This window comes from Manis javanica, chromosome 8 (genome assembly GCF_040802235.1).
Source record: "Manis javanica isolate MJ-LG chromosome 8, MJ_LKY, whole genome shotgun sequence".
In the NCBI taxonomy this organism is placed as follows: domain Eukaryota; kingdom Metazoa; phylum Chordata; class Mammalia; order Pholidota; family Manidae; genus Manis; species Manis javanica.
This window is the reverse complement of record NC_133163.1, coordinates 1,571,062-1,712,290: the sequence shown is the minus strand read 5'-3', so window position 1 is coordinate 1,712,290 and position 141,229 is coordinate 1,571,062. Positions and strand designations below refer to the sequence as shown.

The 141,229-nt window shown below is 56.0% G+C and overlaps 2 protein-coding genes and 1 long non-coding RNA gene across 9 annotated transcripts; 1 reads left to right on the top strand and 2 right to left on the bottom strand.

Annotated features, from left to right (window-relative positions):
• Positions 1-74,697: 74,697 nt before the first annotated feature.
• C8H14orf180 (chromosome 8 C14orf180 homolog) lies at positions 74,698-84,498 on the top strand. Of its 5 annotated transcripts, XM_073241763.1 has the most exons (6): positions 74,710-75,230; positions 75,740-75,810; positions 80,317-80,440; positions 81,315-81,444; positions 82,903-82,938; positions 83,370-84,498. In XM_073241763.1, the coding sequence occupies exons 3-6, from the start codon at positions 80,333-80,335 to the stop codon at positions 83,570-83,572; spliced, it is 477 nt and encodes a 158-aa protein (XP_073097864.1). In that variant the 5' UTR covers positions 74,710-75,230; positions 75,740-75,810; positions 80,317-80,332; the 3' UTR covers positions 83,573-84,498. The 5 variants fall into 5 exon arrangements, with proteins under 5 accessions (XP_017516353.2, XP_073097864.1, XP_036847627.2 ...); XM_036991732.2 differs by lacking the exon at positions 75,740-75,810 and having other exon boundaries at positions 74,713-75,230; positions 83,370-84,493; XM_073241762.1 differs by lacking the exons at positions 74,710-75,230; positions 75,740-75,810 and adding an exon at positions 75,852-76,809 and having other exon boundaries at positions 83,370-84,497.
• A 2,749-nt stretch (positions 84,499-87,247) lies between these two features.
• On the bottom strand, positions 87,248-97,677 carry TMEM179 (transmembrane protein 179). 2 transcript variants are annotated; one of them, XM_017660863.3, is made up of 4 exons: positions 97,269-97,677; positions 90,094-90,231; positions 88,549-88,627; positions 87,248-87,427 (listed from the first exon to the last, which is right to left on the bottom strand). In XM_017660863.3, the coding sequence occupies exons 1-4, from the start codon at positions 97,571-97,573 to the stop codon at positions 87,248-87,250; spliced, it is 702 nt and encodes a 233-aa protein (XP_017516352.3). In that variant the 5' UTR covers positions 97,574-97,677. The 2 variants fall into 2 exon arrangements, with proteins under 2 accessions (XP_017516352.3, XP_073097861.1); XM_073241760.1 differs by lacking the exon at positions 97,269-97,677 and having other exon boundaries at positions 90,094-90,594.
• A 28,624-nt stretch (positions 97,678-126,301) lies between these two features.
• LOC108397432 (uncharacterized) lies at positions 126,302-138,884 on the bottom strand. Of its 2 annotated transcripts, none has more exons than XR_012133615.1 (4): positions 132,975-138,884; positions 132,785-132,867; positions 131,803-131,942; positions 126,302-128,281 (listed from the first exon to the last, which is right to left on the bottom strand). It is a non-coding gene; the product is annotated as an uncharacterized lncRNA (long non-coding RNA). The 2 variants fall into 2 exon arrangements; XR_005053932.2 differs by lacking the exon at positions 126,302-128,281 and adding an exon at positions 129,270-129,398.
• Positions 138,885-141,229: the final 2,345 nt, after the last annotated feature.

Genomic DNA, 141,229 nt, shown 5'->3' with positions numbered 1-141,229 from the left:
AATTGAAAGGTGAGACAGACAATTCAACAGTAATTGCTGGAGACTTCAATACCCCACTTTCAATAATGGATAGAACAACTGGGAAGAAAATCGATAAGGACATTTAGGAGGCTTGAACAGCACTATAAACTATCAGACATACGTAGAATAGCCGCCCAATAATGGTAGAATACATATTTTTACCAAGTACATATGAAATATTCTTCACGATAGACCATATATCAGACTATAAAACAAACCTAAATACATTTGAAAATATTTAAATGATACAAAATATTTCCGGCAACCAACCACAATGAAATTAAATCAAAATCAATAATAAAAGGAAAATTGGAAATTCACACATATGTGGAAAGTAAACAATATGCTCTTAACAAATGACTCACAGAATAAATCTCAAGGAAAATTAGAAAATACATTTAGATAAATAAAAATGAAAACATAATATACCAGCATGTATGAGATACAACTAAAATAAGTAAATAAGTAAAGAAAAGTCCATATCCAGTAAGTTCACTGATGAATTCTACCAGATGTTCAAAAGGAATGTGATTCCTTCACAAACTGTTCCAAAAATTAGAAGAGGAAAGAACACTTCCCAACTCATTCTATGAGGCCAGTATTAACCTGATACAAAAACCCAGCAAAGATACAAGAAAACAACAGACCAGTATATTTGATGAATGTTCATATGAATATACATGAGAAAATTCTCAACAAAATAATAGAAACTGAATCAAGCAACATATAAAAAGGATTATACACCATGAGCAAGTGGGATTTGTTCCAGAAATGCAAGGTTGACTTATCATACAAAAACCAATTAATGTAATATACCATATTAATAGAAAAAATGGCAAACCTCCCATAGATACAGGAAAATATATATACAACAAAATCCAATACTCTTTTGCAATAAAAAAAAATTCAACAGACTGGGAATAAAAGAGAATTCCCTCAACCTGATAAAAAGCATCTATGAAAAAAAATCATAGCTAACTTCATACTTAATGGTGAAGGACTGAAAGCCTTTCTCCCTAGGATTAGAAATAAGATAAGACCACCTGCTCTCGCCATTTCTATTCAACATCATATCAGAGTTTTTAACCAGGGCAATTAGGCAAGAAAGTGAAATGGAAAATCCCAAGGAACCCACAAAAAACTACTACAGCTAGTAAATGAGCTCAGCAAGATACAAGATCAATACACAAAAATCAATTGCATAACCCAAAAATAAGGATAACAATTCCATTTACAATAGCATCAAATGAGAAAATATTTAGATATAACTTAACAAAAGTTGTGTAAGACTTGCACACTGAAAACTACACTGTTGAAAAAATTGAAGACAAAATAAGTGAAAATATATCCCATGTTCATGAATCAGAGAACTTGATATTAAGATGGTCATACTTCCCAAACTGATCCACAGATTTAACACAATTCATATCAGAATTCCTTCTGTCTTTTTTATAGAAATTGACAGAATCGAAATCCAAAAGTTCATGTGGAAATGCAAGAGACCCAGAGTATCAGGGTAAAAAAGTTTTAAAGAAAAAGTTGGACAACTCACACTTGATGATTTCAAAACTTACTATAAAGCTACCGGAATCAAGACAGTGCGGTACTGGCACGAGAATAGATACACAGATCAATGGGATAGAACTGAAAGTCCAGAAATTAGTCTTTATGGTTATAGTCAACAAATTTCCAACTAATTTCAATCAAAAAAATGTATTTCCAGGACAAATAACTAGAGGAAAGAATAATCTTCTCAACGGTGTGGTCACAGCCGTACGTCCACTCGCAAAGGGAGTTGGACCCCAACTCATTCTGTGCGTCAAAATTAAAACTCAAAATGGGTCATAGACCAAAACGGAAGAGGTAAAACTTTAAAAATATTGGATGAAAACATGAGCCAATCTTCATGACCTTGAGTTAGGCAATGGTTTCTCAGATATGATGCCAAAGCACAAGTGAAAAGGAAAATAGATAAACTGGATTACACCAAAATTTTAAACCTAGTGGAGAAAATGCTTTCAAACCGTACGTCTGATAGGACACTTGTATCCATAATACACAAAAAAATTCTTACAACTCAATAATAAAATGATAAATAGCCAGATTTAAAAATGGGCAAAGTACCTGAATAGACATTTCTCCAAAAAAGACATACGAATGTCCAATAAGCACATGAAAAGATCATTAGTCTTCAGTCTAATGCACAGACACCATTAGTCATTAGTCAAAACCACAATGTGATTCCACTTCACACTCACGAGATGGCCAAGAATCAAAAAGACAGATAATAACCAGTATAATATTGTATAATCAACTTTATTCCAATAAAAAATGGAATAAAGTTCCATTTTGGGTGATGTAGGTGATGATGTAGAGAGACTGGAATGCGCACAATTTGCTGGTGGGAATGTAAAATGATGCAGCTGCTTTGCGACACAGTTTGCAAGTTTCTTAAAATGTTAACCATAGACTTGCGCGATCCAGCAATTCTACTGTACATACCTAAGAGAAATGAACACACGTCCACAGTCTACATGCAAATGTCCACATCAGCGTCCCTCACGATGGCCAAAAAAACGGCAACAGCACAAGTGTGTACCAAGGGATGAATAGACAGAAATGTGTTACACCTGCACCACGGAATATTATTTGGCAATAAAAAAAAGGAGTGAGGTGCTGATACAGGCTACCAGGATGTTTACGAGGATGAATCTTGAAAACACTATTCTAAGTGAAAGAAGCCAGTAAAAAGGATCCTGCTGTTGCTGTCCGTGTAAGGAACTGTCTGAATCCGCCCGGGCACACCGTCTCCCTACCAGTGGACCTGCGGGAGTGGGGCCAGCTGACCTCGCCGCTGCCCCCAGGCTGCTCCACACGGATCCAAAGCGTGAGACGGCAACTACCTCAATGAAATCGGCACTCGCCCCAGAGGCCCGCTGTTGCTATTAGATAGTGAATTGGAGGTTCCGTGTATGCAGAGAGACCAGAACATGAAACACATAGTATAAATGCTGGAAGAGATATAAAAAAAACTATGGATTTTTACAACCTCAGACATTGTATTTAAAAATGAGAATTAACAGGAAAATGTGATGGAGTGAGAGGATGCCATGCAATTATATGAGATCAATACATCATCTCTTTGCAAATAATAAGCATCTAGAAATGGGAAGAAGGGAGCCTGTCCACACCAGGGACAAGACCATGAGCTCTTCAGGGATAAACGGAAAGAGGAAGACACAGGCTGTGTGAGCAGCACCTGCCTCTTTGTGCCCAGACGCCCTGGCGCCTCTCCTGCCCCACCCAGTGTTCCCCGCCCCTCACCGTCTGGCTTCTGGGTGGGTTTGGCCAATGGCAGGTGCTGACCTAAGACTGAAGGGTGGGGAAGGAAAAGCAAGGGGACTCCTCTCCCTCCGTCTGATTCCAGAGGTGACTCCCGCCTGAGAGCCCCTCTCTGTGGCCCTAGATCCCCAGGAGCACCGGAGAGAGAGCACCTGCAGCGGCTGCCCGCACCCCACGTGGCCCCCCCACTCGCCCCGCCCGCAGAACCAGCTCTCGTCGTCAGACACTGAGCCGTGTGCTCACAGGGCCGCCCCTCTGCAAGTGCCTGTGTCCTGACCTCCTCCTGTGGGGGTGATTGGAGTAGGCGCCCTGTAATGTCCGTATTTTAACTTTATCACCTCTGAGCTGTGCTGGGGTTCAGGGCTTCAACATGTACATTTGGAGGGGACACAATTCAGCCCCAAAGCCAGTTCTGGGCTCTCTTCCCCTGAAAACACCGGTCTGTTAAGGTGGAGGAAGGATGCTTCTGCTCGTGGCATAGTTTGCCGAGGCAGGAGGAAGACCCCCACACTGAAAGCGGGGGGCCCACAGAGACACAGTCACGAAGGGGGCGCGCAGCGAGTCACACGGGCTTCCCCTCAGAATCCGCCTGGCGCCGGGGGCCTGGCCTCCCCTTTCTTTTCTTTCTCTTTTTCCCAGCTTTACGAAGACAGATATGAACACACAATGTTGTGTAAGTTAATGCCTATAGTGTGATGATTCGATCCACATACAGCGAAATCCTTACCACAGTAAGATCGGTTGACATGCTTCACCTCCTATGGTTGCCATTCTGTGGGGGCTGCTATGGAGAGGACATATAAGCCCTACTCGCAGGGCATCTTCCAGGTGCACGATACCGTGCTGGGCGCCGTAACCACCAGGCTGTTCATAGATCCCCGGAACTCACCCATCTACTAACCGGAGGTTTGTACTCTCTGACCAGCATCCCCCAACCCCTGGCAACCACCGTCTACTGTTTGCGTCTATGAGTCTGGTTTTTTAAGATTCCACATATAAATGATATCATACAGCACTTGTCTATCTCCATCTAACTTATGTAACTCAGCATAACATCCTCAAGGTCCATCCATGTCACAAATTGCAGGATTTCCTTCTCTTTACGGCTGAATAATCCTCTGTGTGTACATACACCTTTATCTGTTCATTGGTCAGTGGACACTTGGGGTGCTTGCCTGTCATTACTATTGTGAAGGTGTTGCAGTGAGTGTGGGGTGCAGAGACGTCCTCAAGACAGTGATTTCAGCTCCTCTGGATAAGTTCCTAGAAGTGGGAATGCTGGGTCTGTGGTGGTTCTATTTGTGATCTTTTGAAGACCCTCCTCACCACTTTCCACGGCGGCTGCACCAGTTTACATTCCCACCAGCGGTGCAGGATGTCCCCTTTCCTCATCTTCACCAGCATTTCTTCTCTCTTGGGTTTTGATACCAGCCGTCCTGACAGCTGTGAGGTGGTGTCTCATGGTTTAGAGTTGCATTTCCCTGATTATTAGTGATGTGGAGCCTTTTTTGTGTGTCTTGGGGTATTAGCCCCTTCATCAGATAGATGTCTGCAGTCTCTCCCCTCCGGCAGGCTGCCTTTTCCTTGTGTGGATGGTGTCCCTCGTGCACAGAAGATGTTCGGTCGGAGGGGGTCCTGCCTGTTGATGTCTGCTTTTGTTGCTGTGATTCTAGTGTCATATCCAGAGAACGCCAAGGAGGCCATACAGGAGGTCTGGGTGGTGCCCGTACTAGGGCGTGTTGGGCATCGGGGTCACCTGGGGCCTGTGTGGGCCCACCTGGTAAGGTGCATGCACCCCTGGTGGAGGGGCTGGTTCTGCTCCCAGCCCTTCCTGGGCTGGAGCTGGCAAACGTGCCAGACAGCAGATCCTGGCACCCCGCACCTGCTGGGCTTGGGCAGCAAGGAGGAATGGGGGCAGCCAGTCAGGGCCCTGGGCCCGACCCTCCCGGGCTTCTCCCAGCCAGGCTCCCTGTCCAGCCCGAGGAGGGCCTGGCTCCAGATCAGGCTCAGCCCTCTGCTCTCCCTGGCCAAGACGGGCGGCTCCATCCATCGAGGTTTTCCTGCCCTAGTGAAGAAGGTTTATTGGTTATCCGCGCTGTGCAACGAATCACCCCGAGCCAGGCGGCCTCAACAGCACAAATGTACCATCTCAGGTTCTGTGTCAGGACCCGGGTGGGGGCAGGGACATTCCTAGAGGGAGGCCTCCAGCACTGACCCCAGCCCAGGATGGCCATCCTCCTGCTGGCAGGACCACTGACCAGCGACCCATTCCCTGCTCGTGTTCCCTGCACGCCCCTGCCCACACTGTGTCCTGAATCCCGCCCCTTCCCGCAGCCCTATTTTCTGGGAATGTCCATGGCTCAGGCACATTCTTGCAGCCAAGAGCCAGAATGATTCTAAGCCAGTAGAATATGAATTCCTCAGGATGGGTGGTGTGACCGTGGCCACACTTGGGCCTGGTGCAACTGAACAAGGCCTCTTGCAGGGAGCAGGCGGTGGCCACCCTGCCCTCAGGCCCTCCTCCCATCCTTGTCCCCCACACCGTGCTGCCCTGGGCCCCTGGGTGCTTGTCCTGCTGGCTCTCGGGGGCTCTCCCCCCTCCCACGAGAGCACGAGCCCCCACTGGCAGGGACGTCTGCCGTCTTCTCCGCCCCAGGGCCAGCACAGGGCCCATCCTGATGGGATACGGGAACAGGGCTAGGTCATCCACGGAAGGGTGGCGAGTAGTGGAGATATGTCCCCCCCCAGGCTGTGGGTCTTCTCTGTGTTACAGGGCTCCCATGTCACAGAGGCAACACCCCATCCAGGCACTGCAGTACCCAGAAGGAAAGAAAACCCCAAATGTGAGCCAGAATCACTGCAGGCATTTTCTGCCAGGGGCCATGCTTTTTCCAATTTTATATTCACTTGCTTTCCGGCAAGGGGAAAGGGTTCTGCAGCAGTCCCACACTCATCACCAGGATGCCCAGGGGTCCCTCGGAACTGGGGTCTCACCTCACCTTGTCAGAAACACAAGCCCAGCAGGGATCCGGCCTCACTGAGGCCGACAGAGTGAGACGCTGACTGCTCCCAAGGCTAGTAATTGAGTTTCCTCCGAGTGGGACGAGAGAGCCATATAATTTCTAGGATGATCAAATCCTGTCAGGGCCGGAACAAGGCACTGAATCATGGAATTAGAAGGACTGGGCCCTGCACGGTGAGAAGATTGCCCCCCGCACAGCCCCGCACGGCCATCTGCTTGGGACGACAGCCGCATCTCTGCGCCTCTGAAGACAGACACGGAACGAGGCATTTCCTGTGGTCGCCCTGACGTGGTCTTGTGTGTCCCCCTCTCAGAGCCACGCCTGCAGGTGCAACAGGCCCAGAGTGATGCCTGTGGGCTGCCACCCTGTCCACCCAGGCTGTGGGCTCAGCGCATCCCTGCCTGGACCCTGGTCAGCCACAGGGAGGCAGCAGCACCAGGGCCCCGAACTCCACCTCCACCTCCCAGGCAGTGGGGGTCCCGGCTCGACACAGGTGTCCAGGGGGAGCTGCAGCCTGCAGGAGCAGGGCACACGCAGGATGGTGGGTACCTTGGGCAGGCCCCAGGCCCAGCAGGGAATCAGAAAACTGAGGCACGGGCAGAAGGGCCGGGGAAGCGGGGGAGGGCGGGGACCCGGTGGTGAGGACCACCTGCCTGCCCCCCCTTCTGTCCCCAGCCCCGCACCACCCCACACCTCCCCAGGAGTCCTGAGGCTGCTCTGTCACCTTCTGGGGCTGCCGCTGAGTTTCAGGGTGATCCCTCCCCAGTCTGAGGTTTGGCTTCTGTAAAGGGAGGCAGGTGACCCAGATGTCCTACAGGTGCCCACCGAGCCCGTGAGCGGAGACCCTCCCTGACGGCTGACCTAGGATGTCCCAAGTACAGACCACAGGCCAGGGAAGCCCCCTGCAGCTTGGAGGCCCCTCTCTGGAGGAGGACAGGAGGCCAGTCCATGCTGCGTGAGCGGAGTGGGGGCTGCTCAGGGCCAGCGGCCGGGGCCCTGGGCCACCGCGGCACTACCACTGGGGAGCTCACGATAGGGACCCATCCTGCTGGCCGCGACCTCCAGACGCCATCAGTCTAGCCGAGTAATGACACCACCCCGCCACGCTGGGGCTCCCTGATGGCCGCACGGCAGAGACCCCGGCTGGCCACCGGAGCCTGGCACAGCCCACCAAGGAGCAGCCTCCCGCTGTTGGTGTGGCCCTGCCGGGGACCCGGGTCCCAGCACACTTGTGGGTTAGATGTGTTTAATGATCGCCCGGTACCGTAATTAGATATTAAAAATCTCACTGTGCCATCATAAAATAACGAATCACAGTTATTGGAACGAATAATAAAGAATCACAGTTATAAAGTCATCAAAATGTAATAAAATGGTATTATTATAAAGGCTTAAAATTTAACGATGGTGTTTTAGTATGCCACTTATTATATAATTAAAGTTACAAAATAAGACAAAGTAATTAAAATAGAGACTTGAGGCTTTGTGGGGGGTCCCGACTCTGCCCTGAGTGGGAGGGGGGGCGGCAGTCCGGCCCCCTGGGTCTGGGCGGAGCTCCCGTTGTTCTAGGGGTGAGGCGCTCTGGAGGCCAAGGGTTCAGGGCATGTCCCTCTGTGCACACTTGGACTGCTGACCACGAGCATCCACATTTCTTTGCCAAATGCCCTGGGACTGCCTGCTGTCCCCGCCATGGGCCAGAAGTGCCTGGAAGTTACCCCCAGGAGTCAGCCTTAACCAGGGACTCCTAAGATTTAGCAGGTGAACGTCTGGTTCCCAGATCCCTTGCGTGGTAACTATAAGGCTCCTGGATGACACGGGGGCTGGTGGTTCCCTCCTGCAGGCTTGCTGAGAACCCTTTATTGGTCCCCTGCCTTCATCTTACTTCCTGCTACCCCAAGTAAACCCCTCAACTGACCCAAGGTCCCTAAGCCCAGACCCACGGAACTGGTATCCTCAAGTCTGCTGTGTGCCAGGCAGTGCCGGGTGCGGGGCCCACAGGTGTCGGCTCTGGTGTGCGGTGCTGGCAGAGCACAGGCAGGTGTGCTGTGTCAAGGCTTGGGCAACCAACCCATGTGGGGCCTGCCCAGGCCAACTGTGTGGGGAGTGGAGGAGGCTGACCCCACAGAGTGGGGACACGCACAAGGCAAGTTCAAGGAGCCTCGTGTCACCCCAGGAGGGCAGGAGCTTTCACAGAGACCCTGGGCACAGACTGACACTGACCTGCCCAAAAAACTGAGCCCAAAGCCTATTCCCACAAATTTCTCTACTTATCATAAAACTCTTTCACACAGGAAGCCCTGCCTGCCGCTGGGCCGCCTCCGGGCTTGGCCTCCAGGCCTGCCTGGGGCTGTGTGTCCCTGCTCAGGACAGCCAGGCGGGCTTAGAGGCCGAGGCTGGGAGGCCTCAGTCTCCCTGAGACCAGACGGGGCAGCCCTGGACCCACGGCAGCTCCTGCGTCCAGGATGCCAGGCTCCTCATACAACTGTGGTCCGCGCCCCTCTAGAGGCGGGAGCCTCAGTCCAGGACAGGAGCTGGGGGCGGCCAGCCTGGCAGACAGGGGCCCCGGGGCCAGGGAAGGTGCCCCTCCGGGGGCCGAGAGCCCGCTCAGGCACCCACCCGCTCTCCAGGAGGAAGGCTCTGCTGCTTCGCCATACATCACCCTAAAAAAGAAACCAGAGACACCCCAGTGCCTCTCTGCGGCCCCATAAATCTGGAGAGGAGGGAGCTGTGCTCAGGGAACGCGGGCTTTTGAATTTTAAATGGCCAATTTGGTCAATGAATCAATTTCACTGGGCTGAGGCCAGCGCGTAGATGAAAGCAGTTTTAAGACCTATTTAAGGCGGTGAGGGCCTCTTTGTTCATGCTTTTTTTTATACTGCCGCCCTCTAATATTTCATCTATATTCATTTTTACAGCTTTCCAAATTATAGATGTCAGCTAAAAACTGAAAAAGAGTTGAGAGAACAGGAGTAAGCCTGGGGTTCCTGAGAAGATAGGCTGCTTCCCTCCCACAGCCTGGGGGGGGACGTGTCTCCACTACTCACCGCCCATCTGTGGATGACCCAGCCCTGTTCCCGTATCCCATCAGGATGGGCCCTGTGCTGGCCCTGGGGTGGAGAAGGCGGCAGACGTCCCTGCCAGTGGGGGCTCGTGCTCTCGTGGGAGGGGGGGAGAGCCCCCAAGAGCCAGCAGGACAAGCACCCAGGGGCCCAGGGCAGCACGGTGTGGGGGACAAGGGTGGGAGGAGGGCCTGAGGGCAGGGTGGCCACCGCCTGCTCCCTGCAAGCAGCCTTGTCCATTTGCACCAGGCCCAAGTGTGGCCACGGTCACACCACCCATCCTGAGGAATTCATATTCTGCTGGCTTAGAATCATTCTGATGTGAATCAACTGGCTTAAAGTTAGTATGTTTGTGGTCTTCGTCAGACAGAGGGTCTGCTCTACAATTTATACTATAAAGAGACTGTAAGATATACTTTAAACCAGGGGTCTGCAGACTGTTTCTGTAAAGGGCGAGGTTGTAAATATCAGCCTATGCAGGCCGCTCAATCTGTTGCAACTACTTAGCCCTGATGTTGCAGTGTGAAAGCAGCAATGAATGCATGAATGGTTAGTGTGTTTGCACGCTGATCGTACTTCATTCACAAAGGCAGGCCAATGGGCCAGGTTTGGCCAGGAGGCCCTGGTTCACCAGCTCCTGCTTTAAATATTAAGGTGAAACCAGTAGTTCTCATGGAGCATCCAATCCCATGCAGTAAAATGTTCACTCCGGATCAGGTATGTTCCATCTCTGTTTTAATTCCCATTTGGAATTTGGTGTCTGTTTCCTCACTCTGTTCATGTTTTCCTTTAAATTCTTGCAAGCACATTTATAACTGGTGTTCTAACATGTTTGTCTGCCATGGCCATCATCTCGGTCACTTCTGGGTCTGTCTCTATGAACTGATTTTTCTCCTGATTATGGGTCCCATCTTCCTAAGTCTTTGTTTGTCCAACGATTTCTGACTGAATAGTGGTCATTGCCCTGGATACTGACCTTGATGCTGGTTCTTCTACCTTCCTTTAGAGAAGTACCCTTGATCCCAGTGGGCAGTGAAGTCACCTTAGATAAGTTTAGTTCTTTGGAGGCTGGTTTTGATGCTTTGGGGACTGGTCTTGGGTAGCCCTGGGAGGGTGACCAGCCATCCCACTTGCCTGGCATTGAGGGATTGCCAGGAACATGACACTTTGAGTGCCAAAACCAGGGAAGTCAGGGACACATTGGCCCCCTGCCCCCACAGCACATTCAGCCGAGTTAGGGTCCATGACCCCTCACTCCGTGGGTACGGGACCATCATGGCAGGAGGGACCTTCCTTGCAGGTGGGATGACGTTAGGGGTCTTGGGAAGGCAGATGGTCCCGCAGTATTGGGGTGGCCCTAACTGCCATCACACATGTCCCTATGAGACAGAGGCGGAGGGAGATTTAACCCCCTGAGGAGGCCACGTGAGCCTGAGGTGGAGATTCGGGTGATGTGGCCACGAGTCCAGGAACACATGGGCCACAGGAGCGGGAGGAGGCAGGAAGGGGCAGCCCCGGGGCCTCCTGAAAGAAGCAGCCTACAGACATCTTGACTCATTTTGAACTTCAGCTTCTGGAACTGTGAGAGAATAATGAACTAATATTGTGTGAAACCACCGGGCTCACAGTGACCTGTGACAAGAGCCATGGGGGACCCAGACGCCCACCGACAAGCATACTCAGCCCGACTGCTCAGAGCCTCAGCTTCCTGCCCTAGAAAACGGGACTCAGAGCGATAGTAGTGCCAGAGCAGGGCTGCGGCGGGAACCCTGTGACCACAGGCAAGACAGTGCCCCGGGGACCTGGCGAGGCCCGGGGGCACAGGCGGCACCCTGCTGGCAGAGGCACCGTGAGAGTGACCGGCAGGCCCCGCCCCCTGACCCCCGGCCCGTCTGGTGTTTCCCTTCTCGTGATCTGCCCTGGAGGGCGGTCGGTGGGCAGCTGCCCATCTACTGTCCCTGGGCCATGTTCTACCCACCCCCAAAACAGCAGAGCCACCGCAGATCCCCAAAAGCCAGGCTGCAGAGGCCCAGGCAGCATTAACTATGTACCAACTAATAAAAAAAGAGGGAGAAAAGCAAGCCTTTCTGCAGCACAGTAAATGGGCTGCGGTTGCTGTGATTTCTCCAGGCAATTTCGTTATGAAAATGCAGTGACGGGTCCAGGCACGCAGGCCCTCCTCGGCGGCCGGCAGCGGCAAGCGGGCTTGCTGCAGGGGCACGGGGGCCCCCACCCCGCCCAGCGCTGGTGGCCGACGGAGGGGGCCCTGGGCGCTGAGGCCAGGCCTCGGGCCGCTCTCGGACAAAGCTCCGGGGTCCGGCCAGAGATGACGCCCGCCTAACACGGGAAGGAGATTCCTGCGGGGCAAGGGGCTTGCCCCCGACCTCGAGTCCAGGGGCAGCCCAGCAGCCCCACCATGGGCTCTCGCCTGCTGGGTCAGGTCTCTGCGGGGGGCAGTCTAAACCCCAGGACACAGGAACGGAAGGAGATGAGTTTCCGAACAGAAACCCGCGGGGCTGGCTGCCCCCAGATCCTCCGCCCCGCAGCTCAGGCCCGCGCCCTCTTCTTCCCCTCCCCCAACAGTGGCTCCTGGAAGAGGCTCTTGGCCTGTGGTCATTCTCCAGCCGCACCCCACGGCCCGCAAGTAGAGTTTGGTGGGCCAAGGCCCCCTCTGTACCCCTCCCTGGTACCCTGGTCTCAGCCTGCTTTCTGTGCAGCCCCAGGTGTGGTCCTCGGCTCCATGCTCCTGCCCACACCCCACCCAGCTGCCCTAGACCAGCACCCTGGTGTTGGGCGCCGCCCGACACTGATGCTGCCCGGCGCCTGTCTCAGCCCAGACCCTGCGGTTATTATCATCTTGGCGGTGTTAGGTCACTGTCACCAGCAGGACCCAGAAGTTTTGTCCAAAAGCAAAAGGAGGGACCCTGCTGCCTGTTCAGCACCTCCCCCCATGACAGAGAGCCCCTCAAAGCCACACACTGAAGCAGACGCCGAACTACCCCTCTCGGGAGGGCGCTGGTCCCTCCAGCACTCAGACCCCGAGCCTCAGAGGTGCCCTGGGCTCCTCGGCCTCTCGTGCCCACTGGAAGGAGAAAGGAGGCCTTCCTGTGCTGGTAGAATGTGGGCACAGCATGGCCCCAAGTCCTGCTGGGTCCTGGGGTGAAGAAGAGAAGGGTGCTGCAGCCTGCCGCCTGGCGGAGAGTGGCTCCTGCAGTGGCCTCTGCCCCGTGGCACCGCCCACTAACAAAGCAGAAGGTTCTTCTCTCCAGAGCGCAGGCAGCCTTAAGGGCCGAGATCCAATGACTCTGTGACCAGAGCACCCCCCGCAGCCGTGGAAACACCCCACCCACTGCTGCCCTGGGTCAGAGGCCCCACGGCCCCAGCTCCCATACTGGAAGCGCCGGCCTCATCTCTGCCCCCTCCCCGGGCCCTTCGGGCTGGTCAGTGGGAGGTGGGAGTTGCCCTGGAGAGCACGTCCCTGGTGGGGTGGGCTCTGGGCGGTGACTGGGCTGGCTTCCCGCAGGAAGCAGACCGCCGCCACCCTCCCGGCTTTGGGGACGGCCCCCTGCCTGTGTCACTCGGCCCCCAGGCTTCCCTGATCACTTGTGATGTCGTAATTGATGTCGTAATGTGCATTTTGGAGAGAATAAGGTAAAGGCAATTTTACAGGGGCAATAAAAGCAAAGTGACCCTCTGATGTCTGATGATGACCCCCCATTACGGCAGACTGTAACCCGTGCACGAGGTCAAATGAAGGTCACACGGTCCCCAGCTACAGAAGGAGCATCGCTATCGTCTCCTGATCTGCTGCACAGCTGACAGGAGAGATGAGAAGATACCTCACCGGAAATTACCTTCCCCTCCCGTAACCATAACAACAGGCAGCACGGCATCTCACTCAACTTCCCGAGTGAGTGTCTGTCAACACATGACCTACCCTGAGAGCGAAAGCAGAGCGGTGGGGTGGGGGGTGCGGGGTGCTGGGCCTCCCAGGGGTGCCTGGGGCTGGGGCCCTGTGAGGCCCCTCTCCGGCCCCAACAGAGGGAGCCTTGGAACATTCCAGAGGGTGGGCTGCGCCTGGGCGGGAGGAGGGCGGCCCCTCTGGAAATCACCTGCCAGGACATCGCTGAGCATGGTGGTAGCTGCCTGGGTGGAGGCAGGACTCCACTGCCCGGAGCCTCCCCGGTGCCCCGCCAGCCAGATCACAGCCCAGCGCTCCGCTTGCATGGCACCCTGACCAATGGACCTGAGGCCGACATCCCGGAAAAGCTGCTGAGAGAAGCAGAAGTCACATGCATGGGTGGGCAGGGGGTGGGGTGGGGGCACTACGGGCCAGACCCTCAGTCGCCTCCCACAAGTCCCTAGGCTCACCGTGATCTTCACCGGAATCCCAGAAGGCATTTTGTAGGAACATAAAGGTCGATTTTAAAACTTACCTGTGTGGAAAAGGAAAAGCCATCTTGGAAGGACAGGAAAAGTTGGACTTGTGTTCTGATGCCAAGATGCCCTGCCCAGCCCCAGGAGCCCAGGCACTGGGAGGGGCTGGACGTGGAGAACGGACTGGGGCAGGCTCAGGACCAGACTCGCAAATGTGCAGCCTGCTGGCTTTTGCTCCAAGGCAGTTCAACAGAGGACAGTCTTGTCGACAATCAATGTCAGAACAACCGGATGAATGGATGGGAAACCAGACCCTGGCCCCTTCCTCACACCACACACAGAAACGGACTCAAGGTGGAACATAGATCTAAATACAGAAGACAGACTAGGAACATCGAAGGACCTTTGGGAGAAAAAAACCTGTTGTCTCAGGTTAGGCAAGTTTTCCTTGAAGCAAAAGGCGCTGGCCCAGAAGAAAGGACAGATGAAGTTTCATCAGAATTTAAAACTCCAGGTCTTCAAGACATCATTAAGAAAACAAAAGGGGCAATCCACGGACTGGGTGGGGAAAAAATATGTATATATACATAAACACACACATACATCTTATATCCAGAATATATAAAGAATTCTTACAAAGCAAAAATAAAAAGACAAATAACCCAATTGAAGCTGCAAAAGGCATGAACAGATGCTTCACAAAAGACAAATGGTCAGGAAGCATGCCAGAAGGTGCTCCACATCACTAGTCCACAGGGAAATTCAAGTCAAGCCACGATGAGATAGCACTGCTGCCTGCCAGATTGATAATGCCAATGCCCACATGAATGGGGGGAGCTGAAGCCCCACACTGCAGGTACGGATGCAGGGGGGCCCAGCCTCATGGAAAACCACCTGGCAATTTCGTACAGAGTTAAACGTATACCTCCTCTATGACCCAACCATCCCATTCCTGTGTGTTTGCCTGAGACAGGAAAACACAAGTCCCCAGAATGCTTGCACAAGAATGTTTATAGCAGCTCTTAACAGTCAAGAAGTGGAAACTACCCATAAGTGCATCAATAGGAAAAGACATGAATCTGGTCTGGTATATCCATAAAATGGAATATTACACAGTAGTAAAAAAGGATAAACAATGTGAGTAAATCTCAAAACATTACGTGGAATGAGATAGACCAGAAACAGGATGCCTGTGTGATTCCATTTATTCGACGTTCTAGAACAAAGAAAAACCAAATTAAAGAAATCAAAGCAGTGGGTACCTGCAGGTGGGGCAGGCAGCTCCTCCTGGGATTGGAGGGGCCCTGGAGCCTGACGGAGCTGCTAGTCGCATGCGTGTATGTGTTTGTCAGATTGTACCTGAAGATCTGTGCTTTGAACTTTATGCAAACTTTTTCATAAAAAACAAAGCCACCCCCAAAAAAGGATATGACTATGGGGTAGAAGAGCTGCTGCTCCCCCAGACAGGGACAGGCACAGGTGTTGTGCCCTGACCCCACCCGAGCATTCTGCCTGAGTCTCTCCCCAGATGCCCAGCAGTGTCCCTGGCAGCCCAGATGGACCTCAGTGCCTTGGCTCAGAGGGTCTGCGTGGTGGGCTGGGGGGTCGGCCATTCCTCAGTGTGACTCTAGCACTCACTCAGAGCCCCTCAGCCTTATCCCGGCCCCCTCAGAACCTGGGTTCCCTTCTGTAACCAGGGCTTTTGTCGCACGTCCCCAGAGCTGGTGCTGGGAGCCCAGGGCAGTACACAGAGCACACAGCCCAGTGTCTGGCCTGGGGATGGGCAGATGCTGCACAAACCACGCCTCGCCCATCTCCCCGAGATGCCTGTGTGCCTTGCAGCAGAGACAGGCTGGCCAGGCTCCGGGATCCGCAGCTGTGACCCTGGGGTGTATGAAACTCCGCCGTGGGCGCTGCGGGGGGAAGTGGGCTCCACTCCCAGGTCTGGCCCGACTTCTGGCCTTGTCCAAACTCATAGCCTCTGGGTGCCGGGGGCCGGGCCCCGCTCCTGCTGTTCCCACCCCTCTAGCACCACCTTCAGGGCTCCTGCCCCACCAAGGCTGGCACACAGCGCCTCACGCCTCCAGCCGTCCACCTGTCTGAGACCCTGCACAGGGGGCTTTGGCAGGGCTTCCCTGCCAGGAACCTGACTCCTGCCATTGCGATGCATCTCCACAGGCAGAGGGGCCGGGCAGCCAGCCGGGCCTGTCCCTTCTGCCTGCCGGGCATTTCCGGCAGCGGGCAGCTCTGAGAAGCCCCTCATCTCCCATCAGCGCTGCGAGAGGGCCGTGGTCCCCAGGGCTGCTGCAGGCTTCCAGCCCCGCCCCGCCTCCCCCAGACTGGTGGGCAAGATGAGGACTCACAGGCAATTTTCTCCTGAAACAAATGCAGAGAAATTGCTCTAACAGGCGAGCAGCCTCTGTTTCAAGCTAATTTCCACATAATAGAATCAAATGACTTCCCCTTCCTTTCTGCCGGCTCCTCTGCATAATTTGACAAATTGCAAAAGCGATTTGATTCAGGGGCTTAAACACAGCAGCCGATTCTTTCCAATAGTTGTGGACAAATGGTGGAGGGTTGGAGAGAAGCTAGAGGGTCCCTACAAAGTGCCAGCTGCCTCTGCCCTCTAAAGAAGACATCTCAGGGGTCCTCAAGGCTGCTCCAGAGTCACCCCCTGGAGGCAGGGGACCCTTAGAGTGGGGCAGCCCTTGTGCTGGGCTCCTTGCGTTCCTGCACTGCCCCCACCCCCACCCTGGGAGCAGAGGCCCATCTGGACAGGCTGCTGTCCCATGTTTGGTGCATAGTATGTCCCATGGGGCTTGCCAGGGCCTCCTGGCTCTGAGCTGGTGCCTGGCACCTCCAGCACCAAGCCCAGCCAAGACTTCAGCTGTGCCTGGGCTGCTGATTGTGCTGCTGGTGAGAAGAAGCCAACCCAGCCAGCAGAGGCAGCTGGTGCTCCCGTCCCCACCCAGTGAGGCCGCCAGACCCCACCCGTCTCCCAGTCCTGCACTCACGGTCCCATCCCTCCACTCCAAGGCGCTGTGCCCAGCATGTGTCATCGCATGGCACTTGGAACGCCCCCTACGCCATCCCTAATGTGCAGCCCTGGCCTGGCACACAGTAGGCTTGCATGCTACCTGCAGTGGGCAGATGAGTGAATGTGTAGGGCAGCTGGCAGGGTGGGGGGTGCTCAGAAACCACAGCCTGTGAGGCCAGTGTCATCCTCGGTCCAGATCCCACGCCAGGCATGCTAGTCTGGGCAAAGGGCAACTGCAATGTAGACAAAAGGGACTTCATATTATTTATTTTAAGGTGGTGTTTTTAAATTGAGGTAATTTGTTTTTAAAATATTTTTAAATTATACTAATACCACATTAAACAGCCTCAATATTTAGACATGAGGGTCTGCCAGCCATGTGCTCTTCCCCAGAGCCATTCTTGCTTTGGGTTCGGTGAACATCTTCCAGATCTTTCCAGGCATCTTTATGCAAACATGAGTGTAAATCGGACGTATCCATTACGGCGATTACAGCCTCCCCCGACCTGTTCATCCCATGTTCCTGCATTGGCATCTTCACTTAGCATGTACTCCTGCTTAAATGAGCAAGTCCCTTCTAACTCAGGAAACCTCGTATTTCTTAACATCCCATTGGGTGGAGAGTCTGCTTTCTTGGTGCAGGCGCCCAGGCTGGGGCAGGTCCTGCTCACTGGACATACGTCAGTCATCCTCGCCCGCAGCGTGGGACAGTGCACATGCCCAGGACAGCTCAACACAGCGGCCTCCCCGGTGGGCTGTCAAGGTCAGGACCAATCGCTGGCTGCAGGAGAGACCCAAGAGCTGGAGGCCTGCAGCCAGAGCCACCCAGGGGATGGGGTGGGGGGTGTCAGCTCCAGCCACAGGGGGCTTTCAGGGGTTCTCAGCCATGGTGACGATGCTAAGGGAGATGGACAGTCAAGGCGCAGGGGCTGGAGAGGCCGGGGCCTTGGGCGCCTGCAGAGCAGCTTAATGGTGGGGAAGGTGGCATGTGGGTCGGGAGGCGGGCTGAGCCAGACCTCGGGGCCTTAGACTCCGGGCCAAGAGCTCTGTGCAGAGCGAGGCAGCCACCGGGGTGGGGCACGGGGACAGGACGCCCCACTGGAGTCGCTGTGGCCTGCTCCAGACCCTTGGTGGCAAGGCTGAATCACAGGAGCGGGCAGTCTGCCGGCCTGCTCTGGAGGAGACACTCCGGAGGCCGGCATATGCTTGGAGAATGCACACTGACTGAACTGTCAGCCCCAGAGAGGGAGAATTAAGAAGGTGGCTCTGTTCCCAAAACATCAACCATGCTTCAAAGCCAAAAATGTGTGGTTGGGGGACAGTCTGATTCTGTGATAACTGCCTCCAGGGCGGCTAATTGGAAGTAGGCATGGTGGGCACGCATCCAGTCTGTCCGCCAGCCCTTAGTCGGCATGGGTGTGCCTTGACACCCCGCCAGGCTCTGGGGTGTGGGGGCAGCCAGGAGAGTCTTCCAAATCCTGGCTGCCTCTGGGCACATGGGAGCAAGCATCCTGCACAGCAGCCCCATGCCAGAGCAGAAGGGCACTCATGCCAGGGGAGAGCCAGAGGGCTGGAATGCTCTGGAAGGCCTCTGACGGGGAGGAGGGGCTCACGGAGTCTTGCAGGATGGAGGGCAGGGTGCTCCACAGGAGCTAGGAAGCGGCATGTCTTGGAGCAGGTGGGGACAGTGTGGAGCCCAGCTGACCAAGGCAAGCTACCCCCTCGGCAGACCACCAGAAACCCGCTGGACACAGAAGACCCCCTGGGCTCTGGCTGAGCAAGATCTCCTCACTGAGGACTTCAGATTTGTCCTGGGACCACCCAGCCTCTGGTGGCCCCCAGCGTGGACTCTGCTCACACCAAGCACTTGAAGGTGGAAGCTGGTGGGCAGCTTGTGGGGAAGGCCACCCAGAAACCCAGTAAATCAGCCCCTGCTCAAAGGGGCTACCTGACGGCATGCTCTGGGGACCCTGAGTCAGACTTAAGATTAAGTGATGAAAATATCGCCCTCTCGGCAGACGACGGGTTAACTTAGCCATGTAATTGCTGGTGACAGCCCTGCAAATGATTTATTGATTTTTTAAAAAATAAAACTATGACAGTGTTCCCTGGTGTGAGCACAGACCAAGTACGTGCATGGGCCACCTGGATGAAATCGAGGAGTTTATACCAGATGCCGGCTCGGGTCCAAAGCCGAGCAGGAACACGCTCCCACCCTAAAGCACCGTTACCTGATGTCTCCAGAGCTCAGGCACACTTCCAGGAATCTGTTCAGACTCTGGTGAGCGCTGCCCTGCGCCAGGCGCCCCAGCAGGGTGTGCTGGCAGTGCCAAGGCCGATCAGACACGTTGCTGCCCTTAATGAGCTCGAGGCTGTGGCGACAGGAGAGGGGGCGATCGGCCACGTGGCTGAGCTGTGATGGGGTCCACTGCTGGCACGTGCAGCATGGCTTAGGATGGGGAGGGAGTCCCCTGAATGAGACATTCAGACAGGGACTCAGGGGGCAGGGCTGGCCAAGCCGGGGGAAAGGGCAGAGCATGCCTGGGAGGTGAGGGCGAGGGGTAAGCTGAGGCGCTGCAGAGCAACGGCATGCAGCCCACCTTCCCATCACCAGAACCCAGCCTCGCCCTCCTGCCAGGCAGGGCTGGCAGCCCTCCTCCACGCCTCCCACCCAGCTCGGCCTGCCAGCCGGTCCACTCGGCCTCCCACCCTGCCCTGCTCTCCTTCAGGGCCTCCAGGCTCTCAGCCGCCTCCCTGTGGGGGGACCGCAGCCAGCGGTGTCCTCCCACCCTCGGGACACTCCGCCTTCCCTGGGATGGGGTCTCACCGCCTAGCAGGACAGCCCTTCTCCGAGAGGCAGGCCAGCTCCTCCGTCCTCGTCCCCAGCAGAAGTCGGTCCTGGAACCCAGCCTCCCAAGCCCAGGGGCCCAGCTCGAGCCTAGGCGAGCGTGCTGGGGCCCCTCCATACCCAGGGTGGCAGGGCAAGACCCCGCACCCCTCTCTCAAGGAGCACAGGGCTGGGAACCCCATCGCACTCTGCCCCAGACACCCTCCAGGCACGTCCTTGTGGCGAGCGCATCTTTAGAGCCAGAGAGCCAGCTTGCAGCTGCTTCCTTTGAAAACTCACCTGCGCCGCCTCAGCCACTCGGTGCCTGGTGTCGCTGAACCAGCGCTGCAGTTGGCACCTTCAGAGCAACAGCACCGTGTTCTACACACACAGTCTTCGCTTAGCCCTGGGCGCCCCCAAAGTGTCAGGTGGGAGTCTCGCAGAGGAAGCAAGGCTCCTGGGCATCCCGGGTGCCCGTCCTTGCGGGAGGCCCACCAGAAGACAGAAACAAGCTGAGTCCCTCGGTGCCCGACAGCCCTTAGATGCGCTTTTTGGATGGATTGCTTAACTTTGCCGATGCTTTCTCCTCTCTGCACCCCCTCAGCTGGTCCCCTTGGATGAGAACTAGGTCTGCGTGGGGTCTGGGGAGAGCGTCAGGTTCGTGGGCTCTGTGGCAGTGGATCACATGCCTGGTCAGTTCACCAGCAAAGAGAACAACAGTTCACCACTTTGGGGAGCATAGACCCAAGGCGCAGAGAGGTCACAGTGCTTGGAAAGGCTCACACGGCACAGTTGGGCTGTGACCCGGTCCCAAGGGCTCTCACCTGGCCTCCCAGCTGAGCTGGCCTCTCCTTTCTGTCCCTTCCTGGCCATATCTCCTGCTTGCCCATGTCTGCTCATCCATGATGGCCTGGGCCCACTCTGAGGCCCGTGGAAACCTCCGGCCGCTGCACGCATCCCTAGGGAATGGAGAGCAGGAGAGGCGCTGACCCTCGCACAGTCCGGGCCCTGAGGCCCTGAGACCCTGAGGAGGAGCTGAGGACAGGAGGGGCCCCCAGCCCGGTGATGCTCAGGCATGGTGCTGCGACAAGCAGTGAGCAGTGGTGATACACTGCAGTCAGGACGTGATGGCAGGGGCAGGGGGCAGAGGGTTCTGGGGGCACCAAGGCGGCTTCTGACTCAGGTGGGCAACCAGGAAGCCTTCCTGGAGGAAACACCGTACGGGCACAGAGCTGGGCTCAGGGAACAGTCTTCTTCACGAGCTGCGTGGCGAGGGCCTGGGGGCCTTCCTGGCTGCAGCCATCTGTATCCACTTGATGCTCACTCAGCAGGCCACACTGAGCGCCTGCTGCATGCCAGCACCCTAGGCACCGCGGGCAGGGCAGTTTTGCAAAATGCTGGCCAACGTTTGATGCAAGCTGGAAACCATCAGCTACCCAGACAACCCCAAATAGTAGCTCATTTCAGGATTTGGTATCCAGGAAACCAAGCTCTAAGGGAGTCCCTATTGTTTATTGTTATTATTATTAGCATTTGAGTAGCACACACTGTGCGCCAGCCACTGTTCTGAGGCTCCGGCATAAATACGCTCATTGGCGCTTTGCTCTGTCCCAGATGATTGGCTCCACGGACACAAGGAGCTGGAGTCTCAGGCCTCAGGGCCTTTCCCACAGGCGGCCTCAGGTTCCCCTCCTGCGCGACAAGGAGGACAGGGTTCCGCTCTCCCCGACCCGCCGGCGGTCAGCCTTCCTCCGGGAAGAGCAGTCCCACCACACACAAGAGAACATCAGACAAGTGCCACCTGAAGAACATCCCACAAAAGGCAAAACTGTCAAGGTTGTCTAAAATGAGGACAAATCTAAGGAATTGTCACAGCCCAGAGAAGCCTAAGGAGACACCATTAAATGTGGCGTGGTGTCCCGGGTGGGACTGTGGGACCAAAAACAGGCATGAGAAAACCCAGGAATGGGGATGAAATGCGGGCTTCCTCCAGCGACAATGTATCATGCGGCTCAGTCACATAAGGAAGGGACCCCTCCTGTGAGATGTGCCCGGAGCGGAAGGCGAGTGTGGGGCATGTGGGAGCTCTGGCACTGTCTTCATGGTGTTTCTATAAATCTAGACTTTTTCAAAAATGGAAAGTTTATCTGAAAAATCAAATCAAAAATTTACTTTTGCACGTTACTGAATTACAATGTCAGGTGAATCCACAGTCTTGCCAAGTTTATTGTTGAATGTTCGGCACTGATTAGCAAAGACTGGGGTCCTGCAGCCCATCAGGAGGACGTTAGACCCAGGCGGGGTGAGGCTCCCGACGCTCGGAGAGCACTGGACACTGAAGCAACTCATGGTCCAGCACCAGAGCTGCCTGTCCTCACTGGGCTTGAAACCCATTTCCACACCCAGTCGGCCCCAGTCCCCAGCCCCCAGCCCCCGGGCCTCAGGAGCACTTCCTGCAGGACCTCACTGGACCTGCTCCCCAGGCCTTTGCCAAGGGCCACTCAACTGCAGGACAGAAATACTTGGCCCTTGAGGGATACTGAGCACTGGCTCTGTGTTGATGGAAGTTCCGAGAACCCACAACATGACCAGGACCCCGGCCGACGCGGGGCCCACGGCGGTGAGTTATGTGCAGACCCACTTTGTGGTCATTCCCCAGTTCCAGATCGAATTACTGGAGTGGGCATCTTGCCCACAGGCAGAACCCCCATGGTGTTCTGACCCACGGGGCCATTATAACAATCCCAGTTTTCCTTTTCAATGTTCTGGGAAGGTTTCAGCAGAGACCCTGGAAGTTCCTCTTCTGTCAAGATAGGAAGGCGAAGGCAAGGCCTCTGTCCTGCAGGGCCAGCAGAAAGCCACGCCACCGTCAGGGGCTGGAGAGCAGCCGCGAGGACCCGGCATGTGCCCCTGGCTCACCGTCACTCCCTGAGCAGAAACTGGGCAAACCTGGAGAACACTACCGGAAACGAATCCAGCCACACCTGCACACTGAGCACATCATCTCTACCTGTGTCTGCCATCACCTGTCCCTATTCATTTGACCTGGGGTCCTCCTGTTCCCCACACGCACTGTCCTGACCACAGTGGCCCTGTGCTTCCCATGCAGCTGCTGGCCTGGCTAATGTCTTTTCTTCACAGCAATTCGCGAGGGTGGCCAGGGCAGGGCCAGCAGTGCACATTCACAGCCTTGCCTCAGAATTGCCTCCGCTCTCCTGCTGTCTGCCCTGAAGGGGCCCAGAATCTTCCCCTTGCAAAAGCATCATGCTGGTTCGCTACACCGATGGCACTGTGCTGACCGCATACCAGGAGCAGGGAGTGGACGGAACTGCACGTGCCTTCGTGAGACACACCAGCTAGAAGATGGGGAGGAAGCCCACAAAACTTCAGGGTCTGCGTGTCACCCAAGTGTCTGGGGCTCCATGGCCTGGAAGTCCCCGTCTACCTGGGTGTGTGCTCACCTACCCACAGAGTCCCCTGCAAGGCTGCCGGTTTCAGTGGGAGCAAGATGAAGATACACAGCGGTTCAGGCGCGGGACAAGCTGCTCTATCTCACGGTTCTTGGGGTGCAGATAGTTCAACGACCCCTGAAGTTTTGTGGTAAATGGGGGTGCCGTATGGAACCCCTGGTAAGCACCAATAGGAGAATCACAGCACAGCCCTCAGATTTTGGAGCACAGCTCTCCCCTCTTCTGCAGATAACTGTTGTTTGAAGACGTGGCTTGTGGTATGCTGCCAGGGTGCAGACACCTTACCATGAGGCATGGCATTGTTTGGCCTACCTGGCCAGAGCTGGAGCACCATCGGCAATCTAGCCCCACATAGAAACAGAGTGGTGGAGGCCACGCTCTGGCTGCCCTGGAATTTGTGAGCTAGCGGCTCAGACTCCTTCGCACAAGCTCCGTCTGCATGCTTCGCCGCCCACGCCCAGAGCACGCAGGGTGCTCCCTGCAGCCCGTCAAGGGAGGAAGGAAAATGGAGCCCAGCTCACAGAAGGGTCTGCACGGATTCTAGTACCACCCCAGGAGCAGAGTGCTGGTGCCGCAGAGGGATGGCTCTGGAGCTCTGGCGCAGCCCCGCGGGGGCCAGAGCTGCAGCCGGGTGCCACATGTGGCTGTGCGCTCCGCCTGCCATGACTGCAGTTCAGAGGTAAGGTCCTGCTGAGACCTGGTTTTCAAGTACAGCCTTGGTGGGCCAGGGCTCCCCAAGGGGTGGGGGTGCCCTGAGCCAATAATTGGGAGCAGCGATGCTCAAATGGCAGAACAGACTCCGCAGGCCGGCCACCGGGTGGGGACGCCAGGAGCAGCGTGGCCCCCCACCCGCTGCCCTGCTTGTGGTGTCACACAGCAGCCCAGACTGGGCCTCTGCATGGGCAGGGGGACATGACCCACTGGCTGGGCCGTGCAGATGCCTGCCGCCTGCTGCCATGTGCTGGTGTCCCCTCTGAGCTGCGGCAGGTCAGACGGAACGTCCTGCCGTCATGCATTGAAGTCAGAGCAGGAGCAGATCAGAGCCGCCTGATGTCCCAGGGATAGACAGCCAGGTCCACCCAGCTCCCAGAACCCTCAGAGCCAGGAGAGGCACTCTCACCCCTGCTCGCAGGCCTTGTGTGACTCTGGGCCCTGTGCCAGGGCCCTCACCCAGCTGCTGCCACAGGACACTTGACTGCATGCTCGCTGACCCAGCTGTGCCCTCAGGAGCAATGCGGCCCCCCCATGCCCAGCACAGGTGGCTGCTGTGTGTGGAACGGATGAATCTGCCCTCCGGGTGAGGTTCCACCTACCCTAGCCCTTTCACTGAAGCCCTAGCCCCCACCAGCCCCCTCCAGCCTCCACCCTTCCTCCCCACCAGCCCCGGCCCCTGAGGACCCCATTTTCCCAGGTGCTCTCCCAAGGGGGAAACAGGGCGGGGCTTTAACCATTGAAACACAGAAATCCTACCATTCCCTCTCCTGGACTTGTCCAGGGCCCTCGGTCCCTGCACTTGGTGTCTTCAAAGGGGACTGAGGGGTTGGGAGGAGATGCCAGTCGGCCAGCAGGGTGCCTGCTCCAGTGACACCCCCCAACTGCTCCTCACCCCGTGGCTCCCCAGCATCCCCAGGAGCCCCGGTGTGCAGGAAGCCCCTGAGGGGTGGGAAGGAACAGGCCAGGGGACGGTGAAGGACAGCCTCATCCTCAGCCTCGCCCCCACTCTGCCACCCTTCAGGGCGCAGACAAGCCCGTGCGGGGGTCCCGGACACTGGCTGGAAGGAGACCCAACCTGGCCACCTGTGTGTTCCCAGGTTCTGCTGGTCTCTGTCCCCACCGCTGAAGGACCTGATTGGCTGGAGCTAAGGGAGGCCCACCCTTGTGGTCCCAGCATCCACAGGTGCACCAGCTCCCCCGGGGTCTGCAGGGCAGCTGGCCACCTCCCCGGGTGACAGCCAGCACCCAGGTGGGGACTCCATGTGAGCCCAGAGGCCCCACGCTGCAGGCCAGCCAGGGCTGCTTGCTCGCCACCTGGAAGGGTCTGCTCGCCGACTCCACCCTGCCCCAGGCCAGAGAGCTGAACGACACTGGCCTCGGCGGCCCCCTGGGGCTGCTGTGGACAGAGCTCGCAGGCCAGCCCTGGTTTCTCCGCTAGTTCAGGGACAATGGGTAAGTCACAGGCTGGCTCTGAGCCTCAGTTACTCATCTCCCAGCTGCTCAGGGTGGGCACGGAAGGTGCTTCAAAACAACGTGGTTGCACCCTTAGGGGCTACTGTCACCTGTGAGGAGGGCCTACCGCACCTGTCCTGGGGGCCCAGGACGGTCAGACACGCCTCATGGACAACTTTTCGGGCCCTTGATGCAGCCACTGGGCTCGGCACTGTGATCAGCCCCTCCTGCCCCTGCTCTTCTGGGAGGAGGGGCCCAAGTGAGGCGTGGGGACCCCATTTCTAAATGAGGCTTTGGGGATTCAGAGACCTGGGACTTGCTCAAGTCCAGGCCAGAGGGCAGGGATCAGGATCCCTCTCATCTGCACAGCCCTCGGGGCGGCCTGAGGACCCCCCACACACACAGCCCTCGGGGTGGGCGGCCTGAGGACCCCCCCCACACACAGCCCTCAGGGCGGCCTGAGGACCCCACACACACACAGCCCTCAGGGCGGGCGGCCTGAGGACCCCCCACACACACAGCCCTCAGGGCGGCCTGAGGACCCCCCACACACACAGCCCTCAGGGCGGGCGGCCTGAGGACCCCCCACACACACCGCCCTCAGGGCGGCCTGAGGGCCCCCCACACACACAGCCCTCAGGGGGGGCGGCCTGAGGACCCCACACACCCACAGCCCTCAGGGCGGCCTGAGGACCCCCCCCACACACAGCCCTCGGGGTGGCCTGAGGACCCCCCCACACACACAGCCCTCGGGGCGGCCTGAGGACCCCCCCACACACACAGCCCTCGGGGCGGGCGGCCTGAGGACCCCCCACACACACAGCCCTCGGGGCGGGCGGCCTGAGGACCCCCCACACACACAGCCCTCGGGGCGGGCGGCCTGAGGACCCCCCACACACACAGCCCTCGGGGCGGCCTGAGGACCCCCCCACACACACAGCCCTCGGGGCGGGCGGCCTGAGGACCCCCCACACACACAGCCCTCGGGGCGGCCTGAGGACCCCCACACACACACAGCCCTCGGGGCGGGCAGCCTGAGGACCCCCCCACACACACAGCCCTCGGGGAGGGCGGCCTGAGGACCCCACACACACACAGCCCTCAGGGCGGCCTGAGGACCCCCCCACACACAGCCCTCGGGGCGGCCTGAGGACCCCACACACACACAGCCCTCGGGGCAGCCTGAGGACCCCCCCACACACACAGCCCTCAGGGCGGCCTGAGGACCCCCCCACACACACAGCCCTCGGGGCGGGCGGCCTGAGGACCCCCCCCACACACAGCCCTCGGGGCGGGCGGCCTGAGGACCCCCCACACACACAGCCCTCGGGGCGGCCTGAGGACCCCCACACACACACAGCCCTCGGGGCGGCCTGAGGACCCCCCCACACACACAGCCCTCGGGGCGGGCGGCCTGAGGACCCCCCCCACACACAGCCCTCGGGGCGGGCGGCCTGAGGACCCCCCCACACCCCCAGCCCTCGGGGCGGGCGGCCTGAGGCCCCCACACACACACAGCCCTCGGGGCGGCCTGAGGACCCCCACACACACACAGCCCTCGGGGCGGGCAGCCTGAGGACCCCCCCACACACACAGCCCTCGGGGCGGGCGGCCTGAGGACCCCCCACACACACAGCCCTCAGGGCGGCCTGAGGACCCCCCCACACACAGCCCTCGGGGCGGCCTGAGGACCCCACACACACACAGCCCTCGGGGCGGCCTGAGGACCCCCCCACACACACAGCCCTCAGGGCGGCCTGAGGACCCCCCCCACACACAGCCCTCAGGGCGGCCTGAGGACCCCCCCACACACACAGCCCTCGGGGCGGGCGGCCTGAGGACCCCCCACACACACAGCCCTCAGGGCGGCCTGAGGACCCCCCACACACACAGCCCTCGGGGCGGGCGGCCTGAGGACCCCCCACACACACAGCCCTCCTCACGGCCACACTATGCCGTGCGCTTCCCCACGCCAGCCAGGCGAGCGCTGGAATGAAGGCTGAGCACCAGCACCGACAACAGAACACAAACAGCTTCAAGCTGTTGGTTCGGAGCGGCTGAGCCCGGGAAAGCCACCACACAGGCATGAGGGCGGCTCAGCGCCACATGGCAACTGGAGCGGCGAGGCCTCCCGGGCGCTGCATGCTCGGCGGTGCTCGGGGCCGGGGCCCACCTTGTCTGAGATGGGGGCCCCCTGGACTCCCTCACTGTGACCTGGAGGACCCACCAAGGACCTGCAGGCCGGGGCCCAGTGCTGCCTGTGGCCACTGCGACAGTGACCACAGCACGTGGTTCAAGCACACACACTTACCTCCCAGGTCTGGAGGCCAGAAGCCCAAATTCAAGGCGTCTGCAAGGCCCGGCTCCCCCTCCAAGGAGGCTTCTGGAGCTCCAGGCTACCTGCTTGGCTTCAGTATGACTGTTCCTTGTCCTAAATTCTGTAAAAACATTGTTTTTTTACAACTCGTACATGATTTTGAATTCATTTCCAAATACAAAGTCTAAAAAGCAGACAGAAGTCATGTGGTCGGTGGCGCATGGCCTGTCTTCAGTGACCACAGGTGACAAAACCCAGGCTGAGGGTGGAAGGTGACAAGCCAGGACAGAGGCTGTGACAGGCTGGGATGAGCTTCGAAATGGTTTGATATTGAGCAGAGAAGTTAAAAGCTATGGACTTTCCTTCTTTTTTTCTTTTGGTATCTTTAATCTACAATTAGATGAGCACCACTGTGGTTACTAGATTCCCCCCATCATCCAGCACCCCTACATATCCCATTACAGTCACTGTCCATCAGCGTAGTAAGATTCTGTAGAGTCACTACTTGTCTTCTCTGTGTTGTACAGCCCTCCCTGTGCCCCCACCACACATTATGTCTGCTAATAGTAATGCCTCTTTTTCCCCCTTCTCCCTCCCTTCCCACCCCTGCTGCCCAGTCCCTTTCCCTTTGGTAACTGTTAGTCCATTCTTGGGTTCTGTGATTCTGCTGCTGTTTTGTTCCTTCAGTTTTTTCTTTGTTCTTATATTCCACAGATGAGTGAAATCATTTGATACTTGTCTTTCTCCACCTGGCTTAATTCACTGAGCATAATACCCTCCAGCTCCATCCATGTTGTTGCAAATGGCAGGATTTGTTTTCTTCTTATGCCTGAATAATATTCCATTGTGTATATGTACCACATCTTCTTTATCCATTCATCTACTGATGGACACTTAGGTTGCTTCCATTTCTTGGCTATTGTAAATAGTGCTGCGATAAACATAGGGGTGCATCTGTCTTTTTGAATCTGGGATCTTGTTTTCTTTGGGTAAATTCCTAGGAGTGGAATTCCTGGGTCAAATGGTATTTCTATTTTGAGTTTTTTGAGAGCTATGGACTTTCATAATGTAAAAACAATAAGTTAATAAACTTAAGGAAGATGGAGGGGTTCAAAAAACAGCATCCAAACTTGAGAGACTTTGGCTAGGAAAGTATGGTGTCTCCTCTGACAGCTTTGCCCAGTCGTCCTCAGCAGCATCCTCTGAGCACCACCGCCCCACATGGCGATGAAACCTGGAGGTTAGGCTTCCTGCTATCTCACTTGTGTTTATTTTCATTAAACTCAGCCTGTGACAGGTGATGCTTTTTCCCGTAAACCACGATGCCATGACTCTAAAACCACTTCTATACACAGGTCCATCTGCCCACCTTATTGTGCCACAGGGAGAGCTCTCTTTCACGACACGGAGCAAACGCTGAGTAGTTGATTATCTGGAAAAGGAGCTTGGAGCATCTTTTTAGCTTCCTCTAAAGTTCCTAGATGGCTCAATTTTTTCACCTATCTTACCAAAACAAAGCCATTATTCTGATTTTCAAAGGGGAGACGTCTAGCTCCCCCTCCTGTCTGAGGTCTGGAGGCTGGGCACGCTGAGCTTTCTGTAACTCCAGGACTTGGTTGCACAGTTTGGTGGAGGGACCTCTGCCACATGGCCACTGGGACTCCTCCTAAGGTGTGGACCTTCATGACACCAGCCACACCAGACTTACCCACACTTACACATGTGGTTTCTCAGCCAGAGGGTAGGTGTGGTCTTTTGCATCCTGGAATTAATGCTTGTGGACAATGGAACTGGCAACATCTTGACTGCATGGAAATCAGATGTCTGGAATTCTAGACACAGCCCTTCAAGTGGCTTTCACTGCCATAGTCTTTGTATTTCACACAAAATGCCCTCATGGGGGTTGCCCTGACTCTTTAGAGCATTCTCCTACATGTTTTTTATACTTTTAAAAGTAGACCAGTGTTCAGAGCAGTGACAGGAAAATCGAGAAGATCGTGGAGTCCCCACATAACCCAGACAGTCTCCCTATTATTAAGACCTCACATTAGTGTTCTTTGGCCACAATTAAAGAACGCTAGTGATAAATCAGCATTAACTGAAGCTTATGTTTTATTTGGATTCCTTTAGGTTCCCCTGATGTCCTTTCCTGCCCCAGGATCACGTCCATGTCTAGTCATCATGTCTCCTTAGGATTCTTGGCTGTGACAGTGTGACACCGCGATGTAAGAAATGAATTTTAAGTCTTTGTCTATTCCTGGCACAGAGCCCCTAAAACCCTCATCATCTCCTGAGTGGTGGGGGATGGACCATCTTCTGTTGTTCATACCAAACCCCTTTCAGCCACACCTGAGTCTGTGCTGACGAGGCACCTCTTGCTGAGCCACTGGACACTTCAGGATGAGGGCAGGTGGCCTCAGGAATCTAGGCCCTGCCCCTCCACCTCTGGGAGGGGCCAGGAGTGGGAACTGACTCAATCAGCAGTTGCCGATGATGTGATCGGTCATACCTGCATAAAGGAACCTTCACAGGAACCCTAAACGGTGGGGCTCCGGGCTTCCTGGGTGGTGAACACATCCATCGCTGAGAGGATGGTGCACCCCAAGCCCCTGGGGACAAAGGCTCCTGCACTTGGGACACTTCCGGATCTCTCCTTGTGCACCCCTTCCTCTGGCTGCTCCCTTGTATCCTCTGTAATAAGCCAGTAAATGTAAGTAAAGTGTTTCTGAATCCTGTGAGCCATTCTTGTAAATCATCAAACCCAAGGAGGGAGTCATGGGAACCTTTGAATCACAGCAGGCTGGTCAGAAGTACAGAAGGCCCGGACCTGTGACTGCATCTGAGACGAGAGCGGTCCTGTAGGACTTGGTCCTCAACCTTTGGGGTCTGCAGAGAACTGTGCACCGCTTGGCGTGGGGAGCCCCACATGCGTGGTGTCAGGGGTGTTCTGCGCAGGCAAAAAGAAAACATCTCAGTGGTAGGAGACAGTCGATCTCAGACTTTCCTCAGTTTCGATGACCTTGACATTCTTGAGGAATACTGGCCAGGTATTCTGCCAGATATTTCCAATTCTACTGAGATGTGCCTGACGTTTTTCTCATGGTCCCAGGGAGCTATCGCAGAGATGGGGTACCAGTCTCATAACAGCACATCAAGGGCACGCGCTCAATATGACACATTGCTGCGAGGATAGCCGGCCGCCCGCCCGAGGGGCGCTGTCAGGCTTTTCCCCTGGAAAGGGACTTTTCCCCCCTCCTGTCCTCTGAAATGAGGCCACTGTGCAGCCCAACCTGGAGAGTCGGGGGGTTATGCCCCAACCCCCAGAGGGGGGAACATCTACTTAAATTATTTGTAATTCTTCTGCATGGGAAGTGTACCTTTTCTCCCCCGTTCACTTATTCGGTCATTTAAATCAGTTTAGACCTATTTTATTTTATTTATGGGCCTTCTATTTTATTATTTGGGTTATAACACTATTTTGCTGCTCAAATTGTTCCAGCTCTGGCCATGGAGAGCTCTTTCAGTTGGCCCCTGTGCCCCTAGTACAGCATGCCAGATTCAGTGTGGAGTTTGTTCTTCTAGGCCCTCCCTTACTATGGGTTCGCCCTGTGCAGTTCTTCCCCAGTCCTAGAATCAGCTGTTTCTCAAAGGAGCCCTGGCTCTTTTTGTTGGAGACGAGTGTTAGAGGCCAAGGTCTAGGCACCAGGTGTGCTCACTGCTACTGGGATGTCATCACTTCCAGGTCCTGTCAGCCAACAGCAAAGCTGTGTGCATGTGCACTAATCCATGTATATACACACCTCAATCAATGATTCTATATGTGATCATCTGTATTTACATTGGACATGAGTTGATGCTGATGTCCCTACTTCAAATCCACCACCATATGGATCATTCTAACCTGCTACCCTGGTCAGTTCCAACTCCAGCAGTGAGAAGCTTGACTCCTGTTACTTGTCTCCCATTTACTTAATTGTTCAGTTCCAGTGTACACACACAGTGTGGCATCAGATTGTGAAGCCACGCTTCCATGGAAGCGACTTTATCAACCAGAATACCCAGCCGTTAGCCTACCAGGCTCCACTCACTTCCCAGCTTTCCTGCCACACTCCTTCACCAAGGCCACTTCACACATTTGCATTACTCAGGTTCTCCAGTCACAGTGCATATCTCTTCCTGGGAATCCCTGACAAACTAAATAAATGGTTTTTGTTTTGCATTCATTAAGGGTCATTCTGGGCTGCGGAGTTCATTGGGTTCTGGCAAACACATAATGTCACATGCCCATCGTTACAGGTCATACAGAATGGTCTTACTGCCTGTGCCCCATCTACTCACCCCTCCCTCCCCCAACACTGGACAACCACTGACTTTACAGTGCCTCTATGGTTTTGTCTTTTCCCAAATGTCATATCATTGGAATCATACAATGTGTAGCCTATTCAACCCAGCTTCTCCCACTTAGCAGTGCGCACCTAGGTTCTCTTCATGTCTTCATGGCCTTAGAGTTCATTTCTTGTCATTGCTGAAGAATATTCCAGTGTACAGATGAACCACAGTTTATTCACCTATTGAAGAACACCGTGGTTGCTTCCAGTTTTGGGTGATTATGATGAAAACTGCCATCAACATTCAGGCACAGATTTGTGTGGCCATAAGTTTTCAAGTCAGCTGGTTAAATACCAAGGAGCACAATTGTTGGGTTATGTTTAGCTTGTATGAAAATGCCAGGCCGTCTTCCAAAGTAGCCATGCTATTCTGCATCCCTGCCAGCAATGTGAGGCTTCCCATTGCTCCACATCCTCAACAGCACTCGGTGTTGTCAATTTCCTTTTCCGTTTTAGTCATTCTAATTGGTGTGTAGTGTATCTCATTGTTGTTTTAATTTGCAATCCCATAAGAAGAGCTGGATATGCTTTTTGCACCTGTATATATCTTCTTCGGTCTGTTTAGACCTGTATTTTTCATAGACTGAATATACAAATAGACCATATAAAAACTTAGAACTCTGACCCACAACCTGCAACAATCAGCCCAGAAAACCCTTGCATTACCTGAATAACAAGCCCCAGAAGCCAGCCTGCTGTAAGTCAGACATGTAAGAAGTTAGACTGTTGTCTCCAGCAACAATACAGGAAGCCAAACAACAACCCCTCTAACAATCATCCCCAAATTGCCAGGACTTTATAATGGATGCTTCCCTAATTTTTGCCCCTGCTTCCAGTGCAGGACCAACCAGAGGAAGCCAAATGCCCTCCTCAAGCAGTCACAAAGGACATCCCACTTCTAGTTAGCCACCCGACTACCCCAGAACCACAGTCCCTCAGGGCATACCTGAGCTGGCCCTTTTCTACAGCAAGCTTTTCCCATCCTCTGCCTGCCTTTGAGTCTCTATCAAACACAAGTGATGGTAGCTGACTCCCTTGCTACAGAAAACTCTGAATTATATAGACTTTCTCTTCTAATGTAATTGGTCTTCATTTATTTCCACCAAGTCCTCTATCACATAATGTGTTTTGTGAAGATTTTTTCTCAGTCTGTGGCTCACCTGTTCATTCTTTTAGCAGTGGGTTTCACAGACTGAATTTTAGTGAAGTCCAACTTAAAAATATTTTCTTTCAAGGATCATTCCGTGGGTGTTTTATCTACCAAATGGGCCACCTTGATCACTTGGGTCACTCACTGCCAAACCCAAGATCACTTAGATTCCCTATGTTATCTTCTAGGAATTTTTAGGTTTTGCATTTTACGCTCATGCCTGTGGACGTCTGGCCGTGGCGGCACCGTCCGTTGACAGGACTGCCTTTTCTCCATGGCGCTATTTTTGTCCCCCTGTGAAAGACCAATTGGCTATATTTGTGTGAATCAACTTCTGAGATCTCTATTCTGCTATATTTATACATCATTGGATTTCATTAGCTAATATTTTGTGGAGGATTTTTGCATCTATGTTTATGAGAGTTATTAGTCTGCAGTTTTCCTTTCTTGTGATGTTTTTATCTGGTGCTGGTATTAGGGCAATGCCAACCTCATAGAATGAATTAAGAAGTGCTCCCTCTGCTGGAAGAGATTGTAGAAAATTGGTACCATTTCTTCCTTAATGTTTGATGAGGCCATGTGAGCCCGGTGCTTTTTTTAGGTTATTAACTATGGATTCTGTTTCTTTAATAGACATGGACCTATTCAGATTACCTTTGTCTCCTTGTGCGAGTTTGGGTAGATTGTGTCCTTCAAGGAATTGGTCTATTTCATCTAAGTCATTAAATTTATGGACATAGAGTGATTTATAGTATTCTTTTATCATCCTTTTAATCTCTGTGGGATCAGTTGTGAGGTCAGTCTGGCTTGACAGTCCAGATGCCCCTCCTGGGCCTGGGTCCAGGTCTTGGGCATCAGTCTCAGGAGATTCAAGGCCACCTTTCCGAAGTCCGGCTCCGGTCACTGGGACGGGCGCTGCCCTTGCCTGGCTCTTGGGTTCATTTCTGCCTGTTGTCTCCCCATGCTGATTTAGCTTCTGGTAGAAGATTGGATAACAATCTTCTTTCCAGTTTCATCCAGATCAAGGTGGCCCATTGGATCCCCAGAGGTTCTATTGTGAAGCAGAACCGTCCTCAGGACTGGGGGACCACAGCCAGGAGCACGGACCTCCGGGCCAAAGAGATGGCAAGGCTCGTCTGTGCCCAGCTATACTCGCAGGAGCTCAGAAGAGACAGCTGCTCTCTACCAGGGTCACCGGTTGACGGTCTGCATGCATCAGGCTGGGAGACAAAGCACCTCTCCTGATGGGGAGGGGCTGGAGCTTGGGGCAGTGGTTCTCAAGCTTGTCTGCACATTGGGGCTTAAGAAAAATACTGATGTCTGACTCCGTGCCAAGGACACCCACTTAATTGTTTTGGGGTGTGGCCTATGTTCAGCTACCTTGGATAAAGGCCCAAGATATGCAACGTCTACATCTTGGAGCACTTCACTCATGTATGTCCCCAAACAATGGAAGGGATGCATGTGCGGGGGGCCTCCGGGCAATCTCACCCTGTGAGCCAAGGCTCTATTCACCATGTAACAATGCTGCCTTCTTCACCTGTGGAGTCATAAACTGCCACCAAAGAGCCTGGCAGGGCGTGGTGTAGACCATTCCATCCCTGTGAGGTCACTGGCATAAGTAATAACAAGCTAAAGAGAACAAAACACGCCTGATGGTTCCCACTCAGCCTTAGGAACATTTACACCTGAATTCTCTCTGGAATTAAAGGAAGCCTCTGCCTGAGGGCCCCAGATGAGAAAGGAGCCTTTGGGCGTCATAGCTGCCAATCCCCTGGGGCATGCAAGGTGCATCACCTGCAGGAAGTGAAGCAATGGCTGGGTTGTCTGCAAGGAGCTCACTGAGGGGGCACCTGCTCTTGCCTTTTCCTGCCTGGAGTCTCTGGTCTGGCTTCAGTCCCGGATAAATGTCAGAAGGAACCCAGAACAAGCTCCAGAATGCCTAAGTGCAGCCAGGTAAACAGAAGCACTCCTACGGGATCAAGAAAAATGAATGGAATGTGTGGGCTTATCCAGCTGAAAAGTCTGGCAGTAGAGTGACTTCAGGCACAGCTGAATCAAGGTGCTGCGTGATCCGCCATCGGTGTGTCTCCACCTCTGCGTTCTCGTCCCCCTCACAAGAAGCTGGCGAGGAGCTGTGGCCCTGTCGCTCCATCCTTCAGCTCCACCTCAGCGATGCCGCAAGCTGACTGTGTCCCTTCTCCGGGGTCTGCACTTCCCCCCCTGCCCGACTTCCTCCTCCCCAGGTCTGCTTCCTCCCCTCGCCCTCTGCTGAGGGCCGGTGACAGTCCCCAGCTGCCACTGCTCCTGGGCACAGTGCCATCCCTTGAGGTCTCCTACATGCGCCCACAGTGCAAAGCGTTCTCCAGTTCTCCCCTCCACACTGACAGACGCACTGGATTTGGGTATGGGGCAAGGCCCTGGCCAATGGGATGAGCAGAAATGATGGGGGCGCCTCCCGGACACACCCTTTAAGGAAGAGATGTGCCTCTTGCCACCGGACTTTCACTTTCATCTGGAAAGCAAATGAGGTGAAAAGCCATCTTGGACACAGGGACCAAAGCGACATCCTAGGGGCAGTGGAGCAGGAAGACAGCGAGAGCCAGGGCTCCCGGAGCCACGGCAGCCCACCCCCGCTGTGCGCTTTAGCCGTGGGGATTTAGGACCCCCGTCCCTGCAGCTGGACCCATATTCCAACCAGAGGGAGACTATCTGTTTCTCAGTAGTTCCCGTCCAAGGTCCAGAATTGTCTCCCCGGCCTTCAGCAATGTTTCCAACCACAAACAACCAGCTTCTTGTGTGTGTGGGTGGGGGGGGTGGCTGGTGTAGAGGAAACGAGAAAGCAGAGGTGGAGACACACTGACGGCGAATCGCGCAGCACCTTGATTCAGCTGTGCCTGAAGTCACTCTACTGCCAGACTTTTCAGCTGGACAAGCCCACACATTCCATTCATTTTTCTTGATCCCGTAGGAGTGCTTCTGTTTACCTGGCTGCACTTAGGCATTCTGGAGCTTGTTCTGGGTTCCTTCTGACATTTATCTGTGTTGGACACCCAATTTGGTATCATAATCCAACCCCTGTTGCCAGGAAGATGGAATAACCTTACTGGCCAGGCCTGGGTCCCTCCCAGGAGCTGGAGCTCTGCCCCCAGAGAGGGGCTTTGAGCTGCTAAGCAAAAGGAAGTGCCCCTCACAGTCATACCCACAGCTGCTCTGGCCATCCATGCATGGAGCACCTCATGTCCATCACTCACGCTGCGGCACTTTATACTTAGCTCTTGCTGTTCCATGGGGTTTTTTAAAATTATTTGATGGGGGCCAGGGGTTAATATTTTTAATTTTTTCATTGCTAGTATACAGAAATAAATTTCACTTTTGTATATTTATCCTAGATGGGACACTTTATGAAACTTTTATTATTACTATTAATATATCTGTAGAGCCTTTCGAATTTTTTCTACGCGGACATCATGACAATGGTGTGGATCCATGTGGATCTGCTTCTCGCCTCACCTCCCAGGCTCCTGGGCACAGTGCCATCCCTTGGGGCATGTGTGGGCCTCCTGCACCAGGCCGATAGAAGGAGTGATAATAAGTGCATTTTCTTGTTCGTGATTTTAAAGGGAATGCTTCTAATGTTTCACAATGAAGAATTACATTTGCTGTAAGTGTTTGAATAATGCTCCCTTCTGCTCCTGGTTTGCTGAGAGTTTATTCTTCCCCATGAATAATGGTAAAAGTTTATCACTTTATTTTCTATGTCTACTGAAATGATCATATCTACTTTCCCCTTTACTTAGTGTGAGAGAATTAAATTTATAAATATTCTAATGCCAAACCATCCTATATTCTTGGGATAAAGCCCTCTTGGTTACAATGCGGTTGTTTAGGAATTTTTGTCTTTGTTCTTGAGTAAGACTAACCTGAAATTTTTCTTTCTTCTTATACCCTTGTTTGCTTATGATACCAAAGTTATAATAGCCTAATAGTGTAATTTTTTGGGTAGTCTCCAACTTTCTATTCTCTGAAAGAGTTTATAAAAGAGCAGAATAATCTGTTCTTTTGCAGTTTAGTAGAACTTGCCTGGAAAACCAGTAGACGCCAGTGTTTTCTTTATAGGACAAGTTTTTGCCCCTGATTCAAATTTTGGAATTGTTATCAAATTGTTCATATTTCCTCTTTCTTCCTGAGTCATTTGTGGTAACTTATGTTTTTCTATAAATTCAGCCAGTTCATCTAAGTTTTCAAATATATTGGCAAAAGCAATATTTATTAAGTATTCTAGCACCATGTCTTCTACATCTGTTTTCAGGGTTCTCTTTTTATTCTTAAAATCTTTTCATTTTATCTCTTTTTGCTTGGTGAACCTGGCCAGAGGTTTGTCTATTTGATTTATATTTTACGGAACATTTGACTTATTGGAAACTTTCCATTGTTTCTTTGTGTTCTAGTTCATTTATTCTTAGTCATATCTTTATTTTTATTTCCTTTCATCTTTCTTTTTTTTCCTTCTATTTTTTATGTTATTTTATTCTTTGGCTTATATACCAAGTTGAAAATGCTTAATTCATTTCTTTTCAGCTTTTATGTTTTTCTAATAGAAGCATGTAAGGCTATCAATTTCCTTCAAAGTACTCTTTTTATTGCTTCTCACAAGTTTTTATAGAACATTTTCATTGTTGTTCAAATCGAAGGAATTTCAAATAAATTCCAGTTGTAATATTTTGGTTCATGATTTATGAATGTGGTTTTCTAGCTTCCTAATAAAGAATATTAAGCTTTTTTGTTGTTGTTGTTACTTTATGGTGACAGAAAGTTATCTTCATAATATCAGTTCTTTGAAATTTGTCTCAATTAGCATCATGGCCTAAATGATCAGCAATTTAATCTGTTGTGTTGATTTTTTTTCTACCATTCTATGTGTGCTACAGAGAAATATGCATTCTCTAACCGATGGGCGCACTGTCCATCTCATGCTGGTTATTTTCTGTTGTATACATGATATTTATTTTATCCATTAAATCAAGCTTGTAAAAATACACTGGTAAGATCCTACACACACACATTTATTTTTGGTTGATTGCATATCCATAACTGAAAGAGCTGTGTTAACATCTTCCATTACAACAGCAAGTTTGTCTTTTTCCACCTGCATTTTGCTTTATATATTTTTAAATTGTGTTATTAGGCGCATACATGTTCAAAATTGTTTTATCTTCCTGGTGGGCTGAGACATTTTTCACCACACCAATGATCATTTCTACCCTTAATAATGCTTGTGTATCAAGTCTGTTTTGTTTGCTATATACACAGGTCTTCCTGATATCTTTGGGCTAATATTCCCTAAGACTATTTTATGTTTTTTACTTTCAGTTTTACATGTTCATAGTTTTAGATATATCTCTTATAAAAAGCATATAGCAGGATTTAGTTATTTAAGTACAATCTGTCTCTTAACTGACATCAGTTCATTCAATTATTTGCACAGCTTTATGAGGTATAATTGACATGTGGCAAACAACACATATTTAAAGTGTACAATTTAGTAAGTGTGGCTGTATGTATAAACCCGCAAAACCTTCATCCCAGTCAAGCTAATGAAAAAATCCATCATAGCCCAAATTTCCTCATGCCTCTTTGAAATAACTCTCTCTCACCCCTCGCTGCCCCACCACCACACAACAACCAATCTTTCTGTCAGTATATTTGCATTTCTTCTTAGAATTTCATATAAATGGAATCATATCATGGACTTTTTTTGTCTGGCTTCTTTCATTCAGCACAAATCATACTGAATTCCCATTCATACTGTTTCATGTATTGAAATTTCATCCCCTCTTATTCTTGAGTTGTGTTCTATTATATAGATGAAGCAGCAATCTGTTTATCCATTTACCTGTCAATGAACATTTTAGTCACTTCCAGGTTTTTTCTATTGAAAATAAAGCTAATGTGAACATAAATGTACACGTATTTACATGGATATATACTTTCTTTTCTTTGGGATAAATTCCTAGGAATGGAATGACTAGATTATATAGTAGGTGTCTAACTTTTTAAAAAACTGCCAAACTTTTCCAAAATAGTTCAACTATTATACATTTCCACCAACAATATGAGGGTCCTAATTCCTCCGAGGTCCTCACCAGCAAAAAAGGCATGTTTGATTTTGCCATGATTTTCCTGCATCTACTGAATTTGCCTTTTTTTTTTTTGGTTTATTAATATGATAGATTACACTGATTGCTTTTCTGACGTTTAGCCATCTCTGCATTGACTTAAATCCCATTAAGCCATGTTGTACTGTCTTTTTAAAATATTGTTTGATTCACTTTTTGTTAAAGTTTGTTTAGAATATTTGCACCTATGTTAATGAGCGATATTTGCCTGTAATTTTCTTCTTTTATTGTTTTGGTTTGGGTATCATAGTATTGCTGGCCACATAGGAGGAGTTAGGAAGTATTCCCTCCTTTTCTGTTTTCTGAAAATGTTTGTGTAGAATTGAATTCCTTCCTTAAATGTTTGGTAGAATCCACTACTGAAAAAAATCTAGGTCTGAGGTTTTCTTTGTGGGAGGATTTTTAACTATAAATTCAATTTCTTTACTAGGTAAAGGACCATCCTGGTCATCTGTTTCTTAAGTCAACTGTGATAGTTTGTGTCTTTCAAGGGATTTGTTCATTTTATCTATGATGTCAAATATATTGGGAAAAACTTGTTTTTACTATGTCATTATTATCCTTTTAACATTTGTAAAAACTTTAGTGATGTAAGAACTTTCTCATTCTTAATATTTGGTGCTATAACTTCCCCTCTACTTACTACTTTAGTGGCAGGCCACCAATTCTGATATGTTGTGTTTTCACTTTGATTACACCTAAAATGTTTTATAATTTCTACTTTAATTTCTTCTTTGACACATGAGTTATTTATAAGTGTGTCATTTAGTGAAATAACTGGGGTTTTTCCAGATATCCTTTTGTTATTGATTTCTAATTTAAATCCACTGTAGTCAGAGAAAACACTATAATTTGAATTCTTTTAAACTTATGGAGACTTGAATTATGGCCTAGAACATGGTCTGTCTCAGTATATGTTCTGTGTGCACTTGAGAAAAATATGCATTCTACTCATATTGTGTGGAGTGCCCTATAAATGTCAATCAGCTGAAGTTGGTTGACAGTGTACTAGTCTGTCTTTGATGATTTCTTTTCTATTTGTTGTACCAGTTGTTAAGAGAGAGGTATAATTATGGATTTATCTAGTTCCCCTTTCAGCTCTATCAGTATTTGTTATATGTATTTTTAAGCTTTACTATTAGATTCATAAACATTTAAGATGGTCATATCGTCCTGATTAATTTACACCTTTGTCATTATGCAATGGCCTTCTTTACGCCTGCAATCATCTTTGTTCAGAAATCTGCTCTGACATTAATTTAGACAGTTTTCTGTTAGCATCATTTTCCCATCTCTTTACTTTAAACCTATATATGTCTTTATATTTAGGGTTTGTTTCTTGTAGGCAGCTTATACTTGGTTCTCACTTTTTTATCCAGTCTAAAAAGCTTCTAATTTGAATGTACGGACCATTTTCATTTAATGTGAATGTTGATATGATAAGGTTTTAGCCTATCATCTTGTTATCTGTTTTCATTTGTCTTAATCCAATTTTTAAAATAGGAGAAGGACAAGAAATTTGAACAGACACTTAACCAGAGTTGATATTCAGGTGGCAAATAAGCACATGAAAAGATTCTCAACATTATTTGTCATTATTAAAATGAAAATTAAAACTGCAATGAGATGCCACTGCAGACCTATAGCATGGCTGACACAGCTGCCCTTAGCCAGTGTTGGCAGAGACGTGGAGGGGCTGGAACTCACACACTGTTGGTGAGAATGTGAAATAGTACATGCATTTTGGAAAACAGTTTGGCAGCTTTTAAATAGCTGAACATACCATAATCGAACCTACCATATGAGCCAGCCATCCTGCGCCTAAGTGTTTACACAAGAGAAAAGAAGCCTTGTGCCCATGCAAGTACTTCTACATCTATTTCACATCATTTTACCTGGAAACAACTAAAACATCCACCAACAGGGGAAGAGATCAACTGTTCCTTTGTCCATATAATGGAAGGCTGCACAGAAACAGATAGGAAGGAGCTATGGGCAGACACTACAGCAGGGGGATCGCAGGGGGATGGCTGAGTCAAAGAAGCCAGACAACAAGAGCACACATTCATGATTCCATTTGTATGACATTCTGAACATGCTAACTAATGTGTAGTGACAGAAAGCATATCGGTGAGGGGGGCTGGGGAGACCAGGAAGGAGGAAGGGTTACAAAAGGACACAGAGATGCTTTTGTGATGCATCTGCTCATTTCCTTCACTGTTTTCACAAATGTATATATATATATATATATATGTCAAAACTTATCAAGCTGTGCACTTTCAATGCATTCCATTTGTTGTATGTCAATTATATCTCAATAAAGCTGCTTTTTAAAGTACATTTTAAATTTAGAATCTACCACCAAAAGAATACAAATAAAAAGTAGGCTCCAAAACACTAGAGAAAAATAAAACAGTAAACAGCTCACAAAGCCAAAGACAGGGAAAGAACAGGGAAAACAGAGCATAAATAACAGATGTATCAACAAACAAGTCTGTTCTGACAATACTCTGTTTAAAGAAAACAACCCAAATATGCACTCTTTAGGCAAGGCACACCTAAAATAAAATACCTGAATGTTAAAAAGGAAAGGAAAGCAAAGATACATTGGGCCAACAAACAGTAAGAACAAGGTTGATAAAATTAATATCAGATAAAGTTAAAAAGCTCTAAAACACATAAAAACCCCAAAGAATCCACTCCAAAACTACTATATCTAATATCTGAATCCAGCAAAGTTGCAGGATACAAAATTAATACACAGAAATCTGTTGCATTCCTATGCACTAACGATGAACTAGCCAAGAGAAAAATCAGGAAAACAATTCCATTCACAATTGCATCAAAAAGAATAAAATACCTAGGAATAAACCTAACCAAGGATGTGAAAGACCTGAAAACTGTAAGACATTAACGAGAGAAATTAAAGAAGATATCAATAAATGGAAACACATCCTGTGCTTGTGGATAGGAAGAATTAATATTGTCAAAATGGCCATCCTGCCTAAAGCAATCTACAGATTCAATGCAACCCCTATCAAAATACCAACAGCATTCTTCAATGAACTAGAGAAAATAGTTCTAAAATTCATATGGAACTGCAAAAGACCCCGAATAGCCAAAGCAATTCTGAGAAGGAAGAACAAAACTGGGGGGATTATGCTCCCCAACTTCAAGCTCTACTACAAAGCCATGGTAATCAAGCTAGTTTGGTACTGGCACAAGAACAGACTCATAGACCAATGGAATAGACTAGAGAGCCCAGATATAAACCCAAGCATATATGGTCAATTAACATATGATAAAGGAGCCATGGATATACAATGGGGAAATGACAGCCTCTTCAACAGCTGGTGTTGGCAAAACTGGACAGCTACATGTAAGAGAATGAAACTGGATCACTGTCTAACTCCATACACAAGAGTAAACTCGAAATGGATCAAAGACATGAATGTAAGTCATGAAACCGTAAAACTCTTAGAACAAAACATAGGCAAAAGTCTTTTGAATATAAACAAGAGCAACTTTTTCTTGAACCCATCTCCTCAAGCAAGAGAAACAAAATAAAAAATGAACAAATGACACTACATCAAACTAAAAATCTCTGTACAGCAAAGGACACCATCAGCAGAACAAAAAGGCATCCTACAGTATGGGAGAATATATTTGTAAATGACATATCCAACAAGGGGTTAACATCCAATATAAATAAAGAACTCAAATGCCTCAACACCCAAAAAGCAAATAACCTGATTAAAAAATGAGTGGAGGATATGAACAGACACTTCTCCAAAGAAGAAATTCAGATGGCCAACAGGCACATGAAAAGATGTTCCACATCACTAATTATCAGGGAAATGCAAATTAAAACCACAATGAGATATCACCTCATACCAGTTAGAGTGGCCAACAGAAAAGACAAGGAACAATAAATGCTGGCAAAGATGCAGAGAAAGGGGAACCTTCCTACACTGCTGGGGGGAATGTAAACTAGTTTAACCATTGTGGAAAGCAGTATGGAGGTTCCTCAAAAACTAAAAATAGAAATACCATTTGACCCAGGAATTTCACTCCTAGGAATTTACCCAAAGAAAACAAGATCCCAGATTCAAAAAGACATATGCACCCCTATGCCTATCACAGCACTATTTACAATAGCCAAGATATGGAAGCAACCTGAGTGTCCATCAGCAGATGAATGGATAAAGAAGAGGTGGTACATATACACAATGGAATATTATTCAGCCATAAGAAATAAACAAATCGTACCATTTGCAACAACATGGATGGAGCTAGAGGGTGTTATGCTCAGTGAAATAAGCCAGGCGGAGAAAGACAAGTACCAAATGATTTCCCTCATTTGTGGAGTATAACAACGAAGCAAAACTGAAGGAACAAAATAGCAGCAGAATCACAGACTTCACGAAGGGACTAGTGGTTACCAAAGGGGAGGGGCTGGGAAGGGCAAGTGGGGAGGAAGGGAGAAGGAGATTGTGGGGTATCATGATTGGTGCACATGGTGTATGTGGAGTCACGGGGTAGACAGTGTAGCTCAGAGAAGACAAATAGGGACGCTGAGGCATCTTACTACACTGATGGACAGTGACTGCAATGGAGTGTGTGGGGGGGGACTTGATAATAAGGGTGAATGTAATAATCACATTGTTTTTCTTGTGAAACCTTCATAAGAGTGCAAATCAATGATACCTTAATAAAAAAGAAAAAGAAAAAGAAAAAAAAAGCTCTAAAAGAGATGAAGACAAATTTGGTCTGAGGAACCATTCAAGACACAACGAAGGCATAACAATGATCAAACTTTAAGCAGCAAATAACTTAACATCAAAATCTATAAAGGAAAAACCTAAGAAATACCACAGTAAATGAACAGCAGAGATGTAAATGCAAAGTCTTGAAAACGTTAACCCCAAAGGCCCAAGTTTTATGATTTACGTTTTGCTTAGTCCTGTCAGGGGCTGGGCGCTACAGCCTGCAGCACCTTGACCCAAACTGCCAGGCCTACCACATATTTGCCTGTTCTGCCACTCGAATATTTTGCACCAAAATAAAAAAAAAATGCCCGTGTTAAAGCCCCCAGAATAAATATCCACTGCAGCTGCAGTGCCGTGGGAACGCCAGAACTCTGATGAGAAGGAACCCAGACACGAGCCAAGCCCACGTGCTGAGCCCAGCCCCGCCCCTGAGAAGTCAGAGGCGCCTCTCTCAGTCTGCGCATGCGCGGGAGTGACACCCTCGCGCTCCCTCGGGCATCGGCCCGTTAACCCCGAGGAGCTCGCCTCACCCCACCAAGCCCCCCAGCCTGCTCTCCCCAAGTCCGCACAAACCAGATGCAGAACTGGGACCCTCCTCCTTACTGTTCCAGGCCCTCCTCCCCGGGGAGGATTGGTCAGCAGACCCCACGGTGGTCCGGGAGGAGGGCAGCCGGGAGGAGGGCCGCCGGCAGCGCAGGGAGGCCCGCACGTAGCCCGGGGCACCGAGTCCCCAGCGCCAAGCCCCTCCCGCCCGGGCACAGCCCCTGCTTCCCTCCCTGCAGGCTCATCTGCTCAGCGTGCACGCCCCTGGCACCAGCCGCTGCCCACAAGGAGGAAGTAGCGTAGCGACCTCCGTGCCCACTTCCTAAAGAAGCCTACGAGTCAACCCCTGACCTCCCCGAGGGCCTGGCCACCATGAGCTTTCCCACAGCGGGGCACGGAGCCCAGCCACAGCTCACGGAAGGCTCCCACTCGCTGCCATCCTCCCTGGTCAGACGGGGACACTGAGGCTAGGAGAGGCTGGCAGACAGCCGAGATCGCGAAGGGAGCGTGGAGCCAGGATCCAAAGTGGGTCCCTTTTCACTCTGACACCAGCTGAGGGCTGGGCATTTAAAAATGCAGATTCCCGGGTGTTGTGCAGCGTTCCAAGCACGGCAGCAGCTTTTCCAACGTGCCTGGCTCAGATCCGAGGGGTCTGTGCATGTGTGCGAGGCACAGGGGGGGTGTCTGTCTGTCTGTCTCTGAGCACCCGCGTCTGGGGCCTGAGGTCCCTGCTGTCCCCCACAGGTGGCCACCACCCTCCCTTCAAGCCAGCCCAAGGGAGGGGTGGGTCCCGCACGCTGTCACCCTCAGGCCCCTCTCCTGCTGAGCGAGCCACCCACGACAGGAGACCGTGTCACCTCACCGCGGTCTCTGTGTCTGTGCTCTTCCTTGGTCGGGCGGGAAGGCCTTCATCGTGGGAGGGCGCTGAGCCACCCCCAGGCGGTGGGCGGGGAAGGGAGTTGGGTCTGAAACGCTAAGTGCAGCTTTGGAGCCGACCGGGCTGCTCCCAGGCGACCAGCCCTGTTCCAGATGGCTCCTGTGCACGCTCCTTCGTTAGCATGCTAATTTATTCTGACTCATCCCGAGGCGGCTGCACAGCAGGGCTGGCACACACCTCAATGCCAGAGCAAGCCCCCGGAGGCCCGCTTCTCCCAGCTGGAACGGGACCCCTCCAGGGGGCTGTCACTGACGCTGGGGGACAAAGGGAACAGTTGGGGACGTGGCGTCAGCGGCAGCCTGAGCAGGTTGTCATTTCCCCTCTGGCAGCCCTGCCGTTCCCAGCAAGTTCTCCGTCTGTGACAGGATCACAGAGCAAGGCCGGAGACACGGGCGCTGACGGGCTCCGGGAACACTGGGGCGGAGGGGGCGACAGTGAGGATGTAGAACCATGTAAAGGAGGCCCCAGAAGCCAAGATGGGAAACAGGGGACCTGAGCATGTTTCTCTGCAAAGCCAGCGTCCAGAGCACTGCGGAGCCTCTGGGTGCTGCCCGGGCCCTGACCTCACTGCTGCCCCAGCCCCTGGGCGTTGCCACTGGCCCCTGGTCCCCAGGGGGCTCAGCCACCACAGCGGCTTCAGGAAAGGAAGGTGGAGCCGCTCACCCGCTCTGTGCACATAGGCAGACCCCACCACTTCCACCGCAGGGCCCACCACCCTGCTCGGAGCATTCCTGACCCCCAGAGCCAGGGACAGGCCGGAGGTGCCAGGGGCAGTCCTGAGCTGTGGCGGAGGAGGTGGGGACAAACGCTGGCCCCGTGGGAGCCAGGCCCCCAGCAGTCAGCTGACCGTGAGCCAGCCCTCCCTGCCTCGGCCGCAGGGGTACAACCTGCCCCTCACCCCCTCTCCTGGTCAGCTTCTGGGACACCCGTCCTCCAAGAGGAGAGGGAGGCAGGCCAGCTCTGCCCATCCCATCAAGCAGGTCTACCAGGACGGCCACCCTAGGAAGCAGGTATGTAACCTGGGCCAGAGTTCCCCCCAGATTAAAACTCAGCGAGCCCCTCAGTCAGCCATCAGCCCAGGCCCCTTGGCCACCCTCCCAGGGAGCCAAGCCCACCTGCCACCCCACCTCAGGGCCCCTGCCCTCCACGCCCTTGGTCACCATGGAGACAGTAACAAAGTAGCCAGTGGGCGCAGTGAGAGGGTCCTAGTGCCCCCAGGCACTCACATTGTCTGTGGGCAACACGAAGGGCCTGTTTCCCCAGAGAGGGAGGCCCTGAGGGCCCAGGCACGTCAGCAGGAAGCCAGTGCTGAGGCTCCTGAGAATGAAATGCAATGTGCGGGGAGGGCCCAGGGCCAGGAGGAGGGGAGGGCAGGGAGAGGTGGCAGCCTGCGAGTGTCCTGGGTGCTTGGGTGACTCTGAGACCCAGCTGCACCCCCAGGCTCCCTGCTTGGAGCAAACACAGTGCAGTTGGGTCCAGGGGGCCACCAACATCCTGTCATCGGCCGCGTCATCTCGTTCAAACAGCCCACTGCCCGGGCCGGCAGCCCAGGCCATGAGTGTGGGCGCTCTGCTATGACCTTCTCTGTGCACAGGCCGGCAGCATGCATCCTTCCTCCCAGAACTAATGCCGCCGCCTGCCTTGTGGCAGGCGGAAGGAAGGGGGACTGTCCTTCCAGATGCCCAGGAGAGCCCCAGGCTGCCCGGGGTCTCACACGGTCATGAGCAGCGCCTGCTCACCCCCAGGGTCCTGGGCGCACAGGAGGCTGTAGGGCAACCAGGAAATGCGCTCCTTGTGGGAGGAAGGCCGGAGGGTCGGGGGGGCAGGGAAAGTCGGGGATCAAGGGCAGCCTGGGGTGCGATTCAGCAGGCCTGCTGTGGGGGCGAGTTTGGAAGTGCAGGGAGCTTGGACAGCAGGCTGGGTGCAAAGCTGGGGTGCGGGTCTGAATCAGTGGGACATGGGGAGCCATCAAGGACTCAACACGGGAAGGGAGCTACAAGGCCTGTGGTAAGATCAGGCAGCCAGGGGCATCTCCTCCTTCCAGGGGGCTTGTCTTGCCACGCGGCCACCTGCTGTGACCCCAGCTACTGCCATGCTACCCACTTGGGAGGAATCCATGCGAGGACTGTTGAATTAAGTTGCTAGGTGGAGCACAGTGTACCCTTGGCGAGCCGCAGTCAACGACCCACCGTGGGAGAGGGCGGAATAGAGGTTCTGCGTCCCAGGTCCTGGAGGAAGTACCTGGAGTGCCTCGTGCGGCCACACCGGGAGCCCGAGGCAGGCGCGGCAGAGATGGAGAGACCTGGGTCTCTAAGGGCCCGCAGGTGGGGTGCTCTGGAGCCTCCAGGCCAGGGCCAGGTTGGTCAGTCCACACCGGAGTGAGGCTTTGGCAGGTCCTGTGGGGTCTCGTCCAGGGCGCACTGGGGAAACCGTTCCTCCAGGCGGACTTCAGACGTGGGTGATGGCGGTGTATTTATTTACCTAGACTCCTACTTTCCTGTTCATTTCCCAAGCCTGGTTCTCCAAACTCCCCATCGACAACATCCGCTACCTGATGTCAGTCTTCTGCTTACACGACCCGCAGCCGGAGTCTATTGCTTGCAACCAGGAAAGCTGAGCAACTCAGAATCGGCTGCAGGAGTGGGGCGGGGATGCCAAGGCGCCGTGGGCGAGGTGTGCACTGGAGTGGGCTGCCTGCCCGACTGGTGCCCACAGTGGGGCCTCCCGGCACCGGAGGGGAGGTGCTCCTGGCCCACGCATGTGGCGGTGAGGTGTCTGGCCCACCACCTGGGAGACCGGAGGGAAGCTGGCACGGACCGCGGGGTTGGGGAGCCGAGCAGGCACAGGCAGGGGCGTGTGGAGAGCACAGATGATTCTGGGTGCCAGCGGCTGCTGTCGGAGCCGAGGCCTCAGAGAAAGAGAACACATTCGCTCAAGCCCCTAAATTCCTACCTTACAACATAAGGCTGAACCCCTACCGATGCTGGGGCTGCATTAGAAAGTGGCTTAGCTCTAGAATACACAGAGACAGAGACCAAAGCCCCCTCGGAGTGGCCCCTTCTGGTTACAAGGTCAGCTTCGGGGTGCAGACCCTCAGAGGGCCTCTGGTGTGAGTCAGGAGCCATCCAGAATGGACCCCCGAGAATTTGGAGGGGACCCTGGATGCCACTGTGGTCCCCAAATCACAGGGAGTTCAGGGGGCTGCAGATAATGGGGTTTGGGTCTGTGTCTGGCAGGTGCGTGCAGGGGTCCCCTAACCCTCCCCTGCCCTCAGTTTCCCGAGGGTGTCCCTGGATTAGCACCTAACAGATCCCCACCCTGGCCCCTGACCGTGGACTGAGCAGGAGGAGTGGGGGGACCCTGGCACTCTCTCTGCTGCTGAACCTCAAAGTCTCAGCACATTCCTGGAGGACTTAAGTGGGTGCCACCTCCTAAGGCCTGGAGACGCACCGGGTGCCCAAGCAGGGCTGGTGCGGCCCAGAGACTGACGTGGGCACCCTAAATGTCCCCTGAGCTGACCCTGCAGCAGCTGGGCTCCAGATGTGGGGCTGCTGCTGGCGGGCCGGAGCAGCACCTGCTGCCCCTGGGCAGGTGGCCCCATGTGGAAGCCTCTCCCTGCTCCAGGAAAGCAGAAACGCCGCTGCCTCTCCACCCTCCAGGCTCAGGCAGACTGCAGCACAGACTGGCCCGCAGAGGTCTGCACTGTTCCACGCAGCCCAGGCCACGCAGGGGCCTCCCACTGTACGTGCCCTGGAGGACAGAAGACTAGCCCCACAAGCAAGAGAGAGCCATCAACAGAGCTGGTGGCCTGGGGCTTGTCAGGACGTCTGTCTTGTCCCCTAATCACAGAAAACAGGGCCAGGCTCAGGGCCTTGGCCAGTGTGGAAGGAAGGGGCAGGGGCCCCGGCCCCGCAGGGACAAGCAGAAGCAGAGCGCCGGTGCGCAGAGCCTGAAGGGTGGGCCGCCTCCAGTGGCCCCAGCAGGAGGGTCCCGGCAGAGGACCCCCCACAGCAGGCAGCCATCCTGACTTTGAGAAAGCTCCTGGCTCGGTCCAGGTGGCAGCGGGATGCTGAGTGCCAAGGTGGCCCACGCTGCCTGGTACAAAGGTACGTCCGTAGACAGGCCTGTGCCCACACTGTTCTATTACAAAGCAGGTATCCATGTCCCCTTCAGGTGTCCACCACCACACCTCTGGCTTCCTCCATGGCCAGCTGGGAAGGACCCCACCAGTAGGAGCCCAGTTTACGGGCGGCTCTATATAGTTGCAGGCATCAGCTGAAGCAGTGACCACCCCAGGGGACACACACAGCTGCCTGGTGGCAGGTTGGTTACAAGGGGTCTTTCCCGTCTTGGGAAGGATAGACAGTGCTGTGTCCTCTCTGAATGAGGGTCATTCTGTCACCAGCCCTATTCCAGCAGATTTTCCATATGCCTCATTCACTATTAGGGTCTCTGTGATGGTTACTTTCATGTGTCACCTTGACCTGGCCACAGGATGCCAGACATCTGGTAAAACATGATTTCAGGGTGAGCCTGTGAGGGAGTTTCCAGAGAGACGGGCATTTAAATTGGTAAACTGAATAAAGGACACTGCCCTCACCAGCTCAGGCAGGTGTCGTGCCACCCCCAGGGGGCCTGAACCGAACAGACGGGTCAAGGAGGACTCGCCCTGAAGGGCCAGGCCCGCCACCTCCCCGCCTCAGTCCCCTGGCCCCCAGGCCTGCAGCTCAGACTGGAATGCACATTCTCAGGTCTCAGCTGCCAGGCCTTCGAACCACACGGCTGGCTCCCCAGGCCTCCAGCTTGCAGATGGCAGACAGTGGGGCCTCTCAGCCTCCATGACCACGCAAGCCAATTCCCGATAATAAGTCTCTAGAGAGATGCAGCCCCACCGTCTCTGCTCCTCTGGACAACGCCGACTAGCCCGGCTCCCGCACACCATGACGTCCAACCCCAGAGCTCCCTGCAGACGGGAGCAGCTGTCCTCTCCCCAGTCCATCATGCGCCCCCGGGGGGTGGGAGAGATGCGTGCAGATGCCAAAGGGGCCCCAGCATCACTCTGCCCCCACACGGAGGCTCCCGCCCCACGCTCAGCCACGGGGAACGTGGGGCCCCAGCCCAGCACCCGCGTCCTCACCAGGCTGGGCTGGCTCCCTGAAGTCCCGCTCCCTGGGGGACAGGCATCTGCCCACATGGGCAGGATCCACACCTGTTGGCTGCCTCCAGAGCCCTGAGGGCCCGTCACCAGACACAGAGTCACTGCCCCGTCTCTGGACTGCCCTGCACGCGGCCTGGGCCTGCGAACCCCGACGAGGGCCAAGCAGAGACAAAGCAGATCGTCAGGGGCCTGTTTGAAGAGCATGGCGATCACTTCCAGAGGGTTTTATAGTCCCCAGGAGCCACACAGCCACGCCCCCCTGCCCAGGACCGCAGTATTTCACCATCAAGGACATGACCCTGGGTATTTGCAGACAGTAATGAGACTGTCCACTGCTCGATGTTACCATAAATAAGCAGTGAAAATTGCTGAGTTTCACGCAATTCCCCCTGACTGCCTGGAAGGCGTCATTGTTTTAATAAAAAAACTAATCAGCCAGCCTCCCCAGCATCTCAGGCATGGTGTTAATTACCCAGGAGCCGGGGCAGGAGCAGTGGGGGGACTGTCACGGGGAGGGGGGTCTTTTAGGCTAAAGGAGTGAATTAAAGGAAAGAAGGTTTTCCTCACCTCAAAAGTAAAGGTAAAATACAGGTGCCCTTCTGACCCGAGAGACAGAGCTACCTTCCCGCCACCCAGCCGCCTTCTGACACCATGACCCACAGCCCCTCTGTCCCAGCGGCGTGCCCTCCTCTGCAGGAGTGGGTCTGGTGCCCCTTGTAGCCAGAGAGGGCCGGGCCGTCGTTTGGGCCAGTCTGATACCAGCAGACGTGCTGAGCCGCACCTCCTAGAAAGTCCTCCCAAAGAGGCAAGACTCAGTCTGCAGGCGTTCATTCTCCTTTGTCCTCCCGTCTGGCCCTTCCTCCCGCCTGGGACGCAGAGGCAGTGCTGGAGGTGAGTAACTACCTTGTGAACAGGAGGCTATAAGCCAAGGGACAAAAGCCACATCTAGGATCGCTGGACAGAGACACAGGAAGAGCCAAGTCCCTGGAAGCACGGTGGGGACTCCAGGTCAGAGTGTGGAGGCTGCCTGCTTCCCTCCAGACTTCTTGTCACGTAAAAACAGAACCCGTTTGGTGAAACCATCACAAGCAGGGTTTGATGTAACACAAAGGTCCTAAGCAGTGCGTCCAAGGAAAATTGTTACTGCTAATAAGATCAAATGAGGCCACTTAGAGGGCTTTCAAGTGGCCTCCTTTGTGGCTGTGATCTCCCTGGTACCTGGATCCTGCACCCAACTTGGCATACGGGGTGACTACACCGGCCTGTCCCTGTGAAGCCAGGTGTGCCCATCTGACTTGGCCAAGGGAATGTGAGCAGAAGAGGTGTGCCCCTTCTGGGAGGCAAATCCTGCTGTCAGCGCTCAGCGCCCCGCCGCCCTCTATTCCAGTCTCAGCGAGCACGGGCGCACGTGCTAACATGGACGTCTACCCTCAGCCTTTGCCAGGAGGGCATGGCCTCGGAGACTCTCTGCAGGCTGTGTGAGGGCAAGAGTCAGCCTCCAAGCCTCTGAGGCCTGGGGACTGTTGGTGACTGTGGCACAGCACAGCCTCCCCTGACTGATACAAACATGCTGACATGTCAGAGAAAACAGTGGGTTTTGGGATTTTTTTAAGGCTTAAGGGGGTCTTTATATTGAAAAGTGAAGCAGAAATTGTTTTCTACCACATCAAATAAAGATTTACGTTTTTATTGCAACTCTGGCCTGACTTCCGGAATGAATAGAAAATGCATTATTTGCTTTTTGTTATTAACTTTTCTAGTAAAATTCTTCAGTCGGACAGTAAGCCCCGCTGCACCCTGGCCTTCCCCAGACAGTCCCAAAGGCCCCGTCAATGCTTGACGTCCGGATCTCTCTGCAAAATCGCCTCTCCTTACCCCACCCTTAGGGAGCACCTCTCCTGCATTTCCATCAGGAAGGACCCCACACAGTGTGGACGGGCAATGGCTCTTCCCACACTTGGGGGATCCCTGCTCACCGCTTTCATCACACCACATCCTGATTGGAGTCCCAGAACTGGCCACTGTCTGGAGAGTGACCAAGAAGGGCAGGAAGTACAAGGGTTAATGGGAGGGAGGGCAGCTGGGATGACAGTGGGCAACTCTGAGGGGCAAGGCCTCCGTCTAGTGCCTGAACATTGTCCCACCGACACGGGCCTCCCCGGACTCCAGAGGAGGCCCTTCCGCTTACCAAGATGCACCACCAGGCCCTGCAGAGACTCAAGGCTCCGGCAGCCACACTCCTGCAGAGGCCAAGGCTCCGGGGTCCTCAGCCTGTCACCCGGTTGCCCCAGTTGCCTGGCTCCCGAGGCCACGGTGCAGCATGGAGGGCAGTGGTCAGGAGAGTGGGGGCTTCTCTGCAGGCTGCAGCTGGTTCCCCCATGAGGGTCAGGGTCAGGGTCGAAATTACAGCTGTCCCTGCACAGAGAGAATGCATGGACATCCCATAGCCCACCCATATTAGGAAGAATAGTCCAGAAGCCGGCAGGTACCCTCTGGCTCCAGGATGCTCCGTCCACTGGGGTGAACCAGCACCAAGCAGAATCTTCCAGACAAGTCTGTAGATAAGTAATGCGGAGTCGGTGGTGCTGGCAGACAGCCACTCCACCCCCTTCCTCTCTGTCGCGGAGGGGTCCCTGGAGCCACACAGAGGCACTCCGCTTGGGATGTGCCTAAATAACAGCCAAGAATGCTCGGGCCAGCGGGCACCTCCAAGGTCCCCCAGGCCCGGCCCAGCCCAGAGGAGGCGCCCCTGCTGCGGCCTCCCTGTGAGGTCAGTCCCTGGCCCGTCCTAGCAGGTCACTAGGCCTGTCACTGCCCAGTGGGGCAGAGTGGGGGTCACAAGGCAGAGAGGCCTCCGGAGCCCAGGCCCCGTGCCCACAGCCAGGGCCACCAGCAGCTGGGGGAGCCTTGGAGCGGTTGGCTGATCGAGTTGGCCACAGGAAATCTACTTCGTGATAAAACTGTTCATAAAAGTGAAATGTCATTTAAAGGCTCTTTTTCCGCGGGGCATCGGTTTTTATGTCTCTTGGCTAAGCAGGCACCTCTCCGCCCACGGCCCCGGCTAGGCCCGGCATGGAATGGGGGCCCTGGGGGCTCCGCTGGGGAGCAGGGCCGGGAAAGCTGAGGCGTAGAGGGAGCCCAGCTGGCCCCAGCCGAGGTGCCCTGGCCAGATGGGGCCGGAGAGCCAGCTGGAAGGGGCGGGGAGGCAGGGGTGAGGGGGCCGGGTCCCTGCTCTCCTAGGAGGAGGGCAGGAAATGAACCCTCCCACTCCCCTCCTGCTCCACCCGTCACCTCTTCACCCACCTCCGGCCAAGCCTGGGCAACCTAACCTTTGCAGTTGTGCAGTGAGGCGAACGCCAGTGTCCATTTACTGGGGCCTCGGTTAAGCCACTGGCCCGGGGAGCAGAGCGAGCAGGTGGTGGAGAAGCCAATTGGCTCTGTGTTCCAAGGCTGGTGTCACAGTGAGTCTGGACTCAGAGGGGGTCTGATGGCACCGGGCACGGAGGGCCCCAAGCCATGGGGGAGGGGCCCTGGCACGACGCATAAGGGCCACTCCTGTGGCTGCAGTGATGGTGCCCGAGACTGGAGCCGTCACAGGCTCCCACACTCACACGGCCAGGGCACCAGGGCCGGCCTGGGCTTACTCGCGGTGTGGCAGGGGGACCAACGAGCTGCCCCAGAGAGCCAGGTGGCGCTATGTGAGGGCTGAACCTGGGAAGTCACACAGCCTGACGTCCAGCACGTTCTGTTCACCGGCCAAGACCCACTGGGACCCACTGAGACCAGCCTTCATCAGCGGAGGGAAGTAAGGTTCGCTGCTCCGTGGGGCTGTGCGCAGCTAGACAGGCCTCAGGGGAGCAGGGAGCTGCAGCCGGCCATGCGGGACTGCTGGTCATCACGGTCTGTATGATCGTCCCCTCCTGCAGTTGGGCTGGACTCATTCTCACACTTTCAAGGAATGTAATAGAGCAGAAGTGCTGGGATGTCAATTCCAAGATTGGGCAACAGGACATCTGGCTCTGTCTTGGGCATTCACGCAGTCTCTCCCTCCTCCTGCCACCCTCCCTGGAGGGACAAAGCTGCTACGTCCCTAGGCAGCCCCGTGGGGAAGCCCATGTGTCAAGGAGCTGCTGTTTGGGCCAACAGCCAGCGAAGACCTGAGGCGTCACAGGGAGCCTGGTGGGGGTCCTTCCCCAGGCGACCTTCAGTGGCAGCCTGGCTAACACCCTGACTGCAGCCAGAGGCCATGAGCCAGAGGCTCCCGGCTATGGACACTGAGGTGGTGAGGACTGCTTTCAGCTGCCACACATGGGCTAATTTGTTACACAGCAATAGCTGGCCAGTACCTCCTTAGGGTTTGGGGGCTGCAGGGCTGCTCAGATATTGGGGATATTCTTTAGAGTCTGTATTGTTTACAGACACTTACAAAGCATGTACCTGGGAGACGGCTGGGGTCCTCTCCCTTGACAGCAAGGAGCAGCCTGCTGTCACCTGGCTGTATTCATGACCCACCTGGCAGGCCCCACACTGTGGCGTCAACATGTCCCCATTTTAATATGCTCTTCTTCCCGGCTAATCCACCTGGAGACTTCTCTTCCTCACTGTAATTTACAAGGCAGCTGGAGCACAGGATATTTTTAATAAAAATTAGGTACAAGCAGATACAGGGGATTAATAGTTGTATTATGATTTTATAGCTCTCCATATACAGCGGCATGGAAAAGACAATCAGAGTGCAGAGCCATTTCAGGCAGATAAAATGGGACATTTATTTTTAATGGAAAGAGAATTTCAGGACTCACCCAGCCGTGGAGGCAGAGCTGCTGAGCCCTCACAGGGTGGAACGGGGGCGGCGGGGGAGCTGGAGGCGTGGCAGCCTCTCTGCAGGGAGGGGGCCCCTGAGTTTTCTGGACACAGAGGGAGTCTTCAGGTGGGTGACAGGAGGCCCTGCTTCAGAGAGGGACCCGGAACGGAGCCTTGCAGCACAGGCAAGTCTTCCTGAGCCTCAGTGTCCCCACCTGCACAGCAAGGACTAGACGAGCTCTTAGGAAAAGCAGGTGCCACCCGGAGCTCTGGGTGTCAGTAAACCCAAGACCCAGAACCGCCTCTGCTCTCTCCCAGAGAGCATTTACTGAGCACCTACCATCCTCCCAGACGTCACAGCTGGGCCTGAAGCTCAGCCCCACCCCAGCCAGGCCAGGCAAGCCCACGCTCAGGTCTGGGCACAGCTCACCCCTGCGCCCCAGCAGAAGCCAAGTGTGCCCAGGACCCAGCAGGCTGCTTCGAAGCTCAGAGCTGGGAAAATGTGCCGTGGGCAGGAAGGTAGCCGGCAGGGGCTATGCAGCGGCTGGGAGCCCCCAAGGCACGGCTGGAGGTGGGGAGCTGGCCTGGGGGCGCGGCAGGAGGACAGAGCTTTGGAGACTCAGGGCGGGGGGCGGGGCAGGAGAGCCGAGGCGACGCCCCGCGTGGGGACTGCAGATGCCAAGCCCTTGCCTCTCACTCCCGAGCACCTGGGTGCCCATCCTGCCTTGCCTACTCTGTCCATGGGAAGACCTCTCAGGGGGAAGAGGCCTGCCCTGCCATGAGCCTTCTGCCCAGTAACCATCTCTACCCATCCCGGCCTTGCACGCAGCTCTGCTGCTGCCCAGGGACCGCCCTCCACGCCCACGAGGTGCCACGGTGGGCCGTGCTCAGGGGGTGCACAGAAGCCCAAGCCCCACTATGCTGCAGCCACCACCTGGTGGGACAGCGGGACAGCCTCCCAAAGTGCAGGCTCAGCACCAGCTGGGTAATGGCGCCCTTCAGGCCCCGTGGACTCCTGGGACTCCCAGGGGACGGAATCCAGGGCCGGAAATGGGTGGGCTTCCCCCTGCAGTTCCCCAAGGGACGTCCTAATCACAACCAGCCCCAGAGGGCCTCGCCGGCTGGTCCTTGAACCACAGCCGGCCAGCCCTCCTCAGAGCAAGGCCGAGGTGGTGCCAGCTGTGGCCCAGCCCCTCCGGGCCTCGCAGGCAGGCTCACACCCGGCCAGCCTAAGAAGGTGCTGCGCTCATATAAGGACCTGCCTCTGAAGCCGTGGACTAGACAGAGCCTTCACAGAAGCTAACACCCAGGGGCGTGGGGACCTCTGGGTCCCACACATGGACACCCCCCAGGGCGGGGGCAGCGGGCGCTCCAGGAATGAGGGACCACCGCCCATCGGCCAAGGAGAACCGGCTCGCCTGCAGGCAGTGCCGGGCCCTGCACGACAGGGGAGCTGGTGTGGAGCCCCACTTTCTAAATCACACAAATTAATTTAGAAATCAGAGCGACTCTCGCAGCTAGACTGCAGATTTCAAAACAGCTTAACAAATTACCAAAACCCCTTTAAGAAGACAAATTATTCCTGCTCCTACACGCCTGCCTGGTTAATTATGCATGTGCTTTTGTTAGGCCTTGTTAAATATTCACTAGCTGTGGGTTTGCACTTGTGACCTGAAGCCTCATTTCTGTGTGGGCGCCCGCCAGTTGTGCTCCCGCCCCCGCTGTCTGGGAATCCGGGGGCCACTGGCCTCAGGACCACCATGAAAGGTCCCATCTACCTGTCCGTGGACCTGTTGTGTCCACCTCATCCACCCAGAACCCGCACCCAGCTCAGAGCCCACCCCGGGACAGCCCCCACGGAGCCTTCCCCACCGCTCAGGATCCTGGGGCCACGAGCCCGAGGCCTCTCCCCCACCCTCTGGCCCAGCGGTAGGCGTAGGGCCCTCCACCCCTGCCAGCTCCTCCCTCCAGTCCTTCCACATGTCAGTCTGTCTCTCCCAACGAGGGACAGGGCCCCCTGCCTCCGGTCATGTGCTCCTCCTGGGTGTTCAGAGGGGGGACAGGCAGGGGATCGAGTGCCACCTTCCCTGCTGGCAGCTGTACCCCCAGTTCCACAGATAGCAAGGACCCCATGCCTGCCTCTTTCCCAGGGTCCCCAATGTCCCCTGGGCCACACTGGGTACCAGGCCCCACAGAGGGAGCATGGTCCCCCGAGGACCCCTCTTCTGAACCACGGGAGGACGTTGTGCAAGCCAGTGGGGGCGCAGAGAGCCACTGCCCTCCTCTCCCGACCCGGCAGCCTGAGGGGCTGGGTGAGAGCCAGTGCCCACTGCCCCCAGAGCCCGCCCCAGCCGCCCCAGCCGCCCTCTCCCTCCTGGCCGCCCAGCACTCTCCACGCTCTCCTCACACTGACCGAACCCCCTCTGTCCAGCCCCCACAGCTCTCCCACCCCCTGGCCCCTGGCCAGGGACTGACCCCAGCAGGGACACCCAACTCCGTGAGTGCCAGGCTGGTGTAAGTGCCGCGTGAGGGAGATGCGACCCAGCCAGAGGCCAGGCCTGAGGGGCACCCTCCTCTGCTGGGGTGGGGTTGCCAGGCAGTGCCCCTGCTCACAAGCCTAGAATGGCTCAACCTGTGGCTGAAGGCACCTCAGTTGCCCAGACCAGCCCGTCTTTGATGGATGAGGAAGCAGAGACCCAGCTGGAAGGGCCCCACCAGGGGCCAGGCACCAGGACCGGCCCGCAGGCCCAGCCGCCCCAGGCCCCTCCCTCACCGCCCCACCCTCGGGATCCCAGGACAGGACAGTCTTTCCTGACCCCCGCCTGAGGGAGCGCACCCTGAGAGGACCAGAGCGGGCAGGGCAGCGGCCTCCCTCCCCCCACCCCCCGCACCCCCCTGGACATAGGGATGTGCACGGGGCTCACCCTTGGCCTTGAGCACCAGAGATCCCCAGGCACACAGAGGAGGGGCAGTTCCCGCTCCCCCGTGCACCCCATGCCATGCACAAGTGTGTGTGCACACATCCACAGACACACAATACATGTGCATGCACACCGTGTACAAAGGTGCACACACGCACACACGCAGGCTCACACTCGAGTGCACAGAAGCCCTGGAAGCTGCTGACAGCAACACCATCTTGTGGCCCTTCGTGGGGCCCCTGGGGAGGTGGGGGCGCTGAGCAGCCATGGCCCCCTCCTCATGGAGAAGCTGGGGCCAAGAGAGGGAGGGGGACCCTCCCAGGTCTCACAGTGGGCTGGTGGCCAGGCGGGGCCAGCGCTCCCCTGACGGCTGGGCTGAGGACGAGCGGGTTCATGCAGGGGCAGGGGTGACCGCCAGCCCACACCCACAGCTCCCAGGGACCCACCGCAGTCAGCCCATCCCCAGGGGGTCCGGTCCGCACCTCCCACCCCCACCCCGGGGCTGCAGCCTGGCCCTTGCCTTCAGCAAGGCAGCATGGCCACATGGTGGGGTCAGCCACAGTCAGCTGCCCTGTTAGGCCAGGAGACTCGCATCCCGATGTCCTGCCTCGCCGCCGGGAGGCAACAATTCAGGCCGGTCAGTCCCCAGCTGCCTTCCCGCCCGGCACTGCTGGGGGGTGCTGGGCGCTGCTCCCCTGACGGGCAGGGCCTGCAGCCCACCTCCCTCACATCCCTCCTGGGGGCCCTGGGGACCCCGGCACCAGCAAGCTGTGTGCCCTGCTGGTGCTCAGGTTGCATATAGCGATGGGCAGCTGGGCGCAGTGGGCTGAGACAGGCTTCCTGCCCCCATGCCCGCACCACCGTCCAGACCCTCTCTGTCCTGGCCCCGTGTTCTGGGCTACACCCAGAGACAGATCAGGAAAATCTCACTTCCAGCTTCCTGGGGGCCGCCTGTGTGCTGCCAGGCTCCGCACACCAGGGGCATGGAGACCGCCCCCAGTCCACTCCCACCCCAGGCCCACCGGGCCATGAGGAGCTTATGTGGTCTGGGCCTCGGGGTCACTCCCACACCGCACACCCCACCCCCTGCCCCTTCTGAAGCACCTGCAGCTGCACCCTGTGCAGGCCACGTGCCCTCGAGACCCGGCAGCTCCCCACCCCAGGCTGCTCTGGGGCCCAGACAGGACACTCCCCGCTTTCTCTGCAAGGATCTGCCAAAAACATGGTAATTCTCTGCTGCGGGGGGCACAGGGGGGCGGGCTGCACAGGGCGCAGGGACCCGGAGAGGGCCAGGGAGAGCACACGCCGCCTGCCTTTGCACTCACTTTGGAAACTGTCAGTTCAGCAGTCTGGCTAACTACCTGCTCGGTGGTGGCCTTAAAACTGTCCACACTCATAAATCACCCCGGGATTTAAATAAGCTCTAGTGGCAGGTAATTTTTCAGAACTCCCCCACACTCACGCACAGGATCGTGGGTGGAGTGGAGAGAAAATGAATTAAGATAGGGCTGGAAATGCGGGGTGGCCCTTCCCCTGGGAAGTTCATGGAGGGAGGTGGTGTGCCTGGGTACGCTCTGCTGGTTCGGCCAGGGGCAGGGGCTCCTCTCCCACTGGGCCCTCCCCTGCTAAGGCCCCCACCCCACTAACGCCCACCCCCAGCCGAGACACCCAGCTTGCAGCCCACCAGCAAAGAGGCCCGCACCGGGCATCTGCGTGAACGGGGTGGCGCTCCCCTCCCGCGGGCTCCCTTGTCAAGGCCTCCGAAGGAGGGATGTGCTGGTGGCACGATCAGTCACCGAGCAAAGACGTGGGTGCAAACAGCTGCGTCCAGAGCCCCGAGAGCGCATCTCCTTGCCCCACACAAGTCTCCAGGCATTGGTCCCACGGGCTGGGGAAGGGAGCTAGGAGGGGAGGGAGAGAATGAACTGCCTCCTTGGGGCATTTTCCAAGATTCCCCCCAACCACACAGCAGAAGCAGGTGTGCCCTCCGTTGCTGCCCCATGGCTCTGGTACTCACCTGGTCATTCAGCAGACTCTCAGGTCACAGTCCAGATACGCGCAGCCTAAGGTCAGGACTCCGTGTGGTTGGGATCAGGGCTGCATGGACGGAGATCTGGGCTCAGTGTGATCTGGGATAAGGGTTCAGTGTGGACTAGGGTCTGGGCTCAGTGTCAGCTGGGATCTGGGCCCTGTGTGGATTGGAATCTGGGCTCCGTGTGTGCTGGGGTCAGAGCTGTGTGGCCTGGGGTCAGGACTCCTTGTGGCCAGGATCTGGGCTCCGTGTGGACTGGAACCCAGGCTCACTGTGGGGCTGAGTCAAGCCTCTGGCATGGGCTCCGGGAAGTGGTTTGGCCTGACTGTGGTCACACAGCTGGAGGCGGAGTTTCCGGCTGTGGGTCGCATCTTACTGTTCTTCCCCCGCCGGGTTCAGCTGCCCTGTCCTGAGCACCAGCCATCCCGCCCCCCTTTCAGGCCCTTCTTAGACTTCACTGGCCATGAGGAAGGCAAAGCTCCCTGCCCCCTGTAGCTGACGTGCAGCCCATGGGTCCCTCTGAGCCCCTGGACACTGGCCAGCGGAAGGCACAGCCAGAGCCCACTGAGCCTGGCAGGCACCTGGTGTGTGACCACACAGAGGGGACCTAGCAGACACCCTGGGGCTGGGGGCCCCACCAGAGACCCTCATTCCTCCAGGAAAGGGGTCTTCCCTCCGCCAGGAGGGAGAAGGCCACCTACCAAGCCAGGCCGCCTGAGGTGGGGAGGAGATCAAGGGGCCTCCTGTCCCCCAGCCCCAGACACCAGTCCCAGAGCAGCCCTGGGGACCCTCACCCACCTTCGGGCGCCTTGGTGAGACTCCCCAGGGAAGAGCCTTCACACTGGCAGGGAAAGCAGTCGTCAGGAGCCCCGGCACGTCCCACCTGCTGCCAGATGCTCTCGGGGGGCCGGGCAGCGCTCCCGGGGCAGTCAGCTAGCCGGGACAGGCACCCCCAACCCCCACCCAAGGCAAGGTGCAGAGGAGGCACCCAGGCCCTTTCCCAGGATGCGGTCCTGCTCCTGACATGGCATAGCCAGGCAGGGTGTGACCCCTGACCCCAGTCCCCAAGGGGCTCATGCCATGTGTGGCCCTCCCTGGGCACCAGAGCCGGCTAGCGGCCAGGCCCCCACAGGCTGGGAGTCCCCTCCGTTGTCTGTGGGGCTCCTGTCTGGCCCTGCCCGCACCTCATTCCCTCCAGGCTCAGCCAGGCTCAGCCATTCAGGTGTGGACAGGAGCAGAGCAGCTGCGGCCCAGGCCTGGGGGCGTCCTGGGGAAGGCATGATGCCAGCCAGGCTGCGGCTCCCCCAGGATGTCCCGAGCACTCCGGCAGGACCTGCGAGTGTGGGGTGTGTTCATGCTGCCTGAACTGCAGGCTTGGGGGGTCCTCCCGTGGGTATCAAGTCTGCTGGACTTCGGTGCCTGGCATCCAGCAGCCCCTCCAGCCAGGGCCCACGCTGCCCAGCCCAAGGCCCTCCCCCACCAGCCCAGCCCAGCAGCGCCTGGCCTCCTGGCCGGTCCTCCTGCGCCACCTGCTGGCCCACTGGCCCAGGCCCGCCAACCGCCAAGCCTCCCGGGCCTCACCTGCCTCTCTGCCCTGGGCCTCCCCTTGCTGGACCCCCTGCTCAGAGGTGGGGCCCTGGCCGGGGCAGGGGGAGGGGGGCCCTGGTCTGGGCAGTTTGCTGGAGCAGCACCCTTGGTCTTGAAAAGGAGTTTTGCTCATCAGGAGAATTCCCATCCCCTGAGGGTGAAGGCAATAAAATGAACATAAACACGAGAAATTAGAGCTGGCCGGGCAGAGAGGGGCCCGTCCTGACTGCTAATCAAATTCCCATCCCTGAAGGTCTTTAACATGCTTCCTGTGCGTGTTATTGTCTCGAAAGAGCTGTTATTCCTCATAAAGAAAACTTATAAAAAATTCTAATCAACACTGGTCTTAAACCACACGTCCTGCGCCCAGCGCTGTGCATGAGAAAGATGTTTACCAGGCATTTCACGCCTCGTGGCTGCCCCCTCAGCCTCTTCGCTTTTGTTGCCCATCAAAGTGATAAATATGTTGTTTTGTGACTCAGAAATTATTTATTAACACCCAGTCTTTTCCACACGAGTCTCTCAGTAGCAAGGGTGGGACCCGTCATCAGCTTGCACGGCGGCCCCCAGCCCACCCAGGTCAGAGTGGCCCCCACGCAGCCACCACATCCTGCCTCACCTGGCTAACGCGAAAAGGCCACGGGACCTGCCCGGCCAGCACAGCGGCAAAGCCAGACAGCCCGACAGCGGGACGGGGCGTCTGAGGCTCCGAGCTGTGGCAGCGGGGTCCTCCTGCAGCACTGCCTGGAGGGCCCAGGACCAGCCACCCCCAAGGGGCTCCCCGTGGGCTGGAAGCTCCCCCTGGCAGGGCCTGCTGAGCCACTTTTCCGTCCCGGGGTCATCAGAAGCCTGTCCCCAGGAGGTGCAAGTGAGCTTGGGGAGAGAGCATGGCTCGCCACCATGGAACGCAGGGCATGGGGAACCCAGCCCCGGGGTGCTCTTCTCAGGTGGAGGCCTGGGAAATACAGGCATGTCTATCTCCGACGTGGTCCCCTCCCCACTCAGGCTACAGGCCCCGCAGCAGGAGGCCCAGCCCTGAGGACAGGGCAAAGCGCACAGGCCCAACAGGGCAGAGCGGGTGCTCAGGCTGCGGGGCCCCTTGGGACGGGCACAGCCACAGCAGGGCCACCCTCTCCCTCCTCAGATGCTCTTTGCTGCCCACCTCACAGGTGAGAAAGGGGAGGCCCCGGGCGGGTGGTGGCCCCCACAGACTCCCCAGCCCTGCCTCCCTGGGCCCTGGGCTCCAGGTGATCTGGACCCATGTGACTCCAAGTGGCAGTGACAGCAGGGCCCAGGCCAGGCTCCTGCCCGGGGCTCTGCCCCAATGCTCCCTGGCTTTTCTGCCAACAGCCACCACCTTGCCTGGGTGCAGGAGGACACCTCACAGGGCACACAACCGGCAGTTGTCCATCCCGAGTAGCCATGAGCAGCCTGAGGAGACAGGATGGGTCCTGCCAGGTTGGGGGGCAAGGGAGCAGCGTCCCTGCTGGGCGAGCAGCCCCCACCCTGGCATGACCCTGGTCCTGGGTCCGCCCTCTGCAGGGCTCAGCTCCCAGCTTACCTGCTGGCCCTTTCCCAGGTACAGGCCCACCTTGGCCCATGTGCGCTCACAGGGCCACAGAACTGGGCAGGATGGGGCTGTGGGAAGTCCCATTCCAAGGGACTTGGGAGCAGGGCCTGCAGGCCATTGTCACCCCAGAAAAGCAAGTGCGAGACTGCCCAGGAGGGAGAGATGGAGTACATTTAACATTGGACGTTTGGGGGTAAACCCTGTGCTCCCCAAAATGCCAGAGTGAAGCTACTTTCTGGCAAAGCCCCAGGTGTGCTGGGGGACACCCTTGCTGGGGGCTCTGGGATGTCTGGCAGCTCATCAACCCGGCCTCTGCCGGGCCAGCAGCCCATATGTGACCCATGGACCCCACTTCCCCCCCTGGTCCTGCTGGGGACATTCCCACAGAACTTCTTGCCCCCAAGCCGTGGACACCCCCTTAGGAGGGGCTGGCAGCATCCTGCGGGCATGTGGGCGGCGTGCGGGGGGACGTGGGGAGGCTGAGCCGTTTCAGCCTGATGGCGGAGGTGGGCACGGCCCAGGGCCCTAGTGAGTCCCGTGGAGGGACCCACATTCTCTCCCGCCAAGTCACCTGTGCAGAAACAGGGTGTGAACAGCAGCCACAGCAGAAAGGAAATCTGTCCGCGTAGCCGTGCCTGGGCCCTCGCCTGCGGACCCACAGGACCCACAGGGGCCACCTGCCATTCCAGGACAAGCTCAAGGCGGGGCATCCAGGGTTTCAGGGGCTTCCCACGTCAGGGGGCAGAGGACGACCTGGGGGGACCCCAAGTACTGGGGGGCCCTGTCTCAGCTTCTTCTGTGACCCTGGGAAAGCCTGCATTCAGGATGGTGGGGAGCCCCTCAGAAGCAGGATGCCAGGGCTGCAGGAGGCCGGTGGAGGTCCACAGGCACAAAAGCGATTGACCATGTGGTGAGGGGCTCCCCTCCTCTTCCTTGGCTCCCACCACAGGCACATGGGCTCCCACACAAAGACCCCCCGGTGGCCCACAAATGCCCAGACCCTCATCAGAGCCAGGGCTACTGGGCTGGGGGTTCAGGCGGGCAGGGGACCTGGCTTTCCTGGAGGCCCAGCCAAGCAAATCTTGTCAAGGAGGAAGCTCAGAAGAGGGGCCCGCACCAGCACAGGGACGTGGTGGGGACAGGAGCCCCACCTCGTGCTAGAGGGCTCCCACCAAGGCAGCCCTGGGACACCCAGGCCTCGGGCATGCACGGGGGTGAGGGGGTGCCCGCTGCAGGATGCAGGGCAGGGGTAGGGAGCCAGAGCGAAGGGGGAGGGACACAGGACTCAGTCACCCACCCAGGGCTCTGTTTCCAGCATTATCCCCAGGTTGTCTGGAATCCAGATATTCCCACTTTTAGAAGCCTGCCTGGGGATGAATGGCAGCGCGTGGGAGGCCAAGCAGCACCCCTTTGCCAAGGCCAGAAGGTTTGCAGGTAGGGTCTAGGGGATCCGTCACACTGGCTCCTGAATCTCCCTCCCTCTGGGGCAGGGCCAAGATTACAACGCACTATCCTTGACACGGGGCAAGTGAAGTGACCTCACCTCACAGAGACAGAACTGTAACCCGCCCGCCAGGGGCAGGCATCTCCCAGATACACCCCAGCGGCTGGTGGCCCTCGGGGGTGTCCTGGCTCCTGCCTTAGAGCAGCAGGCTCTGGAGACCCCCACTTAGACCCCAGGCCTCACACACACCGAACAGGTCCAGTGGGGGTGGGAGGCCCTGCCATGATGTGTCAGGGGCCTTTACCAATGGGAAGAGCTTTCCTCGTCTGCAAGGGGTGGGGCCAGCCCAGGTTAGGGTTCACAAGCTCCATACCCCTAGGGGTTGTCAGGACCTGCCGACCAGCCCCCTGGGGCCACCTGCTCTGGGCCGGGCAGCTCCGGCACCACGATAAACGTTCCAGGAATGCAGACCCAGGGCCTGCCCAGACCCCCAGAATCCACAAGATTCCCAGCCAAATCGTCCAGACCGTGTGTGGCTGCAGCAACGCCTCCTCCGCCTTCAGTCGGGGTCTCCCCACTTGTGAAATGGGGTACACTGCTTCCCGCAAGATGCAGGTGGACTACTGCCTGTGGGGACACTGGGGCAGGCCTCTCTCCAGGCAGGAGGTCGTGGCCGGCGCCCTGCAGCTGGCAGCCAGCGGTCCACGCCAGGGGACCTCTCCCTCACTCCCGCAGCTTCCCGGGATCCGGCCCCTCCACGGGCCTGCGCGGCCGGTCCTCCGGAGCCTGACCGGTTCACGGCCTCAACCCCCGCCTCTGGCCCTGGGTCCCCGACTACTGTCCCCACGTCGGCCACAGGGACCTACCTGTCCAGGCCTGCGGAGCATGGGCTCGGCCCTGAGCACAGAGCACTGAGTGGACGAGCACCCGAGCCGTGCGGAGGGGAACCCGCGGGGCCCCTAGTGCTTCCTGCAGGGGGGCGCCTGTAAGCCTCAGGGGGCCGCACTGCCGCCCACCCACACCGGCCCAGCCTGCCTCGTGGGCTGGAGCCAGGACAGGAACACTGCCGGCATCCGGAAGCAGTGCAGCCTCTTCAACAGTGTTACACGGAGAAAGCCGCATAAAAGCTCTAAATAAGCCCCAAAAAGGAAAATAAGACTGTTTTACCACTGAATCAATTCACCTCTAATTTTAATGCTCTGAAAAGGTATTTTACATTAATGACTCCATTATTTCATCATACGGAGAGCTATAAACTCCCCCTGCCTCGCCAGCCTGCCTTCCCCCTGCCCGCGTGTGCCCTCGAGCGTTCACAGCAGCTCTCACTCAGGGCTGATTTTATGGAAGAGTCCGCGTTGCCTTTAATATAAAGCCTAGCACTTAATTAGCCTCCCTCAGCTCCACGGGCTGCCTCCGCGTGGGCGCTCTCTGCTCTGCAGGCAGCTCCTCCCCCAGAGATGGAAGGGGGTGCTGGGGGCCAGAAAGCAGAGCTCGGGACTCCCACGGGCCCCTGCCTCCTGCCGTCGGCCGCCCCGTCCTTCCCACCAGGAGACAGAGGGCACCTCCCTCCCAGAGGCCTTTGTTCCAGCCGCACCTGCGCATGTGCTGTGTGTGTGTGCGTGTGTGAGGGTTGTCTCTGATGGTGAGCCAGCAGGCGTAGGTGGGTGCCAGGTGGGCACCAAGGAACAGCAGGGGGCATCTCAGCTGACCAGGGTGCTTACTGCCACCCTTTCCCAGACCCACAGGGGGTGGTGGACTCGGGCCAGGCAGCGTGGAGCCAGAGCAAGAACACGGAGGGTAATTCAAGGTCTCTCACAGTGCTGAGTGGGATGGAACGCAGTGTGCTGGCTGCAGGGCCCTGCACAGAGGAGGGGAGGGGACATCAGGGGCAGGAGGCTGTCCCAGGGCACGAGCCACAGCTGAGCTTGGAGGCCACCCCGTGCGTCGGGCCCCGTGGAGGCAGCATGTGGATGGAGGGAAGCGAGGGCAGGGGCATCAAGAGCAGCAGGCTGGGGACCACGCACGGGGCAGTAGGGCGCACGACGTGGTGGTACAGGGGCGCAGGGCCAGGGAGGCAGGAGGCACATATATGAGCACGCACATGCCCTGTGGCCTCCTCTGTACCTGGGAGGGTGCCAGGCAGACACTGGCCCCGGGGTGCCTCTGCCCCTGACCCAGTAAATCTAAGTTGGTTCCTTATTGCACAACTTGAACAACAGCACAGGGCCATCGTCCAGGGCCTGTGTGGAGCCTGTGTGGAGCTGGGCTGTGGCTTAGCGCACGCACACACACACACACACACACACACACACACACACCCTCCCCAGCAGGGTGACCATCGTCCAGGGCCTGTGTGGAGCTGGGCTGTGGCTTAGCACACACACACACATACACACACACACACACACACACACACACACACACACACACACCTCCCCAGCAGGGTGACCATCGTCCAGGGCCTGTGTGGAGCTGGGCTGTGGCTTAGCACACACACACACACACACACACACACACCTCCCCAGCAGGGTGACCATCGTCCAGGGCCTGTGTGGAGCTGGGCTGTGGCTTAGCACACACACACACACACACACACACACACACACACACCTCCCCAGCAGGGTGACCATCGTCCAGGGCCTGTGTGGAGCTGGGCTGTGGCTTAGCGCACACACACACACACACACACACACACACACACACCTCCCCAGCAGGGTGACCCTGTGCAAGGGCTGGGGCAGGCAGGCAGGAGTCAAGCTGGAAGGGCAACAGGGGCTGGAGGGTGGGAGGGGAAGGTGCCCGAAGTGCCAAGGACACACACATGTGCACTGGGCATGGGCACACCACGAGTGTGCATCTGTGAGGCTCCCAGCGAGCACGGTGCTCCCTCAGGGTGGCTTCGGCCATTCGCAGCCTTAACAGCCACCCTATTCCTTGTTCCCGGGGACCGGGAGGCTGCACCACGGTCGGGCAGTGGGAGCTCACACCGGCCCAGTTCCACTCACGTGGGCTGGGTCTTCCTCAAAGCAATGCCTGCCCAGCCCGGGGGCACACGGGTGCTTGGGGCATGTGCTGGGGATGCTCCATCCCTCTGATGACATGGAGGTGGGCCAGGGTGGTCCTGCTCCAGAGCAAGGAAACCCCGTGGCCACGGGAAGCACCCCTGCCAGTGAGCCAGAGGAGCGCGTCTGCCCACAGGGCCGGTGGGGCTCGCTGTCCTTTCCAGGCCATGTCCCCCGTCAGGGTGCTCTGAGGACTCCACCGCCACCAGTGGCCACTCGGACAAGCGTGTCTTGTGAGGGTCTGGTGGGGGCTTGCAAGGTCACGCTGGGCATGAGGGGGGTCGCCTGGGGCACGCCCCTCAGTTCTCATCTTACAGCCCTCACACTCTCCTGCAGGCTCCAAATGGACCGGTCAGTGTCCTTCTCCTGGTCTCACATGGTACCCACTGCCCCTCGATCTGGCCCCAAGTGGACCCTTCCCCAGCCTCCCTGCTAATATCTACCTGTGTCCTCAAACACTCCCTTGGAGACTGGGGACAGTTTGTGGCCCTGGCTTTGGACCGTCCCCAGCAGAAGAGGCCAAGGCCTGTGCCTGCCTGCGTCCCACAGCCCTACCCCCACTACCCCCACCCACCCTGCCCAGTGCTGGGTACAGAGCAGCCCCTTGTGCCCCAGGAACCCCCTGGGGCCCAGCTCCTAACAGAGATTTTTCAAGGGCTACTTTTTTTTTTTAATTTTTATTTTGGTATCATTAATCTACAATTACATGAAGGACATTATGTTTACTAGGCTCCCCCCTTCACCAAGTCCCCCCCACATCCCCGTTCACAGTCACTGTCCATCAGCGTAGTAAGATGCTGTAAAATCATTACTTGTCTCCTCTGTGTTGCACAGCCCTCCCCATGCCCCCCAGCCACACTATACATGCTAATCGTAATTCAAGGGCTGCTTTTAAGATTACTTTTTCACTGAAACTTTGTGGCTGGTTTCATCATGTAAATGCAGACAAGCCTGAGAAGCCCGGGAAGTCGTCACTGAATGGCGGGGCCTCCGGCACAGCCGTCAGCTTGTTAATCGGAAATGGAGCTGGGACTCCGCAAGGAATAGCAGGGTTCCTGCTCCCACACTCAGGCTCTGGCGGCACTCGGTGGGCCCTTCACGTCCCATCCTTTGATCCCCAGGCCACAGGACGTGGCCGACAGGTGTCTGACTGGCTGCCCTGGGAGCAGGGCCACCCCAGGACCCTCGCCCAGTGATCAGCTGTGCCTGCACCCAGCCGGCCTCTGCCTGCTCCGAGCAAGGTCTGGGCCTGCAAGGGGCAAAGCAGGAGCCCAGGAAGCAGGGCCTGGAGGCAGCTCCTGAGCATGTAGCCCCGCACTGAGGTTCCCGGACCCTCCTCCCCTCGGGGCCATTTGGGGTGAGCGTGGACAGGGGTGAGGTGGGCAGGCGAGCACAGCCCCAAAAGGAGCCCCCGCCTCTGTCTTGTGTGTCCTGTCAGCCCCCCGGTGGGCCCCAGCTCCTCCACGCTACCCAGATCCCGCACACACACCACCCCATGTGCCAGCCCCCGTCCTCAGGCACCCCACCTGCCCCTCCCAGGCCTCTCCCCATGCAGGGTGGACAGCTGGGCATGCTCAGAGCTCTGCCCACTGGGAGGTTCCTACTCCTGTCCTCCTTGAGGGCCACCCTCCAGAGACAACCGGCCACGAGTTCTCACGTGGCCCTGTAGTCAGCTCCCAGGCCAGGGAGGGAGTTTTCCTCCATCATCAGCTAAGCAGAGAGGCCCCTCCCTCCATGAGGCCCTGAGCATGAGTTGAGGTGCTGGGGTGACAGAGGCTCTTGGGTCTGGACCAGGTGCTCTGGTGACAGAGGCTGAGGTTCATGTGCCCTTCCGATGCCCTCTGGCCTGGAGGGCAGGCCCATGACAGCTATGTGGGTGCCAGCCCAGGCTCTTCACCCAGCGACCCTCAGAAGACCTGGGCATGTCTCCTTCCCAGTGTGCCCTTGCTCTAGAGTCTGACGGGCTGGTTCCTCCTGCCTTTCCAGGCCGGCCTGCCTGGGAGGCTCCCCCCTGCAGACAGCAGGAGGGTCCAGGGGGCTCCACACAGCACCCAGGGACAAGCACATGGCGCCGGGCGGACCTGTTGGCATCTGGGTCCTGGGCTGCACAGCTCCTGCCAGGTATGCTCTGATGTGGACTGTGCCCCGCACCTGCCCTGCCAGCCCCACTTACTCTTCTCTGAGTGTGGCACAAGGATCCCTGTAGTTAGTGCCCACAATGGCCCCACATGAAGGAGTCTACGTGTGAGGTTCAGCAGCTCTTGGATGGGCAGTGACTGGCCCAAGGTCATGCCATCAGGAGAAGGGGGCAAGTGAGGGAACCCCAGCCCCTGGCTCCAGTGCCAAGCTCTTTCTCATGCTTCATGCCACTTGCCCAGGAAGCTGTGGGTGCCAGACACCAGGGGGGCACCAGTGGCCCTGTGTCACACCCTGACTCTTCAAGCTGCCACCTAAAGGCTTGTGAGGGGTGCTCCCCACACAGAGCCCATGTCCCTCTTGGCCAGTGGGACCAACACTGGGGCTTCCCGGGGGCTGGGTGGGGGGTCTGACGGGAGCTCCCCCATGTGAGGGTCTGGCACACATCCTGGCCAGCGAGCATGCTCAGCGAACGCACATCACTTCCGTGGACTGAGCACATGCCCACACGCATGTGATGTATGTGTATGGGTGCACAGTTGTGGTGCGAGAATGCCAGGTGGCTGTGGTGGGCATAAATACATGGCCCTGGGGCTAGCTAGAGCCAGGCCCCTGGTGCGTCCTCACCCTGAGCCAGAGGCTGAGAAGCCAGCAACACCCACACAGTGAGATCCTGGCCACAGCAGTCATGGCCTCGATGCCCACGCCCTGGGGTCGTGTGATGGGTCTGTGAAAGCACAAACAGACCCCTTCAGCAGGTTGGTGGGGTGAGGGCGCCCCCCACACTGGGTATAACCCTGCTGCTCCAGCCACTGGAACCCTGCGGAAAACCAGCTGACAGGCAGCTTTCCTGGTCCCTAGCTTGGTTATGGCTTACGTACGGCCCCCCAGGCAGCTGGCTTGCGGGAGGGACCGGCTTTATAAATAAAATTTATCACTGTAATACGGCTCCTGTAGAGAGCTGAGGACTTTTATGGCCTCCTGGAGGTCATGAATAATTTAGAAGGAAGAGGGCAGCTTCTGTCAGTGCACAACGGGCCCAGAGGTTCCTATTATCACAGCAGGGGAAGGAGTGGCTGGGGCCCCACAGCCTCGTGCTGAGCGGAGCAGACCAGGAGCACCCCATCCAGCCCCTCCGCCACTGCCAGGCTCCGTGGGGGGACACGAACTGGGCACTCCACCTCCTGAATAAGGGCTCTGGTTGGGTGACAGAATGGCCAGACGTGACCCTGACAAAGGGGCCAAGCTGAAGTCCGAGAATGCAGGCTATGGGCTCGGTAGTGACGGGAGCCGACTCTGCAGGGCCGGGCCCTGAGCAGAACCCCAACCTGCAAACCAGAAGAGGCACCCCCCCCCAACGCCAGGCAGCTTCAGGGCAAGACACCCTGGTGAACACGGAGGCCAGACACAGCCTGCTGAGTGCTGCAGGCCCCCTTCCCCTCCCCCAACCCTGCCTATCAACCCCAAGTCCTACGGAGCCCTTCGAGTCCCCACAGGCAGGTATCAGCCCTTGTTTGCCTCCAGTGACAGAGGACTCAATACCTCCCTGTAAGAAGTTCCTCCCTTGTAAGCAGTGCCTGGTAGAAATCCCCCCACCTTGCCACTCCCATGAAGGGCAGCCTGCACCTGGGGACCCCCAGCACGAGCCCCTGTTCTGGGGCCTACCCTGATCATGCATCCTGAGGCCTGTACACTCTCTGCCTTCCCCTCCCCCTCTGTCCTGAATGCCCGACCCTCAGGCCGGCTCTCACCACACCACTAAGGGGCTCGGACCAAGCCTCCCTGGGACCCCCACACAGCAGTGACTTTCCACTCCTGTCCTTCTTGGCCTGCTGCTGGCACTGGGCTCCCACCCTAGGCCCCAGGACCCCACAGGCCCCCGTGCTCCTGCCCACCTGGCTCTCCCCATCCCAGGGCCCCCCACCTCACCCCCGCAGCCCCATGGCTTTCACTGTCATCTCTGAGGTGGCCAGTTCATTTCTTGCAGCTGCCATGACAAAGTGCCACAGACAAGGTGACCAGGGCAACAAAAAACAGCAGAAATGTATTTATCCCAGCAGGGACACAGACCTGTGACAGGATGCATCCAGGCCACACATGCGGCAAGCCAGGCGTGTGCCTGTAGACCACTTCCACCCCCCGCCCTGGCCTCTGCAGCCAGCACAAGCTGGAATCTGGCCCAGAAGTTGTGTCCCAGTGGCGGGGGGGCCCCATCGGGCTGCAGGACTCACTCTCCAGTCCCTGTGCCCACCTGTTCCCTGCAGGGCTCACTGCGTTCCAGAAAGGCCTCAGTCCCGGAAGTCGGGCCAGTGCTGGGAAGGGGGTGACGCCTGGAACCGTGTCAGTGTCTGGCAGCGAGGCCACCACCATGCTCCCCAGCTGCCCACTGGAGTTGCCACCTTGCTGAGCCACAGCCGCCCTCCCGGACCTCAGAGGGCCATCAGCCTCAGGCGGCTCATTTTGCGGGTCAGGCTCATGTTAGGTGGAACGTGATCTGGGTGTGCGTGATGGCTCTGCTGGGGGTGGGCCCGTGAGTCCAGAGGAAGTGCATGGCCGCAGGGCGGGTGGGCCGAGCCCACCCAGCCGGGGCCCTGAACAGAACGGACGGCTGGAGAGGAGAACCTGCTCCCTGCCCAGGCTCTCGGGCCCGGACGGGTCCTCTGCTTTGGGATTCAGACAGGGCCATGCCACTGGCCCTCCTGGGACCCCTCGGCCTCCGTGATCATGTGAGCTGGATCCTTACCGCAAACGCTCACACACATCCCCTTGGGCGTGTTTCCCCAGAGCCCCGGTCACTGCAGCCCCGGCCTTTCTCGTTGGGTTTCACAGCCCTCAGGACCACACTGCCCTCGGGACATCTGCTGTCCTGAGGAGGGCCTGGCACAGGGCAGCGGGCATGAAAGGTGAACAGAAGGAAGGGTGGACGGGCGCTCTAGTCACCTCCAGCTTAAGGAGAGTCAGGGCCCCACAGTGCCGCTCCCTGGCTGTACAGAGACCCGCCTGCCTCCTGGGGGTACCAGGCCGAGGACCCTCTGAGTACCCCCCGAGGCCAGCCGCACCTCATCCTGCAGAGAACGGCACGTGTGATCGGATGAGGTGAGAGAGCATTACCCAGCTGGAGCCAGCTGGCAGAGCTGCAGGCCTGGGCATGCTGCTGAATTCCTGAGCGACTGCTCTGAGGGCGGCGCGACAGCGCACTTCCGGGGACAAGAGCAGGGATGCAACTGCCCCACTGCCCGGCGGGGATGCAGCTGCTCTCCCGCCGGTGGGGGCGGCACCAGCTCCCACTGTGGACGGCAAGCCAGGTGGAGGTCACCACCCGGCCAGGACAGCTGGCTCCAGGACCCCCTCTGCCCCAGCCCTCCTCAGCAGTGCCCCTAGAACAGAGCCCACTAAACTGTGTGGGAGCCAACCACCCACCTCCAGTTTCATGAACGAAGGTGAAGAGGGCGTGGCTGGAGCAGCCACGCCCCTCTGTCTCTGGTCTGCGGCTGCCTCCGTTCTGGGAGACCAGTTATTAAGCAAGGCCACGGAGCCTCAGGCACGGACCGGACCACTGGTCCTTTCCAGGACGGCTTGAGCCCTGCCCGAGTGCAAGGAGGCCGCGGGGAGCACGAGCCCCAGCAAACCCCCTGGCAACTTCCGCCCAGAATGTGTGCCCCTCATGGGTGCCAGGCCACTGTGGCCATGCTCGGCCCTCAGGGGACTTCTGCTCACACTGCCCCATGCAGCCCTGCACACCCTGGGCACGCTGGGGCATAAGGAGCATCTCCCCACTCCTGACAGAGGCATGGGGCAGGGGTCTCTCCACACCTCCTCACGAGCCCCTCCAAGTGGGGGTCCCTCCACTGGGGATGTGGCCCCATGCCTACAGCTGCCCACACCAGCCTCTTGCAGACCTGACTCCATTGGTGCTGGGGGGGCACTGAGGCTGGGTCAGGCCCCCACCTCCTGGCTGTGTGACTCCAGGCAAGCTGCCTCCCCTCTGACCTGTACTTTCCTCATCTACAAATGTGGGGCCCCTGCCAAACAGGGCAGCGAACACTCTCAGCCCCCAGCCCAGGACAGACCCTGGGAAATGCTGGCCCACTCACCCCAGCTGCCCCTCTGACCTAGACACTACCCCCACCTGCTGGGGCAATAATGGCTCTCAGCCAGTGTGCCCCAGATCGTCAGTGCAGGGTCCATGCCTTCGGTTTCCTCCTGGGACCCCAAGACAGGACTCACAGTAGAGGCACACGGTTGGGGGATGCAGCGCAGCCCCTCTCGGCCTCAGAGCACCACTTTGAGGCAGGGCCAGTCAGGGGCTGGACACACCCTCCGACAGCCCACACCCCACCCAGCCCCCGTGTCATCCCACCCTCTGCCTCCCCACCCCATTCAGCCTCTGGTTCCAATCAGGGGTTTTCTAAGAGCTGCACAGCTACATAGCTGGTAGCTGGCTCAGGAGCACGCGTGTGGGCCTGGAAGACGGAAAAAGGGCACTGCCCACTTGCCTGGTCTGCAGGCCTGGCCTCTGTTCTCAGGGCCTGGGAAACAGTCACCTCCTTTCCTGCTCTGGAGCCAGCAGCCTGTCCTCGGGGTCACTGCTATTTCTGCCAAAGGGGAGAGGTAATTATAGCTCAGCCCTTGCCAGCTGGCCGAGCTCTGCAACCCAGAAAAGGGGCCTGGGGCGGGGACGCAGGCTGCCCACAGATTGGGCCTGCAGGCGGCGGGCAGTCCCTCCAGATCAGAGCGCAGGAAGCCGGGCAGACACAGCCTCGTCCACCTGTGCGGCCCAGAGCCTGCCTCTCCAGGGGCAGGAGGGCCCTGCCAGCCAAAACCTGCCCAGGACAGTGCTGGACAGTTCCCACTGGGGGATGCCACAGAGCCTGGCTGTCACTGTCCCTCACCTGGACCCAGGAAGGAGCAGGTGAGGTCCCAGCTCAGGGGAACGGGTGGACCCTCACATTTGGGAATGAAGCTGCCAGAGTGGAAAGATTCCCAGCAGTGATGCAGCCAGAGAGCCTGCCCCAGGTGGACACCGTGGGGCAGCGAGGCAGAGGGTACAGTTACAGGGTGACTGTGAGGCCCTGGACAATGGCTGGGGGCCATCCATCCTGTTCGCCTGGGACATGGGCTGAATTGGGCACTGGGCTGACCCCAGAAGCCCATGTCTCTCTGGGGATGGCAGGTACACTCGGCAACATCCCAGGCCTCGGTGCTCTGAGCCCTTCCCCAGCGGTCAGGCCTGATCCAGGGGCCCTGGCCAGCCCTTCATCCACGCTCATGCCCGAGGCCTGGCCGCCTGCTGAGGAGAGGGGGACGTGGCCAGACCCACCCTGGTGGCTGGAGCACAGGTCTCTCTGAACTTCGCCCAGTGATGAGCTAAGTGTGGTCCCTTCAGAAGCCACCAGGAGCCAGCATTCTTGTCATTTGCAGGGGCAGAGACCAGGGCAGCAGGGTCAGGCATGGACACCAGCAAGCCTTCTCCAAACGCTGTCAGAGCCCTGGTGAGCGCAGGTCTATACAGTCACAGCCGAGCCAGCAGGGAATGGCTCGTTCCTCGGGTCCCTTGAGCCCAGGCCAGGGTTTTGGGGAGCCCCAGAGGACTGGCCCTTTCTGGGCTGACTTAACCAGGAGGCCCACCATGATGCTGGGTGCCCCCTCCAGCCCGGGACGCACCATTCTGGGGCAGGCGCAGCAGGAGGGTGGGCCCCTCATCTCCAGCATCAGTGTGCAGGGTGCTTGGCAGACAAGCCCCATTCAACACGGGAGACGCCGACTCAGTGCGAGAGACCCACCTGGGTCCGGCTGTGGCCAGGATCTGGATCGGGGTCCACCTGCCCCGTCTGCTGGGCTGGGAGGCTGTCCCGCTGCACCAGCAGACACAGCCATCACCCAGTCCTGTTGTCACTGCGTGTCCTAAACACCCCAGAGGCAAGCGGGCCCTCTCAGGGTGAGAGCGGGGCTCAGGGCCGCCAGGCCGGCCCCTGTTGCCTGCCCTCCAGCTCTGGTGGGGTACCTAGGCGAGCCCTGCGAGCACATGGTCGTCCAGCAGCGCCCCCAGGGGTCTTCTTGCTCAATTCAGAAACACATGCTATCTGGGGAGCTTCCAGCCAGTTCCCAGCTGGGAGTGCTGGGCTGAGAGCAGACAGCCCTTCCCTGAGGCCCCTGTCCACGCTCGGGGGAGGCTGGCCTGGAGGCACCATGGCCTCCTGTCCCCTTTTCCAGCCGGGACAAGCATGCGACTTGTGGCCTCAGTCCCACTTAATGAAGATAAGCTGCGCAGGGGAGGGGGGGTCAAAAATCAGCCAGGGCCACCAATCTCCGTGCTGACAGCCTCCGCCAGTGCCAGCCTGGACAAAAGGCAGAGAAGTGGCTGGGCCCGCAGGGCCACTGAGGCCACTGCCCTGCAGCTGTAATGGAAACCTCCCTGCTGGCCTGTAAGCTGGCAGCTCTGGTCTCACTCTGCTTGAGGCTCTGATCACCGGCGGATTGCAGCTGGCCAGGTGGGCGAGCTCACCAGCGGGCAGCACCTGCAGGAGCCCAGGTGGGCCCCCAGTGTGTGAGTGTGCGTGTGGTGTGAGTACGTGTGTTACAGCAAGAAGCCTGGACTGTGGCCCTACCTTCTCAGGCTCCAGGACCTGCTGGGCGGGGGCAAGACCCTCTGTCTTCTGAGGGCTGCAGGACTCGGCAAGTCCTGGTCGCCTGAGCCCCAAGGTCCTGTGGGTGAGCAGACAGTGCAGGGTTCAAGGGGTGACAGGGAACAGGCACGGCGCTGAGCCAACTGCCGGCCACAGGGTCAGAGTTGAGGAAGGGCCAGCCTCCCCCACGCAGGGCTGTGCTGTGCTGGGGTCTGAGAGGCACCTTCGGTGAGGACAGAGACATGCCAGCAGGCGGGGGATGGACGTGGGGGCATGCACAAAGGGGAGGAGGGGGGAGGCCCCGTGAGCGGCCTCATGAGGCAATGGGGCTGGGGCGGATGGCAGGATGGGTGGCCGGGCCCCAGAGTCAGGGTTACCCCTGACCAAGGTGGGGCTGGGCTGGAGAGACTCAGCCTTGGTGAGGCCGCAGGGCCCTGTCGAGGCCATGTGGTCACTTCCCAGAGGCTGCAAGCCAAGGCTGGGAAGGAGGAGGCCCTTGGCCAAGCCCCGCAGACAGTCTATCAGGGACTTACGGATGCATGGCCTTGGACAGACCTCTGCTCCTGGAAAGGGGACAGGAGCCTGAGGTCTCTGCTTGGCATTCCCTCGGAGCAAGAGTTCTGGGGAAGACCTGGGGCCACCTCTGGCCAGCAGGCCCAGCCAGGCGGGCCCACCCTGGGACAATCCTGGGCAGCCCCGTGCTGGGAGCTCAGAGGCCAGTGACCTGCACACCCAGTCACAACCCAGGCCCCAAGCCCTGGCAGGCCTCAGTCCGCCTGCCCAGGGAAGCACGGTGCCCCTCTCTCTGACAGCAGGTAGAGGTGGTGCACGGAGGAGCCCAGCCCTAGCGTGCGTGCCCTCCCCAGGTCAGGGCGCAGCGCTGCGGTGACACTCTGCAGGCCCCAGGCCCGAGCTATTTTCCACCCTTTATCGCCCATCTGTCACGAGCCGGCCTCAGAGCACTCCTGTTACACGCTGTCCCTGCCAGAGGCCCCAAGGCCTCCCCACCACCAAATGGGCCCTGCCCTTGGCCACTCCGCCCAAGGGTGGGGGGCCTCCTGGGTGGCAAGGGCAGCCTTCACCTGCTGAGAGCACCAGAGCCACGCCCTCCTCCCGGTTACTGGGGGGGAAACCGAGGCCCAGGGCAGTCACTCTGCTTGACAGGGGTCACTGAGCCACCAGACAGGGCCAAGGCTTCCTCTCGCGGAAAATGCCACTCCAGGGGAAGCTGCCCGCTGAGCAGGCTGTCCAGGCCGGGCCCAGATGTGGGGCGGGGAGGCTACCCAGAGCAGAAACAGCCCAGGCCAAAGCACAGGGCCAGAAAAGGGACCACCCATAAGAGGTGCTCGCTGTCCACGCCTGGGCACGCTACACCCTGTCCCTAAGGAATGCTAACAGTGGCCATCAGCGAGCCAAGCACAGTTCCCAGCTCGTGGAGGACCCCTTGGCACTCGTGCCCTCGCAAACCCTCATGAGACCCCACAGAGCAAGCTGCCATTATTATTCCCATTTCCACCTGAGTAGACCAAGGCTCAGAGTTAAGAGACTTTCCCAGGGTGGCACAGGCCACAAGGGGTGCATGAGGGGGACTCCTGCACCGAGCGCCGAGCTGCACTCACTGCCAGGAACAAGTTCATACAGTACACACACACACACACACACACACACACACACGCGCACACTCACACTGTTGTCCACACCCCCTACCAGGCAGGGCAGGGCCCTGGCCCAGTAGAGCTCAGCAGCTGGGGGCTGACGGCAGTGACTGCCGAGGTCCCAGCCCCGCAGGTCCCCTGGCTCGGCCAGTTCCAAGCCTCCCCAGGCCTGTTCCCTCATCTGAACTGGTGCTGCTGGCCAGGAAGGCTGCTGTGGCCCCTGGGGACTGAGCCCCAGCCCTCAGGCCACTGCTGGGCCCCAAAGCCACCCTCTGTGAGAGCAAGTCCTTCAGATAAGCAGGCCGCCCACCCCCTCCCCGGGCTGGCCAGCTTCTCCCATGACCCTGTGACAGGTAAAAACTGTTCCCTTTGGAAATAATTGAACCAGCCCAGGCAGCGTCCACACAGACACCATTAACAGGGCGCTCTGCGTGTCGGAGCTATTGATGCCTACCAAGGGACCCAGCCTCTTACCTCCCAGCTGGAAGAGTGCAGGGCCGCCTCTCCCTGCAGGCCTCCCCTGCTCACCCCACGGGCAGCCCCGCCCCTTTCGGGGTGACCCTGGAGGCGCTGGGCTGGAGACACTGCAGGCCTCTCACTCTCAGCCCTGTCCTTAACCCTGGGGACAGTTCCTGGAGAGAGGACAGAAGCCAGGGAAGTGCCTCATGAAATTCAAACATTTGCCCCAGCAGAGGGGCAGGAATGTTCTCCAAGGACCCCAGACCAGGGAGCCCTGGAAGGGCCTGGGGCTGGGCATAAAGAGGGCAGGTGGCCCCCATGCCACCCTCAGCCTCTCCCATTATCCAGGAGCAGGGGGTAGCAAGGGCCTGAGCAAGGCCCCCAGCATTACCTCTCTGCTGCCAGGAGCCCCAGCTGTCTCCGGCCTCAATTGCCCCCAGTGCATGATGTGGGGGGACCCACCACCCACATCATGAGCAGAGCCCCGGGGCTGATGCTCAACACCTTCCTTCACCTGTGCAGTAGGGTCTGCACCTGGGGCAGGCCTGGGGGTTGGTCTCAAAAGACAAGGATGCGAAGCAAATTCCCACTGCAGGCGACAGTGAGAAGGGCAGAGCCCTGGGCCTCTGCAGTCAAAGGCTCCCAGATGGAGCGGGAGGTGCCACCTTCCACCGAGTAATGAGCACTTTGAACTGGAGAGAGGGAGGGACGGGGTGCGAGAGGGAAGGAGGCAGAGCAGAGAGGCAGGGACCGAGTGACAGAGGGACCGACAGGGTGGGGGCGGCAGGGGGCGGCCCCTCCACCTCCAGCCCCACTGCGGCGGGGTCGCCCTGGGGAAGCCCGTCCAGCCCCTGACAGCGCCAGCTCTGGACCCCACTGTTCCCGACCTGGGGCCTCCCCTGTGAAAGGACGGAGCAGAGACATTTCTTGCCGCCTTCTCCACGACCGGAAATACGGCAGGTGCCCAGAATAAACACAAACTTCTGATGACGGGTAACGGAGCGTGGTTGTCAAGTTTCTCAGACATCAGCCGGGTGGAATATTGTGCAGCCATTAAAGCGGACACCTAGGGAGACTGGCAGCAGGGGAAGCCCGAGCAGGGGGCCTCTGTGCTGGGAGCACCCGGGGGAAGCCCCGGCCGCTGTGGTGGGGCCCTGGGAGGTGAGGCCAGCCCCACGTCCTGGGGAGAAAGCCGCCTCCTTTCACTTTATTCCTACAGCTTTGCATGTCTGGTAAGTAATGCGTCTGCTTATCTCAGGACCATGTTCCAATAAATGCCGACAGCAGTGCCAGCCTTGAGCCCTGACTCCCGGCCGGAGACAGATGAGACCAGAGAGAATGAGGAGCCTCCTCCGGGCCCTATGACACCCAGGGCGCAGAGGGTAAGGCAGGACCGGGTCCCCGTGCAGGGCGGCGCACTGGTTCTGCAAGCTGGGCTTCCGCGGGAGGGGCAGAGAAGGAGGAATGCCCTCGGCCCCAGGAACCCCAGGAGGGGAAATCTCCAGGTTGGGGGGTGGGGATGGGTGGCACTTTAAAGGTGTGGCCTGGCACAGAGGAGGGAGGCCCCCACAGAAGGCACAGCATGACAAAAGGTGCACGGGCAGGGGTGAGGGTCTGGGCACAACATGGGGGAAGTGCACGGGGCAGGTGGAGAGGGGCAGGGGCAGAGGCGGAGGAAGTGAGAGCCAGGGAGGTCTCCAGAGCAGGGCAAAGACAGTCCGAACGTGGCTCTGCCAGGTCGCCCTGGCGGCCCAGGGGGGAGGGGTGGGGGTGGGAGGACCAGACGGTCCATCAGAGCAGTGCACCGGCCTCAGACCCCGACGGCAGCTCAGGGCCCGCCTCTGCCTGGAGCCCACGCACGGAGAGTCACCAGCCAGAGCGTCCAGGACCTGGCAGGGGTCTGTGTGTGTGGCTCCGATGCAGACAAACTTCTCACTGCCATTATTACCGAGATGTAGAGGTTACCACAGACCCACTAGGACTGGTTGGGGGCACAGCCAAGGCAGAAGGCACAGGCCCACACGGGCACTGACCAGGTCGTGGTGCCACAAATGGGGCCAGTCCTCCCACTCAGGGGCAGCCCTGGGGAGTCCGCCTGCCAGGCTGTGGCTGGGGGCCAAGGGCAGGCTCCCACAGGGGGTCCCTCTGCATAAACCCAGGAGGTGGCAGGGATCCTGGTGGGGGCCGCCCATCTCCAGCCTCCAAGGGGAAGGGCTGGGCGGGGGGGGCTCACTCTCCCGCTTCCCCCCATAACAGGAGGCTGACAAGAAGTGCCCGCCCTCCATCTTGAGGCGGAGTGGGCTGCAACACCACGGCCCTGGGGCTGAGCCACAGAGGACCTCGAGGCATGTGCGGTTCCAAGAGCCGCTGGAGGTGGCTGTCCACTGTAAGAGGGGAGTACAGGGAGCCAGCCCAGGCAGGGGTGGGGTGGGGAGAGCACAGAGGGACACTGTATCCCAGCACCTCTGGGAGGGCCGTCTGGGGGAACCACAGCCATACATCCCACTTACAGGTGTGACCCCAGTAAAATCTGGGCCGCAGAGTTGGTCTGGACAGAAACAGTCAAGAAAAGAGCCAGAAAAAATAGAACCAGAGCTGCCCTGGTCATTACTGCCCTCGAGGAAAGGCCAGGGGGGCCCAGCCACTCCTTGAGCTGCTCGCTGCCCCCAGCTCCTCCCGGGCCCTTGCCCCCGCGGCCCACCTCACCCCTGCTCTGGCCTTTCCCACGGGACATGGCCCCATATCAGCGAGCTGCGCTGAGTAACAACTCACCCCGAACTTAGCGTCATGCTTATTATCTCGGTGATGCCATGGGCCAGGGGTCCGGGCGCAGTGAAGATGGTCCTCTGCGCAGGGTCTCCCAAGGCTACCATGGAGGTGGCGGCCGGGGCTGATACCAGCTGAGGCCCGGGGCTCCTCCCCAAGCTCACAGGGCCATTTCAGGATTCATTCCCTTGCAGCTGTAGCACTTACGGCAGCTGCACCCGCATGGCCAGGGCAGACACTCTCTCTGACCGCCAGACCCTCTAAAGGAGCTCGCCTGGTCAGGTCGGGCCCACCAAGATATCTCCCTCCTGATGGGCTCAAAGTCAACTGACCGGGGGGTTTTCATCTCAGCTGCAGAAACGCTTCCCCTTTGCCACTTTCTGTTGTATAGAAGCGAGTCACACGCTAAGCAGAGGGCCCACCCAGAAGCCAGGACGCAGAGTGGGAACGGAGGGGGCATCACAGGTCCCTAGGAAGGCCCTCCCCGAGTCCTGCCGTGTCGGGTGACCCCTGCCCCAGCACGGGCCTGTGTCTCCCTGTGGCTGGTCACTTCTGTCCGGCCCAGGCTCTGCCCCTCTCGGGACAGCCAGCGCCTGGCTCCGGGCCCAGCTCCCTGCTGCTTCCCTCTCCCAGGGTTCGGCCCCCTCTCCCACAGAGGTCCTGTGGGAGGTCCTGGCCAGGGCCAGGGGGGTGTGTGGGCTGGGTGGAAGGTGGAGGGTCCTGTCTGCCCCTCCCCGGGCACCAGCCCGCTGGTCCCCAGGACCCCTGAAGCCTCCTTCCGGGAGCTGCCTGCAGGGCCACCATGCCACACGCCCCCACAGACTCCGAGAGCAGTGCCCGGTGCTCCGGGCCCCCGCATGCTGGCCGCCCGAACCTGAAGCTGCGCGACCGTGTTGGAGCCCTGGAGTCCAGGCGTGTGGCCTGGGCCTGCAGTCTGCAGAGCCAGTGGGGCTGTACCTGGCACAGCCCTGACTCAGGGTCCCTCGGGTGGGCAGGGGCAGGCTGAGAGGCACCGGGGGCTTCAGGGCCCCTCCAGCAGGGAGTCCTCACTGCCTGAGCCCACTGGTCTCCTCCCCAGATGCTGCCTGCAGGGAGCCCCCCACCACCACCAAGGGTAAGTTCTGAGCCCTGGGCCCCCTTCCCTCGGGGGCCCTAGCCCCCCACAACGCTGCACCCAGGCCGCCCTCAGTCCCCCATATGCCTGCTGCTCCAGCGGTGCCCCTGTCCTGCAGGGCAGCTTCCCACACCAGGGCCCCTTATGCACAGGTGTCCTCCGAATGCAACCTAGGGACCCCCTCCGGGCACCGTCTGCCCTGCTTCCTCATCCCCCAGGGAGGGCGCTGCAGGCGGGCCACCCAGAGCCCCATGGTGGGCAGAGCCCAGGTGGCACCATCGGGGCCCAGGACTGAATGGCAATGGAGGCTGCGCTGCTCTCCCTGCAGCCTCCCTGCAGCCCTGCAGGGAAGAGGGAGCCCTCCAGGGTGCCCACTGGGGGCTCAGGGCTCCTGGCCCGGGGCTCACCATGCCCCCCCCACCCGCCCTCAGCACCGGGGCCATGCCTCTGCAGCGGCTCCCTGCTCCTGCGGCTGTCCGTGTGCGTCCTGCTGGCACTGGTGCTCGGCCTGTACTGCAGCCGGGCCAAGCCGGTGGCGCTGGCCCTCGAGGACCTCCAGGCCCGGCTGCTGGGCCTCATCCTGTGCTTGCGGGACGCGGCCCTCACCTGCTGGCGCTGCCTCCTACAGCTCTGACCGCGCAGGACTCACCTCCACCCCGGCAGCACCAGCGGGCAGCATTGCGGGCACAGAGCCCCAGGGTGGCTGGAGGCCCGAACCCTGAACCCTGGAGACTCAGGTCCCCACTCTGATCAGGGGCCCCCCTGTTCACATACTGGGGTCCTCTGTGAGGTTTCATTAGAAAAAGGATCCAGTACTGAAAACTGGGGACCCACCAGCTCTTTAGACCCCTCCCTCGTCCCAGTGGGAACTTGATGCCCTTGGGCCTGGCCTGGATGCGGCACAGTGTAGCCCCTATAGAAGGGGTCACCCTGCCCTGAGTCTGGGGGACCCCGCAGGGAGGGGCAACTGGCCTTTTGCTTAGGGCCTGAACTGCCAGGACCCAGAAGCCCCGCTGGGGGAGGTGAGCTGGCTGCTGGGTCACGCCCTCCCGCAGGCCCCTCCCAAAGCCACACGCAGGCTAGGGCCCCACACCCCAACCTTGCTGGCGGTGTTGGGCTGTCATCCTGAGCCCAGGTCTGACCCCTCACTGGGCCCAAGGCCTGGGGGAAGCATGTCCTGCCCAGCACCCCCCAGCCATCCTGCCTCAGGGTGTGGAGCAGAAAGGGGGACAGCAAAGAGCCCAGAGGCAGGGCAGCTCTGCCAGATGCCCACCATTCTCAGAACACAGCCATCTGTGCGCATGTCCGGGGCATGCTGCACAGCTGGGGGCCTGTGAATACCCAGACTGCACGCACTGCCATGCCGTCCCCCATGGGGCACGGCCAAGGGGCCCCTCCAGACCCCGCACAGAGCAGGGAGGCCCATGGCCCTGGGACGACCTTCGAATGAGTGTCCACAGGCTGCCCCTTGGGGGGCTGACCGCTAAGCCCTGCCCACCAGAGGTGGGGAGACTGATTTCCTATTAAAACGCACGGAACCTCTTCGGTCTGGGGAGTTTTACCCAATGGACAGAAATGGGGCTGATTCACTATGGAATTCACTTCGTGGGCTAACGCAGAGGTGGGGGCACTGGGGAAAACGCCCCTTGGGACTCGGGGGCCAGGGCAGTGGGCTCCAGGGTCCCTTCCAGCTTCAGAACTTGGGGAGCCCAGTGAAGAGGGGCCTGGCTCTAGGACAGCGGTCTAGAGGGGACTAGAGTGGGGTCCCAGGCCCAGCCCTTAGGGGTCCCCCAGCATCACAGCATAACCCCTCCGGCCACTGGCCCAGCTCCCAGGACTCTGCCTCATCTCGCCCCTTCCCTCTGGAAGAGGACAGGCAGGTCACGGCCCCATATTCCAGATGGGGAAGTCGAGGCTCGGAGAGGCTAGGCCATACGTCCGGGCCCACAGGGCTGAGCCCCGGGTCCCACCCGGATCCACCAACTGCCCACCACCAAGGCCCGCTTGGCTCGGGAGGGCCCGCAGGCACAGCCCCACTGCTCATGTGTGCACCACGACCCTGAGAGACCCGGGCGCGAGGTCTGTCCTCCAACCCGGGGAATTCGCAGTGGAGCCCGGCCCCCAGCAGATGCCAAGGGGCCACCGGCTCCGGACTCCCTAGAAGGTTCTAGAGCTACAGGAGCACAGAAGGCAGGTTTCCGGTCTTAAAATCAGACAAAGCAATGAAATCAAGGTAAGCTTAAGAGGAAGGAAGGGCGGGAACAGGCCCCTCCTGAGCCACACTAGAGGCTCAGGTGCTTCTGTCTTTATTTTGACTTTGAGTAATAGATACATTTAGGACAACTTTGCAGCTTAGCCAGTAGAATGGAACAGAGACGCCTGCGATCACACAGCGGCTGGGGGAGGGAGGCACAGAGAAGCCAGTCCTGTCCAGTCCTGTCCATAAGCCAGGTGCTTATGGAACCCGTGCCCAGCTCGGGAGCCCCCGCAGCACGGCCTGCCCGCCTGCCTCCCTGGCCGGCTCCGGGAGTCCTCCTAGCCCACAGCAAGGGCACACAGCTCCCGCCTCAGAAGCCCCCCGGGCCGGCTGCTCTTTCCCTGGAAGCCCCCGAGACATGACATGGAGGACTGGGGGTGCTGGGTGCCTGAGTCAGGCCTGCGCCAGCGACCCCCCGACTCTGCGGGCGACACCTGTAGGTAAGCGGACGCAGGTCTCTGTCAGCCTGGCCAAGTGCCCAGACCAGCTCCAAGTAATCGATGAGGGGCAGCTGCCAAGGGCAAACCCAAGGTGGCCCTAAGACTCCAGAAGCCCACACCCTGCCCCTTCTCCCCTGCAGGGCCTGGTGGCTGCTAGGGGCCGACAGGTTCTCAGGGCTGGAAATGGTCCCCAAGGCCAGTGGACTCGGGCTGGCATTCAGGGCTGCAGCAACACCCGACCTGCTTGGGAGCCGCAGGGTCTGTCTGAACACCTCCCCCAGGGACCTGCTGCTCTGCCCGGAACCCTCAGCTGGGGCCTGAGGCCAGAGCGCCTCTGAGGTGGCAGAAGCCATGCCCACCTGGATCCCACCGCCCCTGGACAGGTGCTTCCTTACAAGTGACCTGCCAGCCTGGCTTCCCTGCCCAGGCTGTCCACTTCTATAGGCACCTCCACCCAGGCCAGATCCATGGCCTCTGGAGGCCCTGCGCCCCACCATTTGGGAGACCAAATCAGCCACAGATGCGGGGAGTTGGGGGCTCTCTGCCTTGAGTGGGGAGAGCAGCGGCAGGGGTGAACTCTTGACAGGAGGGCCGGCCCAGGAAACCGGGATTGCTTATGGAACCCCTGGGGGAGAGGGGAGAGTGGTGGGGTGCGCTCTTACAATTTGGGGACCCCACCCCTGGACAGAAGCAGATTTGGAAGCCAGGGAACCCCGAGAGGAGTGGGGTCACTGAGCTCCAGGCTCCCCACTCTCCACCTGCTGCTGTGTACGTGGGCCATGTCCCTAGAGCTAGTGCCGTGGGTCAGACAGGATGGCAGCCCCCTGGGGGTCGGGGCGTGTCCTCACCCACTGGGTCTCGGCCCACCCCTCCCTGTGTACACTCCCGAGGGCAGACTCCTACCACGTGTGCACTAATACACGCACAGACACCTGTGGTGACATCTGGCCCCATCCCTCCCTCCCTACGCGGTAGTGCCCCTGACCCACGTCCACACCTCCCCCAACAGCACAGGCCCAGCCCCCAGGCACTGAGACTCATGCTGGGGCCCAGGGTCCTCACAGGCCAGGCCACACAGGGCCACAGAGCGGAAACAGAGGGGGACTTAGCCCTGGGGCCGCCGCAGGGGCCAGAAGGAGAGGAACACGTATAAACTCCTTCTCACACTCAGCCCTTTGCCCCCAGGTTTTGGGTTCTTGCCTCAAGCACTTCTCAGGAGCCAGTGACAACACCGATGTGTGGCCATTGTGGGCTAGTTGGGCCACGCTGGGTACACGGGCTGCTGCCATGGAATCACACCTGAGGGTCCAGCAGAGGCATGGACCGCAGCAGCCTGACGGCCCGAGGGGACCAAGAGGCTGGACACCCCTGGGCCTGGCTCACCCGGCCAGGCATGCTGCCCCTGCTTGAAGCCTGGAGGAGGCCAGGGCAGCCCAGTCGGCTGCCACGCTCACGGTGGGATAGGGGCGTTTGCGTGAGCGGGAGCACTCCCTTTACACAGGCCGAGGGGGGACATGCAAGGCGTGGGGCCTGAGCGGGGCCCCCAGACACTCCCCCAGGACAGGCCCTGTGCCCCTGGGGAGGGAGGGGGCACCCGGGGCCCGAGCCACGCCTAGATGACAGCGCTCTTCTCCTCCCGGGAGGTGGCGCGGGGGCCAGGCCTGGCCAGCAGCAGCTCCTTCTCGTGGGTCAGGCTTTCGAGCAGGTCCTCCTGGCGGTAGTTGTGGTAGACTTTCAGGAAAGCCAGGATGGTGATGGCCAGCCAGGCCAGCCACGAGGCCCAGAGGCCGAACTGCAGGGGCAGGGGGAGGGTCAGGGGCTGGCCAGACCCAGGCCCAGCGCTCGGTGCCCTGCTGCCCCCGGGAGAGGAATGGGGCAGGGACAGCGCACTTTCTCACTCCCTTCCTAGCCAAAGGGACCTGAGCAACGCTTTTGGAAACCACGTTCACCCTCACTCCCAGCCAGGCCAGTCCAGGGAGGGCAGTGGCCCTGGCAGCTCCAAGGGGAGCTTGTCCCTAAGGGGACTCCTCCACGGCTGGGGCAAAGTGACCTGCACCTGCGATTTCCGCATGGTAGGAGGAGAAAGGATCGATCAGGCACAGGCCTGAGACTTCAACTGGCTCTCACTCCTCAGGGACCCAGCTCACACCTTCCTTAAAGTGACTGGCAGTTTCCTGACATCCCACTACGTCTGGTTAGGGTGTCTGGCAATTTCAGCTCATCTCAGCAAAGAACCTACAGCGCCCCCAGGATCGGCCCCCCAGAGGACTCCTCGCCACGGCAGGTCTTGAAAGGCCAGTCTGGGGTCTGGAAGTGCCCTGGATGCTGACCAGCCGGCTCAGCGACAGGAGAAGCCCCACGCGGCACCCTGCAACAGTGTCGTTGCTGGGGGTTCCTCCAGGCTGGCAGGCCAGATGCCCTCACGCCCTTCCTCAGACATCCTGCCTGGGGGATAACTGAGAGCCCAGCAGCATTTATCTGAGGGGGCCACTTGGGGCCACCAGAATCCAATCCTTACACAGCCATGCAGCCCCCGATCTGATGCTGTGTCGTGCCCAGCACCACCAGGGCCACCTGCTCACTCCCCAGGGCCCCTCCTCCTGCAGTTGGCTCAGCTCCTAGGACACCTCACGCCCTACCCTCTCCATGTCCACCTGCAAAATTCCAGTCTCCAAGACCCAGCCCTTCCACACACACACCCCCCAGGAAGCCTTCCGACTGCTCCCCCAGGGTAGTACTCACTTAACTGTGGCTGCTCTGCCTGGCACCATCCTTAAAAATCAACTAATCTGTTTCCTCCCCAGGATCAGGGGTGAGGGGTGGGCTGTGCAATGGCCCCCTCCCCAACAAGGTAGCCTCCCTTCCAACCTGAACCCGCTCCCCAGCAGCCCCACCCCCAGCAGCCCCGCCTACCTGGGCAATCACAAACTGATCATAGAAGGCAGAGCTGTCCACGTTCAGCTCCAAGTCGATGTCCTGGAGCTCTTTGCAGCTAAAGAAGCAAGGGGTGGAAGGTAACTGCAGGGCCACCGAGCACAAGCAGCAGCCGAGCATTACCCCTAGATGGCAAGGGGGCTGCCCCCAAAGTGGGGCAAATGGAGGGCCTCAATGCCTCCTCTGTGGAACAGGGAACCTGAAGACCCCGCCCCAACCTAGCTGTGACAGCAGGGCCACCAGGGCCAGTCTCGGCTCTCCTGGTGAGTGTCCCTGGGCCCCTGGCCCCACAGCACTGCAGGGTCGGGGGCTTCAGAAGCAGCGAGTGTGGGGCTGAGGCTTCTCACCCCTCTGTCCCCAGACTCAACCGCCCAGCGGCTCTACTCGCATGCCACGGGAGCATCTGCAGGGGCAGCCTGCCCACCCTTCACCGGCTCTCCAGCGGGGGCCAGCTGGGTGAACCACAAGCCCTATGTGACTTACACAAACTGTGCACCAGCGGGCAGGCTGGGCCCGGCCTAGCCTCCAGGCTGGAGTGGAGGAGGCCCAGGAGCCAGGGGCCTGCAGCACTGTGAGAGGCTGGGACACACGGATGGAAGACAGAAGGCAGCCCAGAGGCCCCGCACACCCGGGGGGGTGCTGGGGCGGGTGTGAGGGCTGGAAATGGTGTTGGTGAGGGTGAAGAAACTTTGGGCATCTTGCTGGAGAAGCCCAAGGCCATGCCCAGGAGCCGGCCTACACTCAGAGGGCTCTCAGAGGGTGACAAGCAGGAGGCCACGGGGCCCAGCTGGAGGAGTTCAGCTTAGCCTGGGTAAGATCCGCCCGCCACAGAGGGGCTGCCCACCCAAGGTGCTCCAGCTCTCCTCTGCTCTGGGCCTGGACAGCCACAGAGGTGCCCAGGACCCCAGCGGGTGAGCAGGTGAGGTGCCCCCACTTCAGCACTTTCACCCATTTTACACACTGTGATTCTGGGTCTGATTTTGTTTAAAGAAAGAATCTGGAGCCTCTGGCAGAGGTGAACCAAGGTCCCTGCCTTTCCAGGGTCCTCGCCTAGGACACTGGACGAGGCTCCTCAGGCCTGGGCCCTGAGCAGCCGCACTCGGGTCAGGCAGCCACCAGGCTCCACCCCGGGCTGACCCCAAGCTGGACACGGCCCCACACTCAGGGCCCAGGGCGACTGTCCTGGCCCCAAAGGCCCCATCCCCGAGCCCCCCCCGACCCCCCACAGCAGTGCAGGGTGGGATCTGCAGGGCCCTCCAGAACGTGGAGCCCGCCCTGAGGGGCCGTCACCCAGCCAGTGCCGGCAGTGCTGGGGCAGCTGGGATCTCTGACCCGGGCCTCTGCCTCCACCCTGGATCCACACCCAGGTCCGAGGGGCCCCACTCTGTGGGGAGCTGTGGCTCCTTGAGTTGGGACATCAAGGAGACAGGCCCAAGGGAGGAAGCTGGCCAGGTGTGCTGCTGGGGGTGCACGTGGGCAGGCGGCGTCTGGGAGCATCGGGGGGCGGGCAGGGCCCGCACACACCTGTGGGGCACCGCGCCCTTCTCGGTGACAGCGTCACACCACATGGTGAAGCCCACGCTCACGACTGTGCCGGCGATGAAGATGAGGAAGACCGCGAGGGCACCGACCAGAAGGCTCAGCGACGCGTAGAGGAAGGACCTGCGACCAAGGACAGGAAAGGGGCAGTGAGGGAGGGCCGCCGCCCAGGGTCCCCACAGCATCCCCAGCAGGTGGGCAACAGCGCAGAGGTTTCCAGCCAGGGTCTGGGCCGGGCGGGGCCGAGGGGGCCGGGCGGGGCCGCGAGGGGCGTCTCCCCTCCTGCTGCCCCTCACTGCAGGCCCCACGTGCTGGCCCGGGCTGCCCGCCCCAGCCAGATCGGGAACCACCGTCGGCGCCGTCTTGAGAGGAGGCAGGCCCGAGATCTGAACCCGAGCATCAGAAGCAGCGACGTGCTGAGAAGGAAGATGCCCTGTCAGGGCTGCTCGCCCATGTGGCCATCGGCCAAGGCCACTTACCCACATGGTCAGCACCACAGCCGGCCTGGACCTTCACGAGGGGCTTTCTGTATGGCCCTACTCTGACTTCCCCAGTGAAACTGAGAAGGCCGAGCTGTGCCCAGGGTGGGGGCATGGGGAACCGCAGGGCAGGGCCCTGAGGGCAGAGCTCGCCCAGGGTGGGCCTCACTGCCCCATGCGTCAAGGGCCTCCACAGGGTGCACACAGGCATGCCCCCCCGGGGTCCTTCTACATTTGCTCCCCAGCAGCCAGAGCACCCTCCCACCTCCCCAGGCCCCTGCCCACCCCTCCACCTTTGAACCCCTCCCTCAGGTCGGCCAGGCCCGGCTCACACTGAGGCCGCGGCAGAAAGGAGAGACGAGGCTGTCCTCTCCGGGGATCCCCCTCCGGCGGCCCGCGGCCCGGGCCCACCTCTGCTGATGCGCACGTCAGAGCCATCCCGTCAGCACATCAGCTCCGAGGGGAACAATCGGCCACCACAAGGTCTCAGCGGGGACCTCGGCCGAGAAGACATCACAGGCTCGATGGCGGTGGCCCAGGCCAGGCGGAGGCGGACGCCCTGTCCTTTCAGCCTCGCCTCCACCAGGCTGGTCCTTCCCACGCATCCACCTCCCACCCCGCCCTGTGCTGGGCCCTGGGGACAGAGAAATAAAAACTCATGCACCCCAGCCGGTGGGCAGACAGCAAGCCAAGGGCACTGTACCCAACTCCGAGCACTTGGCAGCTGGACCAGCTGCATCTCTGGGGAAAGGTCCCCTGGGGGCTGTCCTCCTGGTGTGACCCCAGGGCTGGGGACCTCAACACCCCCCCAGACACAGCCCCAAAGGAGGGGCAAGGCCACAGCAATGCTCCAAGAAATCACCAAAAAGAAGGAACAGCGGGGCGGCCTGCATGTCTACACGCATGCTCACGCCTGCACCAGGGTGTCTGTGCACCAGCGCACACCCACACCGCAACCCACACTCCTAGCCAGCCTGGCTGCTGAAGCTCCCCGGAGCTCATGGCCACCTGTGGCTCCTTCCCATCCCAGGGCTGAGGAAGCCACCCTCTGCTTGGCTCTCAGGGCTCTGCCTGTGGGATGGGCTCTGTGCCCCCAAAATCAGGCCACCCATGGGCTGTCATTTTCCCCGTGCTCTTCAGACCACCTCCCCTGCCCTGCCCAGGAGGCTGACCAGATGAGACCCCAGCAGTGACCCCGCTCCTGGCTGAGTTCCGACAACGGGGACTCTCAGGGCAGGGGCCGGGGACAGGGGTGGCCACTCTGGGATCCCTCCCAGAGGCTGTCCCAGGCTGGCCTTGTCCCTCTGCCAAAGGTCACTGCCCTCCCCAGGCAGCCTCTTCCACGTAAATGTCCCCCTCCGGTCCCTCCCGCCAGGGCTGGTGACCGGCCATCACAGGGCTGCACACCCGGCCCACGCCAGAGTCTCTGCCAGCCACCTTCTTCATGCCTCCGGGGCTGAGCCACCTGTTTCCACATGGGCCCCTGATAGACGCAGCTCTGGGGTGCAAAATCCATCTGGTCCCAGCGCTATGGATTAGGGGTCGGGGCCTACAGTGATGAAGCGGGGTACGTCACAGCCTACCCCACCTCCAAGGCTGCCCTCAGGCAGACCCAGGGGTCACACCCTGGCTGCCCCTTTGCAAGCTGTGTGACCTTCAGCAGATCCCCCTCTCTGGGCTCGATCTCCCCTTCCGTAGATGGGGTGGTAAGAACCCCAGCTGAGTCACTGAGGAAACTGAGGGGGCTTGCACGAGGAAGGACCCCCAGCAACAGCGGCTGGAGGCTCAGGAGTGCGCGGGCCTCCCCAGGACAGACCTGCCCACCACGCAGGCTGGGAGAGGCTTGCCACTCAGAGCCCTGATCTGGGCAGCCCAGAGCACTGTGCACGGGGCCAGGGCCATGTCACCACAGGAGATGGGCGCTTGGGAAGCAGAGTCAGGACCCACATGCCTCGAGACTGTGGCTGGGGGCCGGCTGTGCCCTTGTGGGGGCTCAGGGACCCCCTGGAGCCCTCCTTCCTGGGAGCTGGTGCCCCAAGGAAATCAGAGACTGTCCAGGACCCACACCTCGAGGTCCGTCTTGGATGGCCACTCCACTTCAGCCAAGAAGCACGTGGTGGTCCCAGGGGGCTAGGGACAAATCTCCACAGGCAGGGCAAAGTAGCAGCCCACCCTTGGCACCCAAGCTCAGCTCACTGGGAAGCTGGTTCCCCTTCTGTCCCCCAAACACCCTGCCCAACATGCAGACGTGATAGCAGCTGCTCCTGCGGGCCTCCCGGGAGGAGGGACAGCAGGGTGCAGAGGGCACGCCGCCAGCCCAACCACCTGTCAGATCCTGTGCCCTGTCTTGGGGGGCATCCCCACATTCTGTACCAAATTCCAGAGGTGTGGGAGGGCTCGTCACTCTGTGTGTGGCCAACGCACCCTCAGGGAGCCCGACACAGGGTCTGAGACACAGCCGGCCCTCCCCACGTCTAGGGCCCCTACGACACAGCCTTGGGGAGCAGGATGCCCCAGGCACTCCAGCCCCGCCTCAGTGAAATGGGCGCGATTTGGGCTTCTCCTCCCAGTCCCCACCCCGTAAGATGGGGACACGTGCCAGCCAGGGTCACAGGCAACTGATAGCCTCCTCCCCTCTCGACCATTTCTGCTCAGGTTCCATGGAACCTGCCAGGCTCTAGAGATTTTACAAAAGCTGCATGTGTGCAGAGCCTCACTTGGGCCTGGCACCCCCAAAGCTCATAATGCCCCCCTCTCCACTCCCTCCCCAAGGGCGGGCCAGCGCACAGTCAGGATGGCAGCACAGCTGCCCGCACACAAATGGTCACCTCCGGCCCTCTCTCGCCTCTCAGGGTGCCCATCCTGGACATGCTGTCGCCATGGCGATGCTATCCCAGGAAGCCCCGGGAACAATTTGCAGGCTGAGGGACAGGTGTGGGCAAGCAGATGGCTTGTTTTAACCCAGCGCTCCCCAGCCATTGATCACAGACCGCTGCCACCTGGACGCTCCCAGGGCTCCCGTGTGGGCAGAGCCGCCCCAGGCCCGCGGTCCTCCCTCAGCTCCCCCATCTGCCCTGAGCCGAGTGCCTCAGCTGTCCTGACGCACTCACCCATGCCCACAGTCAGCAGCCAGTATGTCCCCCCTGTGCCAAAGGCTGCCCAGCTCCTCAGCCCTTTCCACTCTTGAGCGGTCAGGCCCCCACTTTGCCCAGGGCCACACCTGCATGGGAAGAAACGGGCATCACAGAAGTGCCTGACCACTGAGCACAAGACCCAGCATGAGCCCCTCACCCAGAGTAAAGGGTAGGTCCTGGTGAGTGTGGATAAAATGAGAGTTCCTGCAGCCAGGATTCTCACCTGGCCCTGGTCGGCTAGCTCACTGCTCACCTGGGGGCAATACATGGCTGTTGACTCTATATAAAGAGCTCCACCCAGTGCTCTGGGCAAAATGGTGGCAGGGCTGCCAGGCTGCAGGAGAGCAGAGGCTGGAGTGGTGGCAGCGCCGAGGACAGAGGCCCAGAGGACAGTCATACAGGATGGCTGTGCAGGCAGAGACTGGCTTGCTGCACACAGACTCACTCTGAGTGAATCACGGCATTTCAGTGATTGACCTGCCACCGTGGAAATAAAGTTGGGTATAACCCTTTCAGCCCAAGAACATTCTACTGTCATTTTCTTTGGTCACACTGACTCCATAGTGAACTTGCCGGGGGCTGAAACCCATTGGCAAGACAGTGAGGGTCCTGGGTGGTCTCTGACGCTGGCCTCCTAGGGGTTCAGTTTGCACACTGACTCTAAGCAGCAGGTCCCTCCAAAAGCATGGGTCTGACGCGGGCAGTGGTGCCTCGGAGGGTGCGATATCCAGTGACCACGCACGGCCTGCGAGCCGTCATCCATCACAGGAGCTCACGCCCCTGCTCTTCCCAGCCTCCTGGCTGTCTGGAGTCCCCTTACTGACCCAGCACTGGCCTGGTCTACATGGCTTGACCAACAGATGAGCTGGAACTGGCTTCTCTAGGACGGCTGCCCTGCCTGTGGCTGGATGCGGCAGAACCAGCCTTTTGGGGGGGCCGGGGGAGGGGTCCAGAACTTGATGACGCAGCCAGTCTGCAGGGTTAACCCCTTGGCCAGATTGTGAAAGACTTTGGGGCCAGGCGAGCAGCTATGAAGCAGCAAACCTCAGGAGGCAGGCATCTTTCTGTCATTCATTCAACAAACACTAATTCTGTGGCTCCTGTGCACCACGCCCTGTGCTCAGCCCTGAGCATACAAAGACAAGGAATGTGCCTGCCCTGGGTTCATCCAGCCCAGGGCCCCTCAGATGGACAGCCACACCTGGATACCCATGAGGCTGTGACCTAGGCCTCCAACCAGAGCTAAGATGAAGAGTGGACACTTCCAACAGATGTCAGCACAGCTGGCCGGCTGCCAAGTGCATCGTGCAGTGGCTGGAGGGGTTGGGGGGCAGAACAAACACATGGCCTTGGCCAAGAATTCCTGTTGGGCGAGGAGGTCATTAGGTAACATGTCGCTGGAGAAGAGGGGCTGCCCCCCACCAGCTGCCCCTATCAAACCCTAGACACATCCTTGGTGTTAGGACAGGTGAGCCCCTAGAACTGACGCAAAGGGACAGAAGCCCCAAAATGTTCCTCCAGCCAGGCCACATCCCCAGGACACAAGCTCCCTCCGTCCTGGGCAGACGAGCACAACGGAGGAGCGTGGAAAGGCAAATAATGCCCTAGGCCTCAGTGTCCCATCTTGGAAATGCGATGGTGAGGGCACTTTCACAGAGCCGACAGCTCCGTAAGTAACTGGCAGAAAAGCTGCGGCAGCCTTCCCAAGGGCGGCCTCGGCCCTGTGCAGTGGGCAGCGGCAGGTCCAGGGCTCCCGGCTCTGAACTCTCCCGTCACTGAGTCACATGGCTGGGCCTCACCTACAGCGCAGCTGCGCGTCTTCACCATCTGAACTCTGGATGCACTGAGGCTGCTTGTCCCATAGGGACAAGCGTAAGCTGATGGCCAAGCCACGGCCTCCACGTGGCTTGTGCTCACCGCCCTCTGCTTCCCAGACTGAAGAGACCTCACCTGCCCCACCTGGTGAGCAGCCCAGCCCCGCACCTCACCTGCCCCACCTGGTGAGCGGTCCAGCCCCACACCTCACCTGCCCCACCTCGTGAGCAGCCCAGCCCCAGACCTCACCTGCCCCACCTGGTGAGCAACCCAGCCCCGCACCTCACCTGCCCCACCTGGTGAGCGGCCCAGCCCCAGACCTCAGACCCTGTCTCCCGACCTGCCCAGGGACACTGGGTAACACCCAGGCTGGCGGTGTGGGTACAGATCACATCTTAAATGTCTCCTCAGGACACGAGCCATCACGGGCTTGAGGGAAGGAGGCTCAGAGACCCGCACAGGGTAGGACTCCACCATGGGACTGGCCTGGGCCCACCAGCACCTGGAGGCCTCCCCAGGCTGATACACGACTTCCTACAGACTCCAAATTGTGTCCCCCAACAACATAAATCCAAGTCTTCTCACTGGGACCTGTGAATGTGATCTTATTTGGAAGCAGGATCTCTGCAAGTGCCAGTAACCTAAAGAGCCCTGGATGAGGTCACCCCAAGTGGGGGTGGGCCCCGAATCCCATGGCTACTGCCCTTACGGAGGAGCAGCTTCTGGGATCTCACCCCTCCTCCAGGTGTCCCAGCCCTGGCTGCCCCTGTCCTGGTCAACCTGCCCCTCCTTCCATGACAAGGCCAAGCTGAGTGCTCGCGGGTAACCCTGCTGCCCACTCACACCCTCAGGGCTCTCGCCTATCTCCCACTCCCAGAAAGTGAAATGCCATTCAAAACTGCCAACAACTGACAGATGGGGGCGAGGGTAGGGTGGGGTGGGGTGGGGTTTGGAAGAAGGCCAGGACCTCCCTTCCGGATGGGAGGCAGGCCACCGGCAGGAGTGGCCTCCCGGGACCTCTGCAAGGGCCCTGGGCTGCTCTGGGCACAGGTCCAGGCAGGTGCAGGGGCTGTCCAGAGGGTCCCGCGGGGTGCAGGCTCAAGGAGTGCTCCGGGCTGAGGCCTCCCTCCCAGCACAGGTGAACCACATCCGGCTCCCCCAGAACAGGGCCAGGCAGGGAAAGGTGGGGGGGTGGAAGCCAGGAGGAAGGGGGACCTGTGAGGGCAAAGCAGGGCCGCCACTCGGGGCCTCGCCCCTTCTCTCGCACCCCACAGCCGAGGTCTGGGCCCTGGCGGGAGGCCTCAAGGGGCTCCCGTCCCCCTTCTCAGCTATCACCGACGCCTTGTCAGCTTCCTGCCGGGTCTGGACCCTCCCGCATCCACCCGGGGGCGCGGCGAGAGCGCCGAGGGTTGTCCCAATGGTGCGGGCCCGGCTGGGCCGGCCAGGAAGGGCCCAGGTCTGGGTGGGATGACCGCGCGCCCCTTGCACCCTGGCGACGGGGGTGGCGAATGCCGGAAGCGAGAGACGACGCGCACCTGGGGAGGGAAGCGCCGGCCTCGGACGCAGGACGGGAGACCCTCGTGACGCCGGGCTGTGCGCGCAGAAAGGGGCAGCTGGAGCCGAGGCGCGGGCCGCGGGACGCCCGGGGACAGGAGGGAACTCACGCGCCCCTCGCGGGGGGCGGGCCCGGGGGCGCGGAAGGGGCGCCGGCTCCAGGGGGGCCCCCACTTACCCCTCGCGCCCCCTGCAGAGGAGGAGGAGCGCGCGCCAGGTGTGCACGGCGGCGAGCAGCAGCGAGAGGAGGCCGGCGAGCAGGCCGGAGCGGCAGGCGGCCGGCGGGCCCCACTCCTGCACCGTGAAGCGCTCGCGGCCCCGCACCGTCAGGTTGGCGCTCAGCCACATGCCCTCGGTGAAGAGCAGGCAGCGGCCGCGGAAGTCGTGGCCGTGCTCGGACAGCGGCACCACCACCGCGAAGCCGAGCAGGAAGGCCAGGGAGTAGCAGGCGCACTGCGCGAGGAGGAAACTGCTGAGCGCCATGGCCAGGCCGGCGCGCCGGGACGGCGGCAGGAGGGTGCGGGCCGCGGGCCCGGCGCCTCCGTGAATCCCGGGCCGCGCGGGCGGCTGCGCAGTGGCGGCGCCGCGGGTCCTGCGCGCCACGCCCGGGACGCCTGCGCGGCGGCCGAGCGCGGGCGGCGCCTGCGTTCAGCACCGCGGACAGCGCCCGGCGGGCTGGGGGCGAAGGGCGAAGGGCGGAAGGGGTGCTGGGGGGCCACGCCGGGGAAAGGAGCCCGGTGCGCGCGCCGGGTGCAGAGCAGGCAGCGGACGGGACCCGCCCCTGTGCCGCTGGCGAACCAGGCGCTACCCGTGTGCGCCTCACGGACGCTGATTCTGTGTCCCCAGACCCGCCAGCGTTAAGGAAAGGAGGCTAGGGCTGGGGTTCAGGAGGAGCGCGTCCAAGAGGCCCACGGTGAGGCTTGCAGTCCAGGCCGGGGCGACGCTTTTTCGGTCCTGGAGCGAGAAATATGAGGGGAAACGGTGGAGGAGTTGGGGTCGCAGGAACGGCAGGGAGGTCATCCACGGAGACATGGGGAATGTGAAGCCTGGGGGTCAGAGGAAGGAGCTGGTCTGTGAGCTAATTGTGCTTCTCCAGCACCACGCCCTCGGGGGAACATCCGTTATACTGTCTGATACAAGTAGAGCCCTGAGTTGGTATTTGTAAGATAAATAACGGGTGCCCTGGGCACCTCATTAAAACAGCTTTTGCTGAGATAGAATGTGCTGATGCATTAATTAATAGAATCAATGCCTTTTCTAGTTCCCTTTAAGACTAAGCATGTGTAGTTCAATCCGCAGTGTGAGGAAGCCCTGGAACGGCTCCTTCTAAAAGAAACTGCCAAGTGGTTTAAACTTAAATCAGCACTTCCGTTGCCAGTACTAAAAAAACCTTTTGGTTTTATTGCCAAAGTAATAAATTCTCAATTTTTAAGTCAAGTGATACAGATACGTATCAAGTAAAAAAATGAATTCCCCTGACTCCCCCACCCCACCCAGCCACACTATCTGGCGTGACCACATTCAACCATCTGGCTTCTACTTTTCTAGATATTTTGCTAAGGACACACACAAAATTTTCACAAATGCTTCATACTATATATAAAATCTGCAGATCGATTCTTTTATTCAACAATAGGCCATGGACATTATTCTCTACCTGCACATACAGATCTATGTTATTCTTCTTAATAACTGTTTAACACTCTATAATAAAATTATTCCACAGCTTACATAACTATTCAATGTTATGCATTGAATACTTTAATTCAATGACGGATGCTTAATTCTTCAACTTCTGCTATTTTAAATTCTGGGGTGTGAACATCCTTTTGTATATATGCCTGTGCACTTGGGCAAGTATTTCTTGTAAAAGAAATTATTAGAATAGGAATCACTGGGCCAGAGGGTATGCACATATTAAGCATTAACAGAAATCACCAAACTGATATCTAAAAATATTGTCCACATTTCCTCTCATATCTGTGTTACAGACATCCTCCCCAAAACTGAGAAATATCAGTTGTTTTAAGATTCAATTGGTCTTCAGATGGATTCACCTCTGAACTTTATCAGACATTTAGAGAAAATATAAAACCCATTCTCTTTAAAGTTTTCCAAAAAATAGAAGAGGAGGGAATACTTCCAAATTCATTCTATGAAGCCAGCATCACTCTAATACCAAAACCAGGCAAAGACACCACCAAAAAAGAAAATTAAAGACCAATATCCCTGATGAACATAGATGCAAAAATACTCAACAAAATATTACCAAACCGAATTCAAAAATACATCAAAAGGATTATACACCATGAACAAGTGGGATTCATCCCAGGGATGCAAAGATGGCACAACAGACAAAAATCCATCAACATCACCCACTATATCAACAAAAAGAAGGACAAAAACTACATGATCATCTCCATAGATGCTGAAAAAGCATTCGACAAAATGCAACACCCAGTCATGATAAAAACTCTCAACAAAATGGGTATAGAGGGCAAGTACCTCAACATAATAAAAGCCATCATATATGACAAACCCACAGCCAACATCATACTTAATAGTGAAAAGCTAAAAGCTTTTCCTCTTAAGATCAGGAACAAGACAAGGATGCCCACTTTCCCCACTGTTATTCAACATAATACTGGAGGTCCTGGCCATGACAATCAGACAACACAAAGAAATAAAAGGCACCCAGATTGGTAAGGAAGAAGTCAAGCTGTCACTATTTGCAGATGACATGATATTGTACATAAAAATCCTAAAGAATCCACTCCAAAACTACTAAAACTAATATCTGAATTCAGCAAAGTTGCAGGATACAAAATTAATACACAGAAATCTGTTGCGTTCCTATACACTAACGATGAGCTAGCAGAAAGAGAAATCTGGAAAACAATTCCATTCACAATTGCATCAAAAAGAATAAAATATCTAGGAATAAACCTAACCAAGAAAGTGAAAGACCTATACCCTGAAAACTACTCTTGAGAGAAATTAGAAAAATAAATGGAAATTCATCCCATGCTCTGGGGTAGGAAAAATTAATATTGTCAAAATGGCCATCCTGCCTAAAGCAATCAAAAGATTCAATGCAACCCCTATCGAAATACCAACAGCATTCCTCAATGAACTGGAACAAATAGTTCTAAAATTCATATAGAACCACAAAAGACCTCGAATAGCCAAAGCAATCCTGAGAAGGAAGACTAAAGCAGGGGAGATTATGCTCCCCAACTTCAAGCTCTACTACAAAGCCACAGTAATCAAGACAATTTGGTACTGGCACAAGAACAGACCCATAGACCAATGGAACAGACTAGAGAGCCCAGATATAAACCCAAGCATATATGGTCAATTAATATAAAGGAGCCATGGACATACAATGGGAAAATAACAGCCTCTTCAACAGCTGGTGTTGGCAAAACTGGACAGCTACATGTAGGAGAATGAAACTGGATCATTGTCTAACCCCATACAAAAAAGTAAACACAAAATGGATCAAAGACCTGAATGTAAGTCATGAAACCATTAAACTCTTTGAAGAAAACATAGGCAAAACTCTCCTGAATATAAATATGAGCAACTTCATGAACATATCTCCCGGGAAAGGGAAACAAAAGTAAAAATGAACTAGTAGGACTATATTAGACTAAAAAGCTTCTGTACAGCAAAGGACACCATCAGTAGAACAAAAAGGCATCCTACAGTATGGGAGAATATATTTATAAATGACATATCTGATAAGGGGTTGACATCCAAAATATATAAAGAGCTCACATGCCTCAACAACCAAAAGGAAATAATCTTATTAAAAAATGGGCAGAGGATCTGAAGTTACTTCTCCAAAGAAGAAAATCAGATGGTCAACAGGCACATGAAAAGATGTTCCACATCGCTAATCATCAGAGAAATGCAAATTAAAACCACAGTGAGGTATCACCTCACACCAGTTAGGATGGCCACCATCCAAAAGACAAACAACAACAAATGCTGGTGAGGATGTGGAGAAAGGGGAACCCTCCTACACTGCTGGTGGGAATGTAAATTAGTTCAACCATGTGGAAAGCAGTATGGAGATTCTTGAAAAAACTAAAAATAGAAATACCATTTGACCCAGGAATTCCACTCTTAGGAATTTACCCTAAGAATGCAGGAGCCCAGTTTGAAAAAGACAGATGCACCCCTATGTTTATCGCAGCACTATTTACAATAGCCAAGATATGGAAGCAACCTAAGTGTCCATCAGTAGATGAATGGATAAAGCAGATGTGGTACATATACACAATGGAATACTACTCAGCCATAAGAAATCAAATCCTACCATTTGCAACAACATGGATGGAGCTAGAGGGTATTATGCTCAGTGAAATAAGCCAGGGGGAGAGAGACAAGTACCAAATCATTTCACTCATCTGTGGAGCATAAGAACAAAGCAAAAACTGAAGGAACAAAACAGCAGCAGACTCACAGAACCTAAGAATGGACTAACAGTTACCAAAGGGAAAGGGACTGGGGAGGATGGGTGGGAAGGGAGGGATAAGGGGTGGAAAGGGGCATTACAATTAGCACACATAATGTGGGGGGGGCACGAAAGGCAGTATATACAGAGAAGACAAGTAGTGACTCTATAGCATCTTACTATGCTGATGAACAGTGACTGTAATGGGGTATGTGGTGGGGACTTGATAATGGGGGGAATCTAGTAACCACAAAGTTGCTCATGTGATTGTATATCTCCTCCTCTGGGCCGAGGCAGAGGTTGGACTGGGATGTGGTTGTGACACAGAGGCCTCCGCCTGCCCAATGGGAAGCTCTGAGAGTCCAGTTGTCCCTTGGAGATGTCCCAAGCTGAGCAAGGAAACCAAGTCTACTCTCTCGAATTCTCCAGTCAAGGGATGTGACCCTGGGAAGGAGGGATCATCCCAGGTGGGGCAGCTTCCTTTGGTGGAGGTGATTCTAGAGTCCTGTTTGTGACCCGTCAGCAGCTGACCCTGTGGGCAGCATGTGGACCAATCACAGGAAGCATCTGTCCTGGGCCCGGGGCATGACTTGGCAAAGAGCGTGGAGAGAAGGCAGTGCATGTGGACATCAGAGGCTGAGCCCATCCCCCTGAAATCAGATCCACCACAGAGTCCAGACACTGGAGGCACCCGTGCCAAGGTCAAGAACCCCTTCTCCTCCAGAATGCTGCTGGCCTCAGTCCTGGGCCCAGTCTCCCACTGCTTCTGCCCTCCAAGCACAGGCTGCAAGGAGGCCCCCGGCCTTCACACCCGGCCCTGCTGGGGATTAGCCCTGCCCACCTCTCATGTCTCTCTGGCATCAGCTGTGCCAGCACCAGCCATCTGGTCCCAGAGCTCTGCAGTCACTGTCCCCTCCGCCTGCCGAGCTCCCGGGGTGGGGCACCACCAGCACATCTGCTCATCCTGGTGCTGCAAGCCGGGCCCCGCGCAGACGCGCCCCCAGGGGGGCAGGGGATCACCTCCCCACCAGTCACTGACATGGGGTCCACCGCACTGTGTTAGCATCTTTTTCCTGGAACTACCTCCTGGCCAAGTTCTTGGACGCAAGCTGATGGCCTGCAGATTTGCTGGGGGTGGGGTGTCCTCACGGGAACCACACCCATGAGTGACCAAAGGCAGCAGGATGGGCCGAGGGTGGACTCGCTCAGAAGACCAGTCCTACAGTGATGAGCCTTCAGAATTGTCCCAAACTTGGGCCAGGGTCTGGACCTTTGTGCCCCCTAACTGGCCAGTCACTGGATGTGGGCTGCCTCCCCGGGAAGGGTCAACACCATGGAGGAGGTGGTACCTGTTGAATTTAGCAAGGAGGCGCAGCTGGTGGTCACCAGCAGTGAGGAAGCGGGCATCCCCGTCCTGTGGGGGTGCCATGTGGCTCAGGGCAGCACCCCAACAACCAACCCCCAGCTAGAAATGGAACCGCACTCACACAGGCTGAAAAATCCATGGCCTTGAGAAGACTCCACATGACCAGAGAGACATGCGACTCAGATGAAGGGGAATCACTGTCCCTGAAGGACATTAAGCAAGGCTGAACGCACAGGGAGAAGCCAGGCCTCGGGATGAGATGTCCAGCCACCTTTGAAATGCCAAACTGTCCCAGAGAAATCTGCAGAGGTATCATCATTCCACCCAAACTATTTTAAAGCACTAGATATTATTGTTTTAAAGTGTGTTTTAAAGTTATAAGGAATGGACCTGCAATGATTGCTGAAACTTTTTGCAAAATGTTAAGGTTTGCCATGAAGCTATACTAATGTGTATAGCTTTAGTGTAAGATATGATCAGAAATTCAAGCGTAAATGGGAATCTGGTCTAGGAAAAGTAGTTTTTCTATTCTGGAGAAACAGAAGCTATTGGAAAGAAAACACATTTAACTCTGTACCTCAAACCAATATAAAAATAAACTCATCATGTTTTAAAAGCAAGAAAGTAAAACAAAAATGTAATAGAAAAAAAATTAAGACTCTATTTGCTTCATTTCAGGCAAGGGTGACCCAAGCAAGATGGGAAGTCCAGTAACAATACAGGAAAAGGATCAAACTGCATAAAAATTTAAAATCATCAGTAGCAAAATAAAATGTTAGTATCAAAGTGAAAAGACAAACAATAGACTGAGAGGAAACATTTGCGACCTGTGTAAACAGACATGGTTTAATTTCCCAAAAGTACAAATAGTTCTGGCAAATTGAAAAGATAAAGGACAAATGGATAATTCACAAAAGTGGAAGCGTAAGCATAAATATGAAAAGATGCTCACTCTCTCTAATAGCGAGAAGATGCAAATCAAAACAAAAACTAAATCCCGAAGCTTTAAAAAGTTGATCGAGTCCACTCCTGGTGAACCAGGGCTGGGAGATGGGACCCAGGATCTCTGGGGAGCCCCCCGGCAGTGCTGCGGAGAGCTAAGAGCCGAGCAAGTCCTTGGACCTGATTCTGCCACTTCTCAGAGGCTGTGGTTCAACAGAGACGCTTCATTTTGTGAAGACATATGCACATGAATGTTTATTATAACTATACTGGCTAAAAATGGTAACAACCAGAATGTTTATAAACCAGGGAGAGGTTAAATAAATTCTAGAACCTCCTTATGATGGGAAATGGCACACTGTTAAGAGTCAGGTCTGCAGGTATTGGCTTCAAGGATTATCTGTTAGAGTTAAATTAAGAAAGCAAATTGCAAATAATGTGCATAGAGGTGTCCCATTTTTATACATAAAAAAACTACGGCTATGGTTTGAATACATGTGTGTGAACGCACAGAAGCGTCAGGCCGACCAGCTATCCCACAGGGAGGAGAGACAGCTGGCGGCCTGTGTCCAGGCTCATTTGTCCGGCTGGCCGACAGGTAGCTAATGGGGCGGCGATGGGAAAGAAATGCAGAAGTTAGAGGCAGTCACCATGGCGTTTACGGCAGCAGCTGCTTTCAGAGGCTGACGACCAGGCACCAGGGCACCAGCGACCTCACAGCCGAGCCGGTCCGCCTCCCCTGTCGGTACCCTGCGAACTGTGCGGTGGGAACGTTCGAGAGCCAGGCTCATCCTGCAGACCCCACCTCTGAGCCTGGCCTTCTGCAAGCTGGGATAGGAACGGACCCCTCTGGCCGCTGTGTCCACGCCCCAGAGCTGTCCTGAGAACGACTCGCGGTGTGGGGGTCCCTCCCTCCACCTCCGTGGGCCACTCCTGGGCACCTGGGCCAAGCACCGGTCCCAGGCCCGGGGGAAGGGGGCCGGACGTCTAAGTAGAGGTCACAAGTCCTGTAGGGGTGGGCATGTGGTAGGGTGAGGGGGGAAGGGCAGGCGGTTGGTGGACCGGGGGTCTGAGGGACGCAGGGGTTTGGAGGGGCTGGGCGGGAGGGTCAGGAGTCGGGCATCAAGGCATGCCGGATCACAAAGGGAGGCCCTGGGAGGACCACCCCTCTCGGAGGCCGCTCCCAGGCCTGGGGACAGGCGGGCGGGCAGCAGGACGTGCCAGTGAGGATGACGTGCCTGCAGGCCTCCAGCTGACCAGGAGGAAGAGGAGCAGCTGGAAGAAGGCGGGCTGGGCGGTCAGGGCGACTGAAGAGGCCCGCGGAGACTCCAGGAACAAACCCAGGGCGAACGCCTCAAGTTTCATGCCATTTTCTCTGCTCTTTCTAAGCGCAGACGTAAGAAAGGGTCATGTAAAAAAGCCCATTTTCCCTCCAAAAGATCGCTGCGGGTGCGCGGCTCATCCGCACGTCGATCACCGGGCGCCCCCGCGCACGGACAGCGCCCTCCGCAGCGTGGGCAGAGGAGGGCGCCCGGGTGGACGGCGGGCGGAGGACGGCTGCGGGAGGGGGACGGGAGGGTGAAGGGTGAGCAGATGTGCCAGCAGGGCGGCCCAGCGGGGGCCGGGCGTGTGGGTGGCCGGCGGGGGACAGGCACGTGAATGTGCTGGCGCAGCAGCAGGAGGCGCGGCGGCGCCCCGGGAGCCGGGAGCAGAGGCTGGGAGCCAGGAGTGATTGACAGGTCCTCGGGGCCGCACCTGGGCCTCACGGGATGACAGGCATGGCCTTTGACGATCCGAAGATAATTTTTTAAATATCAAGACTCACAAGGCCTTTCGGGTCTGTCGTTTTGGGTGTGGCCTTCAGCGCTGCAGGCCCAGAAACACACCGCGACCAGATTCAGGTGGCCGGGCTGGTCCACTGGGAGGCCAGGGCGCTGACCTGCCGAGAGTGACTGTGAGCAGGGCGGGAGTGTTGGGCACCCGCGCGACGCGCACCCGCTCCGCCAGCAGCCGACTTGGAAGGGCGTCAGCAGGCGGCGGCCCGGACAGCAGGCACGGGACGGGGGTGGGAGCCCCGGGGTGCAGGAGCCCCGCCTGAGGGGAGCTGGCTGGCGCCTCATCCCCCAGCCACGCCCATCCGCCCCGTGGTCCCTCTCTTTCCTCCGTGGGTGGGGGGAGGGGGGGCACTGCCCACCGGGGTCTTTGCCCGGACGCCACGTCCTCCCTTAGGATGAACACGCCACTTCTCGGAGCTGACTGTTCTTTTCCAGCTTCCTCAGTTAAAAATCTTACTCCATCACTTTTCAAGTCTAGTAAATGAATTTAGGTCTACACATTTTCCTCTTGGTAACACATTGGCCACATCCTGTGCATTTTGACAGGAAACCTTCTCCTAGTCATTCAATTACAAGTAGTTTACAGTTTCCATTTTTATTTTTTCTTTAACACCTGCTAAAATAATTAGCAGAGTATTTCTAGCTGCATACATTTTGAAGAACTTTCTTTTTTGCTGTTGATTACCAACTTTATTTAATCGGGATTACTGAAGTTGGCCTACAATATTATTTGTTTTAATGTATGGAAATTCCCTATGTCACCTCTGTCTTGCCAAGGGGTTCCAGCCCCGGGCAGCTTCACTATGGATCCAATGAGACCAAAGAATGACAATGGAATGTTCTTGGGGTGAAAGGGTTATACCCAACTTTATTTCCAGGTGGCAGGTCAGTCACTAGAATCCCGTCCACTCAGAGCAAGTCTGCAGGCAGCAAGCCGGTCTCCACCTCTGGGCCTCTCTGTCCCTGCAACTGTCCCAGTCTCTGTCCTCAGCGCCGCCACCACCCCAGCCTCTGCTCTGCTCTCCTGCAGCCCTGCAGCCGTGTCTCCCAGAGCCCTGAGCAGAGCTCTTTACATAGAGTCAATAGCAACGTATTGCCCACAGGTGTGCAGCGAGCCAGCCCAGCCAGGGCCCGGGGAGGATCCCGGGCATGGGGACCCTCACTTTATCCACAGCCCCACTTGGAATCTTAGCTCCAGATTGTTTGTGATTTTAACAATTGAACTCAGCAATGTGCTTATGTTTTTGTACCTTCATTTGCTCACCTGAGAGGCTAATGGTGGCACCTGACCCTCAGCATTGCTGCGAGGATTAAACTGGACAATCCATGCATGGTCCTCAGCTGTGCCCAAACATAACAGCACTAGTGACCATCAGCTCCCGGGGTCCCTTCCCTTCCTCCTACAAGCATCTTCTGGCAATTCTTTCAGGCAGCCAGTGGGTTGTGGAGCTAATTCACACATAAAAATGGACTGTCTGGAGAGCCCCCCTCAGAGGGAAGATTTTGCTGTCTTGATCTGTCCACCCAACATTAAAAGGCCGGTGTCGGTCTGATTCGTGGTCCTTCTCCATAATCTGGTGGCCCCTCCTCGCCAACATCAGAGGCTATTAGGAGTCTCTCTGCTGATTGGCACTGCGCTTTGATGTGTCAAGGGGCGAGTTTGGGGAATTGGTTTGCATTCGTTCTGCTCGGCTCTGGTGGCTCTTTCAGAGAAGCCGGTGCCAGCATTTAGCTCTGGAAAAGTCCATAGAAAACTTCTTCCCATTGCCCCACCGCCCTCCCCTTACTGCCTTCTTCTAGGATCCCGGGGCGGCGTCCATGCCTCAGCTTGCCGTGGGCTCCCGTGTCCCCAGCCCACTCCTTTCCACACTCAGCCCACCCGAGAGGACATTTGTGATTTGTTCTTAATGATTTTTTTAAATTTCTAGAGCTCACTGTTTCTGAGATACGTGCCGGCTCCTTTCTCCCTGGGGACACCAGTCACGCCGGCTTCCATCCCCTCCGCAGGCTCCGTCCGCCAGGTCCGGCTCTGTCTTCCCGGAGTTCCCATCGCCACCATGTGCCTTTCCACCTGACAGTGAGCTCAGCGCCACCTGCTCTACTAGTTTGCCAGAGCCTGTGGGTGGCGAGGGCCCCTCCTCAACCAACCATTCACGCAGTCTGCTCCAAGCCGTGTGTTGGACCAAGCCTCACCCTTGGCCTGCCGGCTCCCGTTTCGGCAAAGAATCCTACTAAGCCAGCTCAGCACGAATCCCCCACACTTGAGAACCAACCAGGCCCCCTCCCCGACCTCCGACCCCTCATCAAGTCCCTCCTGGTGATGTTGCCCACTCCCTCATCCTGCCCATTGGGCATGAACACCCACCACCCCACTTACTCAGAGCTGGCCCGGCCTCTCTCCCCTGCCACAGTAGTCTTGAATAAAGTCTTTCTTACCATGTTTCAATGTCCAGTGCAATATTTTTTCTCCTACAAAAGGAAGACTAAAGCTTTTGCTCTGTCTTCAGTTAAGAGAAGGGAGGGCAGGCCATGCCTGGTTGGGGCTCTTCCGTACGGCTCCACATTCCACCCAGGGTCACCGGAGGCCAGGAAGTGCCGTGTTTCTTTGAACTAAGATCCCACAGTTTAGGGAGATCCCTCGTCACTGTGGCCTGGCCCAAGCTGGGGGGCGGGGGGCAGGTGTAGCCGGTCACTGCCCCGGGGAGAAAGCCTCACTTCTGTGTGCATCGTTGCCTAAGAAGCCAAGGGAACAGTGCCCAGGCATGGAGGGAGCCTTCAGGGAGGGGTGGAAGCTCGACCACAGTCAAAAGGGGTGGGTGCTCCAGGGAGGAGTCAGGAGCGGCGTGTGAACCGGGGCCGGTGTGGACTGCCGCGCAGAGACTGTCCCTGAGCACGGCCGTCTGCGTGAGCCGGGTGCCCATGCCCCCAAGTGGCCGGAGTACCGCCATTCACTAGGACGCTGCAGCCACAGAGGGATGTGCAGACAGTCACCAGTAGAAGAACACTTGGCTCTGGGGTGGGGAGAAGGGATGCGAACAGAGGATGTGAGTTTAGAGAGCCTCTGCCATTAATTTGGCATTTCCTTTTTTAAAAGAAAAAAAAATTTACATCTCAGGACACCAAGAGAAGAACCAAAACATAAAAAATCGCCATGCCCTACTCTTTGAAGGCCTATGGCAAGGCGTCGAATTTGTGCACATAGGCAAAGAAATCGTTCCGTGAAAAAAGTGTAAATTGCTACTTCGCTGCATGTAAATGAACTGCTAATTGCTTTTTGCAAACAATATTTATGCAAATGGTCCCACATTCTGCAGGGCTGCACAGATTAGGCATTCCCTGCGTTTGTCACCACTCTCATTTCATCTCCTGGAGCCGAAGAACTGGTCCCCCTTGCACACATTCACACCTCCTCCCCTCTGGTTCCTGCGGGTCCTTCTCAGCCGCCTCCTCACCACCCCCTCCCTCCCCATCGCCTCTGCCCTCCGGCTCCCTAGGAAGGGGGCTAAGTGTCCCTGAGTCCTGCCTTCCACGTACGAAGGTTCTGTTCTCGAATCCCTTCTGTCTCCCAATGAACGCAGAGCCCTGACCACTCAGCCTGCAGCTGAGGCTGATGACTTTGGCTCCATCAGCAAAGTCCACAGAAATCTAGGAATTTGGCGAAACTTTTTGCCAGGAATGTCACAATTTTTCTCGTATGCAAAGACATTCTAAAAATCAATAAGAGAAGGGGCCCACCCACAAGTCAGTAGAGGAAAATTTTCAAGCAGGGTGAATAATTGCAGAAAAATAAAATCCACTGATTCTCAAACCTGTGAAAATGACCATAAAATCACTCACAAGAAAGGAATGTGCATTAAAACCACCCCAAGAGGGTTTCTGGGCAGCCAAAGAGAATGGATGCCCTGGGTCTGCATCAGCCCATCACCGCCAGAATCAGCGAGAGCGCTCAGGATAAGGGGAAGTGCACAAAACCGGTCCCCCAGCATGACCAGGAGACGGGGTGCTCCTATTCCAACACGATTTTAAGTGAAAAAAAGGAAGGAGAAGAAATCCCAGCAGGTCACTGATTTCTCACTGTCTTTACAGTAAGGGCAGCAGCCCTGAATTATCACAGGAACCAGGCAGGAGGAGCGCGGGGTGGGAGTGCAATCGTCACGCAGCAGTGGGGAGCGGGGCGGCCCGCGCCTCCGGATGGGTCGGGGCCCCGCTGGGATGGCCTTGGAAGCCCGTGCGACCTGCCCTGGAGGCTTTGACGGGCAAAGCATCAGGAGAAATGCTACAAGGAAGGCAGACGCGCCCTCTAGGAATTAGGCTGTAAAGGCAAAAAGGAGGAAAGGGGAGGAATCTCAGGTCCTCCTAGAAAAAAAATGAACCCAAACTCGGAGGACACACAACCCCCGCGGGCTCCCACCGCCGAAAAGTGAGAACGGACTTCGCTACAGCGCTGGGGTTGGGCTGCTGAGCCAGGAATCGTGCAAAGCTCCCCAAAGCCACTGAATGAACAGGAAAAAATGAAGTCTATTCAAAGTTACTATAAAAATCAGAATGTGGAAATCAACACACCTCACTGATTTAAAAAATGCCTTCCTGAGGAAACAGACAAAAAAAAAAAAAAGCATTAGAACACGGTGAGATAGCGCCCCACACTGAATTAAATAGACTCCCAAAAGCACCGGGGGATGTGAGAACTCACCCAGAGAGAAATGACAAGGGGCAGACAAAGCCATCTTCGAAGACGAAAGGAAGACTGAATTCAAGATGCCCAAGAGAATGAAAAACTAGATAATGAAAAGTAAAAAGGGTCGGGAAGAAAGTGGTGGGAATGCAGAAGAAGCGTGTGTAAGGAATTACCCCCACACAGTGGGAACCCCTGAAGGTGAAAAGCAAAACCATGGACAGAAATAATATTTAAAGCCGTGACCCACATAAAGGTCCAGAAACAGAAACAAAAGGCGGCAGCGGGTCCTGGGAGCCCATCCGGTGGATGTCTGGGATGATTCACCGGGAATGCTCAGCTCTGAGACATTGCTAATGAAACTACTGTGTCTCCAAGCAAAGCAAAAAGAACGCACAAGAACAGAAGAGCTAGCCTGGCAGACAGCTGGAAAATAACAGTTAAGCAAGGCAACACTGGGCAACACCCCTGAAATATCGATGAAAGTCTGAATCAAGAATTTTATATTTGTAGAGAAAATGTGTATGTGTTTCTGCAAGGTCGTGGCTTTCTAAGCAAAATTTACTGATGACCTGGGAGAAAGGGCGCCTGAACGGGAGCAAGCCTTGAAGCTTAAGACCATCACGTGCACAGGAGACAGCACCCAGCTTATGGCCCCTTGCTATGTGTTTAGTTTTCAAAATGGGTAAAACCAGAGCTCCTCTGGGGCACCCCAAAGGGTTGTAAGCTGGAGACCTTCCCTTCTCTTCTTAAAACGTGCTTGCATTAGAAAGGGAGGGTTTATTTCCCTCTCTCCCGTGGCAGGATCGTGTGGTATCTGCAGAGCGGCTCCTACATAAGCTCCAAGGTTCATGATTGTGGGTCCCTCTCCAGTGGCGCAGAACTCATTTTGCACAAACAGCGTCTGTCTCTGTCTCACCATGTTACCTACGTGGGGAATGGGTCACGGGCACCATACTGAGATAATTCTGTAAGTACGCAACTGATCTTCCTCTAATCCAGAAATCTTGTGCTTATTTTCAAAATAAAATAAGTAAGGAGAGATACAAAAGTGTATCATTATCCAGCAAAGCTGGCCTTCGAGTATCAAGGCTGTAGGAAACAGTTTCAAACATACACGAACCTCGGAAATTCTGAGCCTTGAGCCTTTCCTGAGGAACCTACAGAAAATTGACTTCAACCAATGGGAAAGATGACCGGCAAAATGCCAGCCAAAGGGCACGTGGTGGGGCAGAGGGCAGAAAACTGCGTACTCATGTGTCCTGACAGTGGGAATAATGCCACTTGGAAAAGGCAGGGGGAGAAGAGAGAGAAAGAGGAAAACACAAGTTCAATAGTGCTGCAGGGACAGGGGAGGGAGAGCTAGTTACCGTGAAAAACTGGCAAACCAACAGTAAAAGTTGAAGTAAGAGAACAGGAATCTTTATCATGAGAATAAAACTATAAATCCTTAAAAAGAAAGCAAAGCCAAGAAAAGGAACAGAGCAAAACGCGCACATCACGCAGCACATGACCACGAAACACCACGCCAGCCGGCACCAGCCACCAAGTCACACTCATTAACGTTAATGGGCTTGACTCATTTTTCAAAAGAAGAAAATTTCAGCTTGGCTCATAAGCAGCAGCCATGTAAACACACCGGACGCTCCTGCCCGGCGCTCCTGGAGCCGCCACGACGATCGGCCACAGGTTAGGCCCCAGAAAAGCAGAAAGTTCTATGAACTTGAAATAATTGCGGTCGACAATCTCTGATCACAATCCAATAAAACTAGAAAGTATCAACAAAATAAAAACTCAAAAGCCCTTCCACTGTGAAACAACCCTTGGGCAAAGGTAGAAAGACACAATGAATTACTTTCTTTTAAAAATCAAGACAGTAAAAATACTAAATATCCAGGTCTAAGGGATAGTCTTAAAGTAGTGACCAAAGAATTTCATAACTCTGAATACTTTTATCCATTAACATGAAAGAATGAAAAAAAAATAAAATAAAATTCCCAGCTCAGACTAGCAGAAAAAGAACCACAGAATAAGCCAAAAGAAAGCTCAAGGAATGAAATAACAAAGAGAAAAGCAGAAATTAATATTTAAAGGTAGAGAACAGAAAAGCACTAGACCTAAATAATAAATCAAGATCCTGATTTTTTTTAATTAACAAAATAGAGAAACTGCTAACTAACCTGGTCATTAAAAGAGGAGAAAGCTCACATATAACAAATGAGAAATGACAAGAAGAAAGCAACCAGTGAAGCAGAAGACATGTCTAAAATCATAGGACCACTTTCGTCAGACATCTCTGAGAATAAATTTGAAGACCTCGATGTTATGAGTTGAATTGTGTCCCCTGTCAAAAATTTTAAAAAGAAATGTTGAAGTCCTCACCCCCTGTATCTCAGAACGTGGCCTAGGGTGAATCCTTCTAACTCTGGCACAGAGAAAGGATTTCTAAATATGATTCACTATCTAGAGGTAATAAAAGAAAAAATTGATACATTTGATTAAATAAAAATTAAAATTTTGCATGGCAAAAAAAAATACCTTGAACAAAGTCAAAAAATGACTAACAACTCACTAGAAAAGTGGACAGATGACATGAACAGACAATTCTCAAAAAAGATGTAAAAACGGTCTTTAAACATATGAAACGGTGGCCAACCTCACACATAACTAAAGAACGCAAATCCAGCATGCGCTCAGATAGCTTCAGAAGGAAGGGGATTTTGGCACCTGCGCAGTAAGGATGGACCTTGAGTGAAATAAGCCAGTCACCAAAGGACAAATGCTGTTGGAACTCAGTGTTGTGGAAGGATTGCCAAGGGATATTTTTTAGTTATAAAAGCAAAGAGCCGAAGAGTATCTACATAATGCTACCTTTTGTGTAAGAAGGAAATAGAAATAAAAAACTATTTTCTTATTCTATGGAACTACACGAATCTGCTCATTTGTGCAGAAAGAAGCCTTAGGCAGTTGTTTATCTACGGAGTTTTGCAGGAATGGGGTGGAAAAGATGGTGGAACAGAATGGGGTGTGGGGCATGGAGGGCAAGACACTCCTCAAAGCAAACCTTTCTGTGTATAGTCCCAGCTTTCAGAACAATGCTTGTGTTTCACCTGATCAAACATAAATAAATAAATTAAAATCCTTGCAAGGAACCAGGGCTTCTTGGAGAAACGGCTGGGCAGATAAAGAAAAAACAACTGTGAAATACATTAAGTGGTCAGGAAACAAAGAGACATGTCAAAAGAACCCAAGGACAGCCCAAAAGCCCTCAGTGGCATAAGCTGGGCAAGTCTGAGAGAAAAACAGATGATAATGGTGTTGGGTTAAAATGGGTAAAACAAGAATTCACAGGTTTATACTAATATAAATACATGATATTTATACTGATATAAATTATGATATTTATAAAATATGAATCTTAAGCTAATATAAATAATTGGATGAGTAAATAAATGTATAAATTATTAAAATATCACAAAGAAAACTATAGTCATTAAAGTTTTTTAAATCAATGGATGATAGATTCACCAGTTTAGATACAGCTGAAGAGACAATTATCCGATGCCGATCTGAGGAAGTTACCCCAAGCACAGAACAGAACACGAAGGTGGAAAACATGAAAGAGACTTGAGGAAGAGAAGGTCCGACACACTCTGGCGAGGCTCCAGGAGAGACCGTGCCCGGGGTCCCGATACCTGTCAGGGGGACTGGCAGGACTCAGGGTGCACAACCACCGCAGCGAGAGGCCACAGAGCAAGAGCAGCGGAGGGAGATGGCAGACGGGCCACGCCTGGGGGCAGAAGCTTCCAAAGCCCTCTCCCAGCAGCCACCAGGATGCACTTGAATCTTCCAGGAACAGATCGGCAACCATGTGAAACCCTGTCTATCAGGCCACTGTCACCATCTACTCATTAGAGCCCCAGCACCCAGGGATTTTACTGGGAGCTGTCTGTGTGAGCAGCTTCTATCCAGAAAGTACAAAAACTCCAGATTTCCAGAAGGAAAGCAACTATACAAGACTAATCATATTATTTGCACAAACACTGTAGGTGCAGTGAGCCACTCTTATTAGTTCTGGGAATAGTGGGATCCCTTCCAAAATCTAAGTTCCCAGAGGACAACTGAGGGCCAACCTGGCAAGCAGTCCTCTTAAGGAGTGCAGTCTCAGGCCTGCTGTGTGGACTCTGCTCTGCACAGAAACAACGGCAGAGGACTTTCCATTATTGGTGAAAGAGATGGATTCTCAGGTTCATGACTCATGATAAGTTCTAGGCAGAATTATAAAAATTAATTACACACCCAATTATATCACAGTATAACCGCAAGGAAATATATTAAGAGCAAGCAGAGACAAGCAGGTGTATTAGTCGGCCAGGGTTACCAAAACAAAACATCACAGACTGGGGCAGCTTAAACAACAGACATTTATTTTCTCACAGCTCTGGAGGATAAAAGTCTGAGATCAAAGTGTGGGCAGGGTTGGTTCCCCTGAGGCCTCTCTGCTCGGCCTGCAGACGCCACCTTCCCCCATGTCCTCACATGCGGAAGTGTTAACGCATGGTTAACACTCTGTGTGTGCACACGCATCCCTGGTGTCTCTTCCTCTTCTTATAAGGATATATACCAGTCATACCGCATTAGGACCCATCCTAACAGGTTCATTCTAACCTAATTACTACTTTAAAGACCTGATTTCCAACTATGATACTTTCTGAGGTCCTAGGGATTAGAACTTCAATGCATGAATTTTGAGGGCACATGATTTAGCCCATAACAGCAGAAGATAACATCCAGTGGAACTCAAATTAAACTAACAGTAAGATTTCTAAACAGCAACAAGAGACTTGGAAGAGAGTGTGGAAATGTCCTACCAGAGCTGAGAGGAAATATGTCAACTTAGAATTTTATACCCAGCTTGAATTACCTGTAAGGACTGGAAACTATGTATCTTTCAACAAACAAAAATTAAAAAGTTAACATCTGCATTCCCACACTGAAAGAACTTCTAAAGGATATTATTCACAGAGGGAAAAAAACTGAAACCAGAGAAAAGAGTGAGATTCAAGAAACAATATAGGGAAAAGATAAAAGGCAGAAATGAATCCAAACAAGATCAGTTAAAATTTAATAATAATGATGACTAATCTTAAGATATAAAAATAAGACAAAACTAAAATAGTTCAGAATAACATGCAAAACACAGAACAGTATAATTGGAGTGAAGCATGCAAAGGTCCTTTCTATTTCTAGAGGATTATAATAGAGATTTTGATTGAATTTAGACTTTATTAAGCCAAGTATACACATTTAAAAAATCTTGAGCATCTACTAAGAGAATATAAACAGAATCTAAATAGAACCTAAAACATCCATACAATAAGAGATGGGGGAAAAAACAGTAAAGACAAATTCATCAACCCAACAGAAGGCAGAGAAAGAGCGGTGAGAGAAGCGAAGAAAAAAAATCACAGGAAACAGAAATCTCAAAATAAAATTGTAGACATAAATCCAAATACATCAATAAATATAAATGAAATGAATTTGCAGACTAAAATGGAGACTTGAAAAAATTGAATCCAGTTAGGTTTTCAAAAGAGATACTCAAATGTAAGAACGCAGAAAGTTGTCATTTCAAAAAGGAAGAAAAATAAATTCGGCAAATATAAATTTGTTTTAAAGTTTACAAAGCATCAATATCAAACAAAACAGGTTTCAAGGAAAAGGCATTAGTAAGGATTAAAATAATTACTATACAATGGCAAACATAGCCTCCAACATAAATAAATCAAAAATTTACGGTAAGTACAATGAAAAATGAACACAGTGGGAGATTTTAATATAACTTAGTAATTGAGAATCATAAAAACTAATAGGAATAGGAAAGATGTGAAAGCACATCTAAGCAGCGCGATCTAAGGAGGGGCAGCAAATGAAGTCCTTCGGGGGGAATGTGTGACCCAAAAGGTGCACACGGCTGACCCTGAACAACATGGAGGTTAGGGGCACCAGCCCAGCACAGTCAAAAAATTTTGACCCCCAAAAACGTTAGTAATAGTTAAGTGTTGACTGGAAGCCTCACCAATAACATAAACGGCCAATTAACACATATTTTGTACATCATGTGTATTATATACTGTATTCTTACAATAAATAAGCTAGAGAAAAAAAAGTGCTTTTTCCGGTTGTCACAAATCTGCAAGAACATTTTCCAATACATACACTAAGGAAAAAATCCTCATAGAAGTGACCCATGCAATTCACACTCGCATTCAAGGGCCACTGCTCACCAAAACTTGTGGGCTGCCTGCCACTGAAACAACGCCCACAGAGAGGCCTGTCTGCTCTACGCATCTTTACAAATGTTAAGTTTTTGTTTGCTGTTTCTCTTTACTCTTTGCTCTCTATTCTGTCAATTCCTGCTCACGCCTTTCTGGTTTCCTTTCTTTTACTTGCTTCAGTTTATTCTATTAGTATTTTTGTACCTCTTGAGTTGGTTTCTGTACTCATGAATTTTAATCACTTTTTTTATTATAATATACAGTTTACATATAAATTAAGCTTTGGGGGAGTCAAAGGTTATATGCAGATGTTGGGCTGTCAGCCCCAACCCAGCGTTGTTCAGATGTAGCCACTGTTCAGATGTAAACACTGGCTCATTTCCCCTACGATTTCCTCTTTGACAATGAATTATTCACAAGTATTTTTCATTTCAAAACTATGTGTTTCATTGTTACCTTTGGTTATTGATTTCCAAGTTGACTACAGTTTAATCAGAGAATGTGGCTGGCAGGGTCCACTTCTTAATAATTTTTAAATGAGTTCTGTACGTGTGTGACCTCTGATTCAGCGCAGCTGCCCACATATGGCCGCCCACTTAACCCACTGCTTCATGCTTCCACATCTTTTCCACCCTGATGCATTTTTATAATTGTTTATTAGTTACACGTGACTATTGAGCATTTGAAATGTGACCCGTCCAACTGATCTGAAAAATTGAATTTTAAATGTTATGTAACATTAATTAGTTTGAACTGAAGTAACTACATGCAGCTCACGGCCGCCGTGTCATAGGGTGTGGGTATAAAGGTTGGCTGGTTTCACAAGTGGCACTGGGAACCCCTGTTTTCCACATGGCAAAGGTTCAGCACAGTTTCTAATACTCGTAAATTCCAGATGGACTAAAGATCGAAATATGAAGGGTACAACTCAAACTTTCAGAAGAACACAGAGACGATATGCTTATGATACAGGTGAAGCCACAGATTTCTTAAGGCACAAAATAAACGAGCAGCAAGGGGACGTGCTGTGAGCTCACCGGCCTGAGTGTGAAACCTCTCCGCATCGAAGCGTCCCAGAGGGGGAGCAAACCCACCAAGAAATTTCTTGCCATGCCCAGGACTAATGAATCATTAGCGTCCAGAATATATAATGAACTCCTATAAGAATTGATAAAAAAAGAAAAAAGACACACAATCTAGTTGGAAAGGGAACCAAGGATACGGTCAAGGCAACCGCTGAGTACCTGTCTGTCATTTTTTTATGCCTACGTGTGGCCTCCTGCTTGGGGGGAACAACCTTCAGTGGAGCCCCAGCCTTGAGCCCCTGTCAGTGTGGCCTCCATGCACCTGCTGCCCCTCTCTGGGCGCTTAAGTCCTCTGCCTGGTTCTTGACAGATTCAGCCCAATCTGTCTTCCATCCTGGTGAGCTGAGAGGCACCTGGCAAATGGGTGCTGACTAGTCGCCTGCAATGGGGAAACTCCATCTGCCGCCCTGTGATTGTCCCGTCAGGCTCTGCGGGGCTCGGGGTGGCTACACACACCCACGTCCATCAGCCTGGCTTAGGCGCTGAGCTCCAGGCCGTCTCTGGCCCTAGGTCTCTACAGCAGGCTGAGAGGTGGGCACGGATGGGCAGGGCCAGCTCTGAGACCGCCCGAAGGACCAGGCCATGTCCGTGCAGGGCCTCACGGAGGCAAGCGCTGGGCCTTGTAGGCAGGCAGGACCCTTCCTTCATCTGCCTCCCTGTGTCCTGCCCCCACAGCCCAGCCGGCCTGGCCAGGACCAGGGCCTGCCCCACCCCGAGCGTGACCAGGGCCCTGCCATCAGTGGACAGAGGACAGCGCCCTCATGACCTCATTCAACCGTCCCTAGCATCACCCCAGCTGCCTGGCTGCCAGTGTCCCTGTGTGTCCCCAGCCTGGCCTAGCACTGGCTGGCAGGGAGGCAGGGTGAGCGTACATCCCAGCCCATGGGCAGGCCCACCAGGCAGCCCGGCACCCACAGCCCCAGGGCCCCCCAGGATTCTTGCCGGAGACCAGCCAGGAGGACAAGAGGAGTGTCAGAGGCCCAGCTGCCGGGCGGGGCTTCTCCCCGGGCACTGAGGAGGAGGCATCAGGGTGGGGGCGTCCTCTCTGCATGAGCCGCTGGGTCCCTGCACGGGGGCCACCCACCTCCTCCCCTAAGTTGCAGGAAAAGGTCAGGAAAAGCCTGAGGCGGCACCCTAAGGCGGAGCAGAGGGCAACTCTGGGCACGGCTCTGCAGGGCACGTCTGCGGGTTTCCCAGGCCGCCGACACCCACACCCCCGACCCCGGACTCCAGCTGCCACACACAGCCCCGAGCCTCTTGTCCCGGGCAGCACTCCGGCAGCCTCCCTTTGCCGAGGCCCCCTCCCCCCAGTCCTGCAAGAGCCCTCCCCTTGGGTCCTTCCCCACCCAACTCAGCTGCCCGCCAGCGGGCTCCCCAGGTGGTGTCCATGGCCTAGACCCACGGGGAGGGTGAGGAACTGAGGCCTGGGTAATGTCCACCCTCTCACCGGGACCAGGGAGGATCCCACCTCCACACCTCTCCCCTCCTCCCCCCCGACCCCCAGCACCCTCGCACCTCACACGGTGCTTTGAATTTAATGGCTCACACAGGCTCCCCTCAGAGCTACTGCTTTTAATTTATGACTGAATTGATATTATACTCACAGGGGCATTATTGAAGACCCCGCCCAGATAGCTGGGGCCTCGCGGCGGGAGGCGTCTTCAATCCCTCCAAGCACCTCTCCGGCCGCCCCAGCCCGGTGGCCATCCGTCTCCCACTGACCCTTATCCCCGCTGGCACTCCCGGCCTCACGCTCTCGGAAAAACGCCGGCTGCTCCAGCTTTTACGGCCCACTAATTTGCCCGTGTTCAGGATAGATTGGGCTTTATAACTTTTATGTGCAAATCAATAAAAAGCCTTTTGCTACTTTATTTAAATCATTGAATAATTAACCAGGCTGGGCCCCACCCCCACATCTCAGCAAAGCCCCGGAAGTGAGAAGGCGGTGCTGGGGGTCCGCACTGCTCAGGGGAGCAGGCGCCAGGCCATCAAGTGGGCCCCCACCCGCAGGTGGCAGGGTGCTGCTGGGCCCAGGCACCTGGAGAACCAGCCAGCCCAGGTGTGTGGGGTTCTGCCTCCTCCCCAGCATCACGCCACCCGGAACCACCCTCCCATTACTTCTGAGCATTCCCCTGAGCAAGCCACCCCTCCACCCTCCAAACCCACCCCTGCACCCCTCCTTTCAGCCACTCACTCATCCAGCCAGGTGATGCCCACTGGGTGCCCGGCCGTTCTCAGAGCACAAGACGCCTAGGCAACCCCAGACAGCAAAGGTCCCAGCCAAGGGAGGCTGGCAGGCTCCACGCACGTCCGCCTCTGCCGTGTTCTTCCTGCTGTCCCCCGCACGAGGGGATCTGGGAGACAGCGGCTCATCACCAGCCCTGCCCACAGGCCGCCTCGCACGAGGAGCCGCAGAACCTTCCCTGGCGCCAGGCAAGCCGAGGCCTTCCCGGGCTCTTCCCGAGGCTTTTCCCCTCCCACCCAGGGCACAGGTTCTAGTATTTTCCTGCTTTGCAAGTGAGACTCCAGGTAGACAGCGCCTGAGTGACAGAGGCTTCAGGCCCTGGCCCAGGGCCTGCCCTGCAGCTGCCTGTGGAGGAGGAGCCAGGGGAGGGCTACGGCCTGCAGTGACCCGGGCCCCAGGCAGGAGAGCAGGCGCGCCAGTGGAGGCACGGGAGCCCGCGGGCGGCCCGCAGGGACAGACCGGCGGGAAGCTGGTCCGGGTGTGGGGACCCCGGAGCGGGAGCAGGAAAGGGCACCAGGAGCTGGAGGGCCTGTGTCCATCTGATCCACTGCCCTGACCACACAGCAGGGACAGCGCGGCTTGGACGCACGTGTATTTCTCACAGTTTCAGAGGCCGGAGATCTTGGGTTGAGGTTTGGCTAGATCTCTGTCCTCTTCTCACAAGGGCACTAAGCCCCTGGCCTAGTTCCCTCCCAAAGGCCCCACCTCAAAGTCCCATCTTGCTGCAGGTTAGGGCCTCAACATCTTAACTTGAGGACACAAACATTCAGCCAATAGCAGGCCTGGAGTGCCAGGCTAAGGAACTTCCCGACCGCCTCCCAGCAGCAGCCAGCTCGACACAGCAGAGGCGAGCTCCAACCTACCTTCTAGAAATTCCCTCTCCAGAAAAGGCAAGGGGGCAGCAGGCTCCAGTCAAGGTGCTCAGATGGCTCGGCTGCCCCCTCTTGCCACCTCCACCAGGATGACCAGCTTTGGGGACCACAGCCTGACAGCCTCACTCGGCCAACCTCGCACCCCACTTCTCCAGCGTGCTGGAGGCTTAGGGCTCGGGTGATGCCGGGGTTCTGTTCGCAGAGTCGAAGAATGAACTTTGCAAACACTCAAGGTAGGAGAGCAAGGCAGAGGCTTTTATTTAAAGATACAGTGAGAGGACAGAGCTCCTGGCTCACGCCGGGAGGGGACGGGAGAGCCCGGGGTGGTGCGTTGTCTAGGGGTTTTATAGGCGATTGAGAGACAAAGGGCTAGGGATGCAGACCTGCTACGTGGTCCCAAAATGTTTATCTTTGAAGAGACATTAAGTTTCTCATTAGTCTTCCTGGTTAGTTACAAGAAATGTACTGCTCTGATTTCCTCCCAGGATAGCAGCTTCCTGGTCTGGGAGTGTGTCACTTAGGACTGCCTGCTTTGCTCCCAGGGTGGGCTGAGCTATTGTCTATTTGTTAAAGAGTATGTTAAGAAACTTACTTTTTAACTAATTAGGTTTTAAAATGCAATTTTACAGACTACTGTTAAAAGAACATATGGGATGTGAACAGTTCCCAGGAATGTGTTGTTTTAATTTGTCTGATTTTTCTCAAACTATTCAAATTCAGTTAGACAATATCCATCATATCATTGATAAGTTTTCACAAATGCCTAGGGTGCCTAACTGGTTTTCTTGGTTTCACTGGAGATGGCTGGTAATTGTAGGTCTGCTTTGGTTATGTAGCTGTACTCCTATTATGTTAATGTGTGTGTGCAATTTAATTAGTAGTTTAAAATCTATACATGCTTATGTTACTCTACAAGAAGATATGTCAAAGAAATAATCAATATTCCCATGTTGTCTTCCGTCTGCTACTTCTATAGCTTTTCTTCTTCCTTCCTAATTACAACCCTTAAATATAATTTGTGCCTCACATCGAATTTACCGGGTATCATAATTCCTCCAAGTGGTAAAGATACCTCGAGACGAGTGCTGGGCATAGAAGCCACAGGGCATAAATCTGCAAAGTAAAAAGCTAACCTTTTCAAACAATATTGCTTCTCTCTCACTTACCAACTTTACATCTCCCCGTATGGCCCCGGAAGATGACTGATTAGCCAGAGACGGGTAAGATTCCTCAAGGGAGGAACAACCTAAGACAGGCACAGTCGCAGGGGGGCCATCAGGTGAGAAACTGGGGATCAACAGAGGTGAGGCTCAGAACCTCACCCCCCTGTTTTGAGAGAAATCTTCTGCATCCGTGGATGTTTTAAGGCCCTTGTCTAGCTCGGATTAGCACATAGTCTACAGGCACACACCTGATCATCTACAATTGCTCTCTTACAACCTAAACTATGTTTTCTACCTTTATCTTGCATCTACCTACCACTTCAGCATTTTATTAATAATAATAATTATAATTATAATAACAAGGGAGAAATGTGGGATCCACATATAAATCAAGTATAAAAATCAAATATTCATATTTGACCTGATTGTTTATAGTTCATGATGCGTGATCAAAACCAAAAGTTTCTGTGATGACTGCCCTTGCACTGTTCACCATGTAAGAACTTATTCACTATGTAAGAATTTGTTCACCATGTAAGAACTTGTTCGTTATGCTTCAGAAGATTGGAGGCTGTTGAGAATTAGGCTTGGGGTTGATTAATGACTGTGCATTGAGTCCCCTATATAGAATTTCATTGTTGTTAACAACCATTTGATCAATAAATATGAGAGATGCCCTCTCAAAAAAAAAAAAGAAAGAAAAGTAAGGACGTGACCATCTAAAAGTCAGGATGGTGGTTACCTTCAGGGAAAAGCAGCCAGTTTTCATTGGAAAGACACCTAGTGACTCCTGGATTAGGGCAATATTGGGTGGGGGTTATGCAAGGTTTTGAATTATAGTAATTCATCAATCTGTACATTTTCTCTTCATGCAATTGCTCTATAGTGTCATAATTTACAATTTAAGAAATTTGTTTAAAAATGAATTGGAATTGTACTTCTCTGTTTTCACAAGCTCTAGAGCAGTTGGCAAAATGTTGGTTGATCAGGTCCTTGAACATAAAGTAAAAATCAGCTTTAAAATTCTTTAAATTAGTAGGGTTTTTTAATATATAGGTTTTTCATTATTCAATTTGTTTAATGATTATACTTTTAAAAAATGCAATTTTATCTTTAAGATGAAATCCTTCCTGTTTTTACTACATTGTTTTGGGCTTGCTTGCTAAATGGCCCAGGTTGCAGATCACTTGATTAGGGCTGGAGGAGGAAAAGCAGCCCCTGGGTAAAGTCAGAAGAATAAGCTTGGCCCCCCAGCAGGCCAGAGCAAATCCCACAATGGATTCCCTTGCTTTGTTTTTTCGGAGCCCCTCACGCTGCTCTGTCAGGCCCACAGCCCCTGTCTCACGGGGACTGGCCCTGGGCTCATACATGCTATCCCTTCAGCCTGCAAGATGACTTGCCCTCGGGGGCAGGAAGTACGGAGCGCGGGCTCCCTCTCCACCCACAGATGGGGATTCCAGGGCACACCTTGCACGGGGTCCTGGAGCTGCCCACCCAGTCACTCCGGACGCCCTGGCTCAGCACATGCCTCCCCCTGGGCCACACCGTCAGCAGCGGGGCCACAGCCCTCCAGGCTCACTTGCCCTGCGCAAATGCCCACGAAGAACATGGAAGACGGGATCAGCTCATTCAACCCTGAGCAGTGCCGAGGGATCCTGAGTAAAGGGAAGCTACCTGAACCGCAGTGGGCTCCCCTTCTTCCCTGCCAGGCTTCCTTGAGAGCAGCTGCGTGGCATCATGGCTGGTCTGCTGGCTGTCTGGGGTGCTGGCAGAGCCCCTGTATGACAGGAATGTCCATTATTCAGGTGCCCTCGATTACACCTGAGCTTATGCTGATGAGGTGGCTCAAGAGAGGCCGGCCACCAGGTAGACCAGTAGGCCCAGAGGCTCTGCACAGAGCACCAGCCACCTCTGTGGAGGGGCAGGGATGGGGCTCAATCGGGGGGCCAGCATCCCCTCAACAGGGCCTGTGCCTTTCTGAGAGTGAGGCTGCTCCTGAACGCATCTATTTTGTTTTTATTTTCCTGTTTTCAAATGCATAGAATGAGCTGTGATAAAATCCCATGATTAAATAAGTCTGAAGGAGCTCTCAGACAAATATAAAGCACAGCTCCTACGTGAGGAAGTCTGTGCCACCGTTTTATAGGCACCATTTATCTTTCTCAGAGGTACATAAAGTAACGGCACACCTTATGATCAATGGCATTCGATGAAATGTAGTTAAAATAATAATAACACTCCAGCAGAGTGTGCATCCTGGGGGTGACACAGCCTGTCACTGGGTCGGGACGTTTGTGTGACCTCACGAAACCCCCTGAAAGGACTAACACACACACCAAAAGCCCACACGAGTCATCTCAGCAGACACAGAGAGGAGTGCATAACGTTCAACACCTATTTGTAATTTCTAAGAACTCTCAGAGGGCTTAAATACAAGAGAACATTGTTAATTTGATAAAAAATCTATTTCCCAAACACCCTCAGAAACATCAGACTTCGAGAGCAGAAGTAAGTCAAGAGAGTCCTTATCCCTGTCGTTCCTGGAAGTCGGGGGACATGCAAGACACGAAAACCAGGAGTGAAGATGGGGGGGGCAGCCCGGCTCGGGCCGGCGTCCCGGGTGACAGAGCAGAGTCGCCAGCCCCCCAGACTCCCGAATCACAGGAGGAGCGTCCAGACATCGCAACAGGACGCCAGGCCAGCCACAGGCCGCCAGAAAGGAACACGCGTTCAGAGGGCAGCGGAGGCCGCAGCGGGGCCGGGGACTAGATGACCCAAGAGCGGCCGCTGCGGGGAGAGTATTTTGGAACTGCACCGAGGCCGCAGCCCCGGGGAGGGGCGGAGGGCCGCAGCCGCACGCGGGACCCCACGGCGGCCACCAGCTCCGCCCAGGTCGGTCTGGGTCGACGTCTCGCTGAGCGCAGTTCCAGCGGGCTCTTCAGAGAAGCTCTTGGCCCCGTTACAAACCCGCCGTGGACGGAGAGTAGAGACGCAGACGGAAAACGGGGGAAAGACGAGGGGCTCGCGGCGCCAGACCGAGGACAGGGCGGAAGGCCACAGCAGCCCCGGGGACCAAGGAGCAAGCTGAACCCCTGAACAGGACTGGGGACACAGGACCCACTAAGGTAAAGGAGACCCGCACATCAAGGGGGACCCAGGACTGGGGCGAACGGCTTCCCCGCTGGGGAGAAAGCTGGAACCCACCCCTGCCCCATGTCAGCTGGATCCCGAGGGGCTGAAGGTTGGTGTGCAGGAGAGGCCGTGGGGACGGCGCCCTCGGAGGAGGGCCCCACACTCACCGGTCATCAGAGGGGCACACCCGGAGGCCAGGGCCGCTGGGAGTCAGCCCGTGTGGGGCCTGCGAGGACATGGGAGGGGGGCCTCTGTGCAGGATGGGGGTCACGTGGCAGCGCCGTTTCGGAAAGCAAGCGCCCCGTGGCTCGGGGATCCCAGAAATCCTCAGCCATCCAGAAGGGTCCTCAGCACCAAGATTCATAAAGGGCAGGACGTAGCAGGACCCCAGGGTGTAAGGGTCTATGCAGTCCGGTGCCAGATCCCTCCATAAGTGACGCACAAAGTGCCCCCCAACACACACGTGCACCCGCCTTTGTACCAGGTCCACACCTCTCCCAGATGGCAGGTGGGAGCTCTGCGCAGGGGCCCAGAGGGAACAGAGAGGAGGACGCCGTGTGGACAGGCTGGCCAGCAGGGGCATCGGGGACACTCCTCCCGGCTGACACGCAAAACCAGCAGGAAAGATGCTGCGGAGTGGGCGACAACTGGCGGCAGCCCGGAGCCCCCTGCCGCTGGCCCCGGGAGCCCCGGCGAACCCAGGGGAGGGCATCCCAGCCTGGGCCGGAGGGGCAGCCCCCGCACAGGCCAGGCATCTGCTGCCTGCGTTCTCCTGCCAGGCCCTCACCCCCCGGCTCTGCCGAGCAGATCCTACTACGGTGGACGTGACTGGTCGGCGCCACAGGTGGACAGCTCAAAACACTGACTTTGCAGCCAGACCCAGGAGGGCTGACCACGGGGACCCCGAGGGTGCCGTGTCTGGTCAGCAGGGGCCGCTCTGCGGGGCTTGGGCACCGCCTCCACCGCAGCGCGGGGGACTGCGTCCAGCCGCCCAGGCCCGTGGGAACCCCGCTTCCCCCCACGGCCGCCCCAGCCCCAGCTTCGAACAGGTTCTCGGACGGGAGGAGAAGCAATCTCCTTCATATAAATGTTTAATCGGAAATTAATATTTATGAGGCTCTTGAATGACGGGGCTGTGGCTTTAATAAATATTAACAGGCAGTGCGGCTCGCCCCTTGCCCCCCACCCCAGGCCCGCATCAATACCGCGGCTCGCGCAGCATCCGGCCCTCACCGGGTCCCTCCGTCCCGTCTGCGGAGGGGAGGAGCCCGGCGGAACCCGCCCCGGGACCGGGGACCCCGCGCGCGGGTGAGCTCGGGCCCACGGTTGTCTGCGGGAGCCGCTTCCCGGCCTCGTGCCCAGGCCCCACGCGGCTGCGGCCCCAGGAAGCCCCCCAGGCCTGCGCTCTTCCCGCGGCGAGGGGGCTGCTGCCGGGACCAGGGGCGGGGACGCAGCCCGCGGAAGCGCCGGGGAGGGCGGGTTCTCGGCCTGGACGCCCGCGGGCGGAGCTCGGGCGCCCTCGCGTGGCCAGTGCAGCCGGGCGGCAGCGAGGCCGCGGGGGGTTGCGGGTGCGGCGGGTCTGCCGGGCGCCGCTGCCGCTGCGGCCCGAGCCCTGTGCGCCCCCAAGCGCCGGGCGGTGGTTCTGGGGGGGCCGGAAGGCCCCGCGCCGCAGCCCGCCCGCCGTGCGCTGGTTGTAGGATCCGTGATGAAGCCTGAGCGATCCAGTCCTTCCCGCACAAGTACACGCACACAGCCGGAAGCCCGACACCTGCGGCCCCGGGGTCACGTACGGACAGGTCAACTCAGCGTTGGGAAGAAACTCAGTTCGGAGACGCAGGGAATCAGTGAAAGGTGAGAAAGGAATTCATTAAAGCGGGAACAGCAGGGAAGCGGAGCAGCCCTGCTGGCGCGGAGAGCAAACGGGGGAGGGGAAGCTCGTTCAACTCCTGCGCGGCTCTGAGCACATCCCCTGCCCACGCCTGAGGCCAGGCCCACCCGGAGTCCGCTGGGATCTGCACCGCTGGGGACGAGGCCCCCACCACCCCAGGATTTGGGGGGAGCCACGGAGCGCTGGACGGAGTGAGATTACGTTCTGAGAACTTCCCAAAGCAAAGAAAGGGGATTTTTCAGGCAGGCTGCTAAGGGGCATGAGTGCCCAGCCGCAGTCCTGTTCCGAGCACCCAGGCGCTAGGAACTTGCCAGCCCAGGTCAGAGCTCTCAGCAGCCCCTCCCTACTTATCCAGAGTAGGACAGAGGGACACCCTCAAAGAAAGGCCAGCACAGGCAACCTCAGAGAGGAGACACGCTTAAGGGCTTGGGGTTTGGGGTTTCATAGGGCCTTTTGGGTAGCGGTCAGCATAAAGCATGATGTATACAGGTGATTCATAATTCCTTTGAAGTTTTGTCTTAAAAATGGGGTTATTTAAGTGAGTGTGTTGGCCTGGATCTTGGCATTCTTTATCCACATAGGTTCATTTACACTTCGGAGGTCTGTCTCCTGTCCTGGCTGCAAAGATACTTAATTGATTAAGGGGTGGGAAGAACAGTGTGTACATTAAGCTAAAGGATAAGCTGGGCATTGAGCACGTCTTTTTCACAGGCTGAGTAGGTTTACGATGGCATGACCCTCATGAGGAGGGCAGAGAAGCCCCTGATTGACTTTTCTTTATCTGGGGACTTGTCTTTCATCTGGAGAATATCCAGACATTCCAAGTCACTGCAGGCCTTTGAAACTTCAACTAATCATTAACTCACTAACTCTGTGGCTCCTTTCCGGCCCTCTGTCTGGTCAGATCTTCACACCCCCTTTACTGGGCTCTGCTGGCTCTGTTCTCACCCCACTCACTCATGCTTGTCTTCCTTCCTGACAATAGCAGGGAGAGAACAGGAAGGCAACGGGCACAGGATACGGGTACACAAGGTGAGAGAGACGTAAGGTAACGGGACACTGCAGCCGACAGGAGGAAAGCTCGCAGAGGCCACTGCGATACAAAAGCCTCAGTCCCAGCAGAGGTTGTCCAGCCAGCAAACCCCTCTGACGACCACCGTCCTTCAGCTGCTTGATGAGTATGTGGTGAACGTCCATCTTTAAACCACTTAGACTTGGAGCTTGTTACTTGCAGCTGAACAAACCATTCTAGAAAAAGGTAAGATAAGATACAGTAAGAGAAGATCCAATAACTGTATAATAGATGCCCTAGGAAGATAACATGGGGAATAGGAAAAATGGGGGAAAATATATATACTTTTAAGGAAAATTTTCCTTGTAGGATAAATAAGCCTGAAGATCAAGGTCCAGCATGGTGACTGTGGTTAGCGACACTGTACTAGTGCTGGTTATGTGTGAGAGCGCTCTCAGTGCACACACACACACACACACACACACACGCACGCACGCACATAAATGGTAACTCTGTGAGCAGATGATATGTTAATTAGCCTGAGTGTAGTGATCATTGTATTATGTATGTACTTGTCTAGTCATCATGTTCCATACTTTAAATATATGCAATTTTTATTTAGAAATAAAATGCATTTTAAATTTTAACAATAAAAATTTTTTAATTAAAAATAATAAAGAACATTTTTCTGATCTGAACAAAGACTTGAGGTCCTGCTTGGCTGACTGAATGCCTGGTCATAATGGCCACTGAACACCAGGCAGGAATAATAATAAAAGGACACAAAACCATCACAAGCAGGTGAAATCTCTGAACTCCAGAGTCGAAAAAGAAAAGCTGCCACTGTGAATAAACAGATTTCCCGTGAAGTGGGGCACGTCACAGCGACTCACTGGCCTAACAGACGATGGAGCACCATCTTTCAAAGGAAAATATCGTTCAGAGGAAAACACTGGGATCCTGGAACACTACCCCCAGGACAATTATCACTCAAAAGTGAAGAGGAAACAGTTCTGTCAGATACATGAGGACTAATAAAGTGAACTTTGTCTAGAAAAACAAAAGCATTCAAGTATATATGGTGGCAAAATAAAAAATTTAATTCAAGAAAGGAAAAAATGAAAATCAAGAAATCATGATGACCAAATAAATCAGGAAACATAATTATTCTTAACTATCAGTAATGCTGTCACACAGTTTAATGTGATTATTAAGAAAGGATCCCTCAAATAGTAGAAATTTCAGATAAGAAGTATTAACAACAGCTAGAAACTAAAATTCCATAAGGAGTCAGCCAAACAAGAGATGGGGACGAAAAGCCGAAGGATGAATGGCCTCTGGATGTCTCATCACCTTCAAAGGGAGGAAACAGACGTAGTTAATAGGTAATGTGGATGGAAAACATGCTTTGATTTTTTTTTAAGCATTTAAGGCTGACCATGAATAACATATAAATGGAATATGAAACCTCCACACTGACCCGTTGTCTATCCCAACTCCACTAGTCACCCACTCTGTGATGTTGGAAAGTTATTTCATTTCTTTTCTTTGCACCTGGGGAAAATAACCTTCGCCCAAAAGATAGTTACGGGGTTGGGGTGGCACATATCGACCGCCTCTGAAGGGGGTCTGTAACAAGAAGGCAAAATGACCCACAGTCATAGAATTAGGTGGCAGTTTAAGGCCAAATTTATAGTCAGCACAATGTGCTAAATTTTCCCAGTAAAAGACAAAGGCTCTCAACTTGGATTTTTTTTAAATACGACCATGCTGTTCACAAGAGATTTGTTTAAAAAAACAAATGACACACGTTCAATACATAAGGATGAACAAAGATACATCAGGTGAATTTTTTTAAGGCAGAACCAGTGGCAATATTAATATCCAAGTAGATTTTGAGGCAAAAGTATTAAAAGGAAGAAAGAGGGTGTTCTACCTAAAGGTGTGATCCACCTTGTTTGCAGGCCCCAGAGAAGGTTGGCCTCTGAGAAAACAAGAGACCCTGCGCAACCCTTCTAACTGAGCAGCAATGCCCTGCACGTGCACCAGTGGGGCACATGCACACAAGACCGCCCGCAAGGGGCCTCTGCAGACAGAGGGGTCTGCGTGCAGGGGAGCCAGGCCGAGCATCCCAGCACATAAAGGCAAGCTGAGGGGCCAGCAGTCCAGAACATAAGTGGCACAGAAAAGGAATTCTTATACGTAGTAGCAGTGTATGTGAGTAGAACATAAGCACTTCTCTGGAGGGCTTTCCAGAGAAACAGAACCAATACCGATAAGGCCTGTGTGTGTGTTTGTAAAGAGATTTATCGTAAGGAACTGCTTCATGCAGTTACGGAGGCTGCCAAGCCCCAGGTTCTGCAGCCAGTAAGCTGCAGACCCAGGAGAGCTGATACTGTGAGTCTCAGTCTGGAGCCCTGAGCGAAAGGAGAGCTCACAGCATAAGTCCCAGCCTCAGTCCGAGTCCAAAGGCAGGAGACCGCTACGTCCCGGGTCAGGACAGTCAGGCAGAGAGCATTCCCTCTTCCTCAGCCTTTGGGGTCCAGCCAGTCCTTCAGCTGACGGGGCGCGGCCCACCCACGTTGGGAGAGCACCCTACTTTACTCAGTCCACCAGTTCCGATGTTAATCTCACCCACAGAATCACCCCACAGACTATTTGACCAAATATCTTGGCACCCTGTGCCCCAGCCAAGTTCACATGCAAAACTGACCATCGCAGGTAGCCAGCCTGCCATCCCAGGACACCAGCTGGGGTCAGTGCACCAGGTTCTGAGTCCCTCATGTCTTGTCCCCATACCTGTGACCTCCCTGAACCATGAGGAGGCCAAGCTGCCCATCACAGCTGTGGCTGATTGCTGCCCCATCACAAGATCAGAGCCGCCGACAACAAACACTGCCTGGTATGTGAGGCTCCCCGGCCCCAGCCCACAGCCGCCCCTCCCAGGGGTCACCCCCACAGCTGCTGCACATCTCAGTGGAGAACCACGAACCATGGGCTTGGCAGCAGCAAACACTGAAAAGTCCCAGCATCAGAAGTCCCAGCACCCGTGGGATTTGGGGACTGAGCCCAAGAAGAAGTGTCTGCTGATTATTTACACCATCCCAGGAGCTCCAGTTGGGGGTGGGGGCAGAGGACAGCGGATCTTGGAGCGAGAGGCCCCATCAACCCCACTCAGGCATCACCTGTGCTTTTTAGCTTCAGAATTCTATTTACTGGGGTAAGTCTGGGATGATTGGTTTTGTTTTCTAAAATATTTAGGGAGCAAAATCCCACACAGAGTCTTGTAGGAAATTAAATTTAGAAATTAGATGCTAGGCTTGGCAGAGACCACGGAAGAGCCCCCAGCAGGCTGACATGTCCACTGAGGCCACATCACAGTTATTAACCTTTTGCCCCAAAACAGATGTGGAAAAGCTGCTAGAAAACCAGGGAGAATTTGCCAAAATGACAGTTACAGCAGGAGCCCAACACACCTTGCACAGCAATTGCCAGATCAAAAATGAGTGAAGGAAAAGGGACTATTAGTAGAACACATCAACCACTATAAATTAATAGGTATACAGACTTCCCCATCAACAAAGAGCATGTGTGAGAACTCCCGGAAAATCTCAATAGGTTCCTGGGGAAATCCTGTCAGCAGTGTCCCCTGAACATGCACCCAGAAAATGGAATTAGCAACGGATAATATTTTTTAAAGTCTAACCTCTCATCAGCTTGGTGTAGCAGAGTACATCCAACCCGCTCAGCCACTTACATGCCACTTCTGTGTGGAAGGAGGGCCACGCTTCCCCCTGCACACCTCTGCCCTGAGGGTTAAACGGGATGAAGCAGGTGACACACACAGCGTGGTAAACCTCAGCTGCCATCGCTGGTGGAAGGCAGGACACACTCCCTCTGAGTTGAAGAAGAAAGGAAACATCAAATTAGACTCTTGATAAATTTGGTAATGAAAACACTACATGTCAAAACCTGGGGGTGTAGCCAAAGTGGCCCTCTGAGGACAATGGATAGCCTTAGGCGGTTCGGACAGAAAGCAAGAAGAGGTAAAACTATGCTTCCCTCTAAGAAGCTGGAAGTAGAAAGAAACCGAGACTCACAAGGAGGTCCTGGTTCCTCCCTCTCTGTGCTCCACCCCCTTTGAGTGACAGTCCAGTGACACACTTATCACTGTATCATCCAGGCTTTTGCAAGGAACACATGACTTCTGCTAAACTACAGAAGGGACGGATCTGCTTTACTCTGGGAGTCAGCCCCAGGCCTCCTCAGTCCAGTTCACCCCCTCCTGCCCACCGGCGCGCAGGCAGGGGCCTGGGGCTGCCACTCCTTGAGGTCAGGGACGTGGGGAGCAGCCGTGGGGGCCCGGCAGCAGGACCGCCCGGCATCCAAAGCCTGCGATTCTTTCCCCAGCACTCTTCAGACGTTTCCTCGCCCTTTTACTAGGGAAAATGTCAAACACAAAGCGAAGTTGAAAAAATTGCATGGCGGTGCCATGTACCCCCCTCGGAGTCCACCAGCCATGAGGCGCCTCCGATCTTTACCCCTCCCCACCTCTCCCCATCCCTCAGCGGCCTTATTTTAACATATTTCAAAATAAGTTGCAGAGATGTGCCCACTCCGCTCCAGCTCTCCAGGAGACAGGTCATCACCTAACCAAAGTTCAATCTTTTTCCTTTCAAGGAAAAATGCACATACAGGGAATATTCAGCCATAAGAGGGAATGAAGCATGGATACTCACAGCACAGATGCTAAGTGAAAGATGCCAGTCCGAGGACTGCCTCCTGTAGATCCCATTCATATGAGATGCCCAGAATAGGGGATCTATAGAGACGGGAAGTAGGTTAGTGGAGGCTGGGGCTGGGGGGTAGAGGGTGGGGAAGGGCCAGGCCATCCGAGCTGCCTGTCCATGACTTCTAACAAAGGCATACCGCTGATGGGACTTCCGGCCACCGCAGGCTGGGTCTGCCTGTTCCAGAACTCCACATCTGAGGGATGATGCCAAAGGTGTTCTCTTGTGTAGGTGTCTTGCTCAGCACAATGGGTTTGGGATTCCCCCATGTCGTGGCATGTAAGCACAGTTAATGTTGACATTTTGAAAATAAGTGTTAGATCAGTCTTTTAAATGTATACAACAAAAGCTAAACATCATTGTGATCTAACCACCCCACCCCCACCCCCGTCATCAATTCTAAAAGGGCAGCTCTTTAACGGGCATAATTCTTTCCCCCTTTTCCTGCATCAGCATGCCACTCTGCCCACAGAATTTTGCCCTAATGGGATATATTTTGTGCTTAGAAGACTCTCATTGATCAGTCATCATACTTTCCTGCAATTAAAAGATGTACACAGACTGCAATGTCACTTTTTATACTTTTTGTTCTCTACTTCAGGAGGCCCTTGATCATCTTCAGATGTTTCTGCTGGGTTTAGTCATGTTTACAATTTTTAGCTCACAGCTAATCAAAATCACAGATTTATCTTTAAGTAATTTACATTACCCATTTTGTTTAAAAGTTGTTGGAGAAAGTACATTTCATTGGAAATGCCTCTCAATGAAATGGATGAGCTGTTCTCCTTTTAACTCCCGCCCCCTCTGATGAATGTTACTTATTTTTTGAAAGATTCAGCCCTCAGTATTGAATTTATTTCTCCTTGCTGGGTTTTACAGATGTCAGCACTGAGCGACTCTGTTCACCCAAGTACGTACATGCGGCCAAAGGGATTCTGTTACAGCAGTTCCAGAACTCGCAGATTCAGCAAAAATGACCGTTGAGGTGCGCGGACTTGCAGAGCCACCTGCCACCGGTGCTGGCGGCGCCTGTGCAAGTCAGGGTGCTGAACTTCGCTCCCCAAAGCTGAGCGCTCCCGCTCAGCCCGGGGAGGCCCTCCCGGCTGTCTCGGGCTTGGAGACCGCCACCCTGCACCCCCGCCCTGATTTGGGGCGACCCATGGTCTAAGACAAGACGGCGACGCCGCCTCTCGCCACCAGAGGGCGCGCCTCGCCCCCGAACGGCTGCGGAGCCAGCAGACGGTCTCCCTGCACCTGCCCTGGCGGGGACCGGCGACAGGGGGGCTCCCCCAACCTGCTGGGGGTGGGGCTGGGGCCGCTGGGGCCCTGGCGACTGGCTCAGCTCCTCCCTGCCGCCGGCTCCCCATCTCCCGGTGGAGTGGCTTGGCTGCGGGCACTGGCCAGCCCCCGGCTCTCACTGACCCCTCCCTCGAGCAGGGCCCCTGGGTCTGGGAGAATGGGGACCTCACGATGGCCTGGAGCGCTGGCCAAATGTAGGGGCCCCATAGCTAGGTGGATTCCCCCCATAAGGGAGGGGGGGCCCCTGCTAGGACCCCCACCTGGCTAAGGTCCTGGGGGCGGCCTGGGGGCGGGGACACCTGATCTACCTTCAGGCCCTCCGCAGAGCGGCTGCCCCCAGGCTCCAGGGGAGGGCGTCCCATGCCCCTTCAGGGAACAACTGGGCTGCCCAGAGCAGGGGAGGGGTCCCCACCCCTGGTGGCCACCCAGACAGAGCCCTGGTGCAGCCGCTGGGAGCTGTGACCAAGCCATGGCCGTGTCCTGGCCTCAGATGGCCTGTCCCACCTGCAGGTAACAGTGGCTGGTGGGGTCGAGGCCGACCCTCTGGCTTGCAAGCCAGAATCCCCCCATCCTAGCCTCTGCCAGGGCACGTGGGGGTCCTGAGTTCCCTCGGGCTCCCCATGGCTCCCACCCAGCTGACAGCAGACACCCCAGGCACAAGGCCTGTCAGGAGGAGGGTGGGGTGGGGGTCCTGGAGCCCATGAGCGAGGCCCCAGCCACCCTGCACAGCAGCCATGGGGCCACCAGAAGCCCCCAGCCCAGAGGGCCCGAGGGCCCGCCTCCCGGGGGCACAGCAGATCCGACCCCCACAGCCCAGCTCCTCCCAGAACCACCTTGCCGCCACGGGTCTGTCTCCCCCTCTGTGGAGAGAGGGTTTTGATGGCTTCTGATTGGAAGGCCAGCAGGTCCTTGTGGTGCCAGCACACAGTAGGTGCTCAGGATGGTGCTTCTCCTCCCCACCTCCCGTGCGGGACACTGTGCAGGAAAGCACAGCAGGCTGCCCATCACCACCACGCCAGAGGCTGTCAGTGGCCATCTGACAGGACGGGACCCTTCACGCCAGGCCCCGACCTGGAGCTCTGCCAGCCAGGGAGCTAGGGGCCTCGCGCAGGGGTCACCGGGCTCACCCTGAGGACCCCCTCCAGGCCCTGGGCATGCTCTGGGCAAAGTGATCGAGTCCCTTCCTTTCAGCCCGAGGGCAGCGGGCAAAGAAGCCTTTGTACCAGGATGGAAGACATGCCTTGGAAAAGGCCCAGCATGGAAACCAGAGCTGGCCTGGGGCCTCGGGGCCCCTGGGTGCTGTCTGGGAGTGGGGGCTGGCAGTAGTCTGAGGCCTACCTGGCGCCTGGGAGGGGGTGACAGGCCAGACTCACTGGCAGGAGGAGCGAGCACCCCGTCCTGGAAATGTGAGCAGAGCCAGGTGGGCAGAGACACTACAAGGGGACCCCACTCCCTGAGAGCCCCGGAGCCCACCCCAGCCCAAAGAGGGGCTTCCTTGCCCCCAGAGGCCTCTCCCAGCTGTCCCACAGCCCTGGCCTTCTGAGCGCCTGGCAGGCCAGGTGCCCAGCATGCCCCCACAGGCACCTCCCTCCTCCCTCCCTCCTGGGTGCTGACTCCTGCCAGCTGCCTGGGGGCACTGGGCAGTGCCTCTGGAAGCCAGCTGGGGCCTGCACCCGGGAGAGGCCAGCCAAGCCCTCAGGACTGACAGGCAGGGGCAAGTCGTCCTTCTCTGGCCAGAGCCCCCTTACCTTTGGGGGCAGAAAATCCCAGAGGCCCTGGGAGAGACCCAGCTGCAGGACCTTGCCCAGCAGCACAGGGTCAGTTATCAGGGACCAAGTGGACACAGGGTGCGCAGGGCCCACAGCCCTTCACAGCCACCCCACCAGGTTAGCAGGGAAGCCCCTAGCTGGGAGGCAGGGGTCTGGGTCCCTGGCCGCCCCTTCCCAGCCTTGCCCACCTAAGATGGAATGGAGGGCAGCCTTCCAGAGCCTCTGGAAGCTTCCAGGAGCCCAACACATAGGCGTTGCTTATGGAGATGCTGCCCCCATTGCTGACGGCCCTGGCTTAAGCCTGCCTGGGGAGGCCAGGTTCCAAATCACTGACCCCACAGCACGCAGCTCCACGCCCCCCAGAAACTGCTTGAGGCGGGCCTTGTCTCCTCGCTGGCTGTCTCCTGTCTGGGGGCACCTGGTGCACGAGCGGCACGCCCCGCCCGGCACAGAGAGGACATTGTGTCCTGGAAGCCGAGGCCGTTTACGAGTCTGCTCACCTGCTGGCCTGCCCCCTCGAGCCCACCTTGTGTGGACTGTTTCCAGGCCCTTCTGCCTCCCGCTCCGTCTCCCAGGAGCATGGCCACAGAGGGGTCCCTGCCCCTCAGGGGGTTAGAAGCCCAGAGAAACTTGGGGTCCCTCGGCGGTGGCTTTAGGTGACTCCAGGACCCAGGACCCAATCATTTCACAAAAATACGTCTCAGTGTCGGTCGTTCTGGGTCAGCTTTCCTGAGTACGTGGTGTGGCCTTTCAGTATAGAAATTTCAAGTCTTTTTATGTCACACAAGTTGTCTTGGATTTCAATTTTTAGCATTTGCTCTGTTCCAGAGCTTTGCTTTTTTCCCAGGAACTCCTATTACATCTATGTCGGCTCCTTTTCTTTCTTTCTGAACACCTTGATTGAGATACGATCTACAAATCATTTAATTTACCCATTTCAAATGTACAATCCAACGGTTTTTAGTGTATTTGCAAAGTGGTGCAACCAGACCATCGGCATAACCCACACTTAGGACATCACAATTGCCCCAACACGTGGCCTCCTACCTGTGGCAGCCCCCGCCCCCGGCTACCACGGCTCCACTTTCTGTCTGTGCAGATTTCCTGAGTCTGGGCACTTCGTGAAGTGGAGTCACACGACACATGGCCTCCTGGGACTGCCCGCTCCCACCTAGTGTGATGTCTGCAGGATCCACTCATGCTGCCGCCTGTGGCCGGACGTCAGGCCTTCGTATCGCTGAACAACAGTCCATCACATGCCACACAGGTATACCATCTTCTGTTCATTAGCTGATGGACACGTAGGTTGTTTCTACTTTGGGTCTATTATGAATAATAGTAAGGCTGCTAGTAAGGCTCCTGTTTTTGTGTGGACACAGTTCTCAGCTCTCGTGGGTAAATGCCAATCGGATGGAAATTGTGCTACTGCCTGGAGGCACTGCCCAGCTGTCACCTCAGCAGCTGGACCGTGTGGCCCTCTCCGGAGTCCCCAACGAGGGTCCCAACTTCTCCACATCCTCACCAACACTTGTTCTTCCCCACCTTTTTATTATAACCATCTGGTGGGTATGAAGCGAAATCCTGTTGCCATTCCGATTTGCATTCCACTGATGTTGAGCATTTTGGGCCAGAAAGATACCTTTTCTTGGAGAAGCTTCCACTGGCTCTGTGCCTGCTTTCTGCATTTGCCATTTTCTCTTGAATCCTTTCCATGTGTTTCTTCATTTCTTTTTTTCTCAAAATGCTTTCTTTTGTGTTTATTCACTCCATGTTCCCTCTGGCTTAATCTTGGTTTCCAAAATAATTTTCATTTTATTTCTAATTCTGAGTTATATTGTCTTTTCATGTTCTGCATCCTTTTCTTTCTGTCTTGAAGCCTGTTTTGGGCTGCTCAGTAGTGTTTCTGTCTCTGTGACAGCCAGCCTCCGGGGTGGTGCGTGAATCCTCGGCATCCAGCGTTCCTGCTCACACATGGCCTCCGCCCACCCCAAGACCGGGCTGACGGCTGTGATAGGCAGCACGGGGGGCACTGCAGTGTTGGCTCCTGGGCTAGGTCATAAAAGGGACCACACAGAAGGCACGCCGTGGCTTCCTGGAGCATTCACACTGGGGGAAACCGGCAGCCATGTCGTGAGGGCGTCCAGCAGCGTCGTAGAGATGCACGCGGATGGCCCTGCTTCGTGCCATGGGAGCTGGTCACCTGGGAGGTGGACCTTGAGCCCAGCCTTTGGAGCACAGCAACCCAGGCAAACACCTGACCGCACAGGAATCCAAGACCCTGCTTCCCAAGTGTGCCGCTCCTGAAGGCGATCCCCACATCAGGTGGTCACCAGTTACTGATCTGAACCGCTAAGCATGAGGGTGACTTGTCATGCGGCACAAGGCAACTGATACAGTCAATCTGTGGGCCCCTTGCTAGCTGCTGCCTGTCTGCAGGGATGTCACTCTGCTCCTGGTCCTCTTTTTCTCAGAGCTCCTCTGCACGGGACCCGACTGCCTCTCGGCTCTGCCGCTCACTCGTGTAGGAAATCGGGGTCCTGAGCTTCGGGATGGAGGCATGACTTCTACGGTGTTTCCAGATCACAGCCTCGGGCTGTCCAGGATCGGTGGCTTCACCACACCCCTGCTCCTCCCGGGCAGGGCTCCTATCCGGGTCTCTGTGCTTCCCGATGGGGTCTGACCCCAGCACGTCCTCCTCTGAGGTCTGCTGCCCCTCTGTGGGGAAGTTGGGGTTCCTACGGCCAGGATCCTCACTGAACTTAAACCACCTGATGCTGTAACGAGCCTGTTGCTGGGCTGCCGCTTCCACACCTGTAGGCAATGAGCTATTGCTGCGCTATACAGAGAGCTCGGCCCAGTGCTCTGGGCGGAGGCAGAGATGCTGGTGCTCAACCTACCGCCGGACAGCAAGCAAGTAATAAACCCTTTCACACCCCCAAGAACGTTTTGCTGTCGATTCCTTTGGTCACAGTGAATCCATAGCGAACTTGCCCGGGGCTGAAACCCATTGGCAGGACACCCTCCCACCCACCCCACCAGGTGTGTCAGCCCCTCCGGGGGTTGCGCACAGCAGGCTCTGATGGGTCCCAGCAGACCCCAGCCAGTGTTCTCCCCAGCCGCAGCCTGCTGCCATTTATCTCCTCTATTATGTCACTTATTTCAACAGCCATGGTTGTTAAATATTATATTTCCACTAGGTTCTTTTCTTTACTGTTTTTCCCTGCACCTATTGATAATGCCCTCCGCCTACTTACATGAATCTAACCCACCTGTTTTATCTAATTTCCTGTCCTTATGCTCATTTCTATTCTTGGCCCCTCTGTTCCACCAACGATGCTTCTCACCGTGCGAGCTGCTCATGGCTCCTTCCCCAGGGTCCTGCCCCTGCAGCCTTGGGGCCCAACTGGGACCTCGGTGGCCTCGGGGTGCACATGTAAGCAGCCTCGTGGGCAGCCTCAGGCAAGGGTGGCCCTGAGGCCACCAAGGTCCCAGTTGGGTCCCAAGCTCTGTCCCCCTCTTCCGCTGTCTGAACCGTTGTGTGTTCTCTGCCTGAGAACTCATGCCCGCCTCTGGTTCTGGCGGGCTGCCTTGTGCTCGCCCCTCCTCAGAGCCCAAGGAGGGCAAGGGTGTGCCTCCCCGGGATATGGTGACCCACAGTGAATACATATTTCGTCTTCGTTCCCTTCCTGATAGAGGACAAGTAAGACAGGGATGTCTCCTGTCATGTTAATGAGGTGACTTTAGAAAGCCCCTAAGGATGGGGACTGGTTGCCAGGGGCCCCAACCATGTGATTAGAGGGTTGGACCATTCAATCCCAGCCCTCACTCCTGGGGAGAGGAGAAGGCCTGGAGGGAATCCAGCACCAGTGGTCAATGATTAAATCAATCAGGACTATGTAACGAAGCTGCAGCGAAAACCCCAAAGTGGTGGGCTTGGGGCTGGGAGGCCCCAGGCCAGGCAGGAGGTGCAAGCAGCAGTGCCCAGGGAGCACGGCGGCTCCACCCTTCCCCGCACCACGCCCTCCATGCTTCTGCCATCCCGCCATTCACGAGCTCTATGCTTTTATAATAAAAGGTGGTCTAGTAAGTAAAATGTTTCCCTGAGTTCTCTGAGCCACTCTAGCAAATGCATAGACCCCGACAAGGGGGGCTTCATAACCTCTGATGAGGTGGTCGGTCAGACGCACAGAGGGCAACCTGGACTTGACTGGCATCTGAAATGGGTGGCAGTGGTGGGGAGCAGGGCTGTCTTGGAGGACCGGGCCCTCAGCCTGTGGCCTCAGATCACACACCCCTGTGTGGCCACTCACCCAGCGAGCCCTCTGGTCAGGCCCCCCCTCTGGCCTCCCCTCCTCACTGGGGCTCCTGGGTCGGTGATCCCCCCTTGGGCTCAGAGACGGTGGGGGAGGCGGTGGGCACTAGCAGCTGTCATGGTGTCCTCAACCCCTCACAGCAGCAGGGCCACCTGCCGTGCCCGCGCTCTGCAGCCTGGCTGCGGGCGCCCTCCCACCTCCTACTGCAGTGGCCCCCCGACCCCTCCCCTCCTGCGCCACTGCACTCAAGATCCCCAGGGCTTTCCTGCTGGAGTCCTGCTGCTTTGTACACCCCCTTAACCCACCCTGGTTTCCCTGGGTTGACTGGGGGTGAGCCTGCATCAGCCATGAATACAGACGTGATGGGGAAGACAGGCCCCCGAAAGCTCTGCCCCCCTATTCTGCTGTCTGAGCTGCTGTCATATGACACCTTAGCCTCAGCAGAGTGGGCACCTGTGGCTGGTCAGAGGGACCCCCATCCTGAGGCGGGCATGGGTGAGAGAGAAGGTGGGGCTGCGACCACCCCCTGCCAACACACACCCCCCTTCACTGCCTCCTACCCCTCCTACTTGGAGATCCCCATTAATTCCTCACCCTGACAGGAAGTAACCCTCCGGCTGACCGGGTGCCTTTATCACCAGGCAAGGCTACACTCGCTCCATTTCCAAGAGGGAGCCCTCTGCCCCCCATGACCCCATGACCCCATGCCCCCATGCTCAGGGTTGGGCCCCTCCCTTCTCGGAGGTGCCCCTAGGCCAGCAGCAGAAGAGAAGCCTGGCCAGGCTGAGGGCAGGGCTGGGCCTCCAGGAAGCGAGAGAGCCGAGTCCCCAGGGGAGGTCCCCAGGGCAGGGGCTCCTGCTGTCCCTCTGCGGCCCTGCTGCGGCCGCACCCAGTGGGCTCTCGTGTCCCCCAAGCTCATCTGCTGAGTCCAAACTCCAGGGTGACTGTATTTGGACGTGGGCCTGTGAGGAGGTAACCAAGGTCAAGTGAGGTCAGAGGGGGCAGCCCTGACC

Excerpts from the sequence above, each read along its gene's own strand:
- C8H14orf180 (XM_073241763.1), top strand. The coding sequence starts at position 80,333 with ATGCCGACAGCAGTGCCAGCCTTGAGCCCTGACTCCCGGCCGGAGACA. Across the intron at positions 80,441-81,314 it reads TGACACCCAGGGCGCAGAGG|GAGGCTGACAAGAAGTGCCC; the intron begins GTAAGGCAGGAC and ends CCCCCATAACAG. Across the intron at positions 82,939-83,369 it reads GCCCCCCACCACCACCAAGG|CACCGGGGCCATGCCTCTGC; the intron begins GTAAGTTCTGAG and ends ACCCGCCCTCAG.
- TMEM179 (XM_073241760.1), bottom strand. The coding sequence starts at position 90,593 with ATGTGGGTAAGTGGCCTTGGCCGATGGCCACATGGGCGAGCAGCCCTG. Across the intron at positions 88,628-90,093 it reads AAGGGCGCGGTGCCCCACAG|CTGCAAAGAGCTCCAGGACA; the intron begins GTGTGTGCGGGC and ends TTGCTTCTTTAG. Across the intron at positions 87,428-88,548 it reads ATCAGTTTGTGATTGCCCAG|TTCGGCCTCTGGGCCTCGTG; the intron begins GTAGGCGGGGCT and ends CTGCCCCTGCAG.